At 41.4% G+C, this 143,496-nt stretch overlaps 4 protein-coding genes across 14 annotated transcripts; 2 read left to right on the top strand and 2 right to left on the bottom strand.

Annotated features, from left to right (window-relative positions):
- Positions 1-58,245: 58,245 nt before the first annotated feature.
- Positions 58,246-65,600, top strand: LOC100922147 (TBC1 domain family member 15-like). 5 transcript variants are annotated; one of them, XR_004229434.1, is made up of 12 exons: positions 58,246-58,343; positions 58,656-58,772; positions 59,268-59,494; positions 60,513-60,692; positions 61,722-61,807; positions 62,404-62,507; positions 62,865-62,932; positions 63,613-63,759; positions 64,163-64,253; positions 64,472-64,574; positions 64,776-64,908; positions 65,462-65,509. XR_004229434.1 is itself a non-coding variant. In XM_031937729.1 (12 exons), the coding sequence occupies exons 1-12, from the start codon at positions 58,279-58,281 to the stop codon at positions 65,568-65,570; spliced, it is 1,449 nt and encodes a 482-aa protein (XP_031793589.1). In that variant the 5' UTR covers positions 58,248-58,278; the 3' UTR covers positions 65,571-65,600. The 5 variants fall into 5 exon arrangements, 4 of the variants coding, with proteins under 4 accessions (XP_031793591.1, XP_031793589.1, XP_023361151.1 ...); XM_031937729.1 differs by having other exon boundaries at positions 58,248-58,343; positions 64,450-64,574; positions 64,779-64,908; positions 65,462-65,600; XM_023505383.2 differs by having other exon boundaries at positions 58,249-58,343; positions 64,450-64,574; positions 65,462-65,600.
- Positions 65,601-71,234: 5,634 nt separating this feature from the next.
- Positions 71,235-110,651, bottom strand: CBX5 (chromobox 5). 2 transcript variants are annotated; one of them, XM_012551565.2, is made up of 5 exons: positions 110,514-110,651; positions 91,706-91,884; positions 86,598-86,784; positions 82,646-82,746; positions 71,235-80,734 (listed from the first exon to the last, which is right to left on the bottom strand). In XM_012551565.2, the coding sequence occupies exons 2-5, from the start codon at positions 91,840-91,842 to the stop codon at positions 80,584-80,586; spliced, it is 576 nt and encodes a 191-aa protein (XP_012407019.1). In that variant the 5' UTR covers positions 91,843-91,884; positions 110,514-110,651; the 3' UTR covers positions 71,235-80,583. The 2 variants fall into 2 exon arrangements, with proteins under 2 accessions (XP_012407019.1, XP_012407021.1); XM_012551567.2 differs by having other exon boundaries at positions 82,646-82,743.
- A 539-nt stretch (positions 110,652-111,190) lies between these two features.
- Positions 111,191-117,712, top strand: HNRNPA1 (heterogeneous nuclear ribonucleoprotein A1). Of its 3 annotated transcripts, none has more exons than XM_031937727.1 (11): positions 111,191-111,308; positions 111,951-112,067; positions 112,247-112,393; positions 112,514-112,724; positions 112,824-112,916; positions 113,046-113,138; positions 113,449-113,523; positions 113,788-113,946; positions 114,496-114,648; positions 115,045-115,110; positions 117,633-117,712. In XM_031937727.1, exons 1-10 carry the CDS (start codon positions 111,294-111,296, stop codon positions 115,098-115,100), a joined length of 1,119 nt encoding a protein of 372 aa, XP_031793587.1. In that variant the 5' UTR covers positions 111,191-111,293; the 3' UTR covers positions 115,101-115,110; positions 117,633-117,712. The 3 variants fall into 3 exon arrangements, with proteins under 3 accessions (XP_031793587.1, XP_003772367.1, XP_012407018.1); XM_003772319.2 differs by lacking the exon at positions 117,633-117,712 and adding an exon at positions 115,342-115,681; XM_012551564.2 differs by lacking the exons at positions 113,788-113,946; positions 117,633-117,712 and adding an exon at positions 115,342-115,681.
- A 3,443-nt stretch (positions 117,713-121,155) lies between these two features.
- On the bottom strand, positions 121,156-133,138 carry NFE2 (nuclear factor, erythroid 2). Of its 4 annotated transcripts, XM_012551575.3 has the most exons (4): positions 132,835-133,138; positions 131,011-131,298; positions 128,025-128,194; positions 121,156-122,513 (listed from the first exon to the last, which is right to left on the bottom strand). In XM_012551575.3, the coding sequence occupies exons 2-4, from the start codon at positions 131,108-131,110 to the stop codon at positions 121,500-121,502; spliced, it is 1,284 nt and encodes a 427-aa protein (XP_012407029.1). In that variant the 5' UTR covers positions 131,111-131,298; positions 132,835-133,138; the 3' UTR covers positions 121,156-121,499. The 4 variants fall into 4 exon arrangements, with proteins under 4 accessions (XP_012407029.1, XP_012407031.1, XP_003772368.2 ...); XM_012551577.3 differs by lacking the exon at positions 131,011-131,298; XM_003772320.4 differs by lacking the exons at positions 131,011-131,298; positions 132,835-133,138 and adding an exon at positions 129,684-130,890.
- Between the last annotated feature and the right edge of the window lie 10,358 nt (positions 133,139-143,496).

Here is a 143,496-nt window from a genome sequence, read left to right as displayed (position 1 = left end):
ACTTCAGTAATGCTCACTTCCTCTCCTCTCCCCCCACTGCATAGGGTTTTAAAGGTTTTTTTAATGTTATTTTTCTGTGATTCAAATTTAATATGCCCTGCCCACATGCCCCCTTCAGGACTTCTACTATTATTTCTACTTTCAGTTCTTTGACCACTGATTAAAATGCATGCAAGATACTTTTGTAAACTTCAGATTTCTATGTTCACTTTAGTTCAATTAGCCTACTGAACTTCCTTAAGTTCTGTTCGCCACCTCAAAGCCTCCTTGCTTGGAATGCACTTCACCTCTGCCTTTTAAAGGACTAACTCTCTAGATTCTGTCAAAGTTTAGCTCAAGTGAGCCCTCCTAGAACCCATCAAATAAAGTCATCTGTGTAAATCATCTTATCTTTAGCTATTATTATTATCCTGATCCTATCCAGATGTTAGGGCCCTCCTCCACTTTCAACCTATTCAAATATCTATTTTATATTTACTGATGTTTCCTTGGCTAGAGAATGGTAGATAAGAAATGGACCATTTCCTAGGTTTTCATAGCCCAGTACTTAGCACAATGCCTGGCACATAGTAGGTGCTTCATAAATGCTATTTGAATGAATGAATTTCAATAAGCATTCAAGTGCTTATGTAGAAAAGTAATTATGCTAGGTTATAGGGGTAGAAGGATCAAGAGGCAAAGTCTGTCAATTGTGTAAACTCGGACAAGCTATTTAATCTCTGTAGAATATTTTATCTGGGGTTGGATGATTGCTTCTAAGGTCCCTCCTAGCTTTAAGTCTATGATCCTAGGAACTATTACTATGTATCCTAAAGGTAGCCCTAGGAGCAACAGGTAAAGAATTGAGATTTGATACTAAGAAATTGATATTAGGAAAAACTAAACAATTAGAGTTATCCCAAAGTGGAAATGGGTGTCTGGAGAATAGCCTCTTTGAACAAAGTCTGGATAACCTCACTTGTTGAGACTATTGTAGAGAGAATTCTTTTACAGGTATGGGTAGGACCAGGACTCCTTTTGACCCTGAAATCCTATGCATTTGCTCGGTCTCTTTCAGATTTATAAACAATGAGTGAATTGGATGAAATGCTTCTGAAATCCCTTTCAGTTCTTAAAGTGAATTGACCTTCTCCACCTGTTCAAATTCTAATCAATCCACTGACCTTTACTACCTGATCTTATTCTTTTATATGCCCATTACTTAAAAAATTATGACTCACAGGTAGGGAGACATAAGAGTGGTGTGGTGAGAGAAAAAAACTAGCCTGCAAGTAAGATTTAGCTGGTTAATTAACTGTGTAAAATAAACAAGTTACTTCTCTAGAACTTGGGTGCTTCCAGCTACAACATCCTATGATATTTTCTCTATGACCAGAATTTTGGAGTTGGGAGGAACCCTTCTTCTTAAATCTTGTTTTTGCAAATGAAGAAGCCATATCCTAGAAAGGTCAAGTGGCTTTCTCTTAGGTCTTCCTAACTAGAGGCTAGTTGGCAATAGATCATGGATTAGAACCCTGATTTCCCGGTTTTGGGGGTAGTGGTCCTAGAATCCTGATCCATTTTCTTGATCCATTTTTTGGACTGGTAGTCTTAGAACCCTGATCTCCTGATGTTGGGCTGGTGATTCTTGAATCCTGGTCTTCCAATTCCTGGGTTAGCGGTCCTTTCTACCTGGGTTCATGGTACATTTGACCTTTTTTATCTCAGATATTTTAAGCTCCTTGAAAATGAACAGCACAACTTATTCACTTCTGGGTCCTCTACAGTAAACAGAACCATTTTACATTTAACAGGTACTCAATAAATAATGACCTTTCACTATGTCTTCTTCTCATGTATCCACTTTGTACAGAGAGGTGCTCACTCATTCACATTCATATAACTGATAGCAGATAGGAGCAAAAGGGGAAATAGGAAACCCAAGTGTAGACAAGTTTGGGAGGGGAAAGACTGTACGGAGCACATACTAATAATCCTATTACTTTTCAAAGTTGAAGAGGTCAATCTCAGAGAATGAAGGACTTGGTCTGTTTTGAAGTACACAACCGTGAGTGTCACACATCCCTCACAATAGGTGTGAGAATTGCCCAAAGCCCAGCTTGCTTTCCCAGTCCTCACTAGAGGGGACCCCAACTGGCTACTTAGAAGAGCTGAGAATCAAGTTAGCAGGAGACACTTGGCTGGAATCCATCCATCACCCGTCCCGACAGTGCCCTGGAGTACCAGACAAACAACTGGACAGGCACTTAACAGGGACATTACAGCTTCAGGAAGGTGATTAAGCAGAGAGCTATTTACACCCTCTTTCCCCATACCCTGCAGAAGAGAATCCCTCAAGCACACTGAAATCCTTTGGTAAAGGCAAATGAGAAAGGATGCAGCTAAAAGAATCAGGGATGAATGCATGCAGCAGTAAGCACAGGTTAGTAGTGCTTTTCTATAGGTCATCAGGTCCATCCTCCCATCCCTAGGAAGAGTTGCTTTTAAAATTCTAACCATAAAGTGTGAGTAAGAAAATATCACCTGCTCTAAATGATCTTCAGAAATAAGAATAAATTCATTCCCCCATTGGTAGTGTATTTCAGTATCTCCCAACTTAAAGTGTTAGAAAGTATACCCCCAACTCTAATTTTGATCTCCCTCTTTGCAACAATACTCATCCCTCAGATCCAAGTACTGAAAAGGACAGGATTCAAAGTAGAAGATGTGAGCATTCAGTTCTCTATAAACACCCTTGGCTTCCAGTTGGAACTTTCCCCTGAGAGCAGTAAGTTTATCTTCGGAAGGTGCCGACATCACTTACTCAGATTGTTCTCAGCCAGACCAGACCCCCAGAGGACAAGATAGTGGGTGGAGAGAAGAACCACCTGGGGAAGTGTCTATTTCCTGGCAATTCCATGACAGTATGGGTACCACACCAAAGGGAACGAATTCAAGGGAAAGAGGAGGCAGTAGGGCTTCAAAGAGAGAGTGAACCTAATGTTATGACTGCAACAGCAGGTAAAAAGCAGAGTTGAGCGTGTGAAAGTCAACATTATGCAGTTCACCAAAAGAGATTGTGTCAGGAAGTTTTATATACAAGTAGCACCTTAATACACATATGTCCAGTCTAGTGTGATGTGAGCCAAACAGCACCGGATTCTTTCCCACCTCCGGCAACAGGCACAATTTGGATGCCTGTGAACAGTGAACAGATACTGAATCATCCCTGAATCATTCAGTTATTCTTTGGCCACAGTCTGCCAGCCTGGCTGGATCGTGAACTTTGGAGAAAGGGGTATGGCTACCTACTCCTCAGACACCAGCCTGCCAATATGCTCTCTAAGCTGGATACCACTCCACCATCCCTATGACAGCTGAACACTCAGTAGCTGTACTTCATGGCACAAACTCCTTAGGGGCTCCTCCTGCTGCTTGGCTGGCACCTCAGCAGCTGTGGGGATTCAGGAAGTGACCAGGACATAGATAATAGAGCGAATGGTCAGGGAAAGTCCCAGCTTGCCCACAAAGAACAGAGAACCAAAGCAGGCACCACTTACCTCCAGTTGGGGGCATTCCAACCCCAGGACGTCACATTTTAGGTGCTCTTGGTGGGGGGGAGGCTCACACGGCCTCCTCAGTGCCTACATATTTCCAGACCACACAGACCTCTCTAAAGGGCACCTGTGAAAAGGAAATAGAGGTATAAAAATCCCAAGATTAGATTCAGAATACCTAGGTCTCAGTATATCTGCTCCTTTCCATTAATACCCTAGATGCCCTAGCAGGTATTTATTCTCCAATCTCAGACTTCTGTCCATATAGCTGGAGAGTTGGGGAACAGGGTGCCTTGGTCCTAAATTGGTTCTTTTCTCCCAAATTCCATTGAGGATTAGGGCTCCAAGACACTCTCTACCCCACTTTCCACTAATTTTAGCATTGGAGCAGCATACAAGGAATGCAAATCTGTGAGTGCTTCAAGATCCTCGGCCTTTATAAAGGCACTGAGGGTTTATGGTTGAGCAAAAAAATGATGGACAGAGACAGCCAGGATTTGGAGTTTGGGAGAAGGTGTAAAGGATGATAGACTAGAAACAACGTATGTTGATCATCACTTTGAGCTTCCTTCTAATCCCCAAACCTTTAGCTAATATGCCCATCTAATAATCAATCATCATCTAGCTGGGGTCAATCAAAGCCTGAGCCTCCTGCTCTTACTCACCCCTCTATCTATGAGCCCTGCCCATTCATTCACTCAGCCTAGCTCTCCTAAGATTCTCACCCCAGCACCTACCCATATGGTTCTGAACTGGACTTTGTGATCTTCCTTTTCAAAATATATTTTCATAATCGTAATCCACTTATGTCACTCCAGTCAGATCAATGCTTTTTATATAATTGGTTTCCTTTGAATCCTGTGTATTTGATTGTATGCACTTGAAAACATAATTCTGAGAAAGGCTTCATATCCTTCACCAGAACATGGCCAAAAGGGTTCCAAAACACACACAAAAGAAGGTTAATCCAAACAAACAGTCCAGCAATGTAAACACCCATGTCCTTTTCTGCTCCTTTTCTACCTAAGAACCTAATTTTTCTAATCAACACTACCACTCAGCAAGAGCACTTAGGAGTCTTGAAAAGAATTGGGGATGAATGACCCCCAGGCGAGACAAAGAGACAAAAAGGTCTTCCCTCTTCCCCCCTTCTCTTTTCTAGGCCCATCATAGGTGAGAGTGGGAGAGAAATCAAAAGACAGGGGTGGGGTTAGAAGGACTAGGCAGTGGCGGAAGGAAGGCCTCCCGGAGGCAATTAGTGGACATCACAGAGGGGAAATGGAACCATCGTTAATGGGCTTGGCTAACGACCGGCAGTGAAGCAAAGAGAGTGTCTGAGCAACCACAGGAGCCAGCAAGGGGTAGGAGAGTAGAGGGACCCCCCAGCTCTATACATGTTCACACGCCCCACTCCATGTGTCCATTCATATATGCACATATATTCTTCCCATACAATCCAGGCATCGTGATCAAAAATGCCCCACCCCTCCATTCCCTCCCTTCTTCCCAGACTTCTTACCCCAGTCTGGACCATGCTGATGACTCCTCCCATGTTCATCCTCAAGTAGAGCACAGCCTTGGGACCTTTATGATAGCTAGTGACAGTACTGGTCCAGCTCATTCAGTCTCATCTTCTCTTGCAGAAGGTCGTGGGCCAGCTTGGAAGGAGAGTGGGGAAGCTTCAGCAGTTTCAGACTCTTTGGAGGACTTCATTGGGTGGATTAAGGTTTGCCCATCATGATGTCGGCTGAGGGAGAGAAAGATCCCAAATCATTCCTGAAACATGCCTAGGAGAGAACCCAAATGACAGCATTCCCTTGCCTGCAGCTAAAGCTGTGCCTATTCTGGTCCATCTAACATATGGTCCACCATTAGTCACTAGCCAAGAACTCCCCATCTCAGCTATGTTTCTTTTTACCATTCCATAAGAACACTCTATCACTTCCCCAGGTTTCTCCATTTTAGTGGACAGTTGTTTATTTTTTTCAATGTACTTTTTTTTACATAATAACAATATACATGTAAAGATAGTTTTCAACATTCACCCCTGCAAAACCCTGTGCTCCAAATTTTTTCTCCCTCTCTTCCCTCTACTCCCTTCCCTAGATGGCAAGTAATCTGATATATGTTAAACATACAATTTTTGTATACATATTTCCATGATTATCATGCTGAAAGAAAAATCAAGATCAAAAAGAGAAAAATTAGAAAGAAAACAAAATGCAAGTAAACTAGAGCAAAAAAAGGTGAAAATACTATGCTGTGATCCATATTTGGTCCCCAAAATCCTCTCTCTGAATGCAGATGTTTCTCTCCATTCCAAGTCTATTGAAATTGCCCTGAATCACCTCATTGTTAAAAAGAGCTCTGTCCATGACAACTGATCACATAATCTCGTTGCTGTGTACAATATTCTCTTGGTTCTACTCACTTCATTTAACATCAGTTCATGTAAGTCTCTCCAGGCCTCTTCGAAAACATCTTGCTAATCATTTCTTATAGAACAATAATATTCCATAACATTCATATTCTATAACTAATTTAGCCATTCTCCAACTGATGGGCATCCACTCAATTTCCAGTTCCTTGCCACTATAAAAAGAGCTGCTACAAACATTTTTGCACATCTGGATCCTTTCCCCTTTTTTATTATTTCTTTGGGATACAGACCTTCTAGAGATACTCCTGGATCAAAGGTATGCACAATTTGATAGCCCTTTGGGCATAGTTCCATGTTGCTGTCCAGAATGGTTGGATCAGTTCACAACTCCACCTACAATGCATTAGTATCCCAATTTTCCCACATCCCCTGCAACATTTATCATTATTTTCTTCTGTCATCTTAGTCAATCTGAAAGGTATGTAGTAGTATCTCAGAGTTGTCATAATTTGCATTTCTCTGATCAATAGTGATTTAGAGCATTTTTTCATATGACTAGAAATGGTTTTAATTTCTTCATCTGAAATTTGTTCATATTCTTTGACCATTTATCAATTGGAGAATGACTTGTCTCATGCTTAATTCTAAGCTACCTTGCTGCAACAGAAAAGTTCCCTCTCTGGAAGCTTTTGTGGAAATCCAAGTGTTAGAATCTTCCCACTCCATCCCTAGCCAAATATCTTATCAGTTGCTTCTTCTTTCATTCTAAATTCTAGGAAGTGCATGGATGTGTCCTGGAAACCATTATAAGGAAGAGTTTAGCACAGAAGCATCTAAGTTCAGTCCCAACCCTCAGTAACTTCCCTTTTGGACCACGTGCCTTGTTATTCAGAATTTTTCTTAGCTTCTTGCATAGAGGCAATGATTTACAGTGGCAATCATGCAGACCTGAGAATCTATAAGATCGAATTTCAAATTACAGCTCTTCCACTACCAATTGTGTGACTTTGGACAAGTCACTCCACCAATCTGATAGTTCTCAGTTTCCTCATCTGTAAAATAAGGACACTTATTAATACACTCAAAGAGTTGTTTTGAATGAAGTACGTGTGTAAACTATTATTTTTTTTCATGTCTCTAATTTAACCTCTCATGTCCATGGTAAGCTCCCTGGTGACAGGGCCCATGTTCTTGGTCTTTGCATTTCTGTACAATACCTTGCATTAAGTATGTGCTCAATAAGTAGTTTATGGACTTTCCCAGTGCCTCCTTTCTTTTCTCTGCTCAGTTCTATCTTCTTCCTCCTTCCTTACCCTACTCAGTACTTCCTTCTACAGGAAACTTTTTCCTATTTCATTCTATTATAACTGCCCCTCCCTATGCTGTGTGTATGCCTCCATGGCCTGAACACATTCAGTTTGTATTCTATTCCAGGCATTCACTTCTCTGTCTGTTTGAGAATTGAGTGTGTGGTCTGGGCGCTTCCCTAGGGCTTCCTCCTTTTGCAGCTCTCCTTAGTGCCCATGGAAGGGATGCTTAGGACTGATTGACAGAACACTCAGCCTGATCCATCTCACTCAGCTGCTGTCTTGTTCTCAAGCTCAAGCTGGGATCAGCAGGGAAAGTGGGGAGAAGGGGAGAGGGAAGGAAATCACAGACATAAGACAATCCAATCCCTTGACTAGTTTCAGAGGGAGAGTTTAACTGATCTGGCCAGGTGGTTCCTCCTATGCCAAATAGACAACTGTAGGCTGTGGAGGATTGGGGGAATAGATATCCTAGGAGGGACATGCTTCCTTTATCCCCTGCCCAGCTTCAGGATTATGGGATTGGTCACCCTGATTCTAAGCATTTTCAATGATGCCTGAGCACAACTGCGACTTTCTCTTGCCAGAAGCATAGAATGGAAATATGGGGAAAGAAGGTAACAACAGTGGGTACAGAGAGATAAGGGCATTATTTTTAATGGTGCTATATTCCACTGTGTGGTCTGATGTCAAGAGTTAGAGACTGGAAGTCAAGTGATTTGGATTTCTATATATTTAATCAAGTCACACCTGATTGCTGTGAGGGTAAATTGAATCAACAAATATGAAAGCACTTGGAAGCAAAAATTGATATGCAAATACAAAAGAGCAGGAGGGATATTATTGCATTCATTCCAGCTAATCTCTCCCCCTACTCCAGAGTTAGAGGCAGGGAAGGGGAGGGGCCTCAGAACAATGACAAATGGAGGGCTGATTCATAAAGAGAATGCTGAACACAGAAGGGCCACAGTGCTTGACACACAGTAGGTGTTTAATAGATGTTTGTTGGTTGGTTGATTGAAAGAAAGATGAAAGGAAAAGAAAGGGGAAATCTGAAAAATGGCCACATCAACACCTAGGCTGGGGACCCAGGTGATAGGAAGAATGAGGAGTTCTTTCTTCAATAATAAGTGTTTGAAAAGAGGATGAGTTTGGGCCATTCTCCTCTTCCCCAGAAGGTGGGACAGACTTTCCCCCCTCATGACATAAGATATACAGGTTAAATACAGGTTAAACTGTAACCTCCCCAGAAGTTTGAAATATTTCCCAACAATCTGCAACAGACAACCAAGGGAGAAAGAGATGATTTTCCCACCAGCAGGCTACTCTGTAACCATCCAGGGTGTCTGGAGAGCTCCAGCAAGGGTCCAAAATGGCTCTATTTCCTCAACCCATTCCCAGATCTCTAATCTTCCTTCCTTTTTTCTCCTCTTGGCTGTACAATGAATCCTATAGGAATCCAGAATCTCCTTTTTGGATTCACTTCTCTCCCAGTGGGGGCAGCCTGTTTCTGTGGGGATCCTGATCACCTCCAGGGCTTGCCATCTGCCCGAGAGCCAAGCTCTCCTACGTATTTTGTCTTTTGAAGTTAGAGTGTGAGCTCCTTGTGAACAGGAACACTTCTTTACCTATATGTATTACTAGAGTTTGGCCCAGTGCTTGATACAATGTAAATGCTTACTGCAGTAAATGCTTTTTCAGTCATTCATTTCACAGGAAAGACTGCCCTCCATTGCCGGCAGGTTAAGTGCAGTCTAAGAGGCAAGCAGATAGAGGAAATGCCCTCCCAAGTTTCTGTGGTAATTAGGTTTTCATGTCAAAGAATACAAATTGACTCAGGCACAGCGCACTGATGACACTGTATATCTAAAAGGGGTAACATTAACTGAAATGTATATATAGCTTTACACTCTACAAAGCACTTTCCTCCTAACAACCCTGGGAGACAGGGAATCCAAGTGTTGCAATTCCCTTTTTATAGATGATGACACTACAACCCAGAGAAGTAACTTTGAAGTGACACCTTCACCAACAATAAGTAGAAAACAAGGACCCAATCCCAGATCTCTTGATTTCATGTAAAAATGCTCCTTAAGAGGTTGTAGCAACTCAAAGTAAGAGAAAGGAAGTGGAGCTATTTGTTGCTGCTGTTGTTCACTCATGTCACATTTGTTGTGATTCCATTTAGGGTTTTCTTGACAAAGATATTGGAGAGGTTTGCCATTTCCTTCTCCAGCCCATTTTACAGATGAGGAGAATGAGGTAAACAGTCCCGGTCATCCAGTTAGTAAGTGTCTGAGGCTGCATTTGAACTCTGGAAGGAGTATTTCTAACTCTATCCATAAGCATCAAAATCTGTGGCTCAAAGGGAGCTGTGGAGATGCCCTGGATCATATCCCTCCCTCCCTGTCTTTGAGCCACACTCAAAGCATCTCAGCCCTAATGACTAAGCAACAAGACAAAATTTTACTATTTCTACTTCCCCAACATTTCTTCTTTATATCCCTTGTATCTGCTTATACATCTACCAGTCTAGGTCAGGACATCATCACATCTCGCCTGGATTATTACTACAGTTTCCTAGATGGCCTTTCTGACCCTTGTTGCTCCCTAATCAGATCCATCATCCACAAAGACAATAAAGTAGTCTACATCTGACCACTTCAGCATCCCATTCTGCCTCCATCCAATATAATAAATTCCAGTGGCTTCCTATCATCTTCAGGATCCAATATAATCTCATCTGTGGATACTTAGAACTCTTGGCTACCTGGCCCCATCTTTTCAATCTTAATACAGATCATTCCCCTCCATGCACTCCAGTCCAGCCAAACCAGCCAGGTTGGTGTTCCTCATGTAACCATCCACTCCTTTATATTGGATGCTCTCCTATGTCTGAAATTTGACCTCTCCTCAACTTCACCCCCTTTTGGACACAATTTCCTTCTGAACTCAGCTTAAAACTTCTTGGATGTCCCTTAGATGCCTTAAATTTAAAAAAATTCAAAACTGAACTTGTCCTCCTCTCTTCCAAACTTCCCTGTTACTGTAGAGGGTACCCCCATTCTCCCAATCTCCCTCCAGTCCTCACCCTAATTCTCTCATACCCAAAATGCAGGAAACTTTTGTAGATTTTACCTCAATAACAACATCATTGCATCTTTCTGATTGTTCTCTAGACCATAAGTCTCTTCCCACTCAGTCCATCCTTCCTTCGAGCTGCCAAAGTGATCTTCCTAAAATTAAGGTCTAAAAATGTTAATCCCAACTCCAAACTCCAAAGATTCCCTATCACCTTCAGGATCAATTATATAAAATCCTGTTTGGCTTTCAAAGATCTTCATAGTTTTCCCTTCCTGTTTTCTTACACTTTGAAACCACACTCTATCCCATACTTTTCAGTCTGGTGAAATTGGTTTCTTTTGCAGTTCATCAAACAAGAATTATCATTACTTTTCTACCACACCAGGAATATTCTCCCTCTTTATCTCTGACTCCTGGCTTTCTTCAAGTCCTACCTTCTATAGGAATTCCTCCTCCATGCCAATGTCTTCCCTCTATTGGTCATCTCCAGTTTTTCCTGTTTGTAGCTTGTTTGTGCATAATTGTCTGAATAACGTCTCCTGTATTAGGCTATGAACTCCTTGAGAGCAGACACTATCCCTTGCCTTTCTTCATATTCCAGTGTTTAGCACAGTGCCTGGCACATTTTGTTGTTGGTGTTCAATCATTTCAGTTGTGTTCAACTCTTCATGATTCCATTTAGGATTTTTTTGGTACAGATACTGTGGTTTGCCTTTCCCTTCTCCAGCTCACTTGACAGATGAGAAAACTGAGGCAAATAGGGTTAAATAACTTACCCAAGGTTACCTGACTAGTATCTGTGATCAGATTTGAACTCAGGAAGACTCATCTTGATTCCAGGCTCACCACTCTATCCATCGTTATCACCTAGCTTTGCTGATCCCAGAGTAAACAGTTAATAAATGTACTGACTAGCTGACTTCTACATGAATGCTTTCCTGATCCCTCTAGCTGCTATTGCTTTGCCCCTACAGTTACCCTTGTGTTTTGTATATATCTATAAATGTGTTTTATATATATCTATATATGGCCATATGTTATATACACACACCCATATAAACATGGAGGTATGCATATACATGTGTGTACATATACATATGTATCTATATAAATGTGTATATGCATTTAAATACACACACACACACACACATATATACACATGTACCTGTATACACCTCTATCTTTAAGATTAGGGGCTATGTCATTTTAATCTTTGAAATCTACAGGACTACCACACAGTAAATGTTCAATAACTGAATTTTGGCTGATTGAAAACCAGTCTGAATGTTGACACCTTATTCTTGATGGGATTACGCCTTAAGCATCCTGAGATGTCTGCATCTGTCTTCCTTAAAATCTGAACTCAAAACTTTCTTAAAGGTTACTTCCCAGCTGTGCTCCATGAAAAATCTTCCGAATCTTTGGGTTTCAAAGTGCTATTTCCTTTTTATAAATGTGAATGCTAAGGCTCAGATACATTATGACCTGTCTAGGATCACACAGGCCTCAAACCCAAGTCTCTCCAGCTTTCTTTCTACCTGCCTAACTCTCCATAGACAAACTTCTATCCATCCTGCTCTAATTTCCTTCTGGTGGCCTTACCTGTCTTGGCACTCCATGCAAACTACAGAAGACCCAGGAGTTCCAGCTCCTATATCTCTTCCTTTCCAATAGCTTCCCCAAGTCTGTACTTGGCTCTTCCCTAAGACCAGGGGCTCATTATTCCCCGTGCCTTTCCCTCCACCATTACCTCCAGTAGCAAGCTATCAGTCCCTCACCTAAGATCACTGCCTCCCCCCCTGTTCTCCAAGCTGCTTCCGGATCCTCAGGCAGAGGACAATGGGTAATGTAGTCTTCCCTGGAGCTGGTGATGGGGAGGATAAGGAAGAGGACACTTCTGCTGGCCTCAGCCCCTTCCGCCGGAAACACTTCTTGAAGCTCTGCAAGATGTCTTTCACCCTCAGTCCAAGAGGATGCTGGGGGTTGTAGTTTGCCTATTTCTTTATCAGATTTTCATCACTCATATTGATTCATAAAATTGTAGCCCCCTCCCCCACAGAGAAGGCAGGAAGCACCTTCCTACCAATCCTTACCTACACTGGAAAACAACAGAATTCAGGTCTCCATGCGTGTAAGATCTTATTTCTTCCCATCTTCTGCTAAGGATTCTCAGACACTGTTTCTGAATACTTCTTAAACCCACAGCAGGTCACCCACCTCAGCCCTATTTTAAACTCTTTTCTATGCAATCTGAACTCTCTTGCTCTATAGGTTCTTCGCCTTCTCTCTTTGCAAAAGCTTTGCCAAAAATCTCCTCTTCCAGGAAGGGTTCCCTGATTAACCCTGAGACTTTGGCTAAGTTTATGTTGTTAAAAGCTGGAAGGGACTTTAGGAGTCATATAGTCTATGCTCCTGATCTTCTATAATGGGAAACCAAGACCCAGAGAAAGGGAAAGACTTATCTACTGTCACTCAGATAGTAAAGAGCAAAAAGGGAATTTGAACGCAGGACCTCTGAGTCTCAATCCAGAGTTCTTTCCAACAAGCCCCAGTTCTTCTCATTCCTTTTTTGTCTCTTTGCAGTGATGGAGGTGGGTCTATCTCATTAGACTGGGAGCTCCCTGAAAGCAAGAATACTATAATTTTTCCTCTGAAGCACCCCTCCCCCCGCCCCTTCTCTCAGCTACTTGTCTGCCAGAAACTCTGGACAGTGCTCTAGATCTGTAGATTTTAGGAAATAGAGTAATGTAGAAAATAAGAGAAAGTTGAAAAGAAGAAAGGATGTTGCTTCGCTGTGCACCTAACCAGCCCCTTACACACACACACACACACACACACACACACACACACTTCTCCACAGCTGCCAAACCAAAAAGCTCCTATAAGCATCATGGGTACAAGGGGTGCTTTGAAGAGACAAAAGCAGTGACCTTTTGACACCAGGAGTGAGAAGTTGGCCCCCACTCCATCTCATGTACAGAAACTGAATCAATCACCCACCTCTTGTAGTCCCTTATTTCCTGAGCAGTAATTTACACCAGATTCTCCTCAACACAAGCACTTCCATGTCTCTGTTTCTCTTTCTCTCTATGGGCATTAATATCTCTTTACATCTTTCTTAATCTCTATATGTGTGTCTCTGTCTCCTTCTAATTGCCCACTCCAACAAGCATTTAGCACCTTTCATGTATAAGATGCTGTGCTAGGCACTGGAAGCATTGGGGGGGGGGGTATAAAAACATGAGAAATGCCTTTGAAAAATGTTCTACTGGTGGTTATAACTCTCCCAATTAAGGCTATTTTTGAAGTTGGATTTTAGATAGCAGCATTTTAGCCATGAAGATAGCTTAAAATTTATCTGGATATAAGTTTGTATGTTTCTTTCTCTATGTCTGTTTCTGTGGGTATGTATCAAATGAAATAATATTTGTAAAGCATGTAACATAGTACCTGGAATATAGTAGATGTTTAATAAATACTTTATTCTCTTTTCTCTCCCCCATCCTCTCTACCCCATGTGTGTCTGTCTCTATATTTCTGTCTCTATGTGTGTCTCTTTTCTCTTATCTATTTGTTTCTGCCTCGCCTGCTGTTTGGGAGTGACTTAAGTATGGCCATCTCCAACTTGGAGACCACATGTTCTGGCTAAATCTTTTTTTTTAAATTATAGCTTTTTATTGACAGAACATATGCATGGGTAATTTTTCAACATTGACCCTTGCAATCACTTCTGTTCCAGCTTTTCCCTTCCTTCCCTCTGCCTCTTCCCCAAGATGGCAGGCAGTCTCATACACGTTAAACATGTTAAATTATATCTTAAATACAATATATGTGTACATATTTATACAATTCTCTTGTTACATAAGAAAAATCGGATTTAGAAAGGTAAAAATAACTTTTAGGAGAAAAACAAAAATGCAAGCGGTCCACACTTATTTCCCAGTGTTCTTTCATTAGGTGTAGCTGGTTCTGTTCATCATTGATCAATTGGAACTGAATTGGATCCTCTCATTGGTTCTGGATAAATCTTAACCTTATTAAAGACCAAGCAGAATGAACTTGTCAAATAGAAGACACACGATCCAGGTATTCTCAATTCCTATCTAATATCTTTCAGGATGTTCCCTTTTGTGTATTTTTGTGTTTGTCTATTCCCTTATGTCTTTCATGTTGTGTCATCATATACAAAATTGTGCCACATCATGTACAAAATTGTATATTAAGGTCATCATATGGTACCATGTGTCACACAAGGCAGGGTGATATGAGCTCTATTTTGTTGTGGAATCTTACACAGCCCTGCTCAGTACTGGTTTTCTTAGCAAGCCTGGACCTTTGGAATTAAGGAAAAGAACATGGACCATTCAAAGTCAGGAATCCTAGGTTTTATCCCATCTTAGTCTCCAATTTGCTCTCTAACTTACTGCTCTTTGTCTTAAATAAAGTAAGTAACTCCCAAGGTTCCCTTCAGCTCTAATTGGACTTCTTCTTGTCAATCTGGGTTAAGGGATTTGCCCAGGGTCAGATACTACATATCTGAAGCTGGATTGAAACTCAGATCCTCCTGACCGCAGGGCCATTGTTCTCTCCACTGTATCATGTAGCTTCTCCTTCTGTCTATGCTTCTAAGAAAGTTTAAAATAAGGTCTTTCCCTCATGATGGAAAATGTTCTCTACATCCAGAGAAAGAACTATGGAATCTGAATGTAGATGGAGGCATACTGTTTCGTGACTTTTCCCTTTTGGTTCTGTCTTTTCTTTCACAACTTGACCAATGTGGAAATATGTTTACATGATTGCACATATATAACCTATATCAAATTGCTTGCACAGGGGATAGAAAGGAGGAAAAGAGAAAAAATTTGGAACTCAAAATTTTATTAAAAAAAATGAATGTGAAAATTATCTTGATGTATAATTGGAAAAAATAAAATACTATTTCAGGAAAAAAATAGGATCTTTCAGCCAGAAGTGTTCTGATAAATGCTTAATCACCAACTTTCCAAAAAATAAAATAGTCACACTTTTAAGTTTAATCTGCATTAGTAACATTTTCTCAAATCCTGATTTTTTTGTTATTTGTTGATTTCAAAGGTATGAATACTGAGAAAAATTAACAATAGGATTGTTTGTTAGGTTTGAGCTGGCTCCATCATACCTCTGCTTTTAGCCTATGTCCTTTCACTTTTTCTACTGTCTTCCCAGCAGTTGGGTAGGTAGAGTCACATAGAGCAGCCCTAATAAGGGACAGATGAACTGAAATTTCTCCAACCTCCCAAATCCATCTTCCTAGATTGGGATTAGGATAATGAGACTGAAATCCTTAAACTGGATAAGGGAGGAGGTGAGTAAATTAATGCCACCTGTAAACAGAATCTCTACTCCTTCTACCCCCACTTCTAAAGAAAAGAAGGCTAGCAAAAAGGATGGGGAGGAAAGGTTAATCCCCTTTCCTCTGTCCTCGGTGATTTGGTGGGAACTTTTCTACTCTCTTTCTTGTCTCTGTCTCTGTCTGTCTGTCTGTCTGTCTATCCTACACACCCTCCCTAGAAACCGTGAGAGAAAAAGTCTGAGAAATGCTCAGAGGTCTCTAGAGACAGCTGGAAGGGATAGTGAGTAGAACATACAGACTAGCAACAAGAAAAACATGAGGCAGACATTTGCAAAAAAGAGAAGCAAGGACAGGCAGAGACAGAATAGACAGAGACATTCAGAGCCGCCCATCCTCTGCCAGTCCCTTTCAAAGGCCCCAAGGACTGGGTTTTCCTTGTCCCGCTGCTGAGGTCTCTTTGGGGGCTGCTACTGATTTATGAGCTGAGTCTGGTGGGGGAGGAGCCAGGAGAGGATGAGACCCAGACCTGTTCTCCAGCAGTCTGGGAGTCATGTCACCGAGGCCCAAGCCACCCGCTTCAGACACAAGCCAGCCTCCTCCGGACCTGGAATGGGAATAGGATGGGGAGAAGAGAGGGTTAACTCTTTAGCCAGCTTTTCACGATCTAGTTCAGTTCCAGGACTGTGTTGTGCTGTGGGCGCCATCTATCGGCCATAAGAGGCTGATGCTTCCCACATTTGTCCGGGATTCTGAAATCGCCTGGTCGCTCCATCAGACTCCTGTCTCATGACCTATTCGGGTATTTTTTTTTTTTTTTTTTTTTGAGCGGATTGGAGGAGGAGATGCAATAGCGGGTGCAAGAGATGAAGGAACGTGAGAAGTCACAAGGTGGGAGATCTCTGACTTGTCCCATTTGACAACAGTCTCCCAGAAAGCAACGTGAATTAATTTGATTTGGAGACAGAAGACCTGGCTTCAAATTCTGAAATAGCTGCTCATTCCCTGTATGGCATTAAGCAAATTTCTCACCACTTCTTCCTTCAATCTCGGATTCTACCAAAGTTCCAGCCTATAGCATATGAGATCACAGACCTTGAACCATCTTGAGGGTGGAACAAAGTCGTTGCATCTCCTTCCCTGGAATTCTCCAAAGGCAGATATGCCTGTGGACCACGTTAGGTAGCCTGGAGGCAGGGAGAGGAAGGTAATGATCCCTCTGGGATCGTTTAGAAAAGCAGTGCTTTGAGATCTTTGAAACTGGAGAGACTGAGAGTATGATGTGAGGGGATCAGGAGAGAAAATTGCAGAGGAGGAGGTTGGCAAACAAAAAAAAAATTTTTTTTCAAGGGAAGGAAAGGTCATCCTCAAGGTAAGGGGCTTGACGGAATGGCCTTTATGGGATTCTGGTCAGGAAAGATAAGGGTTCTTTTGACTTTTTCAGGGGGGAATCATGGGATCCTCTAGTCCCAAGTACACATCCAATCGGGGCCTAACTAGGGATTCAGAAGCACCAGGTTTTATGGGAAGCTGGAGCTCAGAGAATCTGTGCTATAATTCCAATCCAATTGTCTGGACATAGCTTTCCCATCCTTTCCTCCCATCAGATCAGATGGAATAACTCCCAACTTCTCAACTCTCTTTGGGGGACACTGTAAATCTGTTTCTCCCAATAAAATTTTATTTTCTCTTTTTTTCTCAGGCCCCCTCATCCCTTATCTCTCTTCTCTGTCTCACTTTATCTTCTCTTTTCTTCTAGTTTTTCTGTATTTTTTCCTTTTCTTCTCCCCAGTCTCTCTTTTTCTCTCATCACTTTTTCTCTTCCCTAACTCTTCTATTTCTCTTCTCCTTTTTCCTTTCTTTTATTTTCCTCTTTTCTCTTATTTCTTTACTCCACTTTTTCCCCTCTCTCACTATTTCTTTTCTTTCTCTTTTCCCCATCTTTTTCTTCTTCACTTTCTATGCCTGTTCCCCCCTTTATCTTTTCTCTTTACCCCTTTCTGAATAATGTAAAGGATGAATATTTTCTGCTTCACATGTTATAATGAAGTGTTCTCATACCCCAGAGGGGAAGACTGAGATACAAACTAATTTCATAATGAACACTAAAACTCGGGCATCTTGACCACGCCATCTCTACTCCTACCAGTTTAAGCCCTGAGTGCCATAGGCCTATTATGAAATAGGATAAGAAAATACAGCCCTCTGTCTTTGGGGCATCCTCTTTCCCAGTCCTGGACACCTAGATCACTGGGAGAAAAGCAGGCTAGACTGGTTGATTTGCATCGTTTAGTTTGGAAGCAATTATTGGAGGAGCTGTCAGCTCAGCAGAGCACTCTCCCCGATAATCGGATTCTGCCAGAGCCTCAGGCTTGAGGGGGGGGCAAGTAATTTGGCTTGATGCAGTAGTGGGAGATGTCGGGGCTGGGCTGCTCGACAATCTGTCTGAGTGCTGTTAGAGTTGTTCAGAGCAATTATCCTGAGGGGACCACACAGATACCAGAGGGAAAGCTGAAGATGGTCATCTCTACTAACTACAGCAGGATGGATGGAAGATAGACATCTGGCAAAATGGAAAGAACATCTCCAGGATGGAAAGGAAGGAAGAGGAAGCAAGAAAAGCCAACCTACTGTAAAGTAAAGGAGGGACAAAGTAGCCAGGAACCAATTAAAAGGAAAGAGGACCTAGGAATTTGGGCTTCCCGGAGCTCATTTACCCAGCATTCCCCAAGGCTACATAGGTTATAACATAATTCATACTCATAACTGTGTTCCGAGCAAGTATGAATGACTCCACGTTGGCCTCTCCTTGCCCTCAAAACAGAAGCTCTTATGAGACAAAGAATACAAAGATAGACAAAGATACCCTCCCAAAACTTAAATACATGCTTCTGCTTCCTGTCTTCTTCCCCTTGGGGTTTGCTTGGGATAGAAATTGAAAGCTCTGTATTTAAATTCATAAATCAGACAATTATATGATTCTTAGTCACTTTCTCCCTATGTTTCTGTCTCTCTGACTTCCTAATCACTAGATCTGAAGGCCTTTTTTTTTTCAATTCTCATTCTACTTGAACCCTCTGCTGCATTTGAAATTTTAGACCACCTCCTCCATAAGACTCCTTTGGATTCAATAACGTGACATTTTCATGGCTTTGCTTTTCTCTCATAGGACTGAATGTTGAAAGGGACCTTTGAAATTGATTGCTCCATGTCATCCCCATTCCCATTTTGAGACCCAAAAGGGACATGATTTGCCCAAAGTTATGGAGGGAGCAACTAGGATACCTAGAAGGTCCTTTTCAGGATCTTTTTCTCAGGAGCTCCTTTTCCTCAAAATCTGTCCGTGGCTCTTTTCTTTCTGTTTTCTCTGCAATCTTAAACATTCCTATAATTCACTCGGTGCAGATAATTCTCAAATCTCTACCTAGCTTTGACCTCTCTTCTGAGCCCCTGACCAACATTTCCAAACTACATTTCCAAGTGGGCATCTCCACTTGACTATTACACCATTTAAAATTTAACAAATTTTGCACTGAATGCCTCTTCTTCTCCTTTCCTCTCTCTACAACAAAGCAACCAAATAAAAATCCCCAAACTAACCCCTAATCCTTTTCTGAATTCCCTATTTCCATTGATAGCATTGTCATCCTTTCATCTAGGATCAAAAACTCAATATCATCTCTAACATCTCTTTTTCTCACTTCCTTCACCCAATCAATCATTAAATCATGTCAGTTATTTCTCTGAATCATTTCTCTCTTTTCCTTCACCATTGCTAAGCCCAGGCCTTTATTATCATTATTATTATTATTAGATCACTATCTCGTGCTATTCCTCTGGAAAGGACTAAAAGGTATCACTTTTAATGAAGGAATCTATGACTCCGAGAAATTAAGGCCTTAGCAAGTCAGTGACAGAGCCAGGAACAACACCCACCTCTCCTGCTCCCTAGTTCAGTATTCTTTTCATCCACTATATCGCTTTTAACTAGTATCCTTGCTTCCATAATTCTCTATCATCCCTCTTCAATCCGACCTACTAAAACCAGCTCACTCATCCTAAGTATTGAATACATCTCTCCACTGCCCCCAAAACACTCAAAGATTTTCAATTGCTTCTGAATGAAAATCTAAACCTATCATTCTCCCCAGTCTTTGAATATCAGATTAAGAGGCAGAGGACCAGGTTTATATACCAACTCTGAATTTACCACCTGTGCGACTTTAAGCACAGTACCGGCGTATATAGGAATCTGATTCTTCTGAACAGTGAGGGGGTTGGATTAGGTGATCCCCAAGGAAACCTTCTACCTTTAAAGCCATAATGCTTTTCCATTCTTATTTCTACCATTCTTCTTGGCCCATGCCCTAAACTGTAGCTAAAACTAGAATGCTCACCCTTCCCAATTATGTCCATGTCTTTTTTAATATCATTCCTTTGACCCAGAATGCCTTTCTCTCATTCCCACATCTCTAATTGTTGAAATTCTATACATTCTTCAAAGCTTAGCTCAGATCAATCAATCAACAGGCATTTATTAAACTCCTGCTGTGTGCCAGGCAATGAGTTGCAGGATGCAGAAACAAGCCAATGAACATACAAAGAAATATACCCTGCCTTTAAGGGACATTCCATCAAATGCCACCTTCTCTATGAAGCTTTTACTGATGTCTCCAGCTATAAATGATTTCTTCCCTCTTAAGGCCCATAGCATTTTTTACAGTCAACATAATAATATTACTTACAGCTTTTCTTACTGCATATTTTCATTATATTTATTGTACACACACCTGTGATTTTATCAGTATGTTATCTCCCCCTAATAGATTGATTAGGTTCTCAAGAGCAGGTACCCGATGTCTTCCACTTCTTGCTCTCACCTTAAGTACTATGTCTTGCACACAGTAGGTAAGCAGTAAATGGTAAATATAGCTCTCAATATATGAGCTTATGAATTGCTTTATTTTTTACTCACTTCCCTTTCTTTGTCACTTTCTCTCTGTTCCCTGCTGGGTCCTTATATCTGATCTCGGAGGTGAACACAAATTCAGGAAGATAATCCCAGAATCCTGGTTTCAGCTCTCCATCTACTTGAGGGAGATAAAAGGAGACAATCTAGGGAGATACCCTGATATCACTTCATATCTTTATCCCGGAAAAGGTCACATTCTAAGCAGCTTGGATTTCCTAGCTCCCACACCTGACTAATTTTTCCTTACCCTAGGCCATGGATTCTTTTTTTACAGCTCCCACCCACTCAAAAGAATTTATTTATTCATAAGGAAGCAGAGACTGGACTAAATGACTTCAAAGGCCCCATCCAGCTATGTCCTATAAGGTGAGGTGTGGAGACAGGGGGGAAATGATCCTTCACACTTAGCCTGCATAAGGAGCACCAGAGCTGAAGACTCAGAAACACCTTCGGCTTGTTTGCATTTTACTTACATCATATTTGCACTTGATACATCTCCTGTTCCATATCCAGAAATCATACTACTCCTGTTCCTCTCCCCTCAGTGTCTCCTCTTGACTCCACCCCACCATCCCTACCATGTGCACCCCCACCTCTTTCACCTAAATGTTTCTTCTAGCCTCTGACCACCCCTCAGTGACCCCCTAATCTCCTTCCCCCACCCATCAATGTAGTACTATTCTACCATATCCCTACTCCTGGGTCTCCCCTATATTCTCAGTCCCATTAGCCCATCTTGCTAAAATGCTCAGCTCCAATTCCTCTAGATTCCACCCTGAAAGATGGGAAGAGGGTGTCTCCACCCGTTCTCTTCCCATTCCCCATCACCCCAATCTCTGCGCCGGGTAGAAGCAGCAGACAGCAAGCGCGCCTCTCAGCAAATCCCAGCTCCATTCAGCTACGTGATTAATGGCCCTGCCCTCCCCATGAACCTGCCTTTAATACTGAGGAAGTTATGAAACCGCTATACATCAGCAGCTCCGGTCCCGATGCCCCCTTCCCTCCCGCCTCCTTCCCCCCCACCCACTCCCGCCCCAATTCCCTCTTCAAAATCTCATTTGGGCTCTGGGCGCCCAGGTCCATCTCTCCCTTGGATACTGGTGCAAAGACGGGGAGGGGGGGATTGAGGGAGGGGAAAGAGGAGGAAGGGGTAAGCACAGGAGGGGGAGGGGGAAGCTCTGCGCCCCTGCCCGCTGTCCGTAGTGAGGACCTACAAATCATTTTCCTTCTTTCCTCTCTCCCCTCCCTCCTGCTTCTGCTCCTCCCTGCTCCTCGCTCCCCCCTACTCCACCCCCCCACGGCTGCATCTCCGGCCCCATTTAGAATCGCTGACATTTTATCTGCATTACATACATCACTCCATCCCCAGCAGCCATCTCTCATGGATTGCCTGGGGGCGAGAGATGGGGGGGGGGAACTAGGTTGGGAAAGATGGGGTTGGAGGAAATGGGACCAGCGGGAGGGACTCATGCTTTCCTCTCCACATCCAGAGGAACCCAGGTATCCGAAAGATTGGGCAGGGCAGGTAGGCAGCAGGGTGCAATTGTCCATCCTGATCTTACCCTCTCCCTTCCCAATTTCCTGCTCTTCTACATCTAGAGTTCTTTTCCAGAACTGCACAGACTTGGGGAACATTCTTGTTGTCTATCCCTCTTCCTCAGAGATCACTCTTCCAGTATCCCCCATTGATTATCAGAGATAGAAAGCTTCTCATCTCAGAGATCCACCAAAGAGATGATCATCCAGCCTCCTTTAGTGATCTCTTCTGGTGTCTCCCCTTCCCATCTCTTGGGAAGTCCTTCTGAATATCCAACCTTGATCTCTCTGACTGCATTTATATCTTAGATCCTATTTGTCCTTAGGAAAGGAAGATATATTGTGGAGGTAGGAGACTGGGGAGCAGTGGCAAACCCTCTTCTGGGTTCAAAGCACCTTATCCTAACCTCTCAGCACCACAGACAGATAATGATCATTTTCTTGAGCCCCCAGTGTCTGGGTCACCTGAAAAAATAGATGCTTCTCATCATCTTCAGAGGTTAGGAAACTGAAATACAGAGATAGAAACCAAAATGTTCCTATCCAAGACCAGGAAATAATAACACAGCTAAATCCTAGCTGATAGCTTTTCTTCTCTAGGAAGACAATATAGGGAAGAAAAAAGACACATAGACAGACAGTATACACACGGAAGACAGACAGATGGACAGGACAAAGGGAGAATGAGGCTACAATTGGGATAATAAAGTCAAACAAAGAGACAGATAGACAAAGAGGTAGACAAAGGAAGCATCCGATACGGGGAGTCAAGGAGACAGTGCATTGAGCAGAGGCTATCCCAGAGTGAACACAGGAGAAGGGTATCTAACTGCCCAGAAATCTCTCTGTCTCTGATTGTTTCTGCCTCTTATCTCATTCTCTGCCTCTGTCTTTGTCTCTCTCTCCTTTCTCTTTCTATCCCTCTATCTTTTTGTCAGTTTCTTTTTCTTTCCATTTTTCATCTTTTTCTTTTTTTTTTTTTTTTTTCATTCCCACTTTCTCTCTCCCCTATCAGGGAAATTCAAAGATCCTCCTTCAAGTTTTGGGTGGAGATAGGTTACCTGGTCCTTCTTCTATCTCTCTCTAATCCACCTCATACAAGGAATTGGATGAAAAGAGGTGGGAAAAAGAAGGCTGACTTAAGAGGGAAAGGAGGGAGGGGAAGAGCAAGATGGGTACTTGCTCTTCTCCCTTTAATTTCCGATTCAGCCAATGAAGAAAGAGAATCCACCAAGAGGAAAAAGCAGTTTGGGGGAAGAAGGAAAACTTCTTTCATCTCCAACACACACACACACAAACTTCTTTCATCCCCAACACACATACATACACACACACACACACACACACACACACACACACCATGTGGTGCAGCTCCAGGCAAAACAGGCCCAAACTATGGACTCAGAAAAAAAGAAAATAAAAGACAAATAAGTAGTTATTTGCATTGTGTTTGCATGTCATTTGAATATTTCCCATTTCATCTGGTCTTTCCCCAAATTGTCCATTCCTCTGTATGTTTGTAGAGGTGGGGTAGGAGCAGAGGACTTAGGTGTTTTTTGACAGTTAAGTTTTCGTTGCACTCTCTTTCCATGGAAGAGCTCCTTGACCTTCTCCTCTGGCCCTCTGTGTAGATCCCTGGCTTGGACAGGGATTCCTAGAGCCTCAGGCCTGTACATCGAATAGCCTGCTGGGCAGTTCCAGCTGCCCTGTCTCCACCACCTCAAACTCCACATCTCAAAAGAAACAGCAGCTCCCCCTCTTTTTCTTAATGACTCTAGCATTTTCTCAATCACCTACCCTGAAGCATTTGAAATTATCCTTCTCCTCAGCCTTTGTAGCTCAACAATCACCAAGTGTTATCAACTCTTGCTTTGAAATGTTTTTCTCTTAAATGCCATCAACATCATCATCCTTCCTCTCCTTTCCATTCCAACTGCCATCACCTCATCACCTCACGCCTGGACTATTGCAATAGTCTCCTAGTTGGACTTCCAGTCTCTCTGGCCTTCTATCGATTCAGCAAACTGATGTCAGATTATCTTCCTGAAATATGACTTTGCACATATTACTTCCTGCTTAGAAACTATGAATGGCTCCCCATTGCTTATTCAATATAGTCTAAACACCTTAGCCTGGCAACTAGGAGGTTCAGTGGACAGAGTGCTAGACTAGGACTCAGGAACACTTAAACTCAAATTTGGCTTCAGACGCTTATTAGCTGTGACTAATCTTTATCTGCCTCAGTTTCCTCATCTGTAAAATGAGGATAAAAATAGCTTTCCTAAAGTTGTTGTGAGGATCAAATGAAATCATACTTATAAAGCATTTTGCATACCTTAAAGTGCTAATGTTATTGTTATTATTATTAAAAACACTCTATAACCTGATGCCAATTTACTTGACCAATCAATGCTTCAGATTAAGCATTTTCCTGAATGAACCATTTGTTTCTGTCTATCTGTTCTACTCACTGTTCCCTACCTCTCTCCTGTGGGTCAAAATGTCCCCTTGCTTTGGAACACTCTCTTCCTCACTATCTGACTCTATAAATTCTACCCATCTTAAAAAATCTAGCCAGATCCTTCTTCCTTCCATACCCTACCAGCCCTCAATGTTCACAGGATTTGACGGAGGTTACCAAGATATAAATGGCATAAACACCAAATGTGGGGTCAGTGGACATGAGTACAAATCTGTATCTGCTTCTTGCTGCTTAATTTCATGAAGTAATTCTGAGCAAGTCATTTCATTTTTTTTTCAGTCACAGCTCTCTCGTCTACAAAATGGGGATAATAATACTTGTATTACTTGCTCTAGAGGGTCGTTGTAAAGACCAAATCAGAAAACCTATGTGTCAGGGAGGGAATTCTCCACCCTTTCAGTTAATATAGTCATAAGACTACTGGCACACTTGGTAAGACTTTATCATATTACCAAGATAAAACACTGATCCCATTGTAAGGTGCCAGAACCTCTCTAAATCCAGAAGGAGGCAATAGGATTGACTGAGCCTCTGCTTTGAGCACTTTACACAGTTAAATCATGGGTGGTTTTAGAGTGGGAAAGATTTCAAGCCAACAGGTTATCTAAGAAGGAGATCCTCTTGAGGGCAAAGGGTAATTTCCCTTCCTGATTTTTCAGATTCCTCCAGGGTGTGCTATTCCTGCTGTGCCTCCAGCCCACATCTCCCACCTCGCACTCTGAACTCACAATCTCATCCATGGCATCCTGAGCCTCTGCCAAACCCACCATGACATTTCTTGGTCATCTCCAAGCCAATCCAGCTCAGTCCCCATCCATTCTAACTCTGAAAACAGTAAACCATTATTGAAAACTGCCTGTCAGTTGTGATTCAAATCCTCATTCTCCCTGACTCCTAGATCCAAAACCTATTTCCTTGGCAATCACTATTCCCCATAACTTCTAGTTCCAAACTCATTTCCTTGGAAATGACCTTTCCCCCTGACTTCTAAACCTAAAACTCATTTCCTTGGCAATTACTTCCAGAGACGTCTTGCTTTCTTCTATTAGAATGTAAGCTTCCTGAAGGGAAGAATTGTCTTGCTGTGCTAGATGTGTAAATGAAGAGAACACAAGTCTTGAACTTCAAGTCAGGAAGACCTACCTGAGTCTTGCCTCAGATGCTGACTATGTGACCCTGAGCAAGCCTCTCTCTGTGTCAGTTTCTTCTTCTGTAAGATGGGTATAACAATAGCACCTACCTTACTGAATTGTTGTAAGAATTAAATGAATTCATACATTTAAAGATTTTGCAAATTTTAAAGTGCTTTATACATCTAGCTATTTTTATTATTGTTTGTATTCTCAGTGCTTAGCAAATGGCTAGCACATACTTTGCATTTGATACATGCTTTTTCTTTCATTTTCCCCCTCCATTCATTCCTTTTTCACATACACATTGCCCATGTAGCTTTTAGAAGAAATTAAGAGACCACTTACAAGCACATTGGTCGGAGTCCATGAGCTACCGTAGTAGGAGTGATTACCCACAAGGTTATCCCCTAAAATAGGAAAGAGCAGCTATAGTCTAGAACTTCAAATCTATAATAAGAATGCAAATTAGGGAAATATTCTAAAGGGGATAATATGATATGTAAAAAATTCTTGTTTAGAGGTGATATTATATATCTAAAATTCTTTATCACAAAGCACTGTAAAAATATAAGCTATTTTCATTAGGATTAGGGGTAATAAAGAGATTAAATTTAACAAATATTTCATAAAAATATACTTTGTGGGAACTCAGAACTTGGTTCACAAATTAATTCTCCCCCTCAGCCCTGTCTTTCATAGTAGAGGACCTCAAACACCTTGGCCTCCCAATTCATCAACTTCCTCAAATTGTCTCTACTGTTTTTTCAAGTCAGCCACACCTAAGGATGGATGGTCAGTCAGTCAACAAGCATTTACTAGTCACCTACTGTGTGCTAGGCACAGTACTTAACACTGGGGTTACAAAGAAAGTTAAAATGCATTCCTTGCTGTAAAGGAACACTCACATTCTAATAGGGAAGAGAACATGTAAACAACTACATCTAGATATGTAAATGGGCAGAAATCTCAGAGCAATGGTCATTCTTTTGATCTCACCATCACTCACAGATGTATCTCCATGATCAACAATTCTGAAATTCTTCTTTTTGATCCTATCTTCTGCTTAATCCATCCTTGATATGTCTCATTCTTCCTAAATTGATTTCATCCTAACCAAGATTTCCAATCCTTCACTTCTCAGTGCTTTCCCTGGTCCTCACCTTTCAGTTTCCATTTTCTTCCTCCCAATCTTAGCAGACAGATGACATAGTGGATAGGCCTAAAATCAGAAAAATTTGTGTTCAAATGCAGCATCAGATACTAGTTGTATGCCTCAGGAAAAATCACCTAACTGTTGCTTGCCTCAGTTTCTTCCACTGTCATATGGAGAAAATAGCACTTATTCCTTAACGGTTGTTGTAAGAACCGAATGAGATAAGATATCTAAAGCACTCTGAGGGAAAGGAATAAGATTTATTTAGCAACTACTAACTGCCAGATAACTGTGCTAAGAGATTTAAAAACTATTATTTTCAGTGTCTGACACATAGTAGGCAAGTTTAAAATGCTGGTTCTTTTCTCTAATCTTGATCCTAAAATTCATTGGTTTACCTCTGTAATGGTCAGCACTTTGGAATTCCTTGCCTCTGTGTTCTATTGCCTTCCATGCCTTGCCATACCCCAACCCTGAATTATCCCATTTTTCTATTTCCTTATTATCTATTCATGTGCTAAATGAGTCTAGAGAAAGTCACACAAGGGTGTTGAATGAGCCTATCACCATGATCTTATCTGATCTCAATTGAATCTTTACAGTTTTAAGGTAATACTTTTATTCTTTCCACTGGAGTCACTCTCCTTTTTTCTCTAGCTATTGTTCCAAACCAGGAAGTAGCAAATGAAAATGGAAAGATCTCGAGTCGGGATTCAGGGTTCAAACGCTACATTGGGCACTACTTTCTATGTGATATTGGGGAAATTGGTTAATGTCCTTAGACTTCAGTTTCCCCGTCTACAAAAAATGAGACAAATGGACTAAGTGGTCTCTAAGATCCCTTCCAGCTTTAACTCTTTAGATCTGGAAGCTCTCCACACTAACCCTCCCTGTCATACGTTGTTTCCCTTTTTGATGAGAAAACATGACTCCATTCTTTTCTTCTTCTACAAATCCAAACTCTTTGATATTCCCCATTCCATTCTTTAATCCAGTTTCTGAAGACAAAGTAACTATTCTCCACAAGTCAACTCTTCTCCTAATACTCTTGATTCCTTCCCCTCCTTTCTCTTCTGATAGGAAACAGCTTGTCTCCACAACTATTCCTCTCTTTCTCCAATCCTTGATTTCTCCATGTCTTTTGGTTGTTTTCCAGCTGCCTACAAGCATACTCAACTCTCCCACACAATCCTTAAAAACCCCTCACATTACCTTCCCATCCCCTCAAACTATCATCCTATATCTCTCCCTGTCACAGCCAAACTCTTAAGAAAAAGCTGCCTACAGTCAGTGCCTCTACTTTTTTTTCCCCTCTCATTCCATAACCCTAGCAATCTGACTTCTGACCTCATCACTCAGTTGAAAGTGCCCTCTCCAAAGTTACTGATAATTTCAACTAATCATGATGGCCTCCTTTCAGTCCTGCATTCTAGAGCTGTATAGCATATGACACATACCATTCTTCTGAATACTCCTTCATCTTTGGGTTTGGGGACACTACTCTCCTGATTTTTCTCTTATCTATTTAACTTTTTCTTTTTTTTCTTTTCTTCCTTTCTTCCTTCCTTCTCTCCTTTTACCCTCCCTTCCTCCTTCCTTCCTTCCTTCCTTCCTTCCTTCCTTCCTTCCTTCCTTCCTTCCTTCCTTCCATCCTTGCTTTCCTGAGGCAAAGTTAGGTGATTTGTCTAGAGTCACACAGCTAATTTGAAACTGAGACCAAATTTGAACTCAGGTCTTCTTGTCTCCAGGACTACTTTGCCATCTGCTGTCCTTTGTGTGACTATTTCTTCTCAGTCTCCTTTGCAGCTTCATTTTACATATCATATCTTTAATTGTGAGTAGAATTTAAAGTTCTGTCCTGGGTATTTTACTCTTCTCTCCATCCTCTCTCTCTCAGTCATAATATCAGCTCCCATGAGGTCAATACCATTTTTCAAATGATTCTCAGATCCAATTCTACCCTTTCTCCTAAACTCCAGTCCCCCATCTCCAACTGCCTAATGGACATTTCAAATTGGGTGTCCCATGGGCATCTAAAATTTAATCTATTCAAAACATCTCATTGCCTTCCCCTCCTTCAACCCACTCCTTTTTGTAATTTCCCTATTTCTAGTTAGAGCATCAGCATCTTTCCTGTCAGAATAGCCAGGTTCAAAATGGAAACATCAAAATCATTCATTCTCCACACACACTCACCCCATTGAGCCAAATCATTTGTAAAATTGTATCATTTCTACCACCATCACATTTCTTTTCTTGACTAACACAGCCACCACCCCACTTCAGGATCTCATCATCCTTGGCTCAGTCTATTACTATAGCTTCTTAATTGGTCTCTTTACTTCAAGTCTTTCTTTCCCAAACTATCTTCTACACAACCGCTAAAGTGATTTTTCCTAAAGCTCATATTGGGCTATGTCACTTTGCTGTTCACTAAATTTTAGACATTACTGAGCTCCGATGGACTCCAGTCTGGGGGAAAGAGTGAAGCTGATGATTCATAGTTCTGTCTCATTTCAATCCAATTCACTTGCAAATCAAGACATCATCTTCATGATGTCATTTGGTCCTCTTTGAGAACTAAGGACGAATGATGACTACTACAACAATAACAACAGCACACCAGTTCTTTATCATTGCAAGGTCCCAAAAGAAACTTTCTGTATGGCAAAGCAGCTTATCACAAACTGGCTTCAACCTAACTTTCTAGCTTTATCACACAATCTTCCCTTTACATAGTTTACAATCCAATCAAAAAAGTTTACATTATGTCTCTTGGTGACATTATTAGTTCTTGTGGTTACAGTTATCCCTTCAGATGACTCTCAAATTCATTCCTAGTTTTTCTCCTGACCAGTCCCACATCACCACTTGCAAATGAGATATTTCTCACAAGATTTTCTATAAGAGGGCAGCTAGTTGGTGCAGTGGAGAATGCAATGGATAGAGTCAAGAAGACTCATCTTCCTGAATTCAAATCTGGCTTCAGATACTTATTAGCAATATGACCCTAAGCAAGTCACTTCACCCCATTTGCTTCATTTTCCTCATCTATAAAATGAGCTAGAGAAGGAAAATGGCAAACCACTTCAGTATTTCTATCAAGAAAACCCATATAGGGTCACGAGTCAGACATGACTAAACAACAATAATCCTATAGGTACTTCAGACTCATTATTTCTCATACAAAACTCATTATCTTTTCCCCAAAGTCCACCTCTTCTTAATTTGCCTATTTCTGTCAAGGGTGCCCTCATCTTTCCATTCATTCAGGTTTGATTCCTTATTCCTTCATTACCCTGTCAATTGACAAAACTTGTCCATTCTATCTCCACATTTCTCAGATCAGTCTTCTTTCCATTTACATGGCCACCAACCCATTTCAATTCTTCATTACCTCTTGCCTCCGGACTATTCCAATAAACTTCAATTGGTCTTCCTGCCTCAAATCCATCCTTCACAATAGCTGCCAAGCTAATATTCCTGGAGCATAGGTCCAGCTGTGTAATTCCCTTGCTCAGAAAGCTCCAATTGCTTCTGAGATAAAATGTCCATTTTTTTTGTTCAACATTTAAAACTATTCACAAGCTAGCTCTGGCTGACTTTCCCAGGTTTGTCACCCATTATTCCTCTTAATCTGGCAGCTAGGTGATCCAGGAGCCAGAGCACTAGACCTGGAATGAGGAAGACCTGGGCTTGACTGAAGTCTCTGGCAATCATTGGCTGAGTGACCTCAGGTAGGGCTGGAGTCAATGGCCTCAAAGACAAAGGGCGAATGTCCTTTGCCTGTTTCCTTACATGTCAAAGTGATAATAATAGTGCTGACCTTAGAGTGTCATTGTCAAGATCAATTGGAAATGAATACAAAGTGCTTCACAAGCATTAAAGCACCATATCAATGTTTGTTATTATTAATATTAACTAACACTCTGTAGTCGAACCTAACTGCCTTCCTTCCTTTTCCTTAAAGGTACTATTCCATCTCTTCTTACCGTGCTTTTTTTTTTTTTTGCACATACAATGTATGTTCCTCAAACCTGGAATGCACTCCCTCTTCCCCTCTACCTCATAGGATTCCTGGTGCCTATTTAAGGCTCAGCTCAAGTGCCACCTTCTAAGGTATAAGGCCTTTCCTAATCTCCCTAGCTCTTTATACTTCCTTGGTCCATTTCTATCTGTCTATCTAGCTATCTATCCATCATCTCTCTATTTGTCTGTCCATCTGTCCATCTATCCATCGAATCTGTCTATTTTTCTGTCTATTCATCCATCCATTCATCTATCTATCTTCTGTCTGTCCAACCATCTGCCTATTTACCTCTCTGTATGTCTATCTGTCTATCTACCCATCTATCATTTATCTGCATGCATAGTTTTTAATAGATGTTATATGTATAAAGTTGTTTTCTTCATTAGGATGTAAGTTTCCTGGGAGCAGGGTGTGATTTTTAAAAAGCTTTTCCCTTTTTATCTCTAGTGCCTACCTCAATATCTTCCACAGAGCAGGCACTTAAAATTTTCCATCAAGGTTTTGGAAGCAGACCACTGAGGGTAATAGTATTGTTGTTCAGGTGGAAGTGGGTGAATGATCAGCATCTGGGCTAATCAGGATGGTTATACTATGTCATGGACATTAGCACCCTCAGAAGTGAATTCTCTTAGGGCCTCTTTGGAATTCTTTAATTCTGGTGCTCTGTCTACTCTATTGTATGGCTGCCTCAAGTCTAGACACTATAATTTGATGTCATGGAAGAAGAAGCCCTGGAAAATCAGGTGAATTGAATTCCAATTCTGACGTGGGTCCCTAATCTTTTAGAATCAGTGGTTCTCAAAGTATGGTGCAGTGAATCCTGGAGGGTCTCTGAAATCCTTTCAAAAGGTCTACAAATTCAGGTTGAGAAGCCACGAGTTGGAGCTGACTGGAGGCTGAAGAAAGCAGAGGCAAGAGCCAAGGACAAAGCGGCAAGATCTCTTGGAGGCAGGCAGAGAGATAGGCCTCAACTAACCGGGCTAAATTTTTTGTAAGGAGAAATAAACGTTTGCATTTTTAGCAGCTGGCTGCGATTTTGGATCAATTATTGATTGCAACTGAGACTAAGGCTGCCTTCCAAGGAAAACCCCTCAACATTTTGGCACCCGAACAGGGACTGAAAACCTCAACATTTTTCTATTTATGATAAATATCTATTATGTAACCCATATAAACAAAAACTCTTTGGACATATTCTCAATAGTTGTTAATACCGAAAAGATACCGAGAAAAGGAGTTTGAGAACCACTGTTCTAGATTCTCCCTAATATAAGGGGATTTGAACTTAGGAAGAATTTTCTGACAGGAACCAGTATGAAATACTGGAGAAACAAATTCAGAAAGCTACCTTCTTGTGAGGACCACTAAGGAGGGGGAAGGAAAAGATGACTTTTAATGGAAATCAGGAAATCTTTCATCCAAAAGACCCTTTTCTGTAAACTAGAAATAATACTTCCTACATCACAGAGTTATTGGAGAGTGGGGGGGGCCTATAAAATGATCTATGATTATTCCTGTTTCTCTGAGCATGGGCCAGGTATCTTCATCTGCCAAATTAGGGTAATAATTCTGTAGGCATATGATGGACAGAGCATTGTGGGTCTGGACTTGGGGGACCCCAGATGGAAACTCCTCTCTGCTAGTTTCAGTTAGGTCAGCCACATCTCTGGGTCTCTGTTTCCCCGTCTGAAAACTGAGGATGGGGATGCTTTCACTGTTTACTTCACCACAAGAGTTGTAAAGAAAATGTTTTCTAAACCAGAGAGGGTTACTAATGATGCTAATTATTCTGAGGGGATGGAAGAGCAAAGGGAAAGTTATCCTTGATGGGAGGAGTTGGCACTCTTGCCCTGCCCAGATGCAGAGGTACAGGCAGGATGACCTACAGAATGATTGTGCCAAGGCTAGGGATTCTGGGAGTGTTTGCATCTCTTCTTCAGAAAGGTAGAGAGAGAGAAAAAAAACGAGTCCTGGTGCCTCCTTGTGGCAATAAGGAGGAATGACATGCTCATGTCTTCCCAGGGCATTGAGCTTAGCTTGGAGTTTCCAGAGTGGGTGAAAATGAATTGAAAATAGCAGCATCCCCAAGAGAGGAGCCAAATGTGGGTTCAATAAGGGGCAGGAGGAAGGCTAGGAAAGAGGGTGATGACAATGAGAGCATTTATGTAGCTCTGTACGGTTTGCACAGCAGTTTACAAGTATTTCATTGATTAATAATAATCAGCAAAAACTAGCCTTTCTATGGAACTTTAAGGTTAAAATATGGATGAGAAGGAGTAGAAGAATTCTTTGACTACAGAGTCAGTGTTTTTTTTTCGTTGTGCCTGGCCCTGGACCTCTGTTTCTGGATCTTTAAAATAAGGCTCTTGTCCAAGTGCTCTCCAGAATCCTTTATAGCTCTAGTTTCCTTGCCTTTCCAGCACCAGGTCCAGTGCTAGGACCTGGGAAGGGAGAATTCCACTGAAGCTTCCATCTCATCTTGGCAAAGCCAAGGATGCTAAGACTTCTGCACTCTGTCTTAGTCACACAGGAAAGCAGGGGAAACATTGGGACCCTCGTCAATTCAGTTCGTGCCCAGGAGTTTCATTTTCATCATGTATAAAACTCAACTTAATAATTCATTCTATAAAGATATATTAAGTAGCTACGATGAAAAGCAATTTAGCTTCAGACTTGGAACCATGATTGAGACTGAGTTTAAATTTGCCACCTGCATAACTTTGCTCCAGCCATGGATCTCGGGTTCCTTATTCCTTATTTGTACAATGAGTACAATGGTCTGAGTAGGTCCTTTCCAGTCCAGACATTCTATGATTTTAAACGCAAGGTGGGGTACTGGGGCTCTGGGAGTTGATAAATGATACCTTATCTGACCTCCAGGAGTTTACTGAGGAGTGCCTAGGTGGGGCAGAAATACAAGGATGATTCACTGAAATAATCATAATGCAAATTAAAAACTGAAGATAATGCTTCACAAGGGTGTAAGGAAGATGGAAGGAGATAAAATGAATTGGAAAAACACCTGCTTAGTTTTTTTTTTTTTTATCAGACTTGTGTTTTCATTACTGTAGGGAACTCCTAGTGGAAAGAAACAAAACAAAACAAAACAAAACAAAACAACTCTCTAACGAAACTTTTGCACAATCTGGAATCTTAAAACAATTGTCTGGGGGGTAGGAAGAAATTAAGTGACATGGGCAGGGTCCTATGGAGACTGTTCTTGAACCAGAGCTTCCTGATTTAGAGACTAGCTTGCTATCCATTTTGCTCCAATGACTCAATTTGGGGGGGCGGGGCAGGGAAATGTTTGTTTTTCTATTTATCTATCCATTAATCTTTCTATATTTTGTCTGTCCATTCATCTGTTTGTCTGTCTATCTGTCTATCCATCCATTCATCTATCTACATATCTATCATTTATCTGCATGCATAGTTTTAATAGATTTTATATGTATAAAGTTGTTTTCCTCATTAGGTTATAAGTTTCCTGGTTTTTCAAAAATTTTTCTCTTTGTATCTCCAGTGCTTACTTCAATATATATATACACATATAGTACAATTTATGAGTTTAAAGCATTTTAAAATATGGATGGTAGCATTAGAAATTGGGCTAGGAACAATTATATAGCTTGAATGTTGCAAAGCAATTTACAAATATTATTTTATCCTCACAACTATACTAGAAGATAGGTTCTATTGTTATCTTTATTTTATAGTTAAGGAAACTGAGGCAGAGAGATTAAGTGACTTGCCTAGGGTATCTCAGTAAGTTTCTGAGGCTGTATTTGAGGTCTTCCTGACTCCAGGGAAAGGGAAGAATGACTAGAAGACATGTCTCATTGACTGACTTTGTCTATCAATCATGAGTTTTCAAAGGGAGGGACTATAGTAGGGGCAAAGCTATGTTTGCTACCCCAGTGGGATGGCAGAGGGACCTGGTGCAAAGTGAGGAGAATGGCCCTCGGTAAAAAGATTGAGAAGGGGGTCAACTGAGATTGAATAAGAAGTAGGGGCCAGGCCCTGTCTCACATGTGTATAGTCAGGCAGGTGAGCACATAGAAAGGCATGAGCTAGCGGGTTGTAAGAAGAATGTACTGGATTCAGGATGAGAGGATCTGGTACTACAGGTATTGTAGGTACTACTCATGATCTTAGGTAAGGCTTGGCAGGGTCACAGAGGTAGTGAGTATCTGAGACTGTATTTGAACAAAGGTGTTTCCTAACTCCAGACCAGATTGAGTTCTATCCAAGGCTCCACCTAGAATCAGGGAATCGGTCCCTGGAAAAGGGATCTAGGGACTGATGGAGAAAGGAACAGAAACAAATAGACCTTAGAGAGGATTCCATTCCATTTTTTCATTTTACAGACAAGGAAATAGAGACTGAGAGGAAGAGACACATTCCAAGTCAATACAGAAATTGCAAGGTAATAATTGACTTTCTCCTCTTAATGAGATCAAGTTTTCACTTTTTGGAGATATAACAGCTCTTTCCCACTGTTACAGAATCATCTGGTCCAGAAGAGATACTGATTTTTACTGATAAAGCTTTCTGATCCCTTCTAGATTCCCAACTCTCCTAATACTAGGATATTCCCTCTCTCATTTCTATCCTATTTATCCACAGTGTAGGTAGTTTGCTTACACATCTGTGTTTGCTTGTTTAATCCATTAGTGTGTAACTCCTTGAGGGCAGAGACTCTTTTGCCTTTTTGTATCACAAAAATTTAGCACAATGCCTGGCACACAATGGGCACTTAATAAAGTGCCTAAACTGACATCTAGAGTAACATATGCTCTCTTCACTTTCTTTCTGAAAGACTTTACTCAACTGGTGTCCTGTGAAATTTAGCCATGGACACAAGCTCACTGCACAGTCACTCATATACTGCTCCAGACACAACACACAGAAGTATACACGGAAATTATAATAGTCACAGTTTCCCCTTAGCCAGCACAGAAATACCAACACCCATACCCATTTATAGGCCAAACACCTTCATTAATTATCAGTTTTTCTTTCTTCTTTCTTTCTTTCTTTCTTTCTTTCTTTCTTTCTTTCTTTCTTTCTTTCTTTCTTTCTTGATTTCATTCTTTCTCTCTCTCTCTTTCTTTCTTTTCTCTTTTCTTTTCTTTCTTTCTTTTTTAAAGCAGGCAATCACACAACTAATGTCAAGTTTCTGAGGTCAAATTTGAACTCGGGTACTCCTGACTCCAGAGTCAGTGCTCTATATACTGAGTTAATTCTCTAGAGTTACACACACACACACACACACACACACACACACACACACACACACACCTCATCCCTAGTCCCATATTGAAATGGCCCAACCCATCCTCTAGGGGACAAGAAGATAAAAAGTAGAAAGTAGAGCCTCAGGTTCTGAAGTTGGGACAATGGACCAGGGCCAGGATGGGGGGGGGGGGGGGGTGAGCTAGTCCATCCTTTAGTGTCAGTATGGCCCCGAGGAACCTATGATCTCTGACCCCTACATTTGAGTTCATAGGGAGGTCAGAGAGTAGGGACAAAGTCTCACTTCACCCTAGTCCTTTTCAAGTGGGAACCCAAAATCTTGGGGAAGAAACCCAGCATCCCAAGGTGAAATCATGGAGAGAGGGTCTTGCCAGTCGAAACAAGGGGAAAGGCAAGACTAAGAGGAGACAGGGGCTGATCTTTTCCCTGGACCTTTCTTTTTAGGTTTGGCTGTCCTTCCAAAGTTCTTCCAAATGTCTAACTTTCTTCCTCGCTGCTGCAACCGACCAGTGAGATAGAAGAATTCATTCAGCAAGAGACTGTTCCAGACTTGGGCTCTGAACTCATCGGGAAGAAAGAATCCCTGAGTCTTAGATAAAGAGAGAGAGAAAGGTATTAATGAGACATAAGAGATAATCTCAGAGTCAAAAAATAGAAACTTCATAACTGGCTTTGTTATTGTTCCATCATTTTTTCATACACATCCAACTCTTTGTGATTCCATTTGGGGTTTTTTATGGTAGAGATACTAGAGTGGTTTGTAATCTCCTTCTCCAGATCATTTGACAGATCAGGTAACTGAGGCAAACAGGGTTAAGTGACTTATCCAAGGCCACACAAGTATCTGAAGCCAGATTTAAACTCAAGAAGAGGTGTCTTTATAGCACTCCATCCACAGCACTTGCTGATGAGCTAGGATGGTGATTCTCAAACTTCTATTGCTCATAGCAAGGTGTTTGTTGCCATAAAAACTTGTGTGGCATGCTATTAAACTGGGAAACTTGCACACATGCTTTTTCTTCCTTTCCATAAGAGCAGACCTTTCTGCTGAATTCTTTGCAAATTCTGAATCTGTTTTGAAGTTAATGGTTATCTGCAATAGGCAAGTTTTGTTTATTTTGGGAATACTCTAATTGCCCCACTACATATGCTGGATTAGCAAAAAATTTGTATTAAACAAAAATAAATTATAAATATTCTTTTAGCTACAGTAGCATAAGACCTCAAATTCCCTGGCACACCTGGAAAAATTCATAGTCTGTCCTTTGAGAACTATTGAGCTAGAACCAGAAGGAAGGGCTTTCCCCATGAAACAGCAGTGATTGAGCATGGCAGAAAGGAAGTCCCTTCCCAGGTAGGTCAGCAGGCAGAACAGGGGAAGAATCACTACCCCCAAGGAATTTTAACATTAGGTATTCCAGCTTCCATTCCCTTCCTCTTTTAATTCATCCTTTATGCTATTAATAGAATGATTTTTCTTATGCATAAATTTAGTCACATTACTCCTATTGCAAAAAAAAAAAAAAATCACCTATTTGCTATTGCCTCCCAAATAAACATAAAACTCCTGTATCTGGGATTCAAATCCCTCTGTAATCCAGCATCTCCACATCTTTCTGATTTTATTTCTTGTTGTTTAGTTATTCATTCATGTCCAATTATTTATGACCTCATACTGTCCATAAGGTTTTCTTGGCAAAGATATTGGAGTGGTTTGCCATTTCCTTCTCAAACTTTTGTTGCTCATAGCAAAGTATTCTTTGTCCCTGCTTCTTAAACTGTGGTTCACCACCCCATATGGAGGTCTCATAACTGAATGTGGAGGTTGTGAAATTGAGATTTATTATTAGTAAAAATGTTTGATTTGTATACCTATATACCTGGGGTCATGTAAAAATTTCTTGGGTGAAAAGGAGTTGCAAGTAGAAAAAGTATAAGAAGCCCTGCATTAAGGCAAACAGCAATTAAATTATTTATCTGAGGTCATACAAATCACAGTCCTCAGGGAGGTATTCTGTACTTCCTCTCTATTCCTAATTCAGTTCTGTACACAGTTGATACTTAAGAAACATATGCTAATTGAATGAATGAATGAAGAGAAAGAAGGAAGGAGGAAAAAGGCAAAGGAAAAGAACAATGTTAAATAAAAAAGGACTAATTTTTTTTTTAATGATTGAAATCTAGAGCAAATGAGAAGGGGCAAAAAGAATAGAGAAGGGGAACATGAACCTGCGAGAATGAAAAGAAGACTATGATAAAGGAAGAAAAACTGGGATTGAGACATGGAAAGAAAGAAAGAAAAAAGATATAAACAGGTAGTAGATATGGATGGCAGCAGTAGATGTAACATCCACACCTCCAATCATGAAACTCCACTAGTCACATCTCAATACACCCTTTGTTGCTCTTTACCCAGAAAGCAAATATTCAAAATTCTGGCATACAAGGAATGGTAGGAAAGCAGGGAGATCCTGCTTGCCCAAATTCTCATGGCCTTTGATTCCAAGAATTCTAGTCTTCAATTCAGACTCTTGTGGGTACCAAGTCTAAACTCTTAGGTAATAAGGCTCAGATATCTTAGATCCTGTTCTAGAAACTTGGACTTCAGGGCAACTAGGTGATAGAGCTCTGGCCCTGGAATCAGGAGGACCTGAGTTCAAATTCAGCCTTAGATCCTTACTAGCTATGTGATCCTGGGCAAGTCGTTTAACACTTATTGCCTCCACATCAAAAATAGAAACATGGACTTTTCCCCAATTCCTAGACTAGATGACTCATCATGGGAATAGGATTAAATCAAAAGTGCTTTGAGATCCCCTAGTATCCAGGGTTCCACTCTCTTCTGCTTTCTAATAATTGTGTCAAATTTGATAATTTTCCAAGCAATAGATTCCAAAGGTCATAAATATAGGCCATTGAACACAAGCAGAACTCATCACCAACACAAGAGGTTGGCCTAGATTCCTAAAAAAAGACAGAAACAAACTAAAAACATTTTTCCTAGAATTGTCTATTGAGAGTCCCTCAAGAGTCAGCCTTGCCAGCATACAACTTTTCCCTTCCTCCCAGTTTACAGAACCAACCCATTCCCTGGTCCACAGTGATAAGAGAGTAGATTCTCATGTCCAAAATTCTTTTTCCTTATGAAAGCCTAATTGTTAACTCATCCCCTGAAGGCTTTGTAGAAGTTATTAAGAGAAATGATTATTAATAACCAATGATTTGGGGAGATCTGGAGTTTCCCCTTTTTCTATAGTTCTCAATTCAAAATATAATCTCTTGAAGGACATTGAATTAACTCTCAATCCCTATCCAACCATACAAAAAATGTAATCCCATTATGTTCCCCTCAGATTTGTGTAAAGATAAATTCTTTGATTAGAATGCTCAAATTTTAGTAATTTAGAAGTAAATAATATAAACAAAGTTCATTAGAATAGGGCTAACCTCTCATTGTAATTCCTTCTCTGATTAATTGTTAACCAATCAGAGTTGATTGTCACCTTTAGGATCACTCTTCTTCCAATGGCATATAAACCTTGAGTCTGACCACTATGACTGTCTTTGGCATTTGAGAGTGCCATTGATCTTTTTATTAATAATATGCCAGTCTTATTAATAAAATGATTAAACTACCAAGAAATTATGTCTCAGCTTTCAAAATATATTGTCTAACCTAAGTATTTTTGTTTCAATTGTTCAGTCATGTAGGAGTCTCATCATAACCCCATTTGGGGTTTTCTAAGCAAGGATACTAGAGTAGTTTGCCATTTCCTTCTTCAGCTCATTTAACAGAAGAGGAAACTGAGGCAAACAGGGTTAAATGATTTGTTAAGTCACACAGCTGATAAGTGTCTGAGGCCAGATTTGAACTCAGGAAGATGACTTTTCCTGACTCCAGGCTCAGCACTCAATCCACAGCGCTACCTAGTTGCTATAATAGAACATTCTGAGCTCATATTGGTCTAATCAGCCACAATTGGACACCCTGTACCTTGACTCAAATATAATGATGTCATTTTGGTCCTCTTTTGGAACAAAGGATAACAAACAATCTAACTTAAGTTTCTCCTGTTTCAGGGAGATCAGAGAGACCAGATAATGAGGCTCCTGTTCAGGATTTGGAGGTAGAATGGAAAAGGAGAGAAGGAAGGACTAAAAGTGGTTTTAGAAACTGGGGATTTTTGGCCTGGAGAAGAAAAGAGAAGTCACAGATGCTGGCTATCCCCAGGTATTCGAAGGGCTGCCACAAGGAAGAATGATTAGATTTCTTCTTCTGGGCCCTCCAGGGCACAACTGGGAGTGTGGAGTGGAAGTTACAGATTTGGTTTGATGGAAAGAAAAATTTCCCCTCAATTAGAGCTGGCCCAAAATGGAATGGGCTGCCCCCAGGGTGTGGGTTCTCACTAATTGAGGAGCCTGGAGAAGGGCTGAAATGATTAGGGATGTGGTGGACTGGAATCTGCACCTATGGGTTGGTCTCTATGGACTTGGAGATCTTTTCCAACTGGGAGATTCTGGGAGGCAGAGATAGGAGAAAACAAATCAATGTACACAAAACTTGACATAAAGACAAAGACAGAAATGGGGAATAACAGAGATTAATTAGAGATACATACAGTGAATCAGAAAAGGGAATTCTTAGGCATAAAAAGATAAATAAAAGGAGAGATATGAGGAGAGGGATCATGATAGTATGAGGAAAGCACGTGATTATTTATGACTCAATTTCCCTTTTTGTGAATGAATGCTACAAAAAAAGGGGGGGGGGGGATCTGAAAGTACTTTGATTCCCATTCTCAACTTTCAGCTCTCTCTCATTTTCAAAGCATGTGATGGCATGAATAGGCTGAGCCTAAGACTGGAAAGCAGTAAATCAAGAGCACACAATAACAATAGTAATATCTAACATTTGTATTGCACTTTACAATTGATTTGCAAAGCACTTTACATATTTTTGTTCAATTGTATCTGATTATAGTCCCATATGTGTATTCTTGATTTACTGCTTTCCAGTCTTAGGCTCATTTAGAATTTTCTTGCAAAGACACTGGAGTGATTGACCATTTTCTTTTATAGATGGGGAAACTGAGATAAACAGGGTTAAGTGATTTGCTCAGGGTCACACAATTAATATCTGAGGAGAAATTTGAACCCAGGTCTTCTTGATTCTAACTCCACTGCTCTATCCTTTTATAGCTGTAATCTAATCTCACATCTGCCATTGACTAAGCATGAGACTGTGTGTAAGTCAGTGTGCCCTCTTTAAATCACCTATAAAATGGGGAATCTCTAAACTTTTCTACATATTTAAGGTTGTGTGATTCTATCATTGGAGTCTAGAGTCCAGCTAGCTTTCCCTTCAGTCTCCAAGCTACTGTGATAAGTGGCTGCCTGATATTTCAAATGACTAGGGAGGGAAAAGGGGGGGGAGGGAGAAGAGAGAGAAGGGAAAGTAGAGAGAGGGACAGAGAGACAGAGACAGAGAGAGATGGAGAAAGACAGAGACAAAAGAGAGAAATAGAGAAGAGAGAGAAAAATAGGAACAGAGAGGGAGAGAGAAGAGAGAGAAATAGAGACAGAGAGACAGAAACAGAGAGAGAGAAGACAGCAGAGACAAAGACAGAGAGACAGAAAGAAGAGAGAGAGAGAGAAAGAAGAGAGACAGAGAAGAAGGGAGGGAGATAGAGAGGGAGAGAAAGAGGAAAAGGGAGAGAAAGAGATACAGAGAAAGAAAGAGATAGAGAAACAGAAAAAGTCAGAGACAAGAAACAGAAACAAAGAGAAGAGAAAGAGGAGAGACAAAGAGACACAGACAGAGACAGAGAAAGAAAGAGAAAAGAGAGAGGCAGAGGGAAGAGTCAGAGACAAAGAGAGATGGCAAATGAAAGAAGGAGAGACAGAGAAGAAGGGAGGGAAACAGGGAGAAAGAAAGATACACAGAGAGAGACAGAGATACATACAGAGATGGAGGAAGGAGAGAAAAAGAGGGACTGAATTTAAATGTTCATGATAAGTCAGACCCTATGTTACAAACTGGGATTACAAAAACAAGTGAAAAAGGGAATAATCTGATTTTGTGATGGAGGAAAATGATACAAAGGGGAAGCTAGAAAGAGTGAGTAATATAAGGCCAAGATGTCTGGAAATTAGCGAGGAGACCTGGCTGGAGACAAAATAAAAAGAAATTTTCCCTTATCAGAGCCTGGAGTCCCAGGAACTGAGTCCAAGGTAACGAAAGAATTAAAAATTTTCCTCCAAACCCCACTGCCAACAAATATATAAATAGGTCTTAATTACCTTGAGAGGCTACTGGATGGAAGTACACAAGAAAGAACGTGAAGATGTTGTTAGAGCCAACAAGGACCTTAAGAGTTACCCTGCCTGGGCCCTTCATTTTACAGATGAGGAAACTGAGACTCAGAGAGATGCTGTGTTCTAAGGTCATATAGCTGGTTAGTAGCAGAATGGGGCCTGGCCCGGCCTCTGGAGCTTCCGGATTCCTAGGCCAAGATTTGTTCCATTGTTCTTCCTGCCTAGCGCAGTGGGGCTGCTTGTGCCCAAAGCAGGGAGTGAGTCACTTTCTATCAGCTGGCCTGCAAGACTGGACAGTGCCAGAGAAGCAGCTGCCAAGGACTCTCACCTCCTAGAGACTGCCTGGACCATTGGGAAGGCACATGAGGACTTCCTTCCTGCAGATGCAAGATAGGGAAGTTTTCCTCCTGACCCAGTGGTTTATGAAGGAACAGAGGCAGCCTTTGGAACAAGGCTTTGATTTTGAAGAGAACAATACATATATACATGCTAATAGCCATACTCTAACATGTAATACTCATGAATACATGAATATAAGTCACATTCTCATGCATGGAGATACCCCTATCCATATGTGATTGATGGGCCCAAACTCCTAATACACCCAGAGAAGGAATATAATTAGGAACCCACTTATTAGGGGCAAAGTTCTTGTTTCTTTTCTTTCTTTTCCTTTTTATCCTACATTTGTAGAAGGGAAGGACATTTACAGCTGAGGGCAAGGGAAACGGTATTACCCCAAAGAGTTCAGATGAGGAAGTCTAAAGATACAGCTGCTCTTTTAGAAGTCTAATTTTTGCCCCATGAGAGCCAAGATAGAAGGTGGACTCTGGGAGAGAGATGCCCTCATCATGGTATCCTCTGGATTCTAGCAAGAGCAACAGTTGTGCCATGATATTGTGGGCTAGAATAGGATCTGCATGTGAAATAAATGTGAAAGCCAGATTAGGTTTGTTCCGCCTGGTCTAAGAAAGCCAAGAAGGAGCAAAGGGCGAGATTTAGGGCTTCTTAACACTTAGAGCTGCCCCAAAGTCATTAGTGAGCTTGGAAGGCTTAAAGAAGAATCTAAATGTCAGCTTGTCAGGGACCTGGGCATTTTTGATCTGGTGCTATAGGTTGGACTAAATCACCTCAGAGGTCATCAAATAAGATATTTGTAAAATTCTTAGCCCAGGTCTAGCACATATTGTTGATATTCAGTTGTTCAGTCATGTCCAATGCTTCCTGATAGCATCTCTGGGGCCTAGGGTCAAAGGGGAGCTCAGTCTCCCTCCCCTTTCCTCTGTCCATTCCTCTCCATCCTCCCCCCTTCCTTTTCTCTCTTCCTCCTCCCTCCCCCTCCCTCTCTTCTTCCTCACCATTATCCCTCTTTGCTCTCCTGTATTCTTGCTGTCATATCTTATTCTCTCTCTTTTTTTTTTTTTTTTTGCTGCATCTCTCCCCATTCCTCTTTTCTATCCTTTCCTCTCCCTCCTTTCTATTCCTTCTTCCCTTTTTCTTCCTCCTTTCTCTTTATCTCTCTTTCCTTGTCCCTCTCCCTTCCTTTCTTCCTTTCTTATGGCCCTCTCCATTTGGGGGTTTTCTGGCACATAGTAGGTACTTAATAGATCCTAGTTCTTTTTCCTCTTTCTCTAGTTCTGTGACTCCTTCCCTCCTTGTTTCTTTTTCTCTCTCCTCTCTCCCTCCTCTCTTCTTTTCTCTTTCTCTTCCTTTCTCTCTCTTCTCTCTTTCTCCTAGAAATGAAATAACATAAAGGGCATTTAAAGCACTTTATACATATATTATTACCATTATTACTGAGAGTTGATGTTCCTATAATGCTCTGAGTTTTGTAAAGTGCTTTCCTCCCAACAATCCCCCTCCCCCAACTATATCCCTGAGGCTGGTACATACAAACGTGTGTAAACAGCCATACACACATCTAGATGCTAACACACATACAGCACAGCCTCACACACTGCCCCAACTTTCCCCTACTCATTAATCTTATCTTCCTCCCTGTCCTCCAAATCCCCTCCAGGTGAAGCTTCAGCCTAAGCAGGACCCCTGCCCCTGGAATCCCATACTGGGTACCTGCTGCCCCCTGCTTGTGAAAGGGAGAATGACCTCCCAGCTGAGTTGTGTCCAGCTCAGTATCTTGAATGTCTATCCTAATCCACCTCCCCTAAAAGAAAACCTGCTAGAAACCTCCTGTATTCATTCTCACCACAAGGGGGAGAGGAAGAAGGATGGAGAGAAGGGAAGGTGCAAAAAAGATGCAGGATGTTGTGATTCTCTGGGGGAAGAGATGAAATAAGCGATACTGGGAGAGAGGGCCATAAGAAAGGAAGGAAGAAAGAGAGAGGGACAAGGAAAGAGAGATAGAGAGAAAGGAGGGAGAAAAAGGGAAGAGGGAATAGAAAGGAGGGAGAGGAAAGGATAGAAAAGAGGAATGGAGAGAGATGCAGCAAAAAAGAGAAAAAAGGAGAATAAGATATGACAGCAAGAATACAGGAGAGCAAATAGGGATAATGGTGAGGAAGAGAAGAGGGAGGGGGAGGGAGGAGGAGGAGAGAAAAGGAAGGGGGGAGGATGGAGAGGAATGGACAGAGGAAAGGGGAGGGAGACTGAGCTCCCCTTTGACCCTAGGCCCCAGAGATGCTATCAGGAAACCCCCCCTCCCAGATCCCTCTCCACCCCCCTTGCCCATCTCCAAGAAGGCCGGATAATCCTCCCTCAGTCCCTCTACATTCCAGCCTTGGGGCCAGCCTCGTTTTACAGCCTTGCAGCCCCTTGACTTTTTATGGCAGTCTCATTCTCTGGCCCTTAATGGCATCTGGCCTGGCCAGGGAAGGCAGAAATCACTGGGGTGGGGGAGGGGGCGTCCTGCCACTGCCTTGTCCCCGGCTCACATTCCCTCCCCGTCTCCTTTGAACCCATTTGGGCCAGGGCTGGGGGTGGGGCAGGCCGGATTTCTGCTGTTTCCTCCCCCTCAGGGTAATAGGTCTGGAGGACAGGGCTGTGATTATCCTGGAAAGGGGGTGGGGTGGCTGGACTCCATGGCCCCGGGGGGTAGGATGAGAGGGATATTCATGAATGTATGTTTGGGTGCCTGGGGCAGGGAATCATACTCCTGCCCTGGAGAGGAGGGGATTTGCAGAGGCAGCCCCCTCGATGAGGGGCAACGGTTTTCAAGTGGAGCTCCAGCCTTCAGTGTTTGGGTGTGGAGGTCAGGACGTCAGACCCAAGTGGAATGGGGTGCTTGGTTTCAGAGCATCCCCTGGCTCCCCTCCTCCCCGATCTGCTCCCTTAGTCCTCTTTCTTTCCCCTCCGTTTGGCCCTTCCCCCACCCTTCACCTTCTCTGGCCCTAACACCTCAACACCTAAGAGGTCCCCTCCATCCTCAGCTCCTCGCCTAGACTATCCTGAGCTTGCTTGAGCTGCCCTCTTCTGGCCACAGGTGGAACTTCATGTCAAAGTTCCCTGCCATCCCTCCGCCTCCAAAGAGTGAGCCCCATGGCAGAGATGGGCAGAGAGAAGCAGCCTTTTCCTGACATTCCGCGGGATTCTAAAATTTAGAGCTGGAAGGGACCTTAGAGATGATGTACTGCTTCCTCCCTAATTTTACAGATAAGGAAACTGAGGCTCAGGGTGTTTGTAAGACTTAAACAGGTTCACCTGGGTTATATTTGGTCGTTGCTTGGGTCCCGTTGACTCAAATAGAATGTAAACAACAGTCATTTCTGCTCTGGTCAGAAACCCTCAGGGTCTTCCCTCTCAGATTCATTCCTTCATTTATTTATTTAGATTTATTTTTGGATTAGGTGCAAAAGGAGCTTCTTTGCCTCAGTTGCTACCTTGCCTTAATTACTGAATGGGTGAAGCCTCAGGCAAACCGAGACCTGTGGAAGACTTAGCTTGCAAAGGCCGAGGTCTCCCACTGCATCCAGGCCATCTGCAGGCATCCTGATCTGGATCTTGCCACTGGCCCCAGATGGCTCCAGAGGGGAAAGTGAGGCAGGTGACTCACAGCCCTCCCTCATTGAAATTCAATTCACTTGCCTGTTGTGACATTACCTCCCTGATTTCATGGTCCTCTTCCAGAACAGCCTTCAGCTTTCTGCTTAGCGAGCCCTTGGGGACATGTGTCAACAGCTGGAAGAAGGGAGCCCAGGAAACAGGCAAAGAATAGAATCCTAGAGCTGGGAAGAGATGTGATGGGGACTGCAGCGGGAGGGGTAGGGAGCAGACTTGATCTTGTTTCCAAAAGGGAAAGGAGACTTTCTGATGTCTAGGATTCCCAGGGTTTAGAACTAGAAGGAGTCTTAAAGATCCTCTAATCCAGCCTCCTCATGTTACAGATGAGGAAACTGAGCCCCAGCAAAGGTTAAGTGAACCTTTGAACAAGTTCACACAGTCATCAAAGGGTATGAAGACATTAAACACAGGTCCCCTGACTTCAGAGTCAGTGTTCTTTACACTTCGGGGGGGGGGGGGGGGGGGGGGGAAGGTTGGGAGAGATCCTCCGGCAGGAGAGAGTGGCACTGAGGAGTTAGAGGGATGGATGGAAATAATGACCTCTAGGGAGTGCCCCCAGAACACGGAGGGAGGGTGTTTCCCCCTCCTGGAGGGTGGGAAGAGGTTAATTGAGTCTGTCTGCAGTTGAGATAAAGTCCTGGCAGAGCCCGAGCTGTTTCCCTGGAGTGTCTTCCAGATAACACTGCAGCCTGGAGCTGAAGATGAACGACACCAGTAAGGGAATCTGGACAAGAGAGAATGAGTGCCGGGCCTCTAGACTCACACAGCAGCCACTTCTTAGTCCCTTGCCTTCTCCCCCTCTCCCCCAACACACTCTACAGCCACCTCCCTCTGCCAAGCCCTTGAACCAAAGGGGACCAGGTACTGCTGCATTGAGAGCCAGGTACCCTAGGAAGCTGATTCCCCAAAAAGGGGAGAGAGGACTTGGATGCTGAGAGCAACACACATTTTTATGTGTCTACTCTGTGCAGGCAATGGTGCTAAAGAGGGAGGTCTGAAATGAGAAAGAGAAGCTATTGCCCCTGCTTCAAGGAACTTATGGTATCAGGGGGATAAGACATAAATGTAAATAACTATTATAAAAAATGACAAGATAGGCACATTTGGAAAATTACAAAATAAAGTGCTATGTGAGATCTGAGGAAAAAAGCCATTATAGACCAAAAGGGATCGGCCCCATTTCTTCTCTCATGGCCAAATGAATTAAGTGCTTGGAGAGCCTCAAGTGCCATGGGTGTAGGGGTTCCAGATGAAGCCATCCATTAGCACTCCCTCCTCCATCCCACTTTAACATCTCCCTTCCGATCTTCTCTGGGGCCCCCTGACCCCCCATCCCATGCACAGAGAATTCTCTCCCTGCCCCCTTCCTTTCCTTGCAGCACTACCTACCATCCTAAGCTAATAGGAATTCCTAACAAGGGGCTTCCCAGTCCTTATGTTTATACTCTTGACAGGCTGTGTCATGTTAGGAGTTGCCCCTGAGCCTGACCTCCTGCCCTCTATCCCCCTCACCCTGGAGCTCTGCAGAGAGGATACACTGAACAGGTTATAGGAATGAAGCCCCTCCTGGGGCTGAAGCTTGGAGAGGTTCCAGAAGCAGGTTTAGAGGAAGCCAGGGATTTAAGCACAATTGAGATTCTCAGAGCTGATCCTCAACCCCCACCTTTTCCATGCCTGGTTTGGAGTTTGGTCACCTCCTTATACTCCCAGGGGTTTATGTCTCCAATGTGTTCCCTATCCCTAACCAATTCCAATTAACCTTTTTAGCTCCTAAAAGTCACTCTGATTCCTCTGCATCCTTTCGGAAACCCAGTAGTCTGCATGTCTGCCCCTTCTTCACCCCCACCATCTCCCCCCTACTCCTCAGGATCTCCCACTCTGGGGTCAGAATTCCCAGCTCAACGCCCCCACCCCTAAACCCTCTTAGGAAGGGTAAGGAAAGGGAAACTACCCTGGCAATATGTGGCCACTCATCAGGAGGAAAGCATGGGAAAGGAAGTGGAGATTCATAAATGAGACTGACCAGCCACTCACAGGTCTAAGACAAAGGAGGCCCAGGTTATAAACAAGGCGTGAAACTGATCATAAACAGAGTTTCTTAGTGCTGACATTCACAGAATATCGGGACCCCAGAGTTCATTCTCTGAAATTTGACCCTTTCCTTTTTAGACAGAAAAACTGAGAGCCAGAGTACTCAATATCACACCCCAAAATTGGCAATTCCAGGATGAGAACCCAGATTCCTTGATTCTTAGACCAGTGCAGAGTTCTATTACGCCAGATTCATGGTTCATAACTCCAAAACTAACCATCATCCCCAGTTGAAACAATGGATTAGTTAGATACCCCTAACTCTGAAGAGATAAAACAGGACTAGAATAGAGATTTTCATTCTCTGAAAAGTCATAACAAGAAAAAGGCAAGAATCAATGGTCCTACAGTGAAAAAGATTTCCCTATAGAATGTAGGCTCCTGGAAAGCAGGGACTTTCTTTATTTTCAGCGCCTGACACATAATAGGCACTTAATAAATGCTCATTGATTGATCGATCTCCTGATTGTTAAGGTAAATAGGTCCCAGGGAGGTGGGAATGGTACAGGGATGATGAAGAGAGTTTGGAGAGAGAAAAGGAAGAAGAATAAGATCTTAATATAATTATAAACTTCTAGCTTCTCCTTCCCTCTTTCCATATCAGTCTTCCTCTTTTTCTTCTTCCTGTCCCCCTCACTTCTTTCTTTGCTCTCTTTCAATCTATTTCTCTATCTCTACTAATTCTTCCAGTCTCTGGCTGTATCTATTTCTATTCATTCTATTCATTCACCCTCTTAACCAATTGACTGAATTATTGGGCATTATGTATTCCCAAACTAGTATCTCTTTCTCTGTCTTTTTGTCTCTCTCTCTCAGTCACCTATGCTCACACAACTCCCACTACCTATTTCTCTTTCTCTTGATATCATTGTCTTTCTTTCTTGAAAGAGATCAAGTTTCTGAGGAACCATTTCCCAAATATACCTGCTGGTCTCTCCATCTATAAATTGCCAGAGAATGCTCCTCAGTACATTTTCAGATGAGGAAAAAAAATCAGGTGTTGCCAGAAGGGGATGTGGGCCAACAGAGGGAGCTCTTCTCTTCTGAAGCTGCTTCCCCCTCCTCACCCCTTAACCTCCTCATCCCCTGAGGTAATTACTATTCCAAAAGCACAGCTTGGTGGTGATTAACGACCTGATTAATAATTACTCAGGCTAATAAAATAATTAATTAATTTGCTGAGCCATTATTTTTCTTCTCATTCTCAGTCTGAAACAAGGAATTTGGAAATAGCATCCTCAGGCTCCTTTGGAAATGTGACTTTTGAATAGGGATGGGTGAGTGAGTGGGAGGGTGGAGAGGGCAGATGGAAGAGCAAGTCTAGGACACTGAGGCTGCTCTGAGATGGACCTGAAATTGGCCTGGGACTCTGATGGAATGAGAGAGGAGAAGACACTGGCCATGAAGGAAACTGAGCAGGGAGGAAAATGACTAGGAAACAGAGCCACCAGCCACCTCCTGGGAGGAAGAAGGCAGCTTCTGAGCAGAGCTGGGCTGGGGAGCAGAAGAGCAGGGCTCCAGGTGGGGGAAATTCTTGGATGTGCTCACGAGGTGGGTGATGGATGGTACAATTTTCAACATGAGATCTTTGTCTCACCCCTTGTCTCCCAAATGTATTATTTTGCTCTAAAGACCTGTGGTTTGGAATGGGGAAAGAAAGGTAGGGAGACCAGTGCAAGCCCTGAGGTGTGGATGATGGTCTGGAGAAAAAGAGGCCCTGGCATTGCTCCAGGATAAATGATTCTTCCTCTATCCTTTTTATCCCCAAATTTCTGAAAATGAAAGCCCAAGGGTCTAATTAGAGGCATCAGAATAATAGAATTTTATAATATCAGAGATGAACATAAGAGTACAACTCCATTTGGTAATTTGGTAATTTTATAGATAAGTAAACTGAGGCCTGGAGAGAGAAAGTGATTTACATAAGGTTACAGGAAGAGGGAATCATCATCCCTTCTCCCAGATATGAGAATACCTGGATGTATGTTCCCACAGTCCCAAACCAACGTGAGAATCCTCGAAAATATGGATGTTGTGTTTGTGTGTATCTGTATGTGCACACAGGTATGTGCTCCTGGAAAGGAATAAAGGCAAGACTAACATTGTTTGGGAAAAATTCTCCCCTTCCTCCTCTGGGGAATAGATCAGCTGGAATTTTTTCAGAGTCTAGGCAATCAGTTAAGAGAAAGGGTGAAAGTAGAGGGAATTATAGTTATGGAGGGCCAGCAAAGTAACTGATCTCTGGGAACTTCTAAGTTCAATGAGGAACTACAATATAGATTTCTTTCCTGGAAGGCTAGGTTAGGTGAATGGGGGGTGGGAGAAGAAAGAGCCTGGCTAAGAAATGGAGTGTCTCATCCTCTTCTGTTTTTTTTTTTTTAATTGTATTGACACTGTATCTTTTGCTTTCACATCATTCACATTTTGGATATATCTCTCCTTCTCCCACAGAGACATCCTTTATGAAAAAAAGGATTTAAAAAGAGAAAAAACACAGTTCAGCAAAACTCACATATAGAAAAATATTGACACTTTTCTCCTATTTTGAGAGAGCAGAAGGGAGCCAGAAGTTTGAGTAAGATATAATAGAGGAAGTGAAGATTTCAGGGGGAGACTAGGATGCCTGGGTTCCCATTGAAATGTCTTGGAGAGGAGGAATGAAGTAGATCATCAGAAAGTGTTGTGCGATAGAAAAAGCCTTGAATTTGGAGTTGAAAGACTGATATCAAATCCACACTCAGCCACTTGACTGAGCAAATCATCATACCTGTAGCTCTCAACTTCCCCACTCATCTGCAAAAGGGGGATAATATTTAACTATCTCCCTTACTGGTTGTTGTGAAAAAAAACATCACACTACAAAGTGTAATATAAAATAGTTGTTATATTCTGGATTGGAGGCCCATTTATAAAATCTTTCTGAAACTGCTATCTACTAACTAACTCTCTCCATCAGCAGGGAACAGAGAGGTGGGAGGGATAAAGAGCAGTAGTTGCTGTAACTCTTATTTCCAGCAGAGGGCATCTGAGGGAGAGGAGCAAGGCCAGCCAGAGGGCAGTGTGGGCAGCAGCACCCTCTGCTGGTCTTAGAAGCAGAAGGAACAAGGGAGAGTCGTATGTGCTTTTGACTGTGTAAATGGGGCTGTGCCTGTGTGTCCGTGCATGCCTCTGAGAGTTTGTAAACATGAAGGCAGCAAGTCTGCAGCAAAAGAAATTCCAATTTGGGAAACAAAGGACCTGGGTTCAAACCTTCATTTCTGGGTCTCAATTTCTTCACCTATAAGATATTAGTGTCTGTGTGTTCTCAACAACCCCTAAATTTTTCTTCTAAATCTTGGCTCCCATGTGACCTTGACTGTTTATGAATCTAAACGATTGTGTATTTGTATGTCTCAGTGTGTGTGTATGTATGTACACAACTGGGTATGTTACAGACCTGTATAATTCATCCACAACTTTCTTCACTTATTCAAACATTTGTAGAGCACCTACTGAATGGTTAGCCATGTGGAAGATACAAAAATCACAGTCTCTGTATATAAATAAACATTTATTAAGCTCCTAAGATGTTCCAGGTAAAGAAAGGCAAAAAGTCTCTGTTCTTAAAGATCTCAGAATCTAGTGGGGAGACAACATGCAAATAACTATATACAAACAAGCTACATCCAGGATGAACTGGCAATAACCAATAGAGGGAAGGGATGTAAATGCTATTTGGCAAATGTATGACTAAAGGAAGAACTAAATAAGCAATTCAGAGGAATGGAAGAGCACTGGCAGGGAGGGTTATCAAGGGAGGATTTTTGTAGGAAAAAGAAGTTGATAAGCAGGTCCTAAAGACAGGTAAAGCTTCTGTAAGTAGAGAGGGAAGAAGGAGGACACTCTACAAAGAGTGAAAGGTGTGAGCAATATCAATGGAGTTAGTGAAGAGCCAGACATGCCCAGTGAAAGGTGAACAATTGAACATAGCTCTGTGTGCTTGGATATACATCTGTGTCTTAATTAACAGAATAACCATAGGGGCAAGAAGGGTATATGGTAGAGATGATGCTAGGTTGAGTCAGGAACATCTATGGGATGTGTGTGTGTGTGTGTGTGTCTGTGTGTGTGTGTGTGTGTGTGTGAGAGAGAGAGAGAGAGAGAGAGAGAGAGAGAGAGAGAGATGAAGATGGAGGGAAAAAAAGCACCTGGTTTGGGGTGTGTCCCTTCTGGCACAATGAGCACCTGCCTTCAGCTGGCAGTCCAGAAACACTTTCTGCCTCTCCCTACCTCCTCCATGAAGAATAATATTAAAAAGGCCTGTTTGTCCCCTCCCTCTCTTTTGTGCCCCTCCCCAAAATCTGTTTGCCCCCCTACCATTTTGGGTTTCCTCCCCCTCCTTTTTTGCCCCAACTCATTTCACCTCCTCCCCATACCTCCTTTTGCCCCTGCCCATCCCTCTTTTTATCTCCTTCTCTTTCCTTTTTACCACCTCCCCCTCTTTTTTGCCCTTACCTGTTTCACCCCCTCCTTCACCCATCCCCTCTTCACAGCTTTTTCTTTTCCCCCTCATTACCTAGTCCCCCATCTTCCTCTTTTCTAGCTGCCCATACCATCCCAGAAGTGATTGCATTTTTCAGTGTATTGGGACCAATGAAGTAACTCCATTTCTACCTCCCTGCCTACATGGAGAAAGTCATATCTCCCCTCTTTTTTCCATTTGCTCAATGGAATAGTTTCTGACTCTTCCCATCTAGGAGGTCCTTCATAGTGTCCAGCTCCCATGTCTCCTGCTGCAATTTCAGCCACTCCCTAACATTACTCATTTAATCATCTCCTCAGAAGCCCTTCCATCAGGTCTTGCTCTCCTTAAATTAGAATCATAAAGTTTAGATTTAGAAGATACTCTAAAAATCATTTAGTCCACCTCTCTTCTTTTATAGATGAGATCAGGACCTAGAGACTGGAAGAGATTTGCCCAAGTACACAGTGACTCATCCCCATAGCCTTAACTAGAACCCAAGTTTCCTGACTGGGCAGGCAGGGCCCTTTTCTCTACATGGCACTGTTTTCCCTGGCATCACTTACAGACAGACCGTCTTCTTTTATAAGTCAAACCAATAAAACCCGGAGGGTTATTCCAATTCATTTCTTCAAATCCACTCTAATCTTTTCCCCTTGGATACTGGTACCCATCTCTTCTCTCTCAGCCTTCCCATCCTTTTCCCCACAGAGAAGGCTTAGTCATTGCCACGTAACTCACTAGACTGCTTTTTAATTGGCTGGTCTCTGTGAGGTGGGGGGAAGGTGAAGAGGGTCAGGGAGAGGGTTTGCAAGTTCTCCCTTTCCTACCTAGTCTCTACAGCCACAGCCCTTCTAAACTTCTCAGCTAAGGCTGAGAAGGCTCAAAGAATCAGAAAGCTTCAAGTAAGCTTAGAAGACACCCAATACAACCTAATCATTTTAAAATCAGCAAACCAACACAATGAACCAATTGAGTGAGAACCCAGAGAAGGCCATTTACTTGACCAAGGTCACACAGGCAGTAAACTGCAGAGCTTCCAGCCTCAGTTTCTCCCAATAATAATAATAAGAACATATTTCTGAAGTGCTTTAAATTCACAAAGCTTTCTTCACAACTAACCTGTATGGGATAGGTATGAGTAAGCATTATCATTCTGGTTTCATGGACTTTCCCCGAGGTCACACAGATTAATTATCCAGATTCCTTGATTCCAAATCCAGTGGTTTAGGTTTTTTCCCATAATTCTGAGTCCAAATCAGTCCTTCCTGAACTCTTTCTTCCTCCTCTCTCTGAAAGGGAGGGATAATAGGATTTTGACCTAGAAGAGTCTTTGGAGACCACTTAGTCGAAACCCCTTTTTGTATAGATGAGAAAACTGAGGCAAAGAAAGGGATTGGCTACTTGCCTCAATTCACACAAAGAGTAAGTAGGAGAGTCTAGATTTTAAACCAGATTCTTTATCTCCCAATCCCATTGCTCTGGCCATCAGCACAGATAGAGGAGAGGCAGGAGATCAAGACGGGCAGTCATGGGGAGCTGATACCTGCTCCCAGATATCCTGCCTCTCTGTCTCTTCTTTTTCCCAGAGGTTCCCTTCCCACTCTGGTCCAGACAGCTTGGCTCCAAGTTGTTTAGGGCTTGTACTTGTACCCAGACACTCACTGGCCCCGAGGTCATTTCTTGCAACCCCCTGTCTCTGAATCAGGCAAACCTCCCCCTTCCCATCTGATCCATCCCAGTATATCTCCGCCGGTCATTGAGATTGGGGAAAGGGTAATAGGGATTTAGGAGATGTTAAGGGACCCAGGAATCCATATTTCCCTACTTTCAGCAGAGATAACGAAGGCAAGAAGAACGAGGGAAGAGCGGGGAGAGAGAAGGAGGTCCCCTACAGCGATGAGAGCGGAGGGGATAGGGATAAGGAGAGGGATGGGCGGGGTGAGAGGATGAACTCTTCTCTCGGGTCCAAGCGCTCCAAGGTCCACCTTAGAGAATCACATACATGCACCAGTCCCCACCCGCAGCGTCTCTGTCTCCCCGAAAGTCTTCTGTCTAGACATTGCCCGGAATTTTTTATTCATAGCGCAAGGGTGACCCCTTGTGGCCACCTTGGGGAATCTCCCCGCTGGGACTGAGCTGGAAGATCGGGAGGGGGGGGCGGCTCAGGCGAGGAGGGTACCTGCCTTTCCCCCATTCCTGGGAGAAGCAGGACCCAGCTCGCGTTCCTGCTGGGACAGCGCGCAGTGCCCGGCCCCCTCCGCCCGGCTCTCCTGACACAGTGTTTCTGCCCTTCCCAGTAACAGTAGCGAGGAGACTGAGGAGGAAGCGGGAGGGATGGAAGTTAGACTTTAGGAAGGGTTTAGCAGCATTAAGGTAACAATTTGTATTTACGTCGTATTTAGCTACATTGTCTCCGCCGATCCCAACACAGAGGAAACCGGGAGACTGGCTCGACAGAGAAACGGAGGGATTCGTGCTTGAGTGGCTAACCCGGAGGAAGGGTCCTTATCGATGCAGCTTCGGGGCAGGGTGGTCTCACTTGGCCTCCTCGCACAAAGCAGTCTGACTCACTCAGTGCCATTTTCTTTCTGCCCCGAGTGGTAGCAAATGAAATCTGCCTTGTCTGGGGATCCCACTTTTCAGCGTGTCTATATCCTAAGCGTCCTAGGGGAATGGGCTGGAGGAGAATATGGTTACTATACTGCACTCTTCTCATGCCATGCCTGAATAGGTGACAGGAGAAGGAAAATGCTTCCCTGCTGGTCTCTGTGCTAAGTCTGGGACCCAAGATCATCCTTTTTAGGGAAGCCAGGAGACCTCATTTGGGGGGAGCCAGGAGACCCTGGCAATATCATCTCCCTTCCCCCCATCCCCAGCTCCCTACCAGGCCTGGGCATAGACCAAGTGAAATTTGCATAAATTTGCATACCCAGCTGCACACAGCTGCATCCAACTCTGGGCTATAAATCTGCCCGCGGGCAGCACATGGGCTGTCATGGAGCCCCATGCAGAGCTGCTCACGCGGCTCCACACGCCTTCATCTGTAGGCATAGTATTACACACGCCAGTCTGCACACAAGGTTCCCCGTGACACTGCTCCACCTGAGCACACAGCTATTACATGCATCAATCTCTATGCCCAGCTCTCTGCATGTTCTGCAGACTCTATGCAGCCTGTGCATGAGTCTGTGAGTTTTACTAAAAGCTCTTGCATGCATCTACACACATAAATACTTGTGCACAAGTGTTTGCTTTGCCAGGATTGAGCCGTACATGTTCCATGAGCCATGTATCAGTGAGAGACAGGATGGAGTGGTGGGAGAGAATACCATTTTGGAATCAGGCTAGTGTAGGCTTTGCAAACTGTCCCTGCTCTTTTTTTATCTATAAGATTTGGACAAGCCATTTTCCTTTTTGTGCCTCAGTTTCTTCATGAGGTATTTGTGCTCTAGGGTCCCTTCCAGCTCTGAATCTTGTGTTCTTAGCACCTTGCAGTCTGTATACAGGTCCAATGCCTACCATTCCCTCCATATTCTCCAATTCCCTTGTCAGGACTCCCCCCTCATATTAGACCTAGGTTTTCCCCAAACTATGGAGTTTGAGGGCTGCGGAACTAGATTCCAGAGCAGGAATGACAGCTTGTGGCTTCGGGACTCCTGCCACTGACAGATTCCTGGGGTTGTTTTATTCCTCCCCCTCACTCAAGGCAGGAGAATAAATCTCTTGGAAATGGAACAGTGATAGTTTTAGCTGATGTTGCCAGGGACAGAAGGGGTAGAGTACTGAACCATAGAGAAGATGTCTTTCTGCATATTTTTGAATCTGTTTCTGTATATGTGTTTGTGTAGTTTTGTGTACGTGTTTTTATATGCATAGCAGCTTGGAGGTATGGGCTGGGGTATCCCCCCTGCCCCAGCATCCTACTGTTTCCTCTCTGTCCACTAGGGGGCAGCACAGTCCCCCTAATGATTGCCTCCTGCCTAGAGCTACCCAAGGTCTACCTCTCCACTGGGACTTCCTATCATGGTGATTGCAGCTGGGGTCAAGTCTCTCTCAGCTCTGCTGACACTTCTGTTTAAACTAATTTTTTTGGGGGGGGGAGCCAGAAGCGGAGGTCCCTAAGGTCCTCTGAGCTGCAAATATTCTTCCTTTCTCCCTGCCACTATCTGTTCTCCCCATTGCTTTTCAGATGCCAGGACTCCTGGACCCTCATCTACAGCTGCTACAACCATTTTCATTTCTGCCAGCTCCTTGGTCTGGCCAACCCAATTCTAACCGAAGCCAGGTTCAAGCCAACTGCTGACCCCTAGCAACAGCCGGCTTTCCGAGGCCCTTACTGCCCCTGCCAGATGTATATTGCTAAGGGCTAATCAGTTAAGCTGAAATGGGCCAAAGATGTAGGTGGGGAGGCTCAGAATCCACCCATAATAAGATGGAAAGATAGATGGAAAGGGAATTGAGAGTGGAAATGAGAAGAGAAAGAGTGGAGAGTTTGCAAGGAAAAAGGAAAAGAGGAGAGGAAATAGAAGGGATACAGATGAGAGAGAATGGAGAAATGAAGATGCAAACAGAGGGAGGAACAAATAAGGAAGAAGAGAGTGGCAAGATGAAGGAGAGGGGAAGAGAGGATGGAAAAAGAATAGCAAGAGGAGAAAGGAAGGAGAGGGGAGAAACAGGAAGGGAGGATGTATTGGATTGAAGGAGGAGAGGATAAAGAAGGAGCAAAAAGGGGAAAGAGAAAGCCTGGACTGAGGGGGAGAGGAGAGGAAGGGAAAATGACCAAGACAGCATGAAGTGAAGGAGCTTCCTTTATGGTTAAGAAATGAAAAATCACAAAGGTGGATTTTGTAGCTTTCTTTTAGTAGCTCTCCTCTTTTCAGGGGATGCATTTTTGGGGAGCAGTGTTTGTGTGTTTGTCTGTATCCAAATCAAATGTAGATGAAAAATAAAACCCTAACCCCTGAGCATTAAAAAGGGAAGTCAGGAAAGAGGATAGGAAAGGGACAGAGAGGGATGGAGAGGAGATGCAGAGAGCCAGGAGAAAGCCTGGGGATGGCAGGTCCCACAATGCCCTCTGTGAGCTAAGCAGCTGGGTGGGGAGGGAGGGGCCCTCAACGTTCAGGGATTAGTTCTTCATCCAGCTGCCCTGGGCTATGTACCCAGGAACTTGGCCATCTCTGGCCCTCCAGTTATTCCTGTACTGGTTGCAGGCCTTTAGGTGAGGACCTTTCCCTGGCGGAAGAAAGGCCAGCTCATTGCCCCTCCCAACCTAGTCATCCAGATCCCTCTAGGCCTTACAAGTTCACTTGGGGACTTCAGCAGAAGAATTGGGTTCATTTACATGATTTGCAAATCATCTGAAGGATGTGCATGTCTTCTTCATTTGCTCTGGTCTTCCCCAAGTGCCTCCTTACCCTACCCCAAGTGACCTTCTCAGTCCCCCATCTTCCCGGGCCTGAGAAGCCTAGGCTTTGGCTAGGAGCAGTGGTGCTCTTAGGGTGTGTCCTGCAGGCCTCCATCTCTCCAACAGGGAGTGGCTGGAACTTTTCATCCAATTGGCCAACCCGAAGATCCTGAGAATCCTGGGCCTGGCTCCATGTGCAAGAGCACTCGGCCTATTGTTCCCATGGCTGAGCTCCTATCTAAGGTCAGGCTGGGCCACAAAAGAAAGGGCATGGCCAGGGTCAAGCAGGTCCCAGGATGTCTCTTTCCAGGCCCCAAGCAGGAGGATGAGTCAGGGAGGGAGGGATCCAAGGATGATAACAGCAATTCCCAAACATAGTTGGGTGTTTTGGTCTGAACCCAAGAGATAGGAGAGGCCTTAGGATGAGCCCGAGAAGTTATGGAGGAATCAGACATTGGCAGGTGGTGGGTGGTGGGTCTCTTTCTAACACATGCAGCTCTGCCTTTTATTTGCTGTGACTCCTAAGTGGTCTGTGCCCACATCTCCATGTCCCAAAGGCTGAGGCAGAGGTTGGGTATGTACATGTAGGTTGCTTGGAAGCCCCACATGGATCCATATCATTGCAAATATGAACATGGATTTTGATATAGCATGGGTGGAGGTCTTGGAGGGGTGAGTTTTGAGGAAGTTAGTGCAGGATTAGTTTGGGATCAGGTCCCTGTTGGCCCCTCTGCACAGAAGCATCATCACGGTGGATCTCAAACCAAAAGCCCCAGGGAAGGGCAGCAGGGAGCCTCAGAAGGGCCACCCTAAAACCAGGATCCTCAAGACCACAGCCCCCCAGAAGAAGATTACCCCTTGCTGTCCAGAGAGCCTGCCCCTGTCATCTGATTCCCTGGAAAGCCTCTTTGACCCTGTGGGACGATTAGATATCCCTCGACTCCGGAGGATGGTCTACCAGAAAGGTCAGTAGGAAAGGAGGATCCTCCACAGGGGCCCTTCCTTTCTGTCCCTGCATTGTCGAGGTTCAGCAATTCTTGGGGTTAGGAAATTTGCACAACCATATTCTCTTCCTGTCCCTTCCAGATGCCACTGATCAACCAAACGTTTATTAAGCACCTTCTACATATTTGGTGCTGTGCTTATACTTGAAGTACAAATCAAATTTCTCCCAGACCAAATTGGCAGTTGGGAGGCAGACACCCAAAGACAGAAATTGAAGATTCTGTCTTGGATACTGGCTCCTGAAAGCTCCAGCAAAGCCTGAGTAGCCCCCCCTGACTCCCTTCTTACTTCTCTCTATCATTCACCCCCTTCTCCCCCCACAATCTCTCCCATCAGCACCATTCCCATCACCACAACCTCAGTGTATGCCCCCATTAACTTTGATTTGCTTAACTAAACTTTAATAGTCGATAACACATTAGCACATACCCCGATTCCTAGAATCTGAGAAATGGAGGAGAGCTTAGAGATCATGTAGTTCCAACCCTCTCATTTTACAGATGGGGAAACTGAGGCACAAAGCGGTTACGTGACTTGCCCAAAGTCACACAGCTAGTTAGTTGAAGAGCCAGGACTAGAACACAGATCTCCTGCTTCCTAAAACAGTTCTCTCTTTTCACTGCATTATGGTTTGCAAGGAGCCTCCTACAATCTCCAACAGATTCCCAGCTCTCAGAGGATAGGAGTGAGTACCAGTGCCTGACGATATGCAGTGCCACCACGCCATCTTGTGGTAATATCTTGGAACTGCACCTTCCCCTCAGCTCAGGAATAACTGGAGGGATCCAGGAGCAATTCAATTCCAATCAAAAAGTAACTATCGGATGCTTATCATGCGCAATGAATTGTGTTAGGTGCTGGGGGCACAAAGACAGAAGTAACACTCACGTGCGCCCCAACTCACAAACTCTAGTAAAATGGGATCCTTTTATGCTGGTAAAGTCCGGCCATAATCCGTGTGTGTGTTGGCAATACCAGGCCCAGAGGCTGGAGAGCGAAAGCTGGTCTGGAAGTTTCTGTTCGGTGTGTACCCGCCCAACTCCACAGCCGAGGAACGGCAGGTATTGGACACCAAGCTGGAAGCCCACTACCACGGCATGAAGTGGGCCTGGAGGGGCCGCTACCCCAACGCAGTCCGCCTCAGGGCCCCTGCGGATGGTGAGTATCCCGGGCCGGGAGGGTAGAGACGGAATAAATGAACCCTTTTAGTCGAGAATTACTGTGCATGGGGGAGAGTGGGTGCATTAAAGTTTTCCAAAGAGGTAGAAAATGGGCACTCGGAGACCTGCCTGGTGGGAAGCCCCCAGTCTTCCAGCCTCTTCCCTTTTGTGAATGGGAAAAAGCATGGGATTTTGAAAAAAAAAAAAAAAGAGCTTAGGCTAAACACTCTGGGCTTTATCTATATCTATAAATTAAGGGGTTTGGGAAAGGTAAGTATTAAGATTCTAAACTTTTGCATAATTATGGGAGACATCTTGGTATAATGGCTAGAATGGTAAACTTGGAGAGAAAAAGACATGGCTTCAGATTTCACTGCAGAAATTTATTAGGTCTGTTACTTTAGACAAATCTCTGAGTAAAAGTTTTCTCATCTGTAAAATGGGGAGGACACTTACCTCTTTGGGTTGTCAATAAGGATCAAATGGAATTATATCTATAAAGCACTTTGCAAATCTTGTTGATTGTTGTTGAATCATTTTAGTCAGTCTGATGCTTTGTGACCACATTTCAAGTTTTCTTGGCAGAGATACTGGAGTGGTTTGCCATTTTCTTTTCCAATTTATTGTACAGATGAGGAAACTGAGACAAACAGAGTTAAGTGACTTACCCAGGATCCCCTTGCTAGAAAGTGTCTGAAGCTAGATTTAATCTCATGAAGGTGAATCTTCCTTGACTCTGGACCCAGAGCTCTTTCCACTGTACCACCTGACTGCTTGCATCTTAAAGAGCCATAAAAATGTTTATTCTGTTAGCATCTGGTTCTTGAACTTCACTTGGGTCCTTCATGCCAAGTGATGGGAAGTATAACTGTGGCCCTTTTCCTAAGACATTGGGAGGCCAAGTCCATTAGCAGCAAATGGCCATCTTCTCTTTGTTGGGTTGGGGGGTGAAGAGCAGGCTAAGCTTCTCTCCTTCCCATCTGCTGGGTTTATAGGAGCCCTGCTTCTCCCTCCCCTTCTCCCACAGAGGAATTTTCCATGGCCATTGACAAGTATGAAGTGCTACAGACACAGATAAGAGAAAATGCATCTCCTCTGGAAAAGTTGGCTGAGGTGGGAGAGAGCTGCTGGTTATGGAATGGGAGGGAGCGGGAAATCTTTTCAAGAGGGGATCTAGTGGAAAAGGGAAAAGTAATTCCTAAAAGAACTTTTCCCTAAAGAATTCCAATGGAAACTCAAGAAGAGTTGAGTCAAATGGTAAATTCTTTAGAAAAAGTACTTTAACTTGCCCCCCTTCCCCGTATTGGATCTGGCTGAGTGGGTATATATCTATCACCTGGGGAAAAAGTCATGCTAAACCCATCTTATTCAGAGATGGAGACACTAGTGAGGAGAGAAGGTCTAGAGCTAAGGATATAGAGAAGCTTTCTCTCCCCCTGGAGGAGGAGGAGGTGTCTTTCCCCTCCTCTTAGTTTTCTACATACTGGGGAAAAAGGACTCTCTTCTTCCTTTCTCCAACCTCATCTTTCATAAGAATAGGAAGAGTCCAGATTCCCATGTTGAAAAACAAAGAAAAGAAGTCTTTACCTCTTTAGTCACAGAAAGGGAAAGGGACAATGAATGGCACACAGGAAAGGGAAGTTGGGGACTGGAGTGTCCACTGATCTAAAGAACAGAGCTTTCCCCAAATCCTTTCTCCTCCCACCCAGAGCAGTCTTCAGTACCATATCTTCAATGACCAGCTCTTCAAGAAGGCCCAGAAATACATAGATGCAGATGTCCCTCGAACTGACCGACACCGTTCTTACTTCCAGTAAGCAGATCAAGGTCAAGGGCAAATGGAGGTCAAAGTAGGGCAGGGAGAGGCCTCACATTTCCTGGGCTTTGGATACTCATAACAGATTCTATAACTCCCATTTACTTCCCTTAATTCCCTTCCTCTAGATTTGCCTTAGGATCTGGACAGGATCTAAGTCACTATTGCCTCTAAGGCTCAGGCCCACATGCCTAATAATTCATAACCAAAATTGGAATCACCCAACTAAATTCCAAATAATTAAAGGAAAATGGGGAGCTGATGTTTTTAGGGGACATGGGGAAGTCGGAGTTTTGAGGGATGGGAGATTGGGTAATTGGGATGTAGTTAAGTGCCTTCTCTCCACTTCATTAGGGAAGAGGGGTTGGTCAAGCTGCTGTCTGTCAGGGAGATACTTCTCACCTATGCCGCCTTTCATCAAGGTAAAGCTTTCTGAGGGGACCTTCTTTCCCCTCTCAGAGGCCAAAGTCTTCCTATTCTATTTTAACTTCAATATTTCCATCCTTTGTACCTATCCCACCCCATCCCCGTTTCTCTTGCATTCATTATCTTCTCTCATTTTTCTCTTCCCCTGTTCTCCTCTTCTCATATGCCAAATAATTCTTCCAAAGCTTTAAACTAGGTACCTCTGTCCCTTTCCACAGAAATCCTAATCAGGTTTCTCTGCTCCCTCTCTGAGAAAACCCAAATCAGCTCCTTGATTCTGTCCACACTGCCACCTGTTCAGAGGTACCACATGTACCATGCTACCACACTACCACTTCCCTTCTTCCCTTGACCTTCCTCCATTGAAAGAGATCTCTTTCTTCTCAAATTTCTCAGTGCTTGGCTTGGATTTCTCCTTTATACTTAAGCTCACTTTAGCTATTTGTTCACATATTCCTCTCAGTCCCCAGTTAAGATGCTAAGCTCTTTGAGAAATATGGTCTTTGTCCTCTCTCTCTCTCTCTCTCTCTCTCTCTCTCTCTCTCTCTCTCTCTCTATATATATATATATATATATATATATATATATATAGCCTCAGCATAGTACCTATATATGCTTAACTCATTTTGCTAAATGGAATCCAATTGAAGAATATTCTTCCCTTTCCCCTTGCCAGACTTGGGTTACTGCCAGGGCATGAATGACTTTGTGAGTAGATTTCTGGAGACCCTGGACTCGGAGGCTGATGCATTTTGGTGCTTTGTGGGCTTCATGCGCTGGGCAGGGATGAACTTCACAGCTGAAGGCATCAAGAGAAAGATCCGTGAGAAATAGACCCTGAGGAAGGGGAGGGGAAGGGCACCCTTCCTGTCTGGGTATTCCCTGGCATAGCTGATTCTCACATTTCAGACTTGGAAGTGTCAGTAATATAGATACTTTTATGATCTTTTCATGTCTTTATTCTCATTCACCCACGCATGTGTCCTTCTTCCTTACTGACTATGCCTCCTGAGGGCAGACTCACTTAGTGCATCATCAAAGGCAAGATGGGTGCTGAATAAAACCTATGGAGTAGGGATATTATGATCCACAGGGAGTGACCATGATGGGATGACAATGAGGGTGTTGTTAAGGCTGTCAAAATAGACACTGGTTGAGGAGGCAGAGGACAAGGAGGGATGGAGGTGGGGAATGTAACTGTGATTAAACAAATGCTCTCCCTGCAGATGTCTCTGAAGAGCTTCTAAGACACGTTGATCCAGAACTCTCAAGCCACATAGAGAAGGTCTCCAAAGAAAAGCTGCTCTTCTGTCTCCGGTCAGTCTTGAAACCCTGGGAGGCTAGGCAGTGCTGAGAGCATAGAGGATTGGGAGCTGGGATTTAGAGAGCTCAGGAACAGGGTGGTGATGATGCAGAAAGCTGGGTCTGAGATTATTAGAGAGAGCTGGGGGGTAGATGTCTGAGGGAAGTGGGTCTCTGACAAGTCTGACCGACTGACCCTATGCTCCCAAAGCTGGTTGTTGCTGTGTTTCCAGAGGGACCTGCAGCATCAAGATGCCCTTAGAGTCCTGGAGATCAGAGGGTTGGAAGGTGGTAAGAACAACTCCCCCATCTGGCGGCATTCAAGGACCAAGAATGGTGAGCAGCCCAAATTCTTCCACCTTGAATCCACTAGATCATCCATTTCAACCTCTTACACTGACTGTTCCCTTGACTCTGACTACAATGAACTCCATGCCCTTTGATGCCATTGTAACCTCTCACCCTTCCATAATTCTTTACTGCTTTATGGTCTTTGGTCCTCCAATATCTCCTCTGACAATGACTGTTGATCTCCAGCAGTCACTGGATGCTGTGCTCCCCGAAAAGACCTGACCTTTGATGTTCTGCTGTGTGTGGCCATCCTGGTGCAAAACCGAGATCAGCTGCTAACCTTCCATCACTCCAATGACTTCTTCCTCTTCTCCCAGAGGTATGCCCCAGCCTTTGCCCTGTTCCAGCCCAGAGACAGTGCAGACCTTGAAATGCACCTCCAAACTCCCTTGTTTATATAACCCTACCTCAGTGAGTCAGCACAGATTTCCTCTGTTAACCATTTTGTGGATTATTCACTGTAAATACTGCAACTGTCTTTCTTTTGTCCTCTCCCTTAGTTCTCTCCCCATCCCCTTCCAATACAGATTCCCAGAATACTTCCTACCATCTCTCAAGCATGTGTTGAGGAAAAGGAAGCAGTATCTTTTAGTATGAACTTGAACACAACAGAAAAATCTGCTGTGGAAAAAAAATTGCATAAACAAACATGATATATTGATCCCAAATATATTGATGCTCTTTCAATGGATCCATCATTGCTGTTTGAAGTGATCCAAATGATTGAGACCACCTTCAGTCTGGTAGAAAATTGAGAGCTAAGGCCTGGGGATAGTGACGTGGACATATCCATACTGGTGATTGGCTGCAGCATTTCCTCCCCAATATACACCATCTCCTGGAAACAAACTGGTTATCCCTTGTCTCCTCAGGCTCCAAGGAAAGCTGAAACTGAACACCCTCCGAGGAGAAGAAAAGGAGCTGCCGCGCCCTGAGCTACCTTCCCTGGGGCCTAGGGTTATGCTTATGCCTGGCCAATAAAACATCTCTTCTATGGGTTCATATCTGTGACTCTCAGGCTGTCCTAGAGTCATCTATTCTGGAACTGGGAGTGGAGGATAACGACACTGGAATTTCAGGTTCTACCATAGGCATTAATCCCAATTCTAAATAACCTTCCTGCTCCTTAGGGAGATCTTTCTACCTTTTTCTAAGGCTGCTCCAATATGGAGGACCTTTTCTCTTATCAATATCCCTTTAGCCCATCCTCTGACTTCTAGTCCAGGGATTCCTATCGTGTGTGCGTGTGTGTGTGTGTGTGTGTGTGTGTGTGTGTGTTCTAGACTTCTTTGGTAGTTTGTTGAAATCTATGGTCCCTTTCTGAGAATAATGTTTTTAAATACACAAAATAAAATACACAAGGTTACAAAGGAAGCCATTACATTGAAATAGTTATTGAAATACTTTTCAAAAAATAGTTAATGGATGCCAGGTTAGAAACTCCTTCAGCTAGTCCAAGTCCAAGCCTGTGGACTGATTCCCAAGCCCCCCACAGATAGCTAATCCATGTGGGACACAAATGAAGATAATATAGAGAAGTGGAGTCAATTTTTTATTCTTCCTCATTACCCAGAATCTAGCCTTTGCTTTTCTCCCTTGATAACTGTTTGTTCTGGGGAGAAATTGCAAGTCATTCCTGTTTTATCCATCTGGTGACCTTCTAAGTTATGGGGCTAGGGTAAAGAAGACCCGGAGGAATGAAAGAATTCCCTACCCTTAGGGAATTCATCTGAAGGGGAGTAATGGGGAAGCAGAGGCAGAGAAAGAATTGATTAAATTAGGAACAGATGGACAGAACTATAGGCCAGTGAATCCTGAGCCTTGGTTTCAAAACACTCCCTCAAATGTCATCAATTACTTGAAGAGGTATTATGAAATTTTCTAAGAGATCAGGATTATCAATGATTAATTTGAGAAATAAAACCACTGGGCATGTTTATCTTCAGGAAGGGTCAGTCAATTAGTATTTATTAAGCACTTACTATATGCCAGACGCTGTGCTTAAGTTGCATCTAAAAGGAAGATACTAGTGGAGATGAGACTCTCAGGAGAAGAGTAACAAAGGGAATGTCCTCCTCCTCCTCCGAGATACAGACTAGGGAGAAAGGAGACTAATTTTCTCTCTGGGTCCAGGAATTGTCTAATTTTTGTCCCTCTTTCCTTCAAGTCTTCTTGCTCCTATCCCCTCTCCACTGAGTTCTCTGAACAGTCTCAACTGCTCCAGGACCTACCCCTTTCCCAGTGTCTCCCCATCCCATTCTGGTATCCTCTTACTGAACCCATTGGCTCTGATGCTCCTTAGTTATTGCCCAACCCCCACCCACCTCCTCTGGCATTTCCCAACACTACAGCTGAAACAAACAGGGAAGGAAGGGAAAGACATTGAAAGGAGAGCATCTTTTCAGTTTTTCTCTTGGTCATGGACAAAAAGAAAGGAAACTGGTCCCAGCCCAGGCACCATCAGCCCCCTTTCTACAATGAAGAGAATCCCAAGAGCTCCATTCCCTTTCTTCCCCAGCTCCATGGTGAGCTGACATGCTTGGAATGCTAAGAAGGGTGATGGTGAGCTTGGGGGTGGGGAAAAGGAAAGCAGTCCATTGAGAACCAAGTACTCTTGCCTTCTCTTCAGAAGACAAAAGATCACGTTTGGAAGCAGGGTTCAGAATCCCTGAGAGGAAATGAGGAAGAGGGGGAACCCAAGAGCTCCTGGACCAATATATGGTACATTACCACTCTCCCTTCCCCCTCCAGAATTTGGTGCAAAGGGAGGAGCAATTTCAGAGGCTGCATCATCGCGAGCGCACACACACACACACACACACACACACAGAACAAAAGGGGAAAAAATAACCCCAAACACAACTACTTCAATGACCCCCAAATCTCTCATTAAGCTCAGTTTTCAGAATCTCCTATTTCTCTCTGGCTCCTAAGCAAATAAGGGTTTTCTCTGGTTAGGAATGATGAGGCTGTTGAGACACCATCATCTCTCCCGATCCAGGGTGTGCTTGTGTGGGGAGTTCCATTTACATGCTGGGAGAGATGCACCTGTTTCTAGAGTTGAATGAGAAGAGGTGGAGGGATCTCTTAAAGGGACCCCAGGTTGTTTTGTTGTTTTTAGAGAACTGAGAAATAAAAGGATAAGGGATAAACATAAGGATAAAAGGTAAAAGTAAACATTTCAATAGAGAATTGATTATGGAATTTAGGGGGAATAGGAAGAAGAAACACAGGGGGAGATTTTAGAGCTCAGAAGCGGTGAGGAAATGAGTAACACAGAGACAGGCAGGAACAATAGAGATCCAGAAGTAGACAGAGACAAAAACGATAACAAATAGATACTCAGATACAGCCAAGCAGAAAGGAGGGAAATGGCAGTTGGAAAGCAAGAGGCTACATCTGCAGAGAAGGAAGAAGAGGGCTGCAGAGGAAAGGGAGAAGAAGCTCAGAAAGGTGGAGAGTAGTCAAAGAGAGAGATGTTTGTTCCTTAGGAGCAGGTTGGTAGTTTATAGAATTTTCTCTCAATCCCCCTTATCACTCTCACTTAACATCTGAAGAGTGGACACATTTGTGTCAGGGACAGTCCTCATCTATCTGTCATACCTATAGCTTCACCAACTGCAGCCACAAATATAACTGCCTTTGATATTCCATGTCTAAGCAGCCCCAGCTTTTAAAATCATTCCTGAGAGCATACAGCCTTCCTGTAATTTTAAGGTATTGTTGGGGCAATCTGGAGCCCCATCAACTCATACAAGGAGACAGGACAAAGTACAGACTCCTCCTATCCTCTCCATTCCTGAACTTCCCAAACAGGTCGTTTATTTTATTGGCTTTTGGGGAACTGGGGGACTTTGGAAAAGACTTAAAGGAAGGTTAGAAAAGACAACTGGGTTCAAAATGACTATACATAGATAGCAAAATAGAATTCTTGTGCTCCAGTCCTAATTTTAAGGGAAGGAGAAAGAAGGGAGGAAGGAAGGAAAGAGGGATGTAGGGAAAGAAGCTAACTTGAATTCTGAATCCTATTTATAAACTCACCTCTGATTTTCTAAGTAGTGCATTGGAAAGAAACTGAGGCCAACAGTATGTACAGTTGTCCCCAGGGGGAAAATGAGCCTCTATTTTAGAGTAAGCATTCGATTGCTAAAACACCTATTCCCACTTCTCCACTCATATTGAACAAGGGACCCTGAAATTCTAAAACTCCTTGGAGAAAATCTTCAACTCTGCCTCAGTGAGGGGCCCTATCGGAGAGAAACAAGACAGTTTCATTCTGTTATCTTCTATTCAATTTTATTCAAATTCCAGCTCAAGCTGAAACCCAGCTAGTAGATGAGCCAACTTGGGACTCCACCCACGAGCCCCCTTCAGCTTGTAGCCAAAGTTCCTATTATAAAAGAGCCAATCTAAAATCCTCTCTTTACAGAGGTTCTAAACATGCCATGCTATGCCAAGGCAGCCTCTGCCCCCTGGAGAATATTCTTTTCCAGTGCTACACTCTTTATCCTCACCTATTTCCCTAATGAGACTTTATGCCTCTGTCAGGATTTCTAACCTTACTTCCTAATCTTCATAATAAACCTCTTTTATCAATCTAGATTTTCGGGTCTGTAAATTGCTTTATAGAGAATCTCTGCTCCACCAGAAGGGAGCTCCCCAAAACTCCCTTTTGTGCTGAATCCCAAGGGGTTTCAAGGGAGCCAAACTTCTCCATTTGGTTCCCTGAACCCTGAACCTGCCACTAGACCTTATCATTTAACTCCCTGACCACCAGAAACCCTAATCTCATTTTGGTTCCCTAAATTTAGACCTTATTTCGTTCCCACACTGGGAGTCCCCAAAACTAGACTTCATCTCATCAATACTACCACAGTAGGTCATGTCCTGATGAGCTCTTGCCTAGATCTTTAGTCCTTTAATAGCTAAACGAGTCATCTCTCCTATGTACAGATCAGCTCCTTAGCACCCTGTTCAAAATCATCAGTGACTTTTACATTGAGCATAAAATTCTTTAGACTGGTACCGAAGATTATCCATAATTTGGCTTCAACCTTTTAAACCATATTTCACATTATTTTTTATACACTTTGTTGCAGTTCAAAATATTCTCTGCTTAAAATTCCCCCGTCCTTTTGCCCTAATCTCCCTCTATCATGTCTTTTGTATGTGCCACAGTAAGTTCTTAGAAGCTAATAAGATCCCTTAATATTTCTTTTTTTGTATTGTCCAATACAATGCTTTGAGCATAGTGGACATAATATATTCATTGGCTATTTGAAATGTGAATTCTAGATGGTCAGGACTCGAGCTCTAGTCCTGATTTGGTCAAGGATTAGATATGTTTAATCACATCTATATCTTAAAATGAGAGGGGTGTGTAGGCGCTAAAGTTGGTGGGGGGTTGGTTGAATGAGTAGGAGAGAGGCCATGGACCCCTTTGGCAATCTAAATCTATCGACTCCTTTTCAGAATTGTTTTTAAATGGACAAAACACATATTTACAAAGGAAACCAATCATATTGAAATAGTCACCAAAACATTAAATAAGTGCCAAGACTTCAGGTTAGGAACATTTCTCCAAGGCATCCTTCCAGCACAATGTTCTATGATTCTAATGGAGTCCTGCCTTTGGAGAAGAACCCAAGGGAACTAGGTGGGAACAAGAGATCAGAGAAAAATGGAGACAGCATTCCCAGGCTAAAAAAACAGGATATGAATAACGTGCTGAAGGGTCTTACTCTGAGGCGGACCAAATGGCTCTCTTGTCCCACGTTTATGGACTCTCAGGTCATAAAGTCAGCCAACTTATAGACGTCTCCATAAGACTTTATGAGCCTAGGCTGGAAAGATACTATAACTAAGCAATGAGAGGAAGAAAACATTAAGCATTGAGAAGGAGTATATTTAGGGAAGTCAAAAAATGTTTGGGGATAACAGGATACTACTGCAAGGCAGAGTCTACCCTCATTCTTCCAAAAAATCCTGCCCACCTCCTTAAAATGCCAGAATATATCACAGGCCAATACAGAGTAGCACATTCTTAATTATCTGTATTTGAATCATCTGTGGCATATGTTTACTCCTAGGCTGGCTTCTCACTGCCACCCAGTAGCTTCTTGGCTATGTTCCCCAACAGCTAATGTGCACTCAGGGAAGGGAGGCATTTCACAATTTCCCCAAATAAAGCAAATTGTAACCTAACACACAAAGGAAATGTATTCCATAGCCAAGTGTGATACATTTTATTCTCTTTTGTGAACTGAGTACATTAGTGTGAATAACCAATGGCCAACTTACTTGGTGGACACAAATACCATCATGTGAGTCTAGCTCTTCCATCAATCTTTCTTCCCTCATGAGAATTTGTGCCTCTCCCTGAACTTGGTACTTATCTGATTTCCACTACATATTTGGGCAAGTAGGCCAGATATTGTCAAGTTCATCTCTATTTCTCTTGAATGATACTCAGTATCTTAGAAGCCATTCAGCATTCCTCAGACTGTGGACACTCTTGAGACCGTGAACCCTTTTAGAAGACCTAGTGGCTTTCTGGAATTGCAAAAGGGTAGAATTGAACATGAGCAATAGACAGATCATAGGGCTACATTTTTGCCCAGTTTCTTTAAAATATCACCCAAGATACAGATTTGAAAAGCAACCATTTATTAGAACCAATACAAGAGTATGAAAAGAGGGAGAAAAGGAGGAAGATGGTGGAAGGGGAGAGAATGAGGTCTGCATTGGATGTCAGTTGTGGAAACACATAAATGCCTATTTTTAAACATTTACATTTAAAAGGTGTAACATACATCATTTTCCTTTTAAAAAAAATTAGCCAAACCTGACTAAAATCAAACCAAGAAAGCACACCCCAAACTCCCCCAATAAAACAAAGTCCATTGAAAATTCAATCTCCCATTTTCCATCCAGACATCTGGCTCCAAATTGTGATCCGATCTGCTTTGGATGGTAAAGAAAGCCATCTCGAAGCATGGTGCCGAGAGATGCGTTAGCGTCTTGGGCCAGCCTGGCTCCCAGTCTGGGGATGTGGCTGGGAAGAGCTATGTTGCCAGTATTCAAAGTTCTAACTCCTGGCTTGTGGTGGCCGAGAACTCTCCATCGTCCAGATTTTCAAAGAGCTATGCTTGGCATTTCCGATGCTGGGCGAAGAGTAAGGAGAAAAGTCCGTGTAACACAAAAAGGAACATGTAGCAGCAGCAAGGGGCCAAGACCTTGTGCTTTTTTGTGGGTTACAAATCCAGGGATGAGGGCAAGGGAAGGAAAATCCATGGATCTTATCGGGGACAGGGACTGGATGAGTCTCCTGAAACTGAGTAAGGAGTAAGGTCCATAAGCCCATGTCTAAAAAAACAAAACATGACCCAGAGAAGTCATTCCAAACCAGACCAGTAAAATCAATGTCAGGTCCATGTTGTGAACCCAGAAGAGAGATAATAGATGCTGAATATAATGGCTTGGATGAAATATTAGGGAGCATCAACACTCTAGTTTGGGAGTGTTAAATGTAACAATACTCTAAAAACGGTTATTTCCAATGTGGCAATATACATATTCTTCCCTTACATAGGAAATAGGAAGGGGAGGCACACAAGATCCCAGGAGGAAGCGGATTCCATAAAGATGGTGGTAAAGATGTTGCTGTCCTAAGATCAAATCAGTTGTAAATGTATGGATATAGTCAAGAAAGAATAGTATCAAAAACTGCTGCCTGGGCCTCTGCTCTTACCCCATGGGGATTTGAATCCAAATACTAGAGAAACACCTTCACCTTCTCTGTGGAAAGACAAAGAAAACAGAAAGTGCCTACCCTCCCCCCCTTAAAATTCCACAATTATTTCTTGGCTATTAGACGCCAACATTTATGAAAACACTGTCAACATCTGAATTAGCAGCTTTGATGAAAAGGTGACTAGAGGAACAGGGAGATTAGGATACACAGAAAAATGGCCTGGGTTGCTAAGTCATTCCACTCTTGGAGACAGTTCAATGAGGACTAAAGCCCGGGCCAGGCTTAGACTTCAGCTCCCAGCATCCTCCATCTAAAGATCCTAAAGTACTTTTTGAGCAATTGGCAATGCCTCACACCCCTGTGAGGTAGGTCAGTATTATTGCCCCCATTTAGCAGATGGGGGAACTGAGGCAGTGAGAGTAAATGACTTGCCCAAAGTCATCCATCATGAGTCAGTTGAGGGGGGTCAGCAGACACCAGACCTAGCATCACACCCAACTCCTGTGTTACATCCTCCTAGACTCCCTATCTTCATAGAGCGGACTGGACTCTTGCAGGTTTGCATGATAGGAACGTGTGTAGGTGTACCTCCCTTTGCACAAAAGATGTTCTCAAACAACAAACACTGAGCACTTACCAGAGCACCTGGGACACTTACAAGGTTACAGGGCATAATAGATGAATCCTTGCTCATAAGAACTCTCTGGTAAAGCTGTGCACATTTTTGTTTTGTTTTGTTTTAGGAAATCAAATATTTTAAACTCAGCAGTTGTTTGTCTTTTTTTTTTTCTTTGTTATTTAAAGAATCCTTTGGTAAGGTGAAAAATTATTCCCCTACCCCCATTCAACTCCAATGGATTTGTTTTTAACATCTATCATTAATATGATCAGATTTGCTTAGATCAAGGCCAACCTGCATCAAGGATGGGGACAGGGAGGAGGATCAAATCACTAATTCTTCTGGGTGCTATAGTGAAATGCTTCAGGATCAGAAACCAATGGGTGAGCAGATGCTTTTTCTGAGAGGGAAAATGAAGAGCTCAACAGTGGTGGTCTCTGCAATGCTCTGAGCTGCCAATTCTTCAGAGAAGGCTGCCATCAGGTGTCCAATCTTTGGACAAAGCTGAGCAGGGCAAGGATTGCAGTGGTTATCACTGTCCCATGCTGTCTCTTCCTCCTCTGAAGACACCCTTCCTTTCTGTAACATCTCATCTCCAATACTGTGGCATTTTCAAAACAACTAAAGATCAATAGTATATAAATAGAACTTAAGATGGTTTAAAAGCTGCTTTTAAATTTATATGGGGCCTTTGACTTAAACTTATTATAGAGAGGCATCTGGTCCAACCCCTTCCTAAAATATGAATCCTGTTTACAACAACCAAGATTCCAAGTGGCCAAATTGCCTCAATTTGAATACCTCCAGTGACCGGCAGCTCACTATTTCATGAAACAATGCGTTTTCCCCCAATTAGACATATTTTGCTTCATTCTTTCCTTCTCAATCAATAATTTAGCAACAAAAAGACAGAAGGTAAAAAGAGCAGCTATTCTTAGTTCTTCAGATCAACTTTGAATGTTGAAGAAATTTTATCCATAGCAAAAATATTATTTCAAACTTGGAACACTGATGCCAGCCTCAAAAAAGACTGAACACATCAAACTCAAACCTAGCAATTCAATTACACTTTAACTGCTTTGAGGGAAAGGATAAGAACTTCTGTCTCAAATTCCTCAGTGTACATATGGATCTATACTTGGGAAACACCAGTTCCTGAAAGGTCAACCAACAAATTCTTGTAAGACCTAGACATTAACACTTTTGAATTGGGTATTTGAAACAAGGATGACCTAGTTGACTAATTTCAAGCTGTGGGAAGGATAGCACCTTTTACAAAATGAGCTGGACTTAACTTGGGCTTGCACCAGGCCTCACAGGTCACACCCTAAAACAGAGCATAACAAGATGGGAAGTTCATTGGATTCAATTTGGCCTAATTTCTCTATAATAGTTTCCTATTAGATTTTCCGATTAATACTGAGGGCTCTTACTGAGCCTGCGATAATGAGGTTTTGATCTATTGTGACATTAATGACCACAATAAGTTGACTTTGAAATGTCTTAATTAATGGCTCTCACTGTGTATGCTGCCTTTGAGCACAGGTTTCTCCAGTGATTGCCTTGCCTTCATCAACAACTTGTTTCAAAATTCCTTCCCTTGCTAATCTCAGAGGCAATAGGCCCTAGAAGTGCTGCCTCCCACAAACATAAACGAGTTAGATGGAAAAAACTGTTCCAGGAGAAAGGATGAAGCAATATGAAAACAAAGACGGGGAGAAAAAAGGCAAAAGTACATGTGTTCACTGTGAGGTGACCACCCTTAGGAAATAATCTAGTCATTGAAGACACTGAAAGCAGCAATGACACGAGCTGAAGAAACTTATTTTGATAAAATGAGGTAGATTAAAACCCAAGAAATTCAGCTGAAGAGGAAAAAAAAAACTGGAAATATTTTTGCAGTCTTCACCCATTCAAAGAGAGGAGCAGCTTACATGTGGCTAATCCAAGTTCCCATTTACTCTTTCCTTCTTGTTTTCAGACTTTCTAATCACTTAAAAAAAATTTGACCAAGGAATTTTTAAAAGGGTACTGAATAGCTCTAGCAAAAAGTCTGTCAAAGGATATAAGTTTTCCTACTTATTTAACAAAGGGGGATACATGCAGCTATTCAACAAAAATAAATGCTTTTTAACAGCAAGGATATAAGCTCAAATTAGGTTTGGGCAAATCTGGCAGTTACTGAGAATCTCTCAGATAGAAAGCATTATGCTAGGTATTTTGATGGCACAAAAAAGTGTGGGACAAAGTCCTTGTCTATAAGGAAATTCCACAAAAGAAGTGTTATCTAATCCAATTCTGCCCCAAAAGACCCTAAGTCATGAAGATTCAACTGTATCAAGTACTCTTTCAGTTTTAAGACTCTAAGCCAGAAACAAGGATCAAGGACTCCCATTTCATAAAGAAGCTGTCCCCCCCTTCAAGGACAAACACATTTTTTGAGTTATGAATCAAATGAATCACTCACAGATAAAACCTATGACCAGCTTAACATAACTGAAAAGAACACATCACTCATGAAAAGGCCAACATCATAGGCTGATTTCCTGGTTGGGATAGTTAATGTCCCTCTATTCCAAGGTTACAGGCCATGATAACCTCTAACATGGAGCCAACATCTTGCAGGTACATGCTACTGGTAACAAAAAACTAGGCAAGAGAATGGATCAGTGCAGATCCATCACCACAACTAGAGAAAATAAACAAAACTCAAAATGCAGACTCTACCAACAGAACATTAGTGACTAACTTCCAAACACTATCATTCAAACCAGAGTTATCTGATCCCTGAATACTCCATCTGGTCCATAAGGCACTCTTTTATCACCTCAAAACCTCAGTGAGTTGGGCCCTGAGGAGATAAGGCCAAAAATACCTTAAGGAACACACAAAATCAGAAATGTAAAGGATTTCTCTACAAATGTGCAAAGGGACTGAGCTTGGTCTTCTTGTAAAGGAGAATGCATACCAAATGCACTCCAGCAGCAGCTTTCAATCCAGACCACCAGGAATTTAGGGCAGGGCTACAAATGGAAAGACCTGTAATCTGAGAAGCACATAAACCACTACTCATTTGTCCTAATAATGGGAGAATAAAGTCACTATGATGATGGGACACACCTGTCATGAAGCTTCCTTTAACCTGAGAGGTGGACTAGACAACCCTCTAGCAAGGTTGGCAAAATAGTTTTAGTTTCCTCTAACCCAAAACCTAAGCCCTCAGACAATTAGGAAATGCCTCTCCTCTATACCACAATCCTTCTCCTCTAACAAGTCCCTTTCCTAACTCCCTTATTAGATCTTTAGACAACCACCTGCCTGGCATAAACATATAGACTCATGTTCTCCTACAGACAGATTTCCATAAAGATCCAAATCCAAGGGATTAAGAATGATTATCACATTTTGGAGGGACCCAGTCCTACCATTTAACTCACACTTACTCTAAACTGTAGTGGTTAAAATCCATCGCTTCCTCAGGGTCAAGAAAAATACAAGAATGATTCCTAATGCATTTGGCACATGTGTTTATGCATGCCCAAGTCTTTATGATTTGGTCTGATGAGAAGAGATGACAGCAGGGTGGGCTTCTAAGGTGTAAAAGTGAATAGGAAAGAAAGTTGAGATCCTTCTAAAGATGTGAGTTAAGAGTACAAGGAAGGTGGACCTTAAAGACACAGTGTATAATTCACCCATGGTTTCATAACTAATCCATCTGCAGGGAAAGAACCAACATCTGATTGAAATTGAACCAAGAGAGATGCCGATTCAAGCTAGCGCACTTCAATTCCATCAGAAGATCCCTCTCTCGATTTTGAAGGAACACCAGTCAAACTTGAACTTCTAGATCTAGACCAATCTTTTGGGGCTTACATTGACTGCAAAAACTAATACTAATGAGCAAATTAAGAGGAAAAAGGAGATCCATTTTCTCATTGATGGTTTCTTAGTGCTACCAAGTTTCTGCCCCTATACAGTGACATAATATCCATTTAGGATATTGTCTCAGTTCTAGGAATATTAACTGCAAAGATGGATAATATGGCACCTCAAATGCCAACTCTGATATCTGGAAGAGAATCGACAAAGTTCTGGCAGACACAATGTTCTTGTCATGCCATACACATCAGTGAATCTGTTTCACAAAGTAGTAGAGACCTATGACAACATCTCAACCCTCTGCCAGTCACAACTGCCACCCACAAAACAGGTTCCCAGTTATCAATCATCAAGCAAACAATTAAAAGCCTGAAACATATCATTAATGACAATCTAAGAACATGCATTTAGATTGAGAGTGGTCCTGAATGATTACAGGATCTGTCCCACCCTAGATTGGGAGCTACCTCCATGATCCTCTTTATCAGAATCATGTAACCAGACCAAAGGGATTGGGCACAGCTCACTTGGTCTAGTGACAGCTACTCATAGTTTCACATGAAATTTACTTTTTAAATTCATGAACTGTTCTTTTAATGATTTTAAATGACTTTTAATGTGTTACATACGTAACACATAAAAAAAGAAAAATGCCAAGGAGCATAAGGAGAGTGTAGGAATTTCTCTGATTTAAGATAATCTGAAGATAGCAGCAGCTTCCTAAAATAGATAGAACTGGATTTCTGTATAAAAGGGGGAAAAGGAGATTGATTTTATTCCTGCTGATATTCCCAGCAGCTGGACAGTTTAAGATTGCCATATGAGGGCAATCTGCTTATCCGTGGCTGCCCCACTCCCCTCCAAATTTATCCCATTTGGTTTGTCTGAAGACTATGGAGGAGACTAGGTATTTAGAACTTATTGGAAACGATCACAGGTTTTGGATGATAATTTCAGAGTCCAACAAATACTTTTAATCTCTAAGACCTGGGCATGAAAATATTTAAACCACAGCTATTAACTGTTCTGAGGGCACAGGGTTCCAGAGAAACACGGTCCTACTTGAATCTACTTTCTCAAGGACCAAGAAAGCCTACATCAGCTGTTTTATTTAAAGGAAAAAAAAAAAAAAAAAGAAAAAAGAATTCCTAGGATGATAGGCAGACATCTGCTGTTAAAACTTTGACAGCAGTCCTATATAAAAGGAGGGAGGGAAGGGAGGGTGAAGTCAGTCACCCAGCCTGGGACTAAGGCCTCCCCCTACATTCCTGAAAAAAGTTATCACAGATAACTGTGATGGGGGGGATATAGGGATGGAGGTAAAAGCAGTACTGGCAAAGATCCAGTGTGGCACTGGTATCCAAAGGATGACAAAAGAATAGATAGGACAGAGGATAAAGGTGGGAATTAGTGTGGTGAGGAGCAGTGCATGACCTAGGAATCATTTGTCAGAAGAAAAACACCAGAATACAATGAACTTTTCATAGGTCTCACATAAGCTGTTCAATTTCATTCAAAAGACCACTTGACAACTGTTGCTGTCAACAGCAGGCCCAGAAGTAGCCTACCTACTCAAAGATTTTGTGCTACCAGTTTCCAGCTAACTAAGGAGTAGGAGAATCAATGCCCTCAGGTATCTACCAATTCTCTTTTTTCCTTTCATCAAGTATGATCAACTCTTAATTGTTCTTGTGCCTAAATTGTTTAAGGTCTTTGCTGTTAAATAGAAACAAAGAGAGAGAAGAGATTAAAATCTTCTAATCACTGAAGGTAGAGAATTTCATGTTACTAAATCACAGTGCCATAAATGGGGAACACCTTCTGGTGATCAACTCAAGCACCATCATGCCTGTCTAAACTATAGAAAGAAACACCTGTCTTCTCTACAGAGCAGTGTAGTATTGTGTCTGATAATTTTTTAAAATGCACAAAACTCAAGCCAGTAGCTGAATTGCTAGGCAAAGGAGTTCACAAACACTATGATTAAATGCATGATTTGCATATGATCTGAAATCTATAGATTAGAGAAATATATCTATTTCCCTTTACTCTGAACATTCTAGCAATGGTAGAATGTTTCTTTCCACCGAGTTAAGTGTGTACAAAACAAAAACCAGTCTCAGGGGGCAATTGATCCTATGGAGTTAAGGCTAATTCTAAACTTATTTATATTTCTATGTAAGTAGGACTGTAGTTTACAATCCCTAAATTCTTGCCTTTTCTTTACATGATTTGCTAAACTCCAACCACAAAGAGAAAAAGAAATGACCTATTTCTTAGCCTGAGAGGAAGGAGAGAAAGATAGGATTAGGATACAATCACACTACATCAAGAAATCAAAGAATCTATTTTGATGGGGAGATCAACAAGAGGTTGTGTCAAGATGCAAATGTCTAGCCACCTTCAGCCCAGCTAGTTCTTTACTAGGGCCACATTCCAGAAAAGTAAGGAAATCCCATCAAAAAATTAAGAAAATGTACAAATGGAGGCCAAAATCAAGAAGTGAAGATATCTGGAACCTTAAATATGATACATTTTCATAGTTGGTGCTGTAGCCAATGGCTCTTCTCAGAGAGCTTTCCCTTTATCCACTTTAATGATGGTGTGTGGAGAGAATGGGGAGTATAAGAGACTTAGCTTCCCTAAGAGCAAGTAAGGAGAACAAAGTGTGTTGGGGGAATGGTTTGAAGCCTCTTTGGTAGTTAAGAAGAATGCTTTGGGAGGCTACAAGAATTGGCAGTGATGGAGAGAGAAGAGGAAAAGAAGGGAGATGAGAAAGAAAGAGGGAAAAGAGTGGGGAAGGAGAGAGAGAAACACCTAGGATCTTGGCACAAGCACCAGGTAGTCACTCACACTTACATAAATACACAGTCCAGATAAAAGGGAGATATATATATATATATATATATATATATATATATATATACACACCTCATGTTAATAACAAAAAGAAATGAACTAGATTTCCTCCCCATCCACATGCACTACAGCTAACAAGTCAAACTGTTAACAATCCTGTCACTTTGGACTCTTTTTGCAAATAAAGCCTGCTAAAAGACATGAGTTTAGGGGTCCGAGGTACTTCAAGAAATATTTTTATAATGTTTCCAGGGCCCCAAGTATTTCTATTGGGAGGTTAGGGAGCAAGGTCCACATGACCTCACTGGGCACACTGTATTCTTGGGGCTGGGGAAAGCCTAGCAGGTAACTAAGTTGCTAGTGGCTTTATAAAAATCAGGCAAAGTATAGCCTGCAAAATTTCCCGAATTCCCCACCCTATCCCGACACCTCAATTCTGAGGCCTGCTGGTCATCAATACACTGAATGAAACCAAAGCAAATAACTAAAATGATCGTCATTGTAACAAAACCCTCAAATCCAATCCTGAAAAAGATCAAGACTCTAAGATGATTAAAAAGCTAAACATCATCTTGGGGGGAAGAATGGGGTAGGAGTCGGTGAGAAGAGAAGGAAAGAGTCAGGGCAAAGGGAGAATGGGGTGGATTACACACAGTATGTAAATGGCTGGTCTTCACTAGAGACACATCATGAATCAGACCATCAGTTATGTTATGAGAACCAATACCAACATTTCTTCTGTGTAGCACAGTAATAAGCACATTTTTTTTTTTTATGGATGTGTTTAGGACAGAAGGGGTAGTGGGGCTAGAAGGGAAAGGGGAGGCAGTGGGGAAGTGAATGTGTTATATATACAAAGAGAAATGACAGAGGCCACCCCTGCTTTAGCTCTTGGCTGTTTCTTTCTCTTTGTTTTCCGCGTCCTCAGGATATGCATGCCACGTCAGTCTCTCTTCATAAAATGCTATCACAATCTGTGGGCATTTTACATTGGCTTCCTTTGCAAGGACCAGATCAGCTTCATCGGTGTCTTTCCTGGAGAGAGAAAATGAGCTTGAGGATACAGATACAAAAATTATCCAAATAAGGTCTGTGCTAAATGGCAAGCACCTCCACAGAATGAGATAAGTGACAATCCTCATTTTGTGAATAGGGAAAATGTGATTCAGCAAAGAAAACATTAATCCCTTGTCCTTTGTGCTATTAACTTGAAGTGCTATTTCAAGGTCGAAGGTAGAGTTTTTACATTTTAAAAGACACATTTAAAAGAGAAAAATTCAAGAAAACACACTCCAAACATTTCATGAGTTTTACATTATACTAGTCTCTTCAGGGACAGGGAAAAAAACCCAGAGATGTTTGTTTAAAAGTGAAATTCATGGCTGAGAGAACGGAAAATTTCAAGTATACTGTACTTGTAAAACTTCATCACAACATGTTTGTTCCAGTAACCAGAAGAAAAAATTAGGTCCGAACCCCAAATTGTATAGTTTATGCTAAACATTCATCATTTTCTATCACATAGATTGTGATCTTGAAAAAACATGGCCAACCTCTAATTAATTACTAAAAGGCCAATTAGCTTACTTGTTGATCACACCTTCCTTATTAAGGTCATATTAAAACTATCACCATCTTCAGAGAAAGGGAGATAAACCACAAAAGGAAATGGAAACACAACTTGGTCAATAATGACAACTTTCAGCAATTCTTAGAGCTCTTGCTTGGTATCCACTAAAATGAGATTTGGATTAATGTGAATTACAGTGACCCTGGATAGCCCTTTTCCCCCTGCCATAGATAATCAGGAGCTAGCTGCAACATCTTGATATTTTCTTTGCATTGTAATTGTGAGGCTCAGCTGAAAAGCTAGCAAATTTGATACTTTCCAATTTTACAGGAGAGTCAATTATTAAAATGAAGGAGCAAGAGGTTGGGGAGAATGTAGACATTAATGCAGAAGGAAAGCCTACATAGGACAGGGACTTTTAAATAGAAAAACTGGCTAATCTGACTTAAAAACCACAGGGATGATGTGGTTGAATAAGAGGGACAGTCTCTATCAGTTCCTCTCCACAGACTGCACTAGCTCTTCAAACACAGGTTTCTTGGTAATTTACTACCAGCTCTTCCATCAGATAAAATATTAAACCTACTGATTAAACCACTTTTAAGATAATTAGCTTCCTCCGTGGTCCTTAAGCTGGAGCCCTCCAGTATTTAGAGACCAGACTTCATCTTGAGCCTAAAGCACTTGAATCAGAGAGAAGGCAGTGTCTGGTAGGGGACTTATCATAAATCACCTTGTATCTTTAAAGCAAAGCTGGACAGAGGTGAGGGGAAGTACTACACTCTGTTAAAGAGCCATTCCCTCTTCCGGATGAGATAACTTTGGACAGTACTGGTCTTAAAAATGATTGTGAAAACAATTTTTTTCTTTTTAATCTCATCATTTGAAAATCTCTTCCTCAATAATGGCTGGAAGCCTCAGTCATTCTTGGCTTTTCCAATGCCACACAAGGTTTCAAGACTGATTATGACTTATTATGATCACAAAAAAAGACAAAAACTACACAAACAACATCATCATAGTTACCCTGGTAAATAATATGTGTTCTATTGGAAGTTTGTCCTAATAGTGAAGCCAGAGGATTTCCTTTGTAATAATCCTAGATCAGAACTGCACCACCAAAAAAAAAAAAAAAAAATCAACTTACTCTGGGGGACTTTCGAAGAAAGTCTAAAGAGTTAAGGATCCCTGAAGATGATCAATATTCCTGAGTTCAGCAATCCTGAATGTTGCTCTACTTTGCATATAAATTTAAGCCAGTGACAAAACTGTTTCTCTTTTGTCTCTGTATCCCTAGAACATAGGACCGTGCTTGTGGTACAGTGATAGCAGACTCAGTAAATGCTTGCTTGAATCAGAGAGACACAAACTCTCACCATTTCATTAGGAACATTAAGTCTCCACAGGAATCTGTTGCCCCGATGATCTTTTCTGGCTCCAGTCCTCTCTCAAAGCCCCGGGCAATATCATTGCTCTGCTACAAACACAAAAATGGAGGCATTATAATAATTTGGTTGAAAAGAAAACTACTGACTATTCTCTGATCTACTGAGAGCAACCTAAGTTAAGCTGAAAACATTTTCACTGGCTCCAACTCTAGGAAGAGGCTTGATTCATTCATTTGTTTTCAGTCACGTTCAACTCTATGATTCCACCTGTAGTTTTCTTGGCAAAGATATTGGAATGGTCTGCCATTTCCTTCTCTCCAGCTTATTTTACAGATGAGGAAACCAAGGCAAACAGCTTTCATTGACTTGTTCAGGATAACAGAATTACTAAGGTCAGATTTGCACCCAGGATTGGCACTTCCCAAGTTTACAATCAACTTACTACATAAAGAATACCTTTTATTTGTTCTATAATTAATTCTTTTAAATTTCAAGCTCCTTAGTTTGAGGATTTGAAAAATGTGAAAGCATTTCATTCTGAACTTTCATCTTTTCAGAATGAAAGGTCCCGATTTGGAAAAAACCATTCCCTATTAGAAAAGTGATCAAAAGATATAAGCAGTTTTCAAAAGAAAAAAAAAATGCAAAATGTCAACAAGCATATAAAAAGTCTCTCTAAATCAATATTAGTCAAAGAAAGTAAATTAAACGTCTCAGAGATTTTAGCAAACATCCATCATGACAAGGATGATTAAAAAAAAAAAATGCTCATGTTGGAGAAGTTGTGGAAAAATCCTCCTGATACAATATTGGTAGATCTGTGAAGTAGTCCAACAATTCTGGAAAACAATTTAAAATTACATGAGAAAAGTCACTACATTGTTCACATCCATAGATCTTATTTACCATAAAAAGCCCCCTCATCCCTGAAAGTTAATGACAAAGAAAGGGTCCACATTCCCCAAAATATTCAGAGCAGGATTTTTTGTAGTAGCAAAAAACAGTGGAGACATCTACTTTTGAGGAATGGTTGGAACATGGTGTGATATGTGAATGTAATGTATGTAAAAGACTGTCTTTGTGTTAAGAAAATAATATTGAGGAATTCAAAGAAATATGAGATTTGTTTGAATTAACATAAAGAAAAGTAGAATCATGAATAAATACAAAATTGACTACAATAATATAAATTAAAAAAAAAAAACCTACTACAAAACCTAAGAAAACATATTAAATGCAATGACCCATTCTTAGTTCCAAGAGATCAATGAGAAAATGCACTCTTTCTCCACAGAAGTGGTAGACTACTGATGTAGAATCTACTTTCAGATGTTCACAAATAATGCCTGCCATTTGCAATATAACTTTTCCAACAGTCACCTACCAATTAGCTGTGCTAATATAGGAATGGCTGGCCACAGGTTTTATGGCATTGAGACACCTATATCCTATTACACTCTATCCTCTCTGTGTTTAACTGGCCCCAGCCCCCTCCTGTTTCAGATCTTATAGTCTACATTCCAGGAGGGAGATGGATATAAAGTAGGAAAGATGAGGTCACTCTTGATTCACTAGGGGATTATCCAAAGTTGACTGAAATGCAATGTTCTCTTCAGTCCAAACTCAGTTGTCAGCCCTTGCTGCAAACTTGGCTGTTAGTAAGTTGATGGTTGAAATTCACAGACCATGAATTTTTTAAAAGCTCATTTTCAAGTCTGTTACAGGATTATAATTGTTAACCTATTGAGTAGCAACATGTTACCGGATTTGAAGAGTCTACCTGAATAAATGAAATCTCTAGTGTTTCATTTTCATAATAAAATCTTTAATTTGATACTCATTTCTCCCTCTTCTGGGAGAAACAAAGCATAAAGGATTCAGAAGGTCCCAATAGAACCTTCAATTGAGAAGGAAACTCCATGGATCAAGGGGAGATGCTGGCTCTTAGAACACAGCTCTTTTTTGGGGGAGGAGGGGATAAAGGAGAGAAGGTTCCCAGATGTGCACACAGCTGCTCACAGCTGGAATGCTGGCACAGGGACTGAGTTGTAAATCATAGCAGGCGGCTGAAAACAGTTTGCCACATAGGGAGGGAGAGAAAAAAAAATGCAAGAAAAATGTTCAAGCTGCTAAAAAGGAATTGAGGCGAGGAAAATGCTAAAATCATCACACAGGCAGTAATCTTAAATCAGGCATAATGCCGACTAACAAATTTCTTCTGTGGTGGTTTAAGGAAAGAAATGCAATCCCCTCCTGTACCTTTAAAACATATACTCACTGATCATTCCAGCTGCCTGCCATGTGCCAGCACTACTGAGAATGCCGCCGGGCCCCCAGATGAGAGGTGAGAGGCAGAGGATGGCTGAGGGTTGTTTTCAAGGTCAGCTCAATTCTGAATCTGGCCTAGCTAATACCTGATACCCTAGGCCAGTAGCTTGAGGCCAAGTCATTCTTTTTAGTACAATCCACTCTGGGTTAAGAAAGTAGCAGCTGGCAACTGATGGCTTGTTAAAAAGCTCTGTGCTAGACACTTTTTGCTCCCTAACTTTATCCAACCCTAAGATAGGTTATAGGAGAATCCCCCCTCTTTTAACCTTTGTTTGTCATGAGAAATGAAAAATGAGAGGGAAAAGGCACAAGATTTCCTCTTCTAAAGAAAGGAGGAAGATACACTGAAATCCCTAGTAACATGTTCAAACTTGTTAGATTAGGGCAAGTATGGTTCTTCAAATAATGCGGTCAAAAGGGGGAAATATGGAAAAGCACACAACTCATGGCCCATTCTTCTTTGCAAAGCTTCACCTTCCAACTTTATTTCAATTCTGGGTAAAGGTAATCTCTTTTCTGTCTTACCAAGAGACAAGAATTACTTTGGACATTATAATAAAGGCTATCCAATATGGTAAATTTCTACCAAATCATCTAAAAATTCTGAGTGCTACAAATGCCTAAAAAATTACCTTTTTCTTGGAATAAGAATTGGTGGCTCTATAAACGATAACTACATTGTTCTTATCTAAGCAGCACATGGGAGGATGTGTGCATAAGGGGAGGAGTTGTGGTGTGATTAAAAACCACATACTCAGAATAATGAAGCAGAGGACAAAGATTTCAAGCAATTGCTTTCTTCTATAGGATTCCCAAATTATATTCTTTCATTATATTTTACTTCATATATTGTTAAGTAAACAGAATAGAGATCTATGTAGCTGTTAATGGAAGGGATAGACTTAGAGATAATGAACAAATAATATATCTTATTAACCAGGATTATGTGATTCTTGTCCTTTGTTTGGGGCTGGGAAGTGAGGGAGCAGAGCAGTGAAGGTGAGATTCATGCAAAGATTCTTTAATAAAATGGCTTTTCAGTTCCTTCCTAGCTCTAAGATTTAAGATCCTAAGATGTATAGTATGAGGCAAAAAAAACTCAACCCAGCTTGTGCTAGCTATCAGGGAAACTGAAAGGCTACTAGGTGAAATGCAGAAGGACTGAGCTGAGCCAAGTTGAAACAATACAGCATGAACTCCTGACCCAATATTTAAAACGGTATCAAAGAAGTAAAAAGGCAAAGCATAATAATGACCTTTGCAACAAAGCAGAAAAGAGAGCAGAGTAACATTTTGGACACTGTTAAAGCTTTTGCCCATCACCCAAAACACAGCAATCCACATTCTCCCTGGGATCATCCTATTCTGCCTCCTACAGAAGAAGAAAGGTTTAGCAGCAAGCTGTGGCCAAATGGACCACTGTCTTTCTCAACCAGAAGGGGGCACTCGCAGGAGACAAGATTGCTCCCTGAAAGCTCTTTGTTCCTTCCAGGGTTTCACCCTCAGCCAGGGATTCTGGGAAAAGAGCTAATAGCCGTGAAATCAGATCCCACTGAACAAGTTCCAAAGAGAAAAGGAAAGAAGAAAAAATAAAAGATGAGAACCCGCTCACCTCTCTCTTTTTTTTTGACTTTATCTCTTCAGCACTGTTGGCAAAGCTGGATTTTCTCTTGGTGCTTTCTGATTTCTCCCGAGGCTTGTTGTTTTCACCTTCCTTCATTTTTTTGTATTTTTTCATAAATTCTGAGATCAATTCAGGGCAATCCAGGTTTTTCTCAGGTTCCCAGGTATTATGTTCCCTGGGACAAAAGGGTAAGGAGAAAAAAAAAAGCAGGAGTAAGAAAACTGCACCATGGTTCCAGAAGAACAGTTGCGGGCAAGAGATGTGACTGCAAAATTCTGGCCACATCACCATGGCAAATTGTGTCTGTGCTTACACCATTTCCTCCATGTTCACCAAGAAACACCAATAAGAATTAAATCAACACAAGATTTTTAAAGGAAATGTGATCAGCCATGGGTTTAACCTTTAGAGCAGGGGTCCTCAAACTTTTTAAATAGGGGGCCAGTTCACTGTCCCTCAGACTGTTGGAGGTCCGGACTATAGTAAAAATAAAAACTTTGTTTTGTGGGCCTTTAAATAAAAAATAAAGAAACTTCATAGCCCTGGGTGAGGGGAATAAACGTCCTCAGCTGCTGCATCTGGCCCGTGAGCCATAGTTTGAGGACCCCTGCTTTAGAGTGTTGGAAAGGGGGGTGAAATAGCCATTTTCCATCACAGGGGGCTTTGCCTCCAGCTAGTTTCTAAAACTGCTCTGTGCCCACCGAACCAACATAATAAATAAGCTTCATCAACTGGGATTGATGGGGAGAGAGGTGTTTTAGATAATGAACTTTTTGGCCATCAGGCTAGCAAAGAATTCTGGTCACCTATCTTTTTAAATCTGTTGAACCATAAATATACAACTAAGTATACAACTAACTATTCCTTTTGGACTATTTTTAGGACTTATAGAGATGTATAATTTTGTATGTTGATTCATGTTATGAAAAATTGTTTATTTCAAAGCTTACAGGAATCATTGGATTCCTGGCACATGAACTCCCTGGTTTTGTCTCAAAGAAACAAAAACACACATCTAACTAGTGTTTGAGAAATATAAGGAATTAGCAAGGTAAGTCAAATTAGACATATTTTATTTCTCCTAATCAAAACTTGCACAAAAAACTATCATCAAACTACTATGGTTTTCTGTCAAACTAACACACACCCAACTTTCCATTCAAAGGTAGCCCTGGGTGCTTCTTTGAAGAAAATTTCTATTTCCAATCTCCAACCATAAAAGATTAATAATCTCATCTTACAGGTAGGGAAGTATAGGATCCACCCGATTTCATCCTATGGGCAGGGAAGTATGAATCCACCCTGTAAGTTCCAGATACAGGCTCTGGAAGGCAGCAATGCAATGATGCTTCCTAAGAATCCCTCCCCAGCTTCACCCTATGGTAGAGATAATAGTCTAAAAACAACAAAGAGCTCCAAGATTTCAGTTCAAACACATTTCAGAATCAACTGGGCTGATTCTCCTGGTCTGGGGTAAAGGTATACTAACTCTCTCCTCAGCTGTGAAATTTCTCAGATCATAATTTTCCCCAAAATTCACAGGCCTTAATAGAGGCTGATTACTCTCAGAGCAAAGTTATGAATCAGTAAGGGACTTATTGAACATCACACAACCAGAGGAATAAGAAAAGACACCTATCTGTAATGGGCCCAAATTTCTGATTTTGGAAGGCATATCTAATCAGTATCCTAAAGATGCTGCTGACAAAGAGTTCACCAAAGATCTTACATATCCTTACATATCTTATATATCCTAGACTTTGGACATTTGATTGCATTTTATAATCTTTAGAAAACCTTAAGTATAATTTCCAGCTAGAGTGAGGAAACTTAAAAAAAAAAAAAAAAGCCCTATCTTCTCTCCTTTTATCAAAGATGAAACATGGGATAGAAGATTCATTGGTTTTTTTTTTTAAATAAAGAAACATTCAATAAATTTTATACCTATTCTCCTTTAAAACGCGTTGAAAATAAGTTTTCTGAAAATTCAGCTCCAATGATCAATAACTGACAATCCTAAGTAAATAAAAGTAAAAATAATTTTTTCCTCATCTCTGTAAAACTAAAATGAATTAATTTCCGGATATTTCTGATCACCTATCAATGACTTCAAATGCATTTCTATCGGTGTTCCATGGATTCAAAGACATCCTAAAAAGACCAAGTTCATATTTTAATTCATATCCCATAGTTTTATGCGTCAGACAACTTAAGAAACCAAGTTACACATTCACTCAAGTCCTTTACCTGAGTGAACCAATGTAAGAACTAAAAAAGTCACCCACATCACTGCAAGAATAGCATCTTACTACTCTTTGTTCCTCAGAGGCCTGAAGTTAATGAGTAACTAGAAATGTGGCAATGGAGAGAGCCTTCAACTTGGCATAATACAAACAGACTTGGGATTGAGGCCCAGATTTGACTCAAAAGTTATGTGACCTATAAATACTCAAATTAGCCTCCGAGATCCAAGGAAGGAAAATGCTATTTGAATCCAGAAAGGAATGTAGCTGTAGTGTAGGAAATGAAGAACTGGTTGATTTAGAAAAAACATCAAAAGATTTGGGCCTTAGGAAACACTAGACTCAAATGTTGTCTAACACTATCTAATTCAGTAATTTTCCATCATCTATAAAAAACAAAGCCAATGGGTATTTTGCTTTATTAGGTTAAAATGAACATTTTTATCTATATTGTCCAACTTAATAGTTTAGGTCAAATTCTAGGAACTATCATAGTTTTCTCCAAATATGACCAGGTTTTCTATTTGGGTCACTGAATCAGTTCCCACTTAATCAAGTTAAAGAGAGAAATGTTGGGAGTTTTTCTCTCCAGAGTTCTTAATCATTACAGCAATGTATTCACCCATGAACTCCAGGTCACCAGTCAGGGCTCAGGGAAAGGATAATGGTCAGGAAATGCCTCAGGGTTACTGTTACCTTTCACATTTTTGAAAGCTACCTGTCAAGCATAAAGAATCAGAATAGGGAGATCATCTGCAACCTACGCCTCAATGTTCACCTTCTCCAATCAGTTAGAGGAATGGTTCCAGGGCATCTCTAAGCATTCATTTCTTTCTCACTCAATACTTCAGGCAGCTTGAGGGTCATAGCATCAGATATCTAAAGTTCAAAGGTATTTCTAGTTCCATTCTCCGTTTTACAGATGAGGAAACTGAGACCCAAGAAGAATGAATGTCTTGTCTAAAAATTATACAAGCTAAGCTTCAGAGATAGGATCAGAACCAGGCTTCTCTGATTCTGAACCAGAGCTTTACCCAGGGGGCCATGATGTTGTCTCTTTCCCTCTTCTGATTCTACCCAAAGCTTGGAGCTGATGACTTTGGACACATTTCAAGGACTTTTTAAGATACCATTATTTCTGGGCACTTCCAAACAAGATGGATGGCTACATCAACTCCAGATCCTAATTCTCTTTTGACTGAGCAGTACTTACAGTGGTTTCAATATAGGATAAGGACTGATGTTGATTCAAACATTTATTTGATCACCCAAATATATACAAATCTGGAGATCACTGTCCCTTGCCCTCAGGTTCTTTTAAAGAGAAAAGAGGGGGCAGCTAGATGGTGTAGTAGATAGAGCACTAGCCCTGGAGTCAGGAGGACCAGAGTTCATATTCGGTTTCAGACATGTAACACTCACTAGCTGTGTGAATGGGCAAGTCACTTAATCCCAATTGCCTTTGGGGGAGAGGGGGGAAAGGGAAAAGCAAAACAATGGCAAAAGAAGATGGGAAGGATCAGGAACACAGAACGTGTACAATAAAACACAAAATCATATTTCCAAGACAATGGAACAAGCAAATGGGTAATGGGGCCAGACTTTCTGTAGAACAGAGCACTAGAAGATAAGTCTAGAAGACTTTAAGAAATCTAAGAGACAGAAGTGAAGACAGAATAGTATGGTAGAACTGGAAAAGTGGCATTGGAGATATGGGTTCAAATTCTGCTCCTGCCATCTTGGGTAAACCACTGAATGTTTCTGTGCTTGTTTTCTCCTGTGTAAAATGAGGGGACTGGAAGAGATAGCCTGAAGGTTCTCTCCAGTTCTAGTTCCATAATCCTAACATGGGAGATAAGTCCTAGGGCACAGGGATGGTACAGCAAGGTGGCCCATGAAAATAAAGAGTATGTGAATGAGATGACTGTAAGCCTGGAAATATAGACCACAGCTAGATGGTGAAAGGTTTTAAGAGACAAAAGATGAGTTGGTATTGGATCCTAAAGGCAAGAGAGAAACAATGGAATTTCTTAAGCACAGCCAGACCAAGGTTTTAGGAATATGTTTGGCAGCAATAAGGAAAATGGACTGGAGAGAGAAAATAATAGAGGCAGAGAGACTAATTAGGGATGATTGGAAAAGCACAGATGAAATATCTGAAGCTGAACTAGAGGGGTTGGGATGTGAATGGACAAGGTATGACAGATGCTGAAGAAAACAGACAAGAGATAACTGAGTGCTTCTGAGGTCAAAGGGAAAGGGAAGATTAGAAACCTAGGTGACTGGAACAATGGTATGTTCTCAATAGAAAAGGCAGTTAAAAGGATTTTATGGAACAATAATTTTGTTGGATTTGAGACTACTATGGGATGTCTAGATGAAAATCTCTGCAATTTGTCCTATGGTGTAAATAATAGATTTAGAACCATTTTGTCTACCAAGAGCTCTCGAGAGTGAGTCCAAACTCATTTTTAAATCACTTGACATCAAAGATTTCTTCTAGGATTGATTAAATAGAGCCTTCTCCTGAACTGACTGCCCATTCCCAGCATAGAAAAACTCCTCATGTGGTTATCTTATATGGTTAACTTAACTTAAAACACCAGTTTCCATTTCAGAGGAAACTGTGGCAACCATACCAAGGTTGATGTCTCTAAAGAGAGCTGAAAAAGTAAAACAGATTTTTTGATTCCTACTGATATTCTATTCACTACACTCCCTGACTGCCAGCAATCTGAGAAAAGAGGGCCAAAAGAAACCTTTATTGATGTAGATCCCTAAGGCACTAATGCCAGAGAACAAGAGAAAGAGAGAAAGACACACACACACAGAGAGAAAAGAGAGAGGACTTACTCAGAAAAACCTTTCCACTTAAGTAGGTATTCTACTTGTCCCTTAACCACGCGTCTGTCTAACACCTTCTCCACGACGTACTCCTCCTCATCCTCTGAAGATGAACTATCGGCTGTTCGCTTGGTTTTCTTTCCCATAGCGCACGATGTTTCACCTGAAGGACTAAGGCCACCCGGTTCCTGCAAATGGGAAGGGTAAGGCAGTTAAGAAGCACAGTAAGGGTTTAAACAATTTCAATCTCTGCCTCCAGAAAAACAAGGAATTGAGTCTTATTTCTCTAAAGGAATAGTGTCAGAGATGAGCTCTAAGAAGCTCATGAATAAATGGGTCAACTCCAAACAACTCTACCCTCAAATCCTTTTCTTCAAAATTGTAGTCAGAGGTTCCAAAGGGCCCTAAAGGCCAGTCTAGTTAGTTCTTGGTGGCTGATATTCAGGAAGTGAACACCTGGCGATTTTCTTGTCTAAATCCAAGCCAAGAAAATAAAAAAAGGAAAAGGAAAAATCTACATTCTGAAAGAATTGTGGCCTGCAGACCAGATCACCTCAAAGTCTGCACAGAGGCAATTTAAACCATACTTTATTTAAGCAATGCAGTTCCTAAATAAATAGATTCATGGCACAACCCCCTCCTCCCCAATTCTGACCTAACCCTTAATTGTAAGAACAATGGCTCTTCAGGAATACAATTTTAGGAACTCCCTTAAGCAACCTAAATTTGTTTCCCTAGGGATATTAACTTATAAAATCGAAGTTGACCTCAACATCTCTTTCTCCCCCCCCCCATTTTTAAAACTCTACTTGTAAGTTTACTACCTCTGAAGAGGATGATCGAATAGTTTAGGGGAAAAATGGCACAGGAACCTAAAGTAGAAATGATATATGTAGTAACTCCCAGTACTAACCAGTACCAACAGCTAGTGAGGCAACTCTTCTCTCCTCAAATTAAGCTGATTCTTGAGCCAAGGAGGAAGAAGAGAACCACCTCCCCTCCACCCATCCAGTCTGAAACTTCAACATGGGAACTAGAAATACAGAGAAGCTATTCATAAGCTAGAGTAAAGGCAAAGCAAAGGAACATAAAATAAAAATTGAGTTAAGCTGAGAAATATATACTCTGAGGGTGGGGTTCAGCAATCTATGAAGTTTTAAAATTGACAGCTCATCATCATCATCATCAACCCATTGTGGGGTTCTATTTGTGTTAATGGTCCCTACCATCTGGGGTAAGGGAGTAACAAAAACTGTTTCCTTGGCAAAACTCCATTTTGGCTTTGCTGTCATCTCTAGAGATGCTTCTATGTGCCCTGAGAAAAGCAAAATTTTCTTTCCCGCCATATCATTCCAGGAAAGTAGAGAGGACAGTGCTTTTTAAAGACAGGATAATTTCTATGACTGGAGTGCATGAGGGGGAAAAAGCAGATGATCTGTGAAAATTGCTTTTATGAATTAATTTCAAATGAACAAGATTGAGGGAAAAGTAGCCTATGAATACAGTTAGAAGTTAAAATTCCTGGGATTTAAAAATCCATCCAGCAAGGAGTTCTAATTTACCCACAAATACTCCCCACCCAGCTTTGCCTAAGAGTTTTTTACATAGTGGAGCTAGGGGAAGGAGAGAAGGGAAGGAAGAAAAGTAAAGGGGGGGAGGGCAGAAGCATTTAAAAATTCACTTTCCATCAGTTTGGAAAAGCTCCTTAAGCTTCTTTGGAGGGAAAATGTGGTTTATTTGAAATAAAAAATGACCAATAAAAGCAGGCACCGACCTCAGCAGAGACAGGAAATGTCATGTTCCAACAGAGCACCCCCTTGCTCCCCCCACTCACCTTGGAATTTCCGGGAGCATGGCAGTTTGGGTCAGAGCGCTGGGGTTAAAACCAGCTCAGTGTTTAACTGCATTGTGGCCACAGCCTCTTTTGCCTCACAAGGGAAAAGAGGGATTTACATTTGTTTCAGTTGAGTTTGAAGAGGGCGCAGGGAGAAAAATCAGCCCTTACACCTTTCAGGCAGTAAAGAGGCCCAAAAGGCACAAGAAGAATAATGGCCCCCTCCATTACCTACCGGATCTCCCCAGCTCTTTCTTTCCCTCTGGGCTAATAGGAGGGGCCTCCCCTCCCAGGTCTGGGGCCTGGCGGGGTGGCAGCTCCCCCACCCCCACCCAGCTGTCTAGGCACCACTGCGCAGCTGCCATAGTGCGTTGCCAAGGCAACTGGCAGCAGCACTCGAGGGGGAGAGGCGGTTGGAAAAGTTTAAGGGCTGAACTTTCCTTTTTGGTTTAAACTGGGAGAAGAGGTACATCCGTGTCTGGGGGGAGGAGCAGGGAAGGAGGAGGAAGGGAGTCAGGCCAAAGGACAACTTCAGGTCTGCACCTAAAACCTCTCTAGAAAGCAATCATTAAGCCAAAGCCAGAAAACACAAACTTTCCCCCCAAATCTTGGGAGATCCATCAAATGTAAATATATAACAGTACAGCAAAGGTTGCAGAGACTCTTTAGGCCCCCACATTAACCCTGTAAGGAGGCAGGCAGTAGGTCTCACCCCCATTTTACAGGCTTGGAAACTAAGGCTCAAATGGGACAAGCAACATGGGGAGGGGCGGAGAGAAAGGGCTCCAGGGTGGATGTGAAAACCTGGTTTTGTGGTGGTAGCAAAGGTGAAAGGAAAGAGGAAGAATAAAGTAAGAGGTGTGGGGCCAGGGGAGTGAGAGGGTCAGCCCCTCCAGAGCTGGAGCTTAATCGCTGGAGGGAAGGAGTACAGTCCAAAGGAGTGAGACTGCCTCTGGCTTCTTTCCTCCTAATCAGACCCCACAAGAGGCTGTCTTCTCAACTCCTCAGAATTCAGGGTAAGATTTAGAAAGAGGTCTGAGCAGAAACTGAGGCCTACAAAGTTCAGTGATGCCCCAGGTCACAAAGACAAAAATGGCAAGACCATAATCGGAACCCAATTCCAGGGTTTACTGTGCAGATAGAAAAAGCAAAAATGTAAGGCTCTAATACTTGAATTTATTTTTATTATTTTGCTGAGGCAATTGGGTCACAGAGCTAGAAAGTATTTAGTGTCTGAGGCCAGATTTGAAACTCAGGTGCTCCTGACTTCAGGGCTGGTGCCCTATCCACTGCACCACCTAACTGCCCCCTAATACTTGAATTTTATTAAATTGAATTGCTAAAACTTTGTATAGCTACGAGGCAATGATTATGTTAACAAATAAAGAAGGAAGGAAATAAGAAGCATTAAGGCACCTAATAGATGTCAGGCAGAGTGCCAAACTTTTTATAAACTCTCTCACTTAATCCTTACAACAACCTGGCAGATAGATGCTATTATTATTTTCGTTAATAAAGTGTCTGGGTCCAGATAGTAATTTAAGTTTTCCTGGTTCCAGGAGCAAGGCTCCATCCACTGCTACCTAAATTACTTAACGATCAGGAAAAAGCCAACCTTTCACGTACCATTTCTGATGTGTTGGCTCAAAGTTATGCTTTTGAATTCATTATTATTCATTATTAAAAGATTGGACAAATATTTGAGAAAAGGAACAACTGATGCAGACAGGAGGAGAAAAACACCAGCAAATTTGGAATTCCACAAATCATTTCTCCTAAAGAATCTTTTCTGTGGATAATGGAGATCCTCTCATGGCTCACAGGACCTGAGAGATGCTGCTAGCGTTAAAAAGAAAGGGAAGTAAAGGTCTATGGACAATAGAAATATTCAAATGTGAGGAATCAAGGGCTAGTGGTTATTTATTGAGATTGTTAAGAAAAAGAAAATGACTATGAGGCACCATAAAAAGGCTATGTTATAAAAATGATTAAAATTTCCTCATATTAGGTAGGTATCAAAAGGGAATCCATAGAAGAAACCTATGGTTATAGGTTTCCATTCAGCAGAAGTCAAATAGTACAATATTACCTTTTCTTACTAATTCTTCTAAGCTTTGATCTGGGGAATGTGGATAAAGCACTGCTCTAGAAATAAGAATTACTAATTTGCTATATGAGTAGAGTGAGCCTCAGTTTCCCTGCCCATAAAATGAACCAACCAACTCTCCCCCAGTCCTCCCTTCTCAACAACGCACTGAGTTTAAATGAAAATCAAAAGGTTAAAAGAGAAGAGTAGGATAAGGGTATACTAGAATCCTATTGGAACAACAGCAGGAAATCTCTGACCTTCTAAATTCCAGAACTGCTAAACTGTATCACATGCTGAGTGGTAAAGTAACCCTTACAGCTAAACAAGTAAAGGCAGCAACAGAACAGGAACAACAGTAGATTTGGGAAGCAATGCTTTTTGAATCAGCAGGAACTAATAAGCCTTCAGAGAACAAGCTCTGGTATGTTCACTTCTCAAAGGCAAAAACACTCATCATCACTACTGGAGTGTTAGAACTGCTCTGGGGACTGCAGGCTGAAAAGAGTAACTAATAGCAACTGGTAGTATAAGAGAGTTAAAGAGGGTGGAGGAAAATATCAGCAGTGGGAAGTTTTTGTGGGATCATTCAAGAAGGGGGAGGGGGGAAACAACTGCAAAGGGAGAAACACACAAGGCTTTTCACCTCCCTTCTGCTGCCCTTTCTATCTCCTCAAACCTCAGTCATTTCATTTCTCCAGGGGCACCTTTAAGAAATGCCTAAGGGCCACAGAGGCAGTGGCCTTTTCCTTTTGGGAAACAGGTTCTGCAACAGCTGACAACAGATCAACTCTTGAGTTTTTGCCAGGAGTCAGAGTCCTACCCTAATATGCCGTAAAGAATGGCATGCAGTTGTCCGGTAAATCTCCTGGACAGTCACAGATCAGAAGCTGGCAAGGATGACGACATGGTTCTGATGGAATGTGTCTTATCTTAACCTTGAAGTTACAGATCTGCTCAGGAGCAGCAGTGAGAAATGAGAAATGCACTCAGACAGCCGAGGGGACATAATTCTCTCTTAGACAGCTCGACCCAATGTATTAGGGTCAAATGAAACACAAAGCTGGATGGACAATTTAAGGGCCATGGCCTGCACCAGATAAAGCAGTAAGACTGGTGGTTCACACTGAGTATGGAAGGAGACGACTCAGCCAGCATGAGAAATGAGACAGTGCTGGCAGGATGATGGAGTGATTAAAGTGAAATCTAGATACCATGCAGGAAGAAATTGAGGACAAGCATCCAAGTGCAACCTTATCCTTGTGGAAATTGCCACGGGATGGGCCTAATGCTTCTCATGTTTCTGAAGAAAGTCTTTCAAGCAAAACGGCTCTCGACCCTCTCTTGGGCACTGGTGGAGAGCTTTCTGGTAAAGGCATCATCCATAGATCAATTCCGGCAGTTAGGACCTCAAGGGACAAGGGAGGCTGGGGTACTGTCAGGTTTTATCAAGGCTTTGGTTCAGCAACAAGAGGTAAATTTGCCACACAGACCTCTGAACGCTAGGGTTGTTCTTTCCAAGAGTCTGCTGGGAAAAAGTCCTTGAGCCAGAGTCCCAGTGAGCTAACCACCAGAAAGATATCAAAGGGCTTTTATAGTCAAACAGTCAGAATTCACATTCCAAGCTGCTGACAAGCAAGATCATTCAACAGATGAATTCTCCAAAAAAGAGAAGGGGGTAACTGGGCAAGTGGGGGAAGGAAGAGAATCTATAAGACAAAAAGGTAAAGAATTTGTTAAATATCAGTTAATCTGCATCAATCAGACATAGTGGAAGATTGTAGAGTGCTGGGGTAAGTTAATAATCAATTTCATAGTTGAATCTTTCAACACAAGGGACAAACCAGAGCTACAGAACCACCTACCCTGGACCTCTAGTATTTTTATACTAATGCTGCTTTATTGTTTTGCTTCTTGGTCATTGCTTTCAATGCCAGATCCCTTTATGGCTTGTCTTGGGCCACATGTGGAACACATTTTCATTACCTCTCCATGACTGATGGCAGACAGCATATGTCCTTAAACTTGCCTTTAGGGAAGCTTGGTAGTGTTTAAAATAAGGTATCTGTTATGTTAGCATGCTTCATACCACCATGCAAGCCAAAGACAGCTCTTCTGAGAAAGACAGGCTAACTACTATGAAAGATGGACAATGATGGCTTGAATTTTTTTTTAAAGTTTCAATAAAATCTCTCCCAGCCCACTAAGAATTACTATCTTTTTTGAATCATCATTAGTGAAAAAAGCACAATGTTAAATGTCAGGAAAGGAAAAGGTTATAAATAAAATCTCTTACCACATGGGAGAAATGGAACAAAAAATTCTGGATGGTTAAGCTAGACTGAGGCCTTGCTCTACTTTCTTACTCTAGGGGATAGAGAACTTGCAAATGATTTGGGTGAAGATTAAATATCGTCTACAACACTAATAATATATATTCACTCTGTTCCATCTAGCTATATGACAGGGAAATGAGCTCATGAAAAGAACCCAAATTTAAAAGAGTGCTTTAATCTACTTCATATCTGTTTTCTTTTTTATGGAATTGAGCACTGATAGTCTTGGATGTTACATAAATGGCATAAAAGTAAAACACCATCTATAAAGATGTTTTCTTCTACTGGATTTATGATTTCCAAAGTAGTAGCCGTGTGGCATTTTAACAAAAACATACTATAGGGATGCCCATTACAGCTGTCCTGGCTGTCTCAGGTTTTGTTAAATGGGCTGATAACTATCATTTCACCTCTACCAAAAAGCCCAAGAGTACCCAATTCAAGGAGTTAAAAGCTGTTTAAATGTCTATTTAAAAGACTGGATTAGGAAGAGTTGGGGAGGAAGATTAACTGTCATCATTAACGCCCCTATCATCAACAAGGCACATAGAGACTCCACAAACTTTTATTAACAGAGAGGAGTGACAGGAAAGAAAAAACTCTGGTTAACACAGCTCTAGATGACCTTCTAAAAGCTAAAATACCTCTTCAGCTACAGTTGAAATTCAATTACTCAGGGACTAATTTTTTTTAAGTTTATTTAGGTGGTCTTGTTTGGGTCACCTCTTGGGTTATTTACTATTAAACCTCCTAAAGGGTGGACAGAAATACCAGGAACAGTCCAGTTTACTTTATTTTTTAATTAGTTGAAAGAGGAGGCTACTGTGAGGATTTCATTTATCCCCTCTTAAAATTACCACAAAATTTAGCTGTTTTTAATTCCAAAGTCTAGTTTAATGAAACATTTATAATTAACAACCAAGTTATGATACTAGATCATATTTCTAGAAACACTTCTTCCTCCCTCTCTACATTCACACACTCTCTCTCTAGCCCCCACCCCCTCTCCTCTCAAATCAACTGTATTGGATTGTGTGCCTCATGAATCAAACATTTTTGACTAAAATTTGAAGTAGTGATGGAACATGATCCTGGATTAGGCAGACCTAAGAAGTAAAGCCATCCAAAATGGCAGAAACTTGTGGGAATATGGAAACTGGCACTCACCTAGCAGAAAAATATGATTTCTAGCTGTAGTCTTCCAGAAATGCTAGCTTTTGGACCAGTTATACTCATCTAAAGGCACACCCAAGTAATATTAAATGAAAAATTTATTTCCCTTCACAATCTTAAAGCCAAGATAAATCAACTACTGAACCTGCCGTTTACCAATAAGAGATCAATGAATTCTCTTTGGTGTTATATTTCACCAATTAAAAATTTTTAATAAAAGGGAATTAGCTATGTGATCTTGGACAGATAGATCCCTTAACTTTTCAGAGACAACTAGGCGGTCACAAAAATGGCTTGAATTCAGGAGACACTCACCTTTCTGAGTTAAAAATCTAACTTCAGATACAAGCTTATGTGACCCTGAGTAAGTCGTTAAACTGCCAAAATTTCCTCATCTGTAAAATGATCTGGATGAGGAAATGGCAACCTACTCTAGTACCTTTGCAAAGAAAATCCCAAATGGGATGAAAAAGAGTAGGACATGACCGAAAATTTACTGATAAATAACAAAGAAAAAAAAGTTACTTTTCTTTTTTGATAAAGTGCCTCTTTTTATCCCCAGAACCTGGTAGGTACTTTTAAAATGATTTATTCTGTGGCTCAGTTTCCATACCTAAGGATAAGAAAGAATAACTGCCAGTACCTTTTTGACTAGTGAGAATCAAATACACTTTGCTCACAGGAGATATTAGTGATTATTAGGAATTTCTAATGTGACCCTTTTGTGTGACTTATGAAATTTAGGGGAAAAAGCCATTTTGATAGATTACATTTCCACATAGTCAATGGTTAAAACGTAAGTCGAGTCCACTCCTGTTGTTATCATTAAAACTATTTTTCAAACACCTATTACCATATAATAAACATCATTTAGTATCTACGCTTATATCACATTACAAGTAGTTTTGGAAATCAGCAGCATTAGGGAATGAAGATCAGTACTGTCATTACACTCACAACTTCTAAAAAGAGGTATGCTTAAGCCTCCATACACAATCTAGGATTTTTCCTTTTCTTAACCACTGACAGAAATGCCAAAAATATAAAATTGAATTTGTACTACAATCTAGTTTCCAACATAATTAAACTCTGATTTGCAAATGTTGGTAAGGCAAAAGGGATTTAATATAACCCAACTAAAAGATAAAATTTCAGGGACTAGAAAAATAGCCAACATGCCTTCAATATACAGTATAATTTTGTGCTTTTCCATCACTTTGGTGTATCTGCAACATGAATTATATTCATACCATAGCCTACGATTTAGATAAATAGAATCAAAACAGTATTGAACTGTTCCCTACCCCATACAAGGGTATCCCTGGCAGCTCCTTAACCATCCATTATAATCCAGACCAATTTCTCTCTGCAGCAATTTAAAAACTGTAAAAAAAAATATAATGGGTGATGACAAGAGAAACAAACCCATACCAGAACTTATTGAACCTTGCAGGTCTTTGCAAGTGTCTCTATTGACATTTAAGTATGAGTTAATGTGCCACAGTCTCATAAAAAATGTGCCATCAGTACTCTAGATATATTGATATTTAAAATAGCACACAAAGGTCACTACTAGACAAGCAGGTTAAAGGGACAGATAATCTACAACTACTGGATTCCACAACTGGATGTTCCAATGATTTTTACTTTCTAAATCTCACTTTTTTATTCATAACATATTTTGCCTCCCATTCTCTTCTCCTCCATACTACCCTTGCCCCATCAGGGAAAAAAAAAATCTAGTTAAGCAGTCATTAAATTTTCAATATTCAAAGGTTGAAGGCTTCTTTTTGATCCCCTCCACATATTCCTTTATATTTGAAGACTCCCAAAATACAAGTAAGATGTTCCTTCAAATACCTCATTGTCAATTCCTGAGATTTCATTGTTGTTTAAGTCATTTTTCAGTTGTACCTGACTCTTTGTGATCCTATTTGGGAGTATTCCTAAATCCAGGCCCAGTTCTATCTGCCCTTCCCAAGATTTATTCCTCCATTTTACCTCAGCCACACACTTGATGTCCTTATCATCCAAAAATACTGCACTTTTTGATCAACAACTGTACAATAATTTCAGGCTACCAATTCTGACAATCACTCTTTTCCTTTCTTCCCAAGATAGATACTCTAGTTAATTCAAGTCTACACAGACTTTTAATCTCTTGGGCCCTGCTTTTTTCAAGTTTGCACCTTGCCAAATGCCAACTCTGGATCACGTCTACAACCTTCACCTTCTGCTCCTATTCAGCTTTTTTGACCTCATCAAGGCCAGTCCCTCTATTTGCACCCTAGATCATCATCATCCTCTCTCAGGTAGCAGATTATGTCAATTACATACTCATTCTTTCCCAAAAACCATTCATTTATCCCATAAAGAGCCTATTCCTACCCTCCAAAAACATACACAGGCCCTCCCTCTTATCAGTTAAATTCCGTGAAATTGGGTCCACATCTTATCTCACAAATTCAAAAAAACCTGATCTGTCCAAAGTTACCAAAGATCTTTTAATTGCCAAATACCTTTAACTGCCCTTTTCATTTGGAAAGTGGGGTCACAAATTTTAAACCTCCATTTAAACAAAGAGCTCAGCTCTGATACATCAGGTGCACCACTTTGGGAATTCATATTTTTGGGTGCTTTTTCTTTCCACTCTTTAGAATACAAGTTCCTTGAGGGCATGAATTGTTCCCCCCATCTGTATCTCTACTACAGTGTTTGGCACGTAGTAGAATCTTAAAAAATGTTTATAGACTCAACTGCCAAATCTGATGTCAATTAAATAAATACTAGGTCTGAGTTCAAATACACTTACTAGCTGTGGGATGTTGGGCAAATCACATCTTCTGTTAGCCTCAGTTTTTTCAACTGTAAAATGGGGATAATAACTACTTTGATGGGATTTTATGAAGAAGAATTTTTTTGTAAAGGTTAGCAGAGTGGTTGATATATAGCATGCACTCAATATATTTAAGTTCCCTTCCCACTCCCCAAGGCCTCTCCTCAATTTATTAAAAGTTGGAAGTATAACATTGCTGACTATTTTTTCCTCCTGGATAACTCTCTCCTCTGGGTTTTTGTCTCATTGCCTTTTCTGGGTTTTCCTAACTAGCCTGATCATTTCTCAGAACCCTAGGCAGGTTTATCGTCCATACCATACCCGTTTATGCTCCCTAAGGCTCAGTGATGGGCTCTTTCCAATTCTCTTTACTTTCTTAGAGTGACATCATCAATCCTCAAGAAATTAATTATCTCTTTGCAGATGAGTCCCAAATCTATACATCCAGGTTCTTGAGAACTCCAGTTATTTTATAAAATAAGTTTTCAACTGCCTGCCTATTGGCTACTTCAAAACTGAACAATCTATAGACATCTCAAATTCAACCTGTCCAAAACGAAACTTATTTCAGTGCTCACTTTTAGTGAGGGCATCACCAGCTATCCAGTCACCCAGGCTGGCAACATGGACATTGCTGATACCGCATTCTCTCTCAACCCTCATACATCTTGTCATTTCTACCACCTTATTACTCTCTCTCTTCATTGGGCCACTATCTAATTAAGGTACTCAGCACCTCTGGCCTGAATTTATTTCAAATGCCTCTTAGTTGGTCAACCTATCTCAAGTCCTTGCTTTCTCCCTGTCCTTCCATTCTCCAAACAGCCATCAAAATGATTTTCCTGAAGTGCACAGGACCAACAATATCCAAGAGGAGTTCCAATGACTCTTAACTACCTTGGACCAAACAGAAGCTTCTCTTTTTTAAGTTTTCAAGTCATTCATAACCTAGTTTCTATGTTTTTCCCCCAATCTTATATATATTTCTTCCTTTCCTTCCTTTTTCCAGTCTAATCAAACTAGCCTTTTAAGGGTTCCTCATATATAAACAACATTTCCTATGTCTGAGCTTTTCTACCAACTAACCTGCTATGTTTGAAATGTGCTCCTGCACCCCTCACCTTCTTCAAGCCTCTCCAGCCATCACCCCCAAAATACACTGTATTTATTTGGTATGGCCATACTTGAATCCTTGTATCCTTGGATAAACTGTCAAGTGAGCTCACTGCAGCAGGGAATAAGTTCATTTTGATCTTTGTATAACCCCAGAAAACTGGAACACAGTAGACTGATAAATGAATGTTTGCTGACAGATTCTGGCCAAGTTGTCATCTTTTAGCACCTCTACCAGAGGACATTAATGATAAGTAAAAATACAACCAGTCAATTGTGCACAGGGAAAAGGGTACTTACTGGGGTTGGAATCCAGAAAATAAGATTTTTCTTCACTTGGGCTACTGCTAGAAAGAGCTGACCTCCCTACCTCTCAAGGTCAGAGGAACCTGAAAAGGATGGATTTTTTAGAAATTTTTATATATTTTCCTCATTTTATAGATGAGGAAATTGGTTTTTAAAAAGAATGACTTACCCCTGATCACGGTGTCAGAGACTGGAGGCTAGACTGGAGTTTATTTTGCTGTCTCTAAATTTAGTACTAGACCAAAGGCAGCATAGGTTTTTTTGCAAAGATCCAATTGCCTGCATATTGAGTATTTCAAACCAAATATCCTATAGATATTTCATATTCAACATCTTCAAAATAAAACATTTTCTCAGTTCCCAGATTATCCTATTTTTGTTGAAGGTACCATCATCCTTCTAGTCATCCAAGCTGGCAATGTAGGCATTGCTGACTTGATTCCTCATTCTCCCCAAGAATGAAGGAACTGGTTGAATGACTGTAGAGCAGAGCCCTAGCTCCATAGAGACTGGGGGAAGCCTATGAACTTGGATGGAAAGAAGAAATGCATCTTTATTTTTACTAATCTCTAACTGAAAAATGGAAGTTCCTTCCATTAGGAATTTAAGAGAACAAAACACGAAAAGGGGCCAATAGATTCAATAGGATCTATGACATATAAAAGGTTGAGATTTTGTGATCAAGAGAAACACAAGGTTTGAGGTAATGAGAGAAATTATAACTAAGAATTAAAATGAGCTTTCTGGATTATTTCTTGGGGTTTCTTTATCTATACATTTGTTCCCCATTATCTTTTATTTTAGATTAATATTAGATTCTCAAAAGCAATCTATTGTAAAAGACCACATAAATAAGACACCTACTTATCCTATTCAGCTCTCTGATTCTCAGAGATCAAAGGAATGGCCTACATAGTAAAATCCAAGATTTCTAAGAAGAGCCTGGTTTGACTTCTTAGAAGGCAGGGCTTCAAATCTTCTGAATTTAATGACATGTGCTAGCTGTGCTCTGGAGTACTCTTTCCTTTTCTGGCCCCCAATAATAATCCCTGGAAATCTGAAAGACACCAGAGCTGAAAAACTCCAGAAAACCTCCCAGTGGTTAGGAAACAGGTGGAGGGCTGTAAAATATAACTCTTTCCCCAAATCTCACATTTACTGCAGCTCTTATGTTAAGGTATAAGGGCAGACTCCTAGGCCTAAGAGCATTTCATTCTTAGAGTAAATAATGCCAATACTAACTTTGTCCATGGCTAAATTAGCTTAAAGTATAATTTTAGGCTTATGGCCTTTGGGAAGTAAAGCTAAAGAAAACACAATAAGCAATCTCTTAGGATGAAAGAGCTAAGGCCCAGTTAGCCCATTAAATACCATTTAAAAAGTCCATTCTTTTTAAGAGTTTAAAGCGCATTACTTTATTAAACACTGGTTTGAACAGGCCAACAAGTGAGTTAGTTATGCATTAGCAAGGGGAACGCCCAGAAGCTTTGGTTGGAAACAGCTTGTTAAACTAACCAAAGCTATTGTTTTTTTTTTTTTTTTTTTTTTTTAATCCCCAAAGACTCTGATTAACTAGACAGTTACTCATAGAATAATAGGATATTAAAGCAGCAGGAAACGGGTCCTTAGGGAGTGAACAAAACACTATAGATTTAAAAGCTGGGAATCCCATTTAAGAAGAAAGACAGAGATACTACCAAAAAGTTATCTGTTATACCCATAAAATCTGTAAAATGGGCACTACTTACCTCTAAAGAGAAGGATATATGCTATTAAGCTTACCATCAAGTCGCCATTGTTCAGATTGTTCAGTCACTGAGGTGCACAGAGAGTTTAGTTAAGTAACTTGTACAAAGAGTGCCCAGGACCTGGGGTTGAAGATGCTCAAGCCAATTCTTCATTTCACCAAGCAGTACAGACCCACCTTCAGCTTGACTGAACAAAGGTTCTCAAGAAATTATTCAAATAAAGACTTCAATGTTTATTTTTAAATTAAATTCTTTTAGAAAGGTAGAGATGCAAGGGAAACATAGAAAAAAAAAGGCAAAAAGCACATTCTTAAGTTAGAGGAAGAATTTCACTCATGAATCAACCCGCTTTTAATCTTATTAGAGGCACACAATAAGCTAAATACTGAGTATCCCAAAAGTCTTACTGCACTTTAAAGCTATCAAAATTTAAAATTGCACTAACATTTTTTGGGGGGTAACATCCCTTATAAATGCCTAAGGAAGCAACACTCATTGCCCTTGCTTACTTAGAGGTAAACTGAGGCAACTTTCCAAAGAAACCCTTGGCAGACAACATGATAAATCCAGAATGGTCTACTACTGACATAGCTGCTGAGAACAGTGTAGGTTTTTCCCCAAACATGCTGGCGGGCAGAGCTCCTGGACAGACTAAACATAGGCAGTTGTCACTGTGGGTGTTCTGCCAACACAAGTGTAAAGTTGTCATCAGAAATGAATATGTGCCTTACAGTGGCTTACAGAAATCCCAACAAATCTGCGTCTTGGACTCCTCACAAGCCAACTCTTCTCAGGACGACCTGGATTCTTTCCCATTAGTGTAATTACAAGGAAGATTCATCTTTTACAAGTAGACAGGGAAAATCAAAGTTTATGTTTGGGAAAAGAGATGCTTGCTCAGAGTCCAAGTTCATCAATAACAATGTATAAATAGTAGTTACAAGAAAACCTTGCTGTAACTCTCCTTTGTTACTTCTTAACTTTTCCTTGTTATTTCTTTAGTCCGATTCCTCCCTACAGCTAGAAAGAGAGAACATAGATTCAACTAATGATAAACCAACAGGTAAGAAAAGTAGTTCTTTAAAAAGACAGGTAGTTGGAGACATCTGGGGGAAAAGAGATGAGGCGTTATTAGCCAACTAAAATATGAATTATAAACCACTTTAATGTCTGAAATGCAATGGTCAATAAGCTTCAGTTACTTCAAATTAATCCATGAACCTTTAGGTAGCTTAGGTGGTACCAAGAAGCTATGTGGACATTATACCTAAAGTCAGGAAGACCCGAGTTCAATATAATCTCCAACACTACAGTCATATTAACCTGTCTCCTTTCACCTTTTCAACTACAAAATGGGGTTAATAACAGCATCTATCTACCTCACGGGGCTATTGTGAGGATCAAATGAAATATTGTATAAAGTACTTAGTACAGAGCCTGGCACATAGGAGGTGCTCAATAAATGCTTATTGCTTCCTTTTATATCTTTTTTTTTTAGGGTTCCTATTGACAATGTATCCGAGTTTCTACAGCTTTTTATGAGAGTGGCAAATCAGGACATCCTTCATTCATTCTCCTTATATCCTGAGACAAGATTCAAGTTTTAACCATTATCTTGCTCTTCAGTTTTCCCCAATACAGGTTTTCCTTAGCCATTAACAGTCTTCAAGATAAATGGTCTTTTATTTGTTTTTAGGTGAGCTCAATGCTTAATATAGTTAACAGAATGTTTTCCACTTCATTCCTTGAACTGGATTCTTCAATGGCAGAAGTAGAAAACTGAATTCCTGTAGGAATGACTAGGTCAAATGAGAATTTCTTTGGTACAAAGAACACCTTTAGTGCTTCAATTCAGGGTTGACCAGGTTTGTCATAATAGATGAAAAATTAAAAGTCCCCATTTGCATTAGAATGAGTTAACAGAGAAATATTTACTAGAGCATTTACTTAACATCTCAAAGTGGAAACTAATCCATATTAAACTTTAAAATCCCAACTGTAAAACACAGTAAAATATTCCACGAGAAATAAATTTGGGGAAGGTAGGAGTAGGAGAGTTGATTTAAGTTAAAAGAATTTTCTAAAAAATACAAGTGATTCTCCATTCGATAAGGGGTCAAAGGTTATAAAGTTTTTCAATGAAGAAATCAAAGAAATATAGTCAAATAAAAATGTTCTAAATCATTACTGGTTAAAGAAACAGAAATCAAAAGAACTCTGAGATATCACCTCACATCTATCAGATTGGCTAAAATGAGAGGAGGAGAAAATAACAAATGTTAGAGGGGATGTGGAAAAATTGGGAAATTAATACATTGTTGGTGGAACCGTGAACCATTCCAAACACTTTGGAAAGCAATCTGGGATTATGCCAAAGAGTTATAAATCTGTGAATACCCTTTGACTTAGCAATACCAGTAGGTCTGTTTCCCAAGGTGATCAGGGTAAAAGGAAAAAACCCCTATATTTTAAAATATGTAAAGCAGTTCTTTTTATGGTAGCAAAGAACTGAAAAATTGAGAAGATGCTCATCAATTGGGGAATGACTAAACCAGTTGTGTATGTTTGGAATGGACTATTATGGTGCTATAACAAATGATGAGCAAGGTGATTTTAGAAAAATATGGAAAGATTTGCATGAAATAACAGAGTGAAGAAATGAATAGAACCAAGAAAATGTATACAACAGTAATGTTATTTAAAGAATAACTGTGAATGACTAAGTTAGTTTGTATATTATAAATACCCAAACAAGGAAGTGTGAAGGACAATGCTATCTACCTCTAGAAAAAGAATTGACAAATAAATGTATGTATGGCATGATATATAGAAATATAAATATATTAGTATGACTAACAAATACATATTTGTGTATACACATGCATGTACACACAAATCAATGTCAAATGGTGGTCTTCTCTAGTGTTGGTTGAAAAGAAAAGGATGTGAGGAAGACAGTTTGGAACTTAAAATTTAACAAAAAAATTAATTAAAAAAAGTGAAAATCTCTCAACAAAACATACTAAATCAAGGACTGCTACTTATTTTAGTTGTATAAACAAGAATTTCTGGGGCTTGAACCTGAAGATATTCAAACCACCCAGTCTTTATTCACTTAATTTGTCATTTAAATTGCCATATTCACACATTTTAGGTTTAATGGAATACAAAGATGAATCCCCACACACAGGTAGACATTTTCCCCCAAAGATTAGCAAATCAGCTGCCCAGTCTTGACTGAAGGAGGGGGTGATTTGAGAACCTAGTTTCCAAAGGAAAAAGTGTGAATAAACCACCTAATTAAAATGGCTTGTAAGAGGTCCAACTTAGCTGAAAAGACAATGAATAAAGCCCATCATGAAAAAAGCACATTCACATTCATTTTTAAGCATTCAAACATCTATGAACACAGTAAGAATGTATAGCATGAACAGGTTGCAAGTTGGTAACAGTAATAAAAATTTTAATAAAATTTTGTTTTTATTCAACCCGGCATGGAAAACACAAAATAAGTTACAATACACTCTTCTTGGATAATTTGAGGCCTATGGATATTAGTTATTAATCTGATCAAATACTACTATCAAAATATGACCTATTTCTCTCTGTTAAATCTCCATTTTATATGGGAAGATAAAAAGCTAAAATGAGATTATTCTCATTAAATGTGGTATTAAATCAAATTATTCACTTGTTCCTAATTTTAAACTGAATGACATTAGCTTCAATTCACATCATACCCTCTAGTCAAATACTGAGATTATTAAATCACTTCAGATATATCCTGTTATTGGAGAATGCTGGAGTCACAAAAACATGAAGTCTAGTCTCTGACACATATATCCTGCTTGACTAATTTTCTACAAGTTACTTAATCTGCGCCCAGCAACTCTGATACTTTAAAGAATTTCTTGATTTCTTTATTCTGCATCTCCCTAAACTGATGAAATTACAGGTTCTCATTTAGAACACTTCATCTTTTGCAAAAGTCAGAAGAAACAGAGGTTAACAGGGAAGCAAATTTTGACTTTTTATTTATCAAATGTCTTTTAATTTCATTTTTTTTTGTTATACAAAGTCCCCAGCAACTACATAGCAAGATTTCCTAAATGGTGCTACTTTAACGAAGCTAATAAATTAACTTTTGCTGAACTTATTCACAACAAAATATCTGATAAATTTTTTTTTTACCCAACTTAACTGATATTTTTTGAGAATTTTTGTTCTCAAAATTCTAGAAGGGGAGTAAGTACAACAAGCATTATCTTAATCACTTTAACTTATTAACAAAAGGCTTCTGGATTCCTCCAGGAATGGCTACTTGTTTAGTTTTTCCATTTTCCACTTTCAAATATGACCAAATGCCTGGGTGAAGAAAAGTCTGAAATTCCCTTCGGCTCAAAAGGAAAGGGTGTATTTCTACCTTAAAAATCAACCAAACATGTACCTCTTGTTAAAAAGTAAGGTTCCAAACAAACACTGATCTTGGTGTGTGCTTGTTAAAAAAAAGCAAGGTTCCGGACAAACATGTGGCCTGGGGGGGAGGGGGATGCATTACAAAGGGAGGTTCTAGATAAACAAGTGATATTGGAGTGGATGTGGATGGGGGGGCGGTATACAAAGAAAGGTTCCAGACAAACATGTGGTCTTGGTCTTTCCTTGGCCTGCACCGAACCCCCAAGATGGGAAAAGGATCCAAGAAAAGGACAAACCCGGGCAAGCACTGAAGAGCAATCAGAACACAAGAAGTCTGGTTGGTAGATAGGAATGGGGGCAAGCTCAGAGGCCTCAGGGAAAAACAAGTCATCCCCTGGGGATCCCCACCCCCAAAAGGCAATCCTCTTTCCTTGGAACCCCAAATCTAAACCCTCCCTTCGCTCAAGCGTCAATTGGCCGATCTCCCCGCGCGCTTTCCTTGGTTTGACCTCCTATTGGCTAGTCGCCTTGCCCATCTATCTAAAGGCCCAACCCTCATCTCTCACATTGGGCCCAGACTCCTGTCTCTCTGGCGAGCCCAACCTCCCCGCGCACTTCTCTCCAATTTGCTTAGAGCGTCCCAGCTTAGGAAAGAAGAACCCGCCTCCCGCCTTCCTGTGGCTCAAGGACCCATGTCAGTTACTTGGAGCCACCAAATGGAGGCTCAATTGGTCTATGGTCTTGTCAATCACATTCATCCACTGGGTTCCCTCCTATACAACCATTGGAGAAGAGGAAAGGCCATCAGGACAACTACACCCGCCCCCTGTTCTCCTATTGGTTGACCAATCCTGTCGCTCTTCCTCCGCCCCCCCCCACCCCAGCAGTCCATTCATTTCACACAATAACGGGCCCGATTGGAATTGCTCCAAGGACCTAGAAGTGTAGACGTGGTTGTTTTCCACTTACCCGGGACTGAGAGCGTTCTCTCACCCTAACCTTGTCCCCGTTCCTCTGCGAAGAGGCCGGACCACAAGGAACCACCGCCGCCTTCTGCGCAACGCCAACCGCCCGCCAAAACGGATCCGCCGCTGCGCTTGCGCACGCGATCCAAGGAAAAACTCTTCCTCCGCCCACTGCGCCTGCGCAGAAAGGGGCAAGACTCCCGCCACTGCGCAGGTGTATTACATAGGTCCGTTCTTCCCCGCCATTACACGTGTTACAAATAGCCTTCAGATCTTACTACTGCGCTTGCGTTAATTGATAGTGAGTACTACGCATGCGCAGTAGTAGCAGTAGAAGCTCCAAAATTAATTTTGTCATTCGTTATTTTTCCAATTTTTCATGTGCAATCGTGTTTTCTATGACGTAATATTTAAAGGAATGAAAAATGAAAATTACTTTAAAAAATTGTTACATTCAAGCAAGAGTGACTGACAGAAGAGCCAATCAGGAGCTTTAAAAAAAAAAAGACTTCTCGGTAGCCAATCATCTGTCTGCTGGGGCGGAATTTACGCAACACATTACGTTACGCAAAGATACGCTACCATAGACCAATTGCTAGGTAGAATGATTGAGGCTGTCCAATGGTGGATAAGCAGGGGCGGAGTCTACCAATGCAGAACGCGAGGAGGCGGGATTAAAAAGCGGGGCCGGAGGTGGGGAGGCAGATACGCTAGTTAGCTAGCTCCTTTCTGTCCTCGACGCCGTTGGAGAAGGATCGCTGAAGCGTCTGCTACCGCTCTCGCCATGTCGAAGTCAGAGGTAAGGGAGCCACAGCGCCTAGATCTTCCTTTCTTGCTTTTCCTTCTACCCTCCCTTGCACGTTTCCGGAGCTTAGCTCCGTATACTTGTTACCCTACCCTTATTCGGGAGTTCCGTAGCCCGCTCTCGTTCGGGCCTGCTCCTTCCCACACACCCCCTCCTTCGGGGTCGCCATTTTGTAGGCCCGGCCGCCATGAGCCTTCAGCCCTCGCGGCCCTCTCCGTCTTTCAGGGCCTTTCAGTCGCACGGGCCCAGACTCTTTGTCTATTTTATCTCGTCTGTCCTTGATTTGGGACCGATTTCGATTTCCTGGAAACAATCTTTTTTTTTCCCTGTTGGGTAATCCCGGTAGTCCTTCTCGTCTCCTTTGTTGCGCATGCGTTGCATTTTTCTCTCTGCTGTCCCCACCCGAACCCGGGCGCCTGATACGCGGCCTTGGGCTGGAGAGTAACGCTCGGGGCCCACTCTTTGTCTGATCTCGGGAGCCGCGGGGGGGGGGGGGGGGGGGGGCGCGGAGGACGGGGCACGTGTCCTTTAAAGCGAGCTCCCATTTCTCCCGGGCTCCCTTGCGGACTTGCCCCCGCCCACCGGCGACCACTTAACGACCCTTCCTTTCCCAATCCTTTGTATTCGACCCTGCAGTCCCCGAAGGAGCCCGAGCAGCTTCGGAAGCTCTTTATCGGAGGCCTGAGTTTCGAAACGACAGACGAGAGTCTAAGGAGCCATTTTGAGCAATGGGGCACGCTTACAGACTGTGTGGTAAGTGCAGGGCCTGGGATTCAATCTGCAGGAAAAAACGCAATTTGGGGGAGGGGGGAGCTTTTGTTTCTCGGTAGTTTCCTGTTAAGTTAAATCCAAACCTCAATGGCCCTTCTGCTTTTGTACCAAAAGCCGCCTTTTTTTGTCTTCCCTTGTGCCTGTGCTCGCTAACATCTCAGGTGATGCGGGATCCAAATACCAAACGTTCCAGGGGCTTTGGTTTTGTTACCTATGCCACAGTGGAAGAGGTAGATGCAGCCATGAATGCCAGACCCCACAAAGTTGATGGCAGAGTTGTTGAACCAAAGAGAGCTGTTTCCAGAGAGGTATGTGTTTCATCTTATTGAAAGTATTAGTAAGTAATGTGCAGTATAGGTTTGTCTTTTTACAAGTCTTCAGGTATCCATGCTGTAAATCAAGTCTCACCAAAAATTTTTGGTCTTTAGGACTCTCAGAGGCCAGGTGCACACTTAACTGTGAAAAAGATCTTTGTGGGTGGCATTAAAGAAGACACTGAGGAGCATCACTTAAGAGACTACTTTGAACAGTATGGAAAGATTGAAGTGATTGAAATCATGACTGACCGAGGCAGTGGCAAAAAGAGAGGCTTTGCTTTTGTTACTTTTGATGACCATGATTCTGTGGACAAGATTGTCAGTGAGTATCACAAATGGCCTTGAGAGTAACCAAATTTGTTAATCTCTTTTGTTGGTATTTCCAGCCATTAGATAATTCTAATGTGAGTTTTTGTTATAGTTCAAAAATACCATACTGTGAATGGCCACAACTGTGAAGTAAGGAAAGCCTTGTCTAAGCAAGAAATGGCCAGTGCTTCATCTAGTCAAAGAGGTATGTTTTTTCTGATCACTAGCATGGTGGTGATCTTTACCTTATTGAAGATAACTTTAAAATGGTTATCTTTTGTGTTTTTTCCTTTTTTTTTTTTTTGTTTGTTTTTTTTTTGTTTTGTTTTAATAGGTAGAAGTGGTTCTGGAAACTTTGGTGGTGGCCGTGGAGGTGGCTTTGGTGGAAATGATAACTTTGGCCGTGGTGGAAACTTCAGTGGCCGTGGTATGTTTTCACAAGCAAGAAGTACTTGATTTATCAGTCTTAATTGTTAATTGTCAGCCTTCCTCCATTGAAGCTATTTCAAAGTGTAGAATAGAGCATTCCTATTCTCTTTGGTCTAGTGACCATTCTTAATATGTACTAAGCCTCTGGAGACTTTTTAGGCTGCTATGGTTACTCTTGAGTTGGCACCTAATTAGCAGAAGGGAAAGTTAAGTCAAGAACTTGGCTGCTTCAGGATGGGTTTTGTTTTGGTTTTTTTTTAATTTAGGTTTTCTAGTTGATAACCAACTAAATACCCTTTTTCTTCCAGGTGGTTTTGGTGGCAGCCGAGGTGGAGGAGGATATGGTGGAAGTGGAGATGGCTACAATGGATTTGGAAATGATGGTGGGTGCTTTTTAATTAGCTAAAAGTTGGGTAAATGGAGGTTTTTGGCCCTTCCTCTCCCCATTAGAATAGGTCTAGTCTTTGCCTTTTTTTCTATTTTCTTTTGCTTTGTTGTGTTTTTTTTTTTAAGTGCTGCATGTGTTGAGCTTGACCTGATTGTCCCACCATAACATGCATGCTGTGTATTGGCCTTGAGCCTTTAAGCTTGCATGGATTTTTGATTGTCAAATTTGTCTTACTGAGAAGAATTGTATTCTTCTGTAGGTGGTTATGGAGGAGGCGGCCCTGGTTACTCTGGAGGAAACAGAGGCTATGGAAGTGGTGGACAGGGTTATGGAAACCAGGGCAGTGGCTATGGCGGGAGTGGCAGCTATGACAGCTATAACAACGGAGGAGGCGGAGGCGGCTTTGGCGGTGGTAGTGGTAGGTATCAAGTGAACCCAAACAAGTAATGTGGTTGGTAGTCTAGGTTAGTATTGTAGTATTTTTAAAAAATATATATTCATCTTGTTTTGGGGTTTGATGCTCTTAACAGCATTGAACAAGTACACTGCATGAAACCTGGTTTTCAAAAAGCTACCTCTTCCCAGCTTTATGCTGGGCCGCCTCACTCCCTGTTTTTTAGATAAAGCCAGGATGGTGTCTTGGGGTACTAAGTTACTTCCATAGCAGGATTTAGTGTTTTGACTGTATTTTGGGTCCTTTGACACTACATTTTCCAACAGTGTTAAGACAGTAGTAGCCTCTAAATATTCTATATGTGGTTTTTTTTTCCCCCCCTAAAGCTCTGGAGAAATAGCTATATTTTATTTACTCTGGCATTAATTGAATTATCCAAAAGACTGTCTTATCTAGTGTGGAAAGGGAATGCACAAAGGGCCTTGTTAGCTTTCAGTGATTCAAAACTGGGAGGATGGCAATAATTTGGGTTTGCTTTCTAGTAAGTAACTATTAGGGTCCTTTCTGTTTTAGGAAGCAACTTTGGAGGTGGTGGAAGCTACAATGATTTTGGCAACTACAACAATCAGTCATCAAACTTTGGTCCCATGAAGGGAGGAAACTTCGGAGGCAGGAGCTCGGGCCCTTATGGTGGGGGCCAATATTTTGCCAAACCCCGTAACCAAGGTAGAATGTTGGCTTGATTTTGAATAACTTGCTGGGCACAAATGAGTTGAATGAAGTCAGATTGGAGTTGGTGGGGTAGAATATTCTAAAGTAGCTTGTGCACAGCCAAATAGTTGATGGTTGCAGGAGCATGTTTAAGGGTTCATAGTTTGGTCCATGTGGGGAGTTTAAGCACTGATCCCTAGATTAAATCTCTAGATTTTCGAAGTAAAACTAGTGAATTGCTAAAAGGGAAATTTACGCCACAACCAAAAGCACCTTTGTGGGTAGCCCAAGACACTTGCTTATGGTCATGACAGTTATGACACTAAAGACAGCCAATGAATACTGGTATGGGTGAGTTAATTTTTAAAAGTGGCAAAATTAAGAAACTAATGCAAAGACTTTTGTCTATAGGTGGCTATGGTGGTTCCAGTAGTAGCAGTAGTTACGGCAGTGGCAGAAGATTTTAATTACTGTTAGGTAAGTATTAAGCCTTCTCACCTCACACTTAAGCTTACAATTATTAATGAACCCAGTAATAACTAATGTAGTTAGCAGTGCAACATAGTTAACATTTTTAATTGTAGTAAATTTGTGGATGTTAATAATTCAGATCAGCAAAATCTATGGGGAACAAAACTTGCTATTGGATTATAGCTTTGAGTCTTAATATGTGTTTAGATTAACAACTTTATTCGTATTGTTCAACAGGAAACAAAGCTTAGCAGGAGAGGAGAGCCAGAGAAGTGACAGGGAAGCTACAGGTTACAACAGATTTGTGAACTCAGCCAAGCACAGTGGTGGCAGGGCCTAGCTGCTACAAGAAGACATGTTTTAGACAATACTTTTTGTGTATGGGCAAAAAAACACCAGGACTGTATTTGTGACTAATTGTATAAGAGGTTATTTTAGTTTCTGTTTCTGTGGAAAGTGTAAAGCATTCCAACAAAGGGTTTTAATGTAGATTTTTTTTTTTTTTTTTGCACCCATGCTGTTGATTGCTAAATGTAATAGTCTGATCATGACGCTGAATAAATGTGTCTTTTTTAAATGTGCTGTGTTAAGTTAGTCTACTCGAAGCTTCCCATAAACTGCCCCAACAAGCATGCAGTATCAAGTTAGACCCAAGGTGTGATGGCAGGTCCCTTCTATACAATTCCTATTCCTAGTCATTTGTGTCTTAATAGTTTTGCCATGATGTGATTGGCAGTTTATCCTACCAAACCCTCTGACCCCATCATACTTTACTCCAAAATAGAAAATTTTCTGCTCACAAAATCTGGCTATCATGGCTCCCCCAAAATTAGAACCGTTGCCCATGAGGCTTCAGATTTGAATTGATATTAAAAAACTCATGTCCTCCAGTATTTGCACGGTCATTGGCAATGATTTTTAACTATGATAACTTTAGAGGGAAAACTTTCAAAGCCTTTTTATGTGTTAATGGACTCTAAGTTGAGTCTCAACCCTCGCCTAGCTAGCAGTTACCTGGCATATGCCACCCCCCTCCACAGTGGAAGAAAAGGCCCTGATTGGGAGAGGGAGGGGAGGGAAAGTTGGGTAAATCAACATTTCTCCGACCATGTTCATGATTTTAAGAGGAGCATTACTGACTTGAGGCTTAAGTATCATTAAAGGAAAATTGCAGTAGTTAATTTTACTTAATCGGCATTTTACAAGCATGGATGGTTGGGGGCTGTAGGGTACATTCTTATTATCTGGGGGGGTCCTCAAATTACCTTTTTAAGTGTAATGAGGTTGGGGGAGGATAATTAAAAAGTAGCTCACTGGCCATATTGAGGCTGTCTTAACTGCAGTTTTCCTTTTAAATTTAATGTCACTCAGGTGGCTGCCTATCAAGTCATGAGTTTGGGCCAGTTTTCAGCCCCAATTCCTAAAGACATGCTCCAAGGTCATTGATTAAAGCCTTTTGCTTTCCTCAATCAATTTATGTTCTGTTTATCCCAGTGACTTTGTACCCTGTAGAATAGAAAAAGTTTTTATTTAATAGGTCTGTGTTATTCCATTTCATTGGTTTGTTATCCTATCCCTTAACTAATCTTGGAAAAGATGTGGGGGGAAGGAAGGGTGGGTGGATGGGCTGAGTTGGGAGGGGATGGGTGGGGGAGGGGGTGGGAAGAAGCATGGTTAAAAGTTTTCTAGTCCCTTGGGCTTTGATATTGGCTGAGTTTGCAATGGCAGGTGGAACCTTAACTGTTCAGGGAGTTTGCAGATACCTCAGGAATCGTGACAATGGCTTTAAAGATCCAGGAGATGTTCAGCTACTAGGAACTGCTAGCAAGTATAGCGCGAATGGCTCCGCGCTTAGACACTTGTGGTATGGAGTCAAGTGTACAGAGATAAGCCAGGGGCAGGCTTCGGCACGATCCATGAAAGCTAGGAGGGAGAGAAGTTTCAGTGCCCATCGGAAGGAAGGAGGCAGACAAGAGTAAGGCACATCTGACTCTTAGGACTAGCAGTCAGAGCCAGAAGGAAAGGTTTTATTGCTATACTGGTAGGTAAGAACAGATTTTACTTATGTCCATATAGTTTGTCTGAAATTATAGTTGTTTTTCTTGTGTTTTTGTTTTGTTTTTGTTTTCGTTTCTTTTTGCTAAAATAACGTATTGAGCCCAGCAAATAAAATAGTCCAGTATAGTTGTACTCGTCTAGAGTTTTAAAACCCCTTTCCAGTGTAATTTGCCCTGATGATGAAATCTAATGTAATTAATACCCATGAGAGCCAGTAGGCACTTTAAATCTTAACATTGTAATGGTATAAAGTATTGGCCTCTATTGCCCTCTTCCCATTTCCCCTTCACAGCAGTGGCTCACAGTAATGCCTTAGGAGCGCCCTTTTACTTTAAAATTAATTTTTGCAAAGGGCTAGCTTGGGCGTGTATTGCTTAAGGGGGGCGGGGTTTAAGGGGGTGGGTGAGGGATATTTTGAGATTATGCTCAAAATATCAGGAGATAATACTGAGAGTTTCTTACTTTTCCAGGAAGGAAGTTGCTGTTCGCTACCTGTTCAGCCCTCTAAAAACTAGAGGCTTTTGGCATATTCAAGTGGCTACTTCAAATGTAAGTTATCTAAAACATGATTACTATTTTTTTTTTTTAAGACTGGGGAAACCAAGGTGAATAGTAATAATAAAGAATTCAGACGATATTTTAAGATGTCAGTGCCAGCTTCTATGGGGAAAGAAAAATGCACAAGTAAATACAGGATTTATCTGGGCAGGGATAAGTGGGATTTGAGAGTATAATGCTACTCAGTAAGTGCCTATGTTTATTGAATAAAATCTTTTTCTTTTTACAGGAACATTTAAGGTCCAGAATTGAAGCCACTTGTAAATTTAGCTGGTATGCAGCTGACCTGATTCATGACTGCTGTGCAGCTCACAAATTTGAGAATGGATATTTTAGTAAAATGTTTCTAAAATGAATTGCCTGCCTCCTGTCATAATGTCTCGACCTTTACAGCATCTTCTGGAACTAAATTGGAGGATTTGATCTATGTAACAATTTTTGGGGGGGGGGGGAAACAGACTATGAAAGTAGAAATACTAATACTATTCTTGGAATAGCTAATAATAATGCTTAGCTTTGTGCCAGGTACTGCTAAATACACAACAATCCTGGGAGATTTGGGGCTATAAAATCTCCATTTTATAGATGGAGAAATACATGAAATCACAGCTAGTTAAGGCTTGAAGTCTTGCCCAACGTACCCCTCTATCCTTTTTACTTTTGAATAATAGAATGGCTTTGAAAACTATAAACCAAATCAAGAGTGAAAGGGGGCGGGGCTTTCTTTGGCTAGAACTGAAGAGGTCTAATAAATGTTTCTGATCACATAGGTGATTACACTAGAGAGAGCTTTGACTACTAAACAGCTATCCTCAGTCCAAGAGTAGCTCTTTCATAGAGGCCAGCCATGTGTTTAATAGTTTCTTCCTTCTGAATACCAATACTTCACCTAACTTCATAAGAATAAACTTGACAGCCAGAGCATAAATCTCAGACATGTATGTTGGCTTTTAGGAAGAAAGTCTTGCTTTGTTTGCTCTCTATTGAGCTATGATACGTATTTGGGGTTGTGTCTTTGAACCCCCACTGGCTTTTAGGTTCCTGCTAGAAGGTAAGTATGATCTTTGAAATTTTCCAGATGCACAGTAAAATTAAGCAACAATAGAATTAAGTTTTGTGGGAAAAGTCCTCTTGCTTTTGTCTTGGTGGACCAAGGTTAGGAGAGTACATTGAAGTCTAAAAATTTAATGTGGGAGGTCAGATCTTGCCCACTAATACTATATATAATCTAATCACCTAATGTATGACAAATGCTGATCCTGGGCTTGCCATGAAACAAGCTAGTCGAAAATTTATAGATTAGTAATTTTCCCTGGAACTACAGGTATTGATCCTCAATTCAAGTCACTGACCACCTCGCAAAGAGTCCAAAGGTGGTTCTGGAGTCAAATCTGGCTTCTCAAATTTTTTACTAGACTTAGGCTTTCAAAACCCCTAACAGCCATTATTGGCCATTTAGGTAAACTGCAAAATACTATGCTGGGTTTTCTCCCCAAGCCACACCTGGTCAAATAGTCCTAAAATCTCCCAATCTTCCAAGTTTGTGTCAGCCATGTGGCATAACGGCCTTCCCCACCTCCATCTCCCTGAAATTCCCCATGTTGCATCTACTACAATTAGATTCAGAAAGGTTTTTTTTTTTTCTTTTTTTTTTGGCATCATTGATGTCTTAAGAGATATCCTTAAGATGGGTTTTTTTTTCCCATCTAAGGTAATGCAGATTAGGAACCCCTATCAAGGTCTGAATGCAAATTCTTTGCCAAGTTGGAGCAGGTAGGTGGCACTGGGGTTAGACTTCTGGGCCTGAAGATAGATATCTCGCCCTATGACCCTGGGCAAATCGCAACCCCTGCCTTTTCCCCATTGGTAACATCTCCCTAGGGGTTGTGAACCACGGGAGAGAAAATGTAAAGCGATGCCTGGCACATAGCATATAACAGTGCTATTAAAACCTTGTTCTGTTTCCTATTGTGCATGAATAAATTGCTATTTTGCTTCTAGAAATCCACAGAACAGGTCTTAAAAACCAGCCAGGTAAAAGTACTTTATCTTGCAGTTACCTGTGCAAATAAAACCACAGGTCCAGTTCCTAGCCTAGTGAATAATTAGCCCTTTAAATCGAACATCAGATTTCAGGAAGCTGGAAATGAAACTCAAGATTCTATTCCCTACAGCCAAGGTGCAGCAACTCCAAAGGTCTCCACTCTGGAGCCACCAATGGAATAGGGGCTACCAAAATTAGAAGTTTCTGTCTAAATAGCCATTCAATGGTATGGAGCACTATCTGAACCAATCCTTTAAAAAGGAAATAAGGTAAAATTGCAGAGATGAGGATTTAGGAAGGACCTAGAATTTCTTGAGTGTAATGACCAATCCTAAAAGAAGTTGCTTAGAGATATTTTTAGGATGGAGAAAAGGAAAGATGAGGTTTCGAGATTATGAATGGTCTAGCTTTCCACACCTGTTTGTCAAAAGAAATTTTTTTAAACAGCTTGATCCTGTTCAAGGACTGGATGATATTGTCTAATTGTTCCTACACAACTCTACCTCATCTAATAGTTTGCCCGTTCTGTTAAATGGCATTTCTACTCTAATGCTCTACCTACAGTATCCACCAGCTTTTTTGGTAGTTTCCATTCTGACACTAAATCTTATTGTCTCACTTTGCCAGTCTTCTATCTCATATTTGTGTACAGTCGTATCTCTATTATAAATGGTACAGTTGGATGACCCATATCTTTGAAATATGAGATACTCCTAGACTAGCTTCCTCTCCTGAAATTCTTAATTTGTGCGAGTCAAATAGTGTCTGAATTCAGGTAGCAGTCATTTCTTCTAGGCAGAACAGATTGAGCAAGCTCATCACAAATGATGAGAATTTTATCACTCCTGTTTTAGGAAGGATCAGTAGTCATGGTGAGGTCTACTTAAAACTTACCTGTTAGATTTTTGGGCTTTCTATTACAGTTTGGCCCTGGACTGATAGAAAGTTAGCATATGTTAGTGCCTTTTTTCCATCTCCCTGACTTCCCTCCCCCCCCCCCCCCCCCCCCCCCCCCCCCCCCCCCAATCCCCAACCCTAAGCTTTGGAAAAATCATCTATTCTCTAAGGGAGAAATGTTCCTGGGAAGTGGGGGGATGGAGGAAGTTGTACCAAATGCAGTCCCCTGTACCAATAGGATCTCCTGGTCTAGAAGGGGCAGAGAAGATAACTGCTAGACATTAAATCTCCAGAACCTACTGTTGTCTTCCTTCTGTTATTGGGGAATAGATTCTACCTATTCCTCAGGATCCAACCAGTATGTTCTCCATTCATCCCCTAAGCACTCCCCTATATCCCTCTCTCCTCCCCACAATAACTCTGGCCTATGAGCAGTCTCTATGTTGCTGCCCAGCACTGCCCAAATTATACAAGTCAAAGAAGACCAAATAAAGTTTTTTGTATCATGCTTTATCTTTCAAAGCTTAATCTGAGTCCTTGGCGATGCAGGGATCCATCTGGGGAATTGAAGTGAGGGGGATGATTAGGAAGAGAGCAAACAGCTTCCAGGCCCCCTATATACCCCAAACCAGGCTCTCCTGGAGTTACCACCATGGCATTCCTGGTTGTACCCCTACCCTTCACTTCCCCAGAGATCTCCTTCTTCCCAAACGTTCCAAATAATTCTCCAACCTCTGTCTGGAAGGACCACGTTTGAGGAGCACCCATCTAAGAAGGGGGAAGAAGGAAATGCACGTGACCTCCAATTTCTTTTCCCTCCTACTTTCTCTTCCCCCATTCAGTCTGAAGTCTCCATCTTGACTCCCCTGGGCACCAAGAAGATGGCACCATCAGCAGCCTGTTGCAAGGCATACTCTTCTGGGGAGTAGCCATTTCCAGCTTCATCACGCAGTCTCCGGAAGACATCTCGATAGAGCTCTGCCAGTTGCTGGCGCATGGCCCCCAGAGTCCGGTTGGCCTCCCCTCGGGCCCTGAGCAACCGTTCCCGCTCGGTGCCCAACCTCTCCAATTCTCGTTCTAACTGCACAATAGTCTCCAGCTTCCTTTTGCGACAGTTCTGGGCAGCCACCTTGTTTTTGCCCCGCCGTCGGATGTCCCGGACTAAGGCCAGCTGGCTTTCACTCAGCGGATACCTAGCCACCAACTCATTAAAATCATCCACGGGTAAGTTGACAATTTTCTCAGTGGGAAAAGGGATTTTCATGGCCAAAGCCCTGCGCTCATCCCTACTTCCCGACTCCCCTCTCCCTGAGGGTTTGGCCCTTCCAGGGCACATCGTGGGTTCAAAAGTCAAGTGAGTCTCAGGAGGTGGCAGAGGATAGTTGGAGTGGACTAGAGAGGTAGGCATGAGTGGGTAGGGGTGCTCAACTGGGAACATATCTACATACTCTCCCCTCTGTCTCCCAGCCTCTATTCCCTCCATCTCTAGAGATTCCGCATCGCTGTAGTTGAGGGATAAACCAGAGTCAGATTCAGGATCTTCTTGCGGTTTGGTGGGTCCCACAGGCAGTCCCATGTCCAGCAGGGACAGGGACTTGGGGAGAGGGTCGCTGAGGAGTCCTGAGAGAGTCATGGGTTTGGAAACAGGAAGGGCCAAGCTGCCATATGCATAGGGAGAGTCTGGAACTAGAGCTGAAGGTGGGGGGAAGTCCTGGTAGAGACCCTCATAGGGTGAAGTGAGGTGGCTGCCAGTGTCGGGGAGAACTGGGCAAGGTCCATAAGCAGGGGGAGGTGCAGGCCCAGGATATGGCACTGGGGACTCAAAGGTTGGCTCATTTTGCATATCAAGGCCCTGTGCAAGAAAAGACCAGTCAGTTCACTGTGAAAGAAGCTTTGCCTGGCTAGACCTGGTTTTCCAAGCATCCCCAGCATCCCTTACCATTCCTTCATGCTCATCCCCCCATTCTAGTCATCTTCATACTTCCCATACACATCTCCCCATTTATTATACCCAGTTTCCCATTCCATTCAGCATCCCCATCCCCTGTACTCAACTTCTATTCTGTTGAATTTCACTTTTCATCCTTACATGCAACCTCTTTTCTCTAGTTATCCCCAATCCTACAGTGTCTTTTTGCCCACATTCAGCCCCTAATACTTTCCTTAGCTCTTCTATTTCTATACTTAGCCCTTCAATCAATATCACCGATAACTGGTCTTCATTTCCTTATAATCAACTTCCTTCTCTCTGGGCTTACTTAGCTCTGAATTCTCCACACAGCCTTATATTCCAGCCTTATATTCAGCCTCATGCCCTGGTATACACCAGTCAAGTTTCTTAGCTCCTCTAGCACACACATCCAAGCATTTCCTCCAGGCCATGGGGCAGGAAAGGTTTCTATGGAGTGACCTCTCTCCCAAGCCAGACTCCTAAAAGCACTGGCAAGCCACAGAAAGGAAAAAGGAGCACCCCCATGGGATTTTTTACCCATGACTAATTGGTATGTTTCTGGGAGGAATAGTGGTATCTGGGGAGCAGGACAGGATGGGATAGATCGCATATCAAGGCCCAGCTCTACAGCTTCAATTCTCCATAGATATCTACTCCCATCTCCAGTCCCATCATGACACATGTTCCCTCCTGAAAGGTCAGGAAATACTTGGGGATAGATGAGAAAAAGATAAGGGAAAAACAGAAGTTAGAAAGATTGAGGATGGGAGGAAACTCTGAAATTCCTTCAACTGCTCCCAGTCTGTTATCATTTACCTCTGTCTTGCAACCCCTAATACTATTCTTTGTGTTCATTGAAATTTCCCAACTCTCCTCCCCTCGGTTCTTTCCCAGTCCGTCACTATTACACTGACTATATTCTCCTCCCCTCTTCATCTTGACTCTTTGGTGAATCATTTCAGTTCCAGAATGTCTTTTCTCTAGAAACCCCTGCTCCTTGGGCAGTTCGGTGGTGCAGTGGATGGAGCACCACTGAAGTCAGAGGGCCTGAGTTCAAATTTTTTTTTTTTGCTGAGGCAGTTGGGATTAAGTGACCTACCTAGTCACACAGCTGGGAAGTGTTAAGTGTCTGAGGCCAAATTTGAAAAAAAAAAAAAAAATCCCTGCTCCTTTATCTTATTGTCCATCTTGCCCTTCCAAGCTTTAACCATGGATTACTCTTAGCCATTGCTGACTTCACTATCACCCATGTGCTGAATAAAGCTGGAGAAAATCATGAAACTGCTCATGGGAACCACTACAATTTTGTGTTATATCATCTCAACTGTGCTCTCACGTAGCAAGGCAGTCTTATTACACTTCCTTAAACTAATTCCCTATCCCAATCATCAGTGATTTTTCTAATTTTTTTTTTTTCTGAGGCAATTGAGGTTAAGCGATTTGCACAGATTTGAACTCGGGTCCTCCTGACTTCAGGACTGGTGCTCTATCCACTGCACCATCTAGCTGTCCTTTCTAAACTTTTTTTATCCCTCCTCAAACCTCTTGTTCTCTCATCTGAAAACCTTTTCCTCATATTTCACTGAAAAAAAAATTGAAGCTATTCGTGGAGAGCTTCCTCTTCTGTGCTCCTCATGAAGAGGTAGTCCTCCTTCCCAAGGCAAACAAGCTCAAGTCATCCTATTCCATCCTGTCTTCTACAGCAGACTGCCCCCTCTCTCATTCTTAGTCTTTTATGTATCTTCAACCTTTCCCTATCTACTGGCTCCTTTCCTACCTCCTACAAATATTCACACATCTCCACCATCCTCAAAAAATTCTCACTTGATCTATCTCCACTGTCTTTCTCTCCCCTTTTGTGTCTAAACTCCTTCAGGAAACTGTCTATAATTGGTGCCTTCACTTCCTTTCCTCTCACTCTCATCTTAATGCTCTAGCAGGGGTCCTCAAACTTTTTAAATAGGGGGCCAGTTCACTGTCCCTCAGACTGTTGGAGTGCTGGACTATAGTAAAAACAAAAACTTTGTTTTGTGGGCCTTTAAATAAAGAAACTTCATAGCCCTGGGTGAGGGGGATAAACATCCTCAGCTGCCGCATCTGGTCCGCCGGCCGTAGTTTGAGGACCTCTGCCTAAAGTCTAGATTCTGACCTCATCATTCAACTGAAATTACTCTATCCAAAATTACCAGTGATTTCTTAATGGCCAAATCTAAATTCTCTTTCTTCATGCTCTCTTTAACATTTAATGCCATTTACCACCCTTTTCTCTTAGGTTTTCATGGCATTGCTTTCTCCTGGTTCTCCTACCTGACTGCTTCTTTTGAGTCTCTTTTTTTCTGGATCCTCTTCCAGCTCATGTCCTTTAATTATAAGTGTTCTCTTACAGCTTTGCTTGGTGATCTCATTAACATCATGCAATTATCTCAATATAAGTGTTCTTCAGATCTTTTTATCTATCCCTAATCTCTCTGCTGACTTCCAGTTTTGCATCTCCAACCAGATGTCCTATAGATATTTAAAACTCAACATGTCTAAAACTGAATTCCTTATCTTTACTCCCAAGTCTTCCTTTCTTCCTGACTTTTCTGTTACTGTCAAAGGCACCATTAAGTCACCCAACGCAATCGATTCCATCGATTTTGCTTTTGTAGCATCTGCCCGATGTGTTTCCTTTTCTCACCACCTTTGTGTAGGCTCTCATCACCTCATACCTGGACTATTGCAACTGCCTGCTGGTTGGTCTCTCTTTCTAGGTCTCTCCCCACTCCAGGACATCTACTCAGCTGTCAAATTGATCTTCCTTAAGAACAAGTCTATGTCTCACATTGGCCTTGCCCTGCCCTCTATTCAGTCAACTCTAAATGACTTCTAGCTCCAGGATTAAATATAAAATCCAAAGGATTTTAAGGCCCATCATAACTTCCCAACTTTTCCATGTTTGTTATTTCTTACTCCCTTTCATGCCCTGTTATTCAATGACATTGTCCTCTTTATTGTTTCTCAAACAAACTACTCTATCTCCCAAATCCATGGATTTTTACTGTTGGCCCCACTCACCCCTTATCCCCCATGGAATTTTTTCCTTTCTCCTGCCTTCTTCAAGTCCAAGTTTAAAAAAGCCTTTTCAGACCTCACTTAAAGTTACTGCCTTCCCTTTGTGATATATCACCAATTTGTCTTGCATAGATGTTACTTTTGCATAATTATTTGCAAGTTCTCTCTTCGATTAGCTTGTGAACTCCTTGAGGGCAGAGACTGATTGATTAATTGATTGATTTGTCTTTCTTTGTATTCCCATAATTTAGCAGTGCTTAGCACATAGTAAATGCTTAACATTTTTGACTGAATGACTGACTGAAGGATCTGAAATGATAGTCTGAAGACAAGAAAGAAGTTTGAGGGAATAGAGAGCACATAGGATGGGACAGAAAATATGGCTTATTTACTAAGTTTTGACTAAAGCAGGGGTTCTTAACTTAGGGTGCAGGAACTTTTTTTTTTTTTAATAAAAATTATTTCATTATAATTGATTTCCTTTGCAATGTTATGGATATTTTATTTTATGTATTTAAAAACATGATTCTGAGGAAGATTTCACAGGGTTCACCACGTTGCCAAAAGGGTCCTTGACACAAGGAATCATTAAACTAAAATGTAAATAAAGAGGCAGCTAGGGGGCGCAGTGGATTGAGTACTGGGTCTGGAAGACCTGAGTTCATATGTGACCCTGGATACTTACTTGTTGTGTGACCCTGGGCAGGTCACTTAACCTTATATTCAGTTTTCTCACTTGTATAATGGGGATTATATTAGCATATGTTTTCCAGGGTGTGAGGATGAACTAAACTAATATTTGTAAAATATTTTGCAAACCTAAATGTAGTATTTAAATGTTAGCTGTACTATTATTATTATTGTTATTAATTATAGGAGGTATTAAGTTTAGCATCAAAGGAAGGATTACCCAAAACATTTAGTTGTAGAATCTTTTGGAAAAAGTTTTAAAGTTTAAAAAAGATCTTCATTGTTCTAAGAAGGAAGTACATTAATGGTAAATTATGATACAAAGTATCAAAGAATTTCTGGAATCAGAAAACCTTTAATATGCCTGTGCATGTGATCTTGGTCAAGTCATTGTCCCATTTTTGGGTTTAGACTAGATTGCCTCTGAGGTCTCTTTCAAGTCTAGCTTTATGGTCCTATAGTCCTAGGAATCTTTCTATGTGTAGACAGAGAAATGGATGTCAAGTCTTCCTTCTATGATCAAGTTCTTTTGGGGACTTTTCTGCCAATTTGCAAGGACAATTGCTGAGTAGGAGGCAGTTTGGTGGAGGAGATCTGAGATGAGGAGCAACAATAAAGTGATTCCATAAGGGACCCCAAGATCTTATAATAATACAGCTATTTTTTTAGATATAAGATATGTGAGGGATTAGTATTGGATGCTCATCTGTGTTTAGAAACCTAGAATTCAGGGAAATGTGGGGTGGGAGGTATTGGTGAATTAGAAGGGGAAGAGACAGAATGGGGGACAGAAAAGTAGAATATATGGGGAAGACGGGGAGGAGGAATCTAGAACTGGGGAAAAGAGAGAAAGTCTGAAAAAGGATAATAAGGGGGAGTGAGATATGAGGAGAGTCAGAAAAAACGGGATGAATTGGAGGTGAAGAGCTCTGGGGTAATTCAGGACTCTGAGGGTCGATAATACAATTTCTTCTTGCCCCTGCTTTTCATCTGTCTCTTCTCTGTCTGCCATCCAATCCAAGCAGGGATGCAGTGAGCCTGCTATGAGCACTGCCCCCAGCCCATGGCCAGCGGCCACCCCAGATCCCTACCCAACTAGGAACAAAGAAGTCATTGTTCTGTTCAACAGATACCCCTTTGTCTGACCAGCAGGAGGAGGGGACCCCGGCATCATCGTCCCTCAAAGGCCCCAGACTCTCTTACCTGGGAGGAGGGGCATGGGTAAGAAGAGGGGTAAGGGGACACTAAAGAGGGGGAGGTTAAGAAGGTGAGAGGAAGCAGGAAGTAAAAAGATATGGGGAAGGGGATTAAATAGGGAAGCAGTAAAGGAAGAGAAAGAGTGATGGAGAAGAGAAAAAAAGAAAGGGAAAGGAGGTGAGCAAGTGAGAAAAGGGAGATGGAAAAAAGCAGTGGAGAGAGCCTGTGTTTCCTTTACCACACCAACAGCTACTCCCTTTCTGCTCCCACCGCTCTTTGGTACCCTCTCTCTTGTTTACCCAGCCCAATTCCTTGCCCATCCCCACCTCCTGATCTGGGGTTGTCTGATTTTTACCTGATCTCCCATTCTGGCCTACTCCTGCAGTCATACCCTTCTCGAAGAGAGCATTTTCTGACCCTTCTCTTCAGACTCCTAGTCACCCTTGCTGCCCAGACCATCCCCCTTCTCACCTGCAACTCTGTGATAGACATAATTTCTTGCCAAGTCAGCTCCATCTCTCCCACTTCTGGGGCAGTGAGTAGTGTAGCCCGGTTCCTGCTCTGCTGTGGAGGACACGGGGGCATCCTACCAGGCCAGGAGCCAGGAAAGGCTCCCCTGGGGCCAAGATCACCCAAGCAACCTGAAATGATGAAGTGAGAAGAGTAAGAATCTCACCTACCCAAGTGCCTATTGTCCATCTTCCAGCTTGTGTTGGGAGGAACTTCTCCCCTCATCTCAACTCTCTGACTTCTGGGACATCCCTCGAGGGAAAAAGGCTCCTATTTCCCTTATTTGATCAACTTGGTGATCACCTTCACCAAGTTCTATGAGCTGGGAAGTCCTCAGTATCACAGAACCCATCTTTCTGTTAAAATAAATTATTTGTCTTTCGAGAGGCAGTAACAGTTAGGTCTTTTATCTTCCCTGGACTAAAGACTTTTCTTCTACTCCTCCTCACACCCCAAAACCACATCCACAGCTGGGAAAGGGAGTCAGGACTCCAGGGCTTTTTCTCTGGGGCAACATCAGGAGTTTATTTCTCTTCTTCATTTTACATATTCTTTTCTGGACCTTTACCTTTTTTCTTCCTATATGTAAGAAGTTTGAGATCCTTAAGGGGCTGTGCCATGGAAAGAGTCAACCACCTCCACTCCAGACCTAGTCCTTGATAATAGCCTTACCCTCTCCTATTTCCCCACCCTAGGCTCCTCCTGGCTGAGGGAGATAAGAGCTTATCAACCCTACAGCAAAGAGTAGAGTAGGAAAGGAAGATAGGGTTTCTAGGCATAACCTCTGTGCCTGTGGCCCCAAAAGAGTCATTTTATCCATTCCCCAGCCCACACAGTTTTCTTTTTAAACTGAGATCTCTTCAAAGCAAAACTGCCTCCAATTTTCTTTCTTCTTTCCTTTATCTCTTATTTAGAAGTTCTTTTTACTATCTACCTGCAATATTTTCCAGTTGTTCCATCCATTTAGGAATCTATTTTGAAGACATGAAGACCATTACCCTTATTAGCATTCCCAATCTATTTTTCTCTAGGTAAAACACTGCCAACTCATTCCTCTTCACCCCAGCTCACCTCCCTTTTGTCTTTATCCTTTCTCTGATAGAAAAAGTGTAGGGCAAGGTGAGGAAGGGATTTGAGGAAAGGTAGTTGGGAGTGGGTGGGAGAAAGAATCTAAAAATTGTTAAGACAGCACCCCATCATCTTCTTTGGGAAAGAAACTTAAACAAGTTTGTGGGAGACATCGAGAGGGACCTCTTCATAATTTAAGAGTCAGAGACCTCCTCTTCCGAATGGAGCCCAAACTCACTTTTCTTAGCATAGGAGAAATCTTCAATAATAGGTCCAAAGGCTAAAATGCTTTAATGATCTCAGCAGTAAGTATGCCCTTAGAAACAGACATTCCCAATCAATCATGATTAATTAATATAGCCTCTATTCTTTAATTAGGCACTAACCCTCAAAGAGTGGTATTCAATAACTCAATTTAGTGAGAACCAGAAAAGGTTCTTATGTATATATAAGGTATTGTTAAGGTTTATTAGTGATATTAATAAAATAATTATTTGTAATATTATTAACAGTAATGTTCACAAACAGGAGGAACATATCAATGGCCCTTACCTTCTTTCCCTATTGGCCTTCTCTGTTCATGTCCCTCTCTTCTAGTGTCCCCTGTCCTGAGCATCATAGAATCATAGCTTATATCTGAAGCAACCTTAGACACGTCATTTGGTCCAACCCTCTCCTTTTATAATGGAGGAAGCGAAAGACTAGATAGCTTAGATGTGCCCAAGCTCCCACAGAAAATAGACAGATCTGGGATGTGAACACTGACCCTATGACTCCCCATCCTGTGTTATCTTCCCCCTTCCTCCCAGTATCATTGCCTCCCTTCCAACCTCCTCCTTGTCAGTGTCCATAGGCCTAGCTGGAGAAATGCCTCCTTGGGTTCAGGCTGGGTGTAGTCATAGGATGAACCCCTATGTGTCCTGGGCCAAGTGGGTGGGGTGTTTGTGTCCTGTTCTTGATGCCATTTCAACACCGGAACCCCCAACCTCTGGCCCTCTACTTTGGCTTCTGGCCGGAAATTGTGTAAAAGCAATGTGAATGAAGAACAGTCACTCCTGAGTCCCTTTAAGGGTGGTAACACAGAGGAAAAGTGAGAGGGGTTGGGGGAATGGCTCTTCATAGATTTGCCCCCTCTTTCCCTTATCCTACCCCCCCCCCCAAGCCCCTCTTTCTCTCCCTCTCTGTTTCTCTGGGAAGGGGTTTCTGCCTTTGCCTCCTTCAGGGGTCAGTGAGCAGAAGACCTAGAATGTGCTTCCTTCTCTACCAGTAACTGCCGGTATAAACTTGGGCATGTCATTGAAACCCTCAGATGTTCTATTGCCTCATCTTTAAATGCAGATAATGCCCTTGTGAGTAAAAAGACATGATGTCTTAAGGTCCCTTGGAACCCCAAGATCTAAATTTTTCTGATTTTTCTCTCTCCTTTGGCTTTAGTGTTCTTTCCCTTTGGGCCCATTTCCCTGAAGTTCTGTCCTCCCCATTCCTCAGGAAAATGGGGATTTATCTCTTGGTCATTTCTACCATCTTTCTGCAAGGGGAAATTAAGGGATTTGAGCCAGGTGGTGAGGAAGGGGTAATTTTTTCTCCCCCTTCCCCCAACTAACCTGGTGATAGTCAAGAGTCCCCTCAAAAATATGTTTATCCTCATTGGCCCTTAGGGCTTTCAATTTCAGAAAACAGGTGGTTGAGACCCAATGAAGTGGGGAGAAAAAAGGAGTGGACAGATGGTGAAAAGGATCACTCCAAATAGAAAGGGTGTGGGGCACTCTGAGGGAGAGGGCCAAGGATTAGTAGGGAGACACTGGGGAGATATCTGTAACTATGACATATGATTTATTCCATACAAATGCATTTAAGTTTATTTCTTAGTGACTTTCACCTGAGAAAGGTCTTCTGAGGGAAATCTCCCTGTCTCTTGATACTTTTCCAGGTGGTCTTTCAGTAGTGTATACAGCTTCTCCTAGGGCTATTTTCTCCATCCTCCTGCCTTCATGTTGAATGATCTCTTTCTTAGCCCATACAAATGGAAGTTGAATATACCCAGCAGAATATAGAGATTTCTAAGGATGGAAACATCTTTTCCCTCAGGCTACCGCTGCCTCTTCTTAGTTCTGCTCTGTATAGTCTTGATGGAATCTCTAAACACTTACAAAAAGATCTTGGAGTCCTACGAGGAGATGAGGAATAGAGAATTATTAGGATCATCTAGGGAGGAAGCACCAAGGCTTGAGAATTGGAGGTGCTGAGGAAAGGAGGGAGAACCCTCCCAAATCCTGCTTCCCAGGATTTCTATTTGCTCGAGAACCCAAGAGTTCTGGGCTTCCTGATTTGGGTATCCTGGTTTCAAGGTTTCTTCTTTTTTTTTTTTTTTTTTTTTTTTTTTTTTTTTTTTTTTTTTACTGGGGCAATTGGGGTTAAAAGTGACTTGCCCAAGGTCACATAGCTAGAAAGTGTTAAGTATCTGAGGTCATATTTGAACCCAGGTCCTCCTGACTTCAGGGCTGGTACTCTATCCACTGCACCAATTAGCTGCCCCAAGGTCTCTATTTTTACCTTCATTTTGTTCTCATACTAGCCTCCCAATCAGGAGATGAGCTTGCCTTTGATGGTAGTCAAGAAAAGTTGGCTAAAACTTTGTTAGATGTAATTGAGATTGATGTAACATTAGACATGTTGAAGAGAGACAAAAAACTAGAGAAATATACACGGAGAAAAAGAGGCAAAAGAAATAAAGGAGAGAAAGGGGAATCAACCCAGAGAAAAAGAGCTGAAAAGGAAAATTTTGTTAATCAGAACAGAACTCTGTTCCTTGGGGGTTTCAGTAACTCAGCTATATGTGTTGTGGGGGGGAGGGTTGCTAGGGTGGAGGGGAAATGTAAGTACAGCTGAGGAAGATGAAGGAGGGCAGAGAATACTATCCAGTCTGTCTCATCTTCAACTTCCACTCTGCCTATTCCTTGAGGAAGCAGTGAGAAGAGGGAGTAAGGAAGGAAGATCCTTGCTCCCCATCATCCTCACTTTCCCAGTCTAGCATCTCCCACTCCAAGCCTAGCTCTTCCATGAAAGAAATGATTTTCTTCTTTCTCTTTTCACTCTTCATTTTTAATTCTGAATCTTACTTTCTTTCCATCTTTCCAGAGGGGCAAAGAATAAACTGAGGCACAGAACAAGGCATCCCGAGTGGACCCATTCTCTGCATTTATACTGCTTCCATATTCCTTCCTCTGCCACACATACAACACCCACATAAAATGTATTAGGAACCTTGGGATGTGGCTATGTGTGTATAGATGGAAGGATGGATGATGGATGGATGGGAGAAGGATGGTGCATACTGAACTTTTTCAGTTCTTCACATGTACCTAGTATGTAGTAAGAACACTATTTTTCCTGATTTTACTTAGTCCCATTTTTCGTCTTGTGTTTCCCTCAGGCTTCTTCAAGCCCCACCCCACCCCCTTTTTTTTTTTTAGCAAATCCTTCAAATAATCCATTCCAATTTCTATTTATTGAGATATTCTCTCTTTTTGTACTCTGTCTCATGAGGATCTCAGAGTGTATAACCTACATCTATTTGCCTTTCCAAAGACATTTCCTGACCCAAAGATCTGATCTTAAGACTTGGAATCAGCAGAAGTTCTGGAAAGTTAAGAATTCTTTTTGCCCTAACTTCCCCATTAGAATCTCCTTTCCCGTCCCTTACCTGTAGTAGTGTCCAGGCAGTGGAGAGAGGGAGGAGAGATGTTTCTCTTGGTATTTCTGTCTCTGAGAAGGCAGAGAGATGAGGCAGACCACACTGATGTCACTGGGAGGAAAGATGGAGATCCGTTCCTTGTAGCATATCCAGGGACTGAGTTCAAGGGCTCAGGCAGTAGATCCAGAGGCAGCTAAAACCTCCTCTCCAAAGCCCCCAGGCTATGGGCTATTGGTCCCTCCTCCCAACCTCCCCTTTCTCCCAGGGCCCTCCTCTCCTCCTGCCCCTTCTGGCTGACAGAGGAAACTTGAGCCCTGTGTGGTTTCTGCCCACACCTCTTACTCCACCCCCAATCCCCCAGCTTACTGGGCAGACCCAGACATACGTGCTCCCTGCCCAATGGGCCTCAGTTGCTTGCATTCTGCGTATAGACGAGATCCTAATTGTGGCAGCCTTATCTGAAAATGACCTACAAGCCCTTCTACTGGTTCTGATTGCTAGCAGCCCCTGGGTGACAGAGATGAGGAATAGAGAAGGCCTCAAAGAGATGGCCATGATCCACCTGTCCAGCTTCCTGATTTACTGGGCAGGTGGAGGTGTGTGGGGTCAGAATACCTAGGATTCTCATTTCAGGATGCCCCATCAGAGCCAGGACTAGATCATAGGGAGCAGGAAGACTGATATGCAGGAGGAGGGGAGGAATCGGATGCTTTAAAGTCTCTACCTGTAACTTCCCCTCCCCCTCTGCCTCATATGGCCTGGGACAAAGGCCTCTTTCTTGCCCAGGATGTGTGTGTGTTGTGGGTGGGGAGCAGAATTACTCACCTGCCTTAAAGGGATGTCTTTGGCCTCCTCCTTCTAGCTTGCTTGTCCCAGGCAGGGTGACCCTGCAGCCTGCCAACTGTCAGGGCAAGTGTGGAAAGTACTGCATCCCATCCCTGAAGAGTTTAGTCTCTTCTATGTGTTTGGTAGGTGGGGCTCTAGAAAAGATACTGCGTCCATTCCCCTTTTCAGGTGTACGTAACTCTTGTTCCATCCTAAATAGGTCGATCAGGAGGGAAGGAAAATTTAAGGCCTTTCTTGCTGTCCCTTTACCCTTTGCACCCTTTCTCCTAGATTTCTAGCGTTTTGAAATTGCTTTAGTAGAAAGAATATTGAATTTGGATTTGGGAGACATGATTGAATGTGAATTCTGGTTTTCCTTTGTGCCATGTGATCTTGAACAAGTTTAATGAAGTCTTTCTGGGCTGAATTCCTCTATAAAATGAGGGCTTGTGAGCTAAATCATCCCTAAGACTCCAAATTCTAGGTCTCTATTAATCCCTCCTGATCTCTAACCTTAGTTCTTCAAGCTGTACCTTAAACCCATTTTTCTTTTATTAGAGGATCATAGATTTGGAATCCAAATGGACCACAGGCGCCATCTAGTCATGGGATCAAGGATTCTTTCTGTAGATATGGAAAGGAAAGGACCACAGAGGCCTCATTTTAATGAGGGGCAAAAAAAGAAAATGTAGTTCAGGAGGTTAAATGTCCCTACTAATATCATTCAGGTAGTACGCATTAGAACTGATATTTGAACTCAGGTCCTCCAACTTCAAATCCAATACGCTTTTCACTTTACTTTTCAGAGTCTTCCCTAGCAACTTGTTGCATCTGTGAACGTCATGGAGGGTAGCAGGGTATAGTAGAACTTTATGTGTATGTCTTGTGTAGAACAGGAGGCAGAGTCTGCTCATCATAAAAGCCTCTTTGCTTCCCAGATGGGTACCAGTCTAGGACACACATGTATGCTTGTTATGTTCCACCAACTGGTACCAGGCAGAGATGCCATATGTCCTGGTCACATGTAGAAACTTCCAAAGCCCCCTATTAGAACTCTATACAGGTAATGTGAATGGTAGGAAACATTGCATTCATGGTTTATGGCAAACTGATTGTATCATGTTACAATCAATAAGGAGATATGGGGAAGTAGTTTGGTGGAATGGCCCAGGTAGGAGGTCAAAAATCTAAATTAGAAGACTGATGCTTTGTAGCTATGTGTCTGTGGACAGTTCATTCAGTTTAGTCCAATTTTGAAAATATTAAATACCTACTTCTAAGTTCCTAGTCAGGTCTTGAAGGACATTAAAAAAAAAAAGGGTAAAATGACACAAACCCTTCTCTCAGGGAGCTCATACTAATAACTTAAATCTTAGTTATCTCATCTGTAGAGCTCTGGTCTGGAGTCAGAATGTCTGTCCTGAGTTCAAATACAGCTTCAGACACTGGTTGTGTGATCCTGGGCAAAGAATTTAACTTTTGTTTACTTAAGGTTCCTCAATTTCGAATGGTGTTAATAACAGCATTTACATCTCAAACTTGTTGAGAGAGGCTTATATGAGAATATGTACTATATAAATGCTTATTCCTTTCCCTTCCCATTCCCTATAAGATGAGTATGATAAATAATATTTGCAGTACATTCCTCACAGGTAAATATCAAATGAGATACTAAGCTTTGTCATCATAAAGTGCTTCTGAATAAAATATGAGTGATTGTTGAAGGAAGGAAAAAAAACATTTATATAGTACTAAGCACTTTACAATCATTTTATCCTTTCAAACAACCCTGGGAGGTAGGTACTATTATTATCCCCATTTTGCAGTTGGGAGAACTGAGGCAGACAAATGACTAATCCAAACTCCTCCAGTCAATAAGGGTCTATGGCTGGACTTGAACTTAGGCCTTCCTGACTTCAGGCCCACTGAAGTTTCTGCCCAGTGATTGAGTAGAAGTGCTAGAGATGCACCAGCAAGTAATTGAGTTTGACAGTTAGTAACAATTGGCTATATTCCAGGTGATGGGAATACAAAACTATTAGATTATGGGGATACAAAAAAAACAAGCTTACATTCCACTGGTGAAGAAGAACAGAATGTGTTCTCAAATCAATATATTCAAAATATATACAGTCACTATAAAGAATTTTTTTTTGACATGAGGAAGGAAGCACTAATCCAAGCAAGGACTCACAAAGGATACAGTATCTTTGAATAAAGATTGGAGTACTCCAAAACCAAGATGAGAAGAAAGAGCATTCCACCATGTCCTAGGATGTCCCATGGGATAACCTGGGCAAAGCCATGGCATTGGGAGATGGTATGTAATAAATGGGGAAAGAGAAATAGTCCAGGTTGGGTCAAAGAGTAAGAGGGAGATGATAAGAGAGATTTTTATCTCTTATCACCATTATTATCTCTTATCATCAATAATAAGAGAGATGCAAGTCAAAACTAATTTGAGGTTTCACTCAGGAAAATGGCAGAAGTGACAAAAAATGAGAAGAATCAAAATGTTGGAGGGGCTGTGGAAAGATAATTCCACTAGTACCCTATTGGTGGAATTGTGAATTGGTTCAACCATTCTAGAAAGCCAATTGGAATTATTCTAACAAGGTGACTAAAATAGCTATACCATTTGACCTTGAGATCCTTCTCCTAGGCATATATTTAGGTCAAAAACCAAAGAAAGGTCCAATAGAAACCAAAATACTTATAACAGCACTTTTTGTAGTAATAAAGAATTGGAAACAATGTAGATGCCCATTGATTGGAAATGATTAAAAGGAGTATAAAGCACAAAGGTGATAGAATATTACAATGAATGTGAAGTATACAAAGAATCATGGCAAAGTTTCTATGAATTGATGCCAAGTAAAGCAGGAAGAAAATGTACCCAGAAGTACAACAAGGTAACTGGAAAGAATAATACTGTATAATTATGATGAGCAAGTTTAGCCGGAGGAAAAGAAGGAGAAACAGGTCAGTCTTCTTTGCCATAACTGGGGACTCTGGCTAAATGGGACAAGGCCTAGTGGGTGTTGCTGGTTAACTACGTTCAGCTGAATTTTTGTAATTCTCCTTATTTTAATATTTTTTTTGTTATAAAGGATGGTTTTCTAAGTGAAGAAGAGGGGAGAATTATAGTGGGAAATGAAGTGATGTAAACATAAAAGAAATTAATAAAAATTAAACAGAAGAACAGGAATCCTTGCTACCTAGGGAGTTCCAATCTAATTGGAGATATGATTGTTTTATAAACACTTTCCTTATAAGTACTTACATAAAGAGTTCTAGGTAATAAGTACTATGAATGATCTTTGTCCATCTTTATTAGAGAGGATAGAGTAGGACAGGGACATCCCTCACTCAGATTGATGCCCTTCTAGTAGGTAAAAGCCAAGCCATTGCCCCTCCACCCCTCCCAATTTTCAAGGCTTGATTCTGTCACCAGAATTAGATTTGCAACTTCACAAGTACTGCTAAGAATGATTCTTTAAGCCTCTGGCCATGGAATTCTGTGACTTGTAGGCTTCATTTAACTCAGGCCAGATCTGACTTAGTTTGAGTTTACCCCAAAGGGAGCTAGATGGTTCAGTAGATAGAGCTCTAGACTTGGAGTCAAGAAAAACAGAGTTCAACTCTAGCCTCCAATGGTTTTTAGATTTGTGTGACTAGGAGATCATAGGCAAGTCATATAGCCTCAACTTACCTCAATTTCTTGTTCTTTTTTTTTCCAATAAAATTTTATTTTCCAAATACATGTAAAGATAGTTTTTAACATTCATTTTTGTAAGATTATGTTCTAGAATTTTCTCCCTCCCTTCCTTAACTCCCTTCTCCAAGAGAGTAACCAATCTGATATAGGTTAAATGTGTGCAATTCTTTTAAATATGTCATTTGTCATGTTGCCTCAGTTTCTTTAACTGAGGGATACTAACTTTAATAGGGATACTAACGACCTACCTTATAAGGTTGTTGTGAGGATCAAATGAAATAATATTCATTTAAAAAAAGTATTTAGCACAGTGCTTATCACATAGTAAATTAATTAAATAAATGCTTATTCTTCCCCATCCCAGATTTCTGAATAATTTGGGTTTTGAAAGATACCAGAGGAATGGTGCTAGGATAATAACATACTTCTGTAATGTTTTAGGCTTTACTAAAGTGTTACTCTGATGTCTCACTATGGCATGGAGATGATTCTAGGTTTTGAAATGCTGCTTTAAACTCTAGCACATCCTATCAGACTGAAAAAGTTTTCAATAGTGGCTTGTATGTTATCTCAAGATCAAGATAGGATCATAGATCCATATGTCTGGAGTTAGAAGAGACCTTGAAGGATATTCATAACCCTTTTCATAAATCTATCTTATCTGTCTATCTATCTAACTATCTGTCTGTCTAATCTATCCACACTATCTATCTATCCAACCATCCATCCATTTACCTACCTACCTACTTACTTCTTTCTACTATTCACTTATTCATCTATTTATTTATTCATTTCTTTATCTAACTAATTATTTTGATAACAAATAAGCAAAGTCAAACAAAAAAAAAAATCCACATACTTGCCATGTCCCAAAATGAATGCTTCATCCTTCACCTTGGGTTCCTTACCTCTCTGTCAGGTGATGAATAACATGCTTCCCCAAAGCTCCTCTGGAGTCATGGTAGGTCATTGATAGGTATTATTAAGTCTTTCCAATGTGTCCTTCTTTACATTCATTTTTGTAAGACTATGTTCTAGATTTTTCTCCCTGTTATTGTTTGATACACCACAAGTTCAGAACACTGAAGATGAACATGTTCATCTACTTCCTGTCAGAGAACTCATGGATTTAAAATGTCAAATGAGATGCATTTTGAGACATGACTAATGTAATATTTAATATTTATTACAAAATAATATTTGTTATGAATTTTATTTTTTATTTTAAAATTATTTAATTGGGGGAGAATGGAAGAAAGAAATGATAAATACTTGCAAAATAAATATTTTCTTAAAATGCTATTTGCTATATAAATTGTTCTGTTTGTGTCCATTTCACCAGTTCTTTCATTTTATACAGGAAGAAGCAGAACCAGAGAATTTGTTATTCGCCCAAAGTCACACTAGATGGTAAGTAACAGAGATGGGATTTGAATCCAGGTTCTTTGGTTCCAATTATGGAGAAAATGCCATTTGGGAGCATGATGGGGAAATCCAAGGAGTTGGAGTTGAGGATTCACTCCTCTAGGAGAAGAGTGAAAGAATAAGCATGACTAACTTGGATCGTTCAGGGGGAAGGGGTTCATTATTTGGAGGAGGGAGCCAAAGGAGTAGGAATGGGACTTTCTAGGGTAAGGGGGCCACTGGGGCATTTATCACTAGTATTTTGCCCTAATTTCCAGCCCTCTTCCCATGGATGCTATATGTATTTAAGGAAGATTGTGCCTCAGCCTCATAGTCTCATAGATCTTGAGTTAGAAGCAATCTCAGAGATTATCTAGTTCAATATCCCCTTTTCAGAAGAAATGAAGAAACAAGGGCTAGAGAAGTGGATTTGAATTCAGATTGACTAATTCCCCACCATGACTCAGCTGGTTCTTAGTTCAGAACATCTCTTTTCCATGCTGTCTTCTCCTCCCATTGGTGAGTTTCCAGATGGTTTCCATTTTAGAAATGGGCTCTGGTCAGCCATGCTTCATCATCCTCCCAGCTGAGCCCAACTTTACCACTATGTCCCTGAGCAGGTACTCTTCCCATTTCTATCACCCTTGCTTTTCAACTTTCTTTTGTAAGCTGTCTTCCCCAATTAAGGTTAAGCTCCTTGAGGGCAAGATCTACCTTTCTTTGTACTTCTATATGAATCTCTAGTTTCCAATCTGTTGGCCTGGTGCTTTTCCTGTACTTCATCGGAGAAGCCCATCACCAGACTGGCCCCAGGTGATGAAATTTTCAGTTAAAGTAACTCTTTAAGGTCATCTTTTAAATTGTAGAGGAATTGCAATTCTCCTTAATGTTGGGAAAACCCATGCAAAAAAAAATCACTGACCTTTGGGTCTATGTTAGAAATACTATGAATGAAATAATTCTTACTTGCAAAGAGTTTTCAGTCTACTAGGAGAAGATGATAAATACAAATATGTATACAGAATGAATATAAAGTCAATAAATTCAAATATACACAATGTAGTTAAAAGTAGTTAGGGAGAAAAGGCACCTATATTTAAGGGGATCAGGAAACATTTCATTCAGAAGTTCTTCCTCAAAAAAGGAAATAAATATTATCTCATTTGATCTTGAGTAGGTGTCATTATTATCCCCATTTTACAATTGAAGAAACTAAGGCAAAGAAGTTAAATGATATGTCCAGGGTTACACAACTAATATGTCTGAGACCAAAATTGAATTCAGGTCTTCTCCTTTCTGGAAGAGCTTGCCAGGCCCAGTGTTCTATGTACTAAACCATGTAGATAGTTTGTATTCGAAGCACAGAGAAAAGAAATGAAGCGTTGAGTATAAGAACAGAGCAGGGCTCATTTTGTGAGGATTTCATGGTGTGTGAGGGGAGATACTACCCAGTGAAGCTGGAATAATGGATTATACAGAGCCAGATTGTGATGGATTTAAAAAATGAAACCCAGGAATTTCTATTTGATGAATAGAGAGACATAGGACCAAATTTACACTTAAGGTAAATAGCATTAGTAGTGGTGTAGGGGATGGACTGGAGTGCAGAGAGATTTGAGGCAGGGAGGACAATTAGGAAGCCTTTGCAATAATCTAGCTGAGAGGTCATAAGGATCTGAACCAAGGTGGTAGCTGAGTTAGTTTAGAACAGAGTTCAGATTGAGAGATGTTGTCAAGGGAGACTGCCAAGATTTGACAACTGGATTTATGGAGTAAAGAAGAATGAGGAGTCAAGATAAATATAAGCTTATGAATCTGGGACACTGGAAGAATGCTGGTGCTTTCTGACAGAAATAGGGAAGTGTGGAAGAGGAGAAAGTTTTGAGTGAAAGATGACTTGTTTTAGACATGTTAAATTTGAAATATTCAATAGTCAATTAGTGATGCTAAATTGAAGCTCTGGGAAAAGACTGGGGCTAGATACAGAGATCTGGAAATCATCAACATAGAGAAAATGATAACTTAATGAAAGCTAATGAGATCATCAAGAAAGAAAATGTCAACAAAGAGCAGGAGGCTTATTGCAGAGACTTGAGGAACACCCTTGGTTAAGAGGCATGATCTGTATGGTGAATCATAAAAGGAGACTTAGAAGGAGTAGTGAGACAATTAAGAGGAAAATCATGTTAGGGTAGTAGCCCAGAGAGAAGAATGTGTTTAGGGGGAGACAATGCTCAATAAGGTAAAATGCTACAGATTAGTCGAGGAGGAAGACAACTGAGAAAAAGGCAACTAAGAAATCACTGGTAACTTTGGAGAAAGCAGGTTTAGTTGAATGATAAAATCAGAAGTCAGGTCACAAACTGATGCTGAGTGAAATAAGCAGAACTAGGAATACATTGTATACAATAATAGCAAGAATGTGTGATGATCAATTATACAGTGATTTAGTAATCCAAAGCAATTCCAATAAACTTTGGATAGAAGACGCCATCTGCATCCAGAAAAAGAACTAGGGAGACGAAATGTAAATCAATATGTTTATTTCTTTTTTGCTGTGTGTTTTTTTTTTAATATCTACCATAGTTTTTCCCTTTTCCTCTGATGTTTTTCTCTCTCAACATGAATTATAAAGCAATATATATTAAAAAATAAATAGATTTAAAAAGAAAGAAAGGGAGGAAGTAGAAGAAATGGGGCAGCTAAGTGATGCAGGGGATAGAGCAGTGGGCTAGAGTTCAAATCCAGCCTCAGATGCTTCCCAGTCTTATTTCTTTTTGTCTCATTGCCTCACTGACAAAAAGGTGATCTCCTGGAGAAGGATTTTTTTTTTTTATTTAATAGCCTTTTATTTACAGGATATACGTATGGGTAACTTTACAGCATTAACAATTGCCAAATCTCTTGTTCCAATTTTTCACCTCTTACCCTCCACCCCCTCCCCTAGATGGCAGGATGACCAGTAGATGTTAAATATATTAAAATATAAATTAGATACACAATAAGTATACATGACCAAAACGTTATTTTGCTGTACAAAAAGAATCAGACTCTGAAATATTGTACAATTAGCTTGTGAAGGAAATAAAAAATGCAGGTGTGCATAAATATAGGGATTGGGAATTCTATGTAATGGTTTTTAGTCATCTCCCAGAGTTCTTTTTTCTGGGCATAGCTGGTTCAGTTCATTACTGCTCCATTGGAAATGATTTGGTTGATATCGTTGCTGAGGATGGCCTGGTCCATCAGAAGTGGTCATCATATAGTATTGTTGTTGAAGTATATAATGATCTCCTGGTCCTGCTCATTTCACTCGGCATCAGTTCGTGTAAGTCTCCTGGAGAAGGATTTAAATGGCAAACTACTCAAATATCTTTGCCAAGAAAATCCTATGGACAAATGTCTTTAAAGTCATGAACAGTCAGATGTGACTGAACAACAATACAGGACAACAGCGTGAGGGAATGGTGTGTCTGAACACAGTAGGGAAGGAATGAATAGATAAACAGAGGTTGAAGAGTAGAGATAAAGAGGGGATGAATGAGGTTTGCAATGTACTTAAGAGGAGGAGAGAAGAGGCCACCTCACTGTTATACTAAGGGAAAAGAAGATGGGGGTGTGTGATATTAAGGAGTTTGGGTATTAAAGAGAGAAGAAGGGGATTACCTCTGATAGCCTCATTTTTTTCAATGCAAGAAGAAGCCACGTCTTTTTTTTTTTTTAATGGAAGTTTATTATTTTATTTTTTATTTTCTTTTTAAAAAATTAATAGTATTTTATTTTTCCAAATACATGCAAAGATAGTTTTCAGTGTTCAATAATCTAGCTTTGCAATAAATAAATAAAATTTTTTAAAAAGACACAAGGGAAAAAACAAACAAACAATAATAACAAAAAAAAGGTGAAAATACTATGAGAAGCCAAGTCTTCAACTTACAAAAAGGGAAAAGGGAGAGTTGGAAAAGGAGGAAGGAGAAGGTTTAAAAAACTTTTGTCTAGAGTGAGGTAGGGAAGCAATTAGGGAAGAACGAAAGGACTACCTTACCAAAATGAGGGCCCAGTCAAAGCTGGATGACCTGAATTTACTATGTTCCTAGTCAGCATGGTTGGGATTTCTTCCAGGTCTCTTCAATAGCATGTAAATAGGAGTGGGGAAGGTGGATGAAGGGAATGACATGGGCTGAGGTTTAGCAAAGGATGAGCAATGATAGGCAAGAAGGGGCCAGGGATTTGAGTGTAAAAGATAGTATCGAGTTTCTTGACTAGCTATGGGGTCAAGACTGGAAAAGAAGGGAAGGAAAGTCAGAGCAATGGTAATGCCCTGAAAATCCTGAGGCGTGAAGGGTTGGAAGGTCTGGAGGTTAATTAGGAGGGGGAAGAATAGGCAGAGGAATGATAAGAGATTAGGATCATATAGATGAATGTCAGTTTTTAATGAGGAAAGTGGAACACTTGTGGGTTCTATTGAGATCATATTGTGACCATCCCTGAGTATGGATAGAGATAGAATCCTATGGCATGAAGGAATAGATCATAGAATTTAAAGAGATTGAGGGTGTGTCATATCCCTAGTAGATAAACTTCTTGAGAACAGGTTTTTTTTTTCCATTTTCGAATGAAAGATTCCACATGCTCTCTCTGAGCATCTTTCACAATGGATGCCTAATAAATATTTGAAGAGCCAGACATGCATGATGACAAAAGATGACAGAGGCAAAAGGAGA

The sequence above is a fragment of the Sarcophilus harrisii genome, chromosome 5 (genome assembly GCF_902635505.1).
Source record: "Sarcophilus harrisii chromosome 5, mSarHar1.11, whole genome shotgun sequence".
NCBI lineage: Eukaryota > Metazoa > Chordata > Mammalia > Dasyuromorphia > Dasyuridae > Sarcophilus > Sarcophilus harrisii.
The sequence above is the reverse complement of the archived record's forward strand: the minus strand, read 5'-3'. Positions and strand labels throughout refer to the sequence as shown.

Excerpts from the sequence above, each read along its gene's own strand:
- LOC100922147 (XM_023505383.2), top strand. The coding sequence starts at position 58,279 with ATGTACCCAGGAACTTGGCCATCTCTGGCCCTCCAGTTATTCCTGTAC. Across the intron at positions 58,773-59,267 it reads TGGCTGAGCTCCTATCTAAG|AAGCATCATCACGGTGGATC; the intron begins GTCAGGCTGGGC and ends CCCTCTGCACAG. Across the intron at positions 59,495-60,512 it reads GAGGATGGTCTACCAGAAAG|GCCCAGAGGCTGGAGAGCGA; the intron begins GTCAGTAGGAAA and ends TGGCAATACCAG.
- HNRNPA1 (XM_031937727.1), top strand. Across the intron at positions 113,139-113,448 it reads TGGAAACTTCAGTGGCCGTG|GTGGTTTTGGTGGCAGCCGA; the intron begins GTATGTTTTCAC and ends TTTTTCTTCCAG. Across the intron at positions 113,947-114,495 it reads CGGCTTTGGCGGTGGTAGTG|GAAGCAACTTTGGAGGTGGT; the intron begins GTAGGTATCAAG and ends TTTCTGTTTTAG.
- CBX5 (XM_012551565.2), bottom strand. The coding sequence starts at position 91,842 with ATGGGAAAGAAAACCAAGCGAACAGCCGATAGTTCATCTTCAGAGGAT. Across the intron at positions 86,785-91,705 it reads AAGTGGAAAGGTTTTTCTGA|GGAACATAATACCTGGGAAC; the intron begins GTAAGTCCTCTC and ends CTTTTGTCCCAG. Across the intron at positions 82,747-86,597 it reads AGTCAAAAAAAAAGAGAGAG|CAGAGCAATGATATTGCCCG; the intron begins GTGAGCGGGTTC and ends TTGTGTTTGTAG.
- NFE2 (XM_012551575.3), bottom strand. The coding sequence starts at position 131,110 with ATGGAGAAAATAGCCCTAGGAGAAGCTGTATACACTACTGAAAGACCA. Across the intron at positions 128,195-131,010 it reads CCTCAGAAGACCTTTCTCAG|GTTGCTTGGGTGATCTTGGC; the intron begins GTGAAAGTCACT and ends TCATCATTTCAG. Across the intron at positions 122,514-128,024 it reads TGTCTATCACAGAGTTGCAG|GGCCTTGATATGCAAAATGA; the intron begins GTGAGAAGGGGG and ends TTTCTTGCACAG.